The following is a 103936-nucleotide window of genomic DNA, read 5'->3' on the forward strand; positions in this document are numbered from 1 at the left end:
CCTCCCCTCCTCCCTTCACCTCCGGCCGCCCTCCCCCACCTGTCCCCCCCCATCCCGGTCCTGCCTCCCCGTCCGCTTCCACTCGCCGCCCCCACCTTCTTTTCCCCCTTCCTTCCTCTTCAGCCCCGCCCCTCCCTGCCGACGGCCCCGCCCCCAGCCGCAGGCCCCGCCCCCGCCGGGGGTCACGGGGTCGACGGACGCGCGGCGGCCGTAGCGGCCCCGCCAGTCACGTGGTCACGTGACGCGCTCCATCATGGCGGCGCCGTGGGGCCGCGGCGTCGCTTCCTGACGGGGCGGCGCGGACGGACGCGGCCGGTGCTGGCCGGGACGCCGGGCCCGCACCCTCTCTCGCCCGCTTGCTCGCGCCGCCCGCCCGCGGGGCTGCCAGCCCCCGCCGGGCCGGGGCCATGCAGGAGAGCCAGACCAAGAGCATGTTCGTGTCCCGGGCCCTGGAGAAGATCCTAGCCGACAAGGAGGTGAAGCGGCCCCAGCACTCCCAGCTGCGCAGGGCCTGCCAGGTGGCGCTCGGTGGGTGAGCCGCCCCGGCCCGGCCCCGCGCCGGCCTCCCCACGCCGGCCGTTACCCCCGCCCCCTCCCGGCCTCCAGCTCCCCCGGCCTCGGAGCCCACCTTCCCGGTCACCTCATGATACCCCGGGGAAACCGATGCCCTGGCAGCTCGGGACTGGCCCAAGGTCACCTAGCAAGTTAGTGACAAGCCAGCGCTGGCTCGCTCTGCAGCCTCCCGCACGGGCGCTTGCCACGACTCCTTGCCGTCCTGTTTCCTGGTTCCGCCCCTCACCACCCTCAACAGCGGTGGCCCTTAAGTGTTTTCTTTACCTGCGTTCTTCTAGTTGGGGTTCCCCCATGTGAGCAGAGCAGGTGGGAAGAGCTGCTCAACTGGTTTAGGGAAGCCCCCGAGGCTTGCTTTGGAAGGCCCAGATTGGGGAATGATTTCCCTTCATGGGGGGGGGGGCTCTTCCATAACTCCGTCCTATCCTACCCCTCCCTCCTAGGTAGGTGCAGGGGATCTGCTTGTTGTGGGCGGTTCACCCAAATACAGGGTCGGTGAGGGCAGGGAGACTCTTGGATATCACTCACTGCTGGATTTCCTGCCCCCGCAGGAGTGCCTGGCACGTGATTGATTTGACACAGAGATTATGGAAGGAGGGAGAGAACTCTTTTTTTTTTTTTTTTTTTTTTTTTAAGTGGTAGCTAAACCTTTGGTAGTTGATTACAGCATCAGCACGCTGTCTCTTAGTTTTAATCATGGGGATATTTTATCAAATGCCCACTGTCTGCTATAGGCACTGTGATGGGCACCGAGGACACAGTGGGGGACACGACAGACGAGATATTTGCTCTTGTGGTGCTTACACTCTAAAAGGAGACCCAAAGGGAAATTAAGGAGACATTTTTGAATGCTGATAAATAACTCTTGTGAAAGTAAAACAGCAGAGTGTGATAAAGAGGGCCTGAGGACTGCTTTTGATCGGTTGTCAAGAAAGTAATCCTTTCTGAGGAGGTGACATGTGAGCTGAGTACTGAAAGGCAAGAAGTATCCACCATGTGGAGTTTGAGGAGAAGAGAGGTCTGGGCGGTTAGGATCAATACATTTGCCCAGAGCTAGCTTCAAGCGAATTCACCACCCGGATGCCTTTGCTTTGGAGTCTGTAAAAAAAAAAAAAAAAAAAGGCCTGTTTTTTCCTAACAAATTGACTTGAGTAAATGGAAAATTTGATTTTTCTGTCGGAGAGTTCGAGGTTGCCATCACTGTTCTCGCTACGTTTGGTATAAGGTATAGTGCTGGCATTCTTTTCTTGGGGTATGGGGATGAGCTTGTGAACTTTGCGCTTCTGGGGAAGAAGGTCCATGGCTTTCCTCCGGTTTTCCGGAGGGTCTGAGACTTCCTTACGGGTCAAACACTATCGATTGAAAGGTTATTGTTGGTTAGGTAATCTGGAAATAGATGTTAGTCCTGTAAAATCCAAGATCAATTAGAGGAATTTACTGAGATTTAGATTTGTAAAGCTTTTCTGTTCAGAAAACCAAGGCTAACTGTTGGATATTGTTTTATTGGGAATGCAGGATAAGCACTACAAAGCAGTTTGTTAGACAAAAGCTCAATACTTAGAACTCCATTTTGAAATCTGCCTGGATTCTATTCTCTCAATATGACTTTAAGAGTATTGTTTTTTTTGTTTAAGATTTTATTTATTTATTCATGATAGTCACACAGAGAGAGAGAGAGAGGCAGAGACATGGGCAGAGGGAGAAGCAGGCTCCATGCAGGGAGCCCGACGTGGGACTCGATCCTGGGACTCCAGGATCACGCCCTGGGCCAAAGGCAGACGCTAAACCACTGCGCCACCCAGGGATCCCTTTAAGAGTATTGTTGCAGAAATTTTAAACATAGTGATTTGGCAGAAAAGTTTTCATTCCTCCCTCAGAAGACTTAACATAAAATTTTCACCAAATTGCATATCACATTGCTGGAACCTACGTATAAAATTGTCTTACGGGACATAAAGGGTCAAAACATTGAGAGTTTATTAGATATTTTTGCATTATATGTTTGTTCAGAAGTTCAGATTTTTCCAACCCAAATTGTGGCATGCACATTCAGTGTTTTAGTAGTGAATTGGAAGAAGTTGTTCATATAAGAAGTAATTTGGCCGTAGGTTAGATGAGTAGCAAAAGGACATGGTGGCTCATCAATGTCATCAGGTTGGGTAATAGGAACTATTATAAGGGAACCTATGCACAGTGTTGAGTTAAACTGGCCATCTTTTTTAAGAGAGTAATTGTGTCATTGCTGTTGAATAGAAATGACTGCTTTTATAAGCAATAGAAAGCCTATAGCAAAGTACAGGGTGATAGTTCACTCTGCATCTCTTGTGCCCAGAATAGTTGAAGCTATGTGTGAGCTTGTGTATGAGAAGTGTTGCAGTAGTGGCTGGCATTTTAGATTACCACGTGTAGATTATCATGAATTTTGATAAGAGGAACAGTAAATGACCACTCAGAGTTGAAATGCTTAGGTGATAGAGAGCACTTCCCGGAAACAGCTGTGATATTCCATCATTGGTTGTAGTGTATTGGGGGAGGGGATCAGGGATGGGGGACTGCATGGTAGAAAGGTTAGGAGTGTGTTCTCTGGACTCAAGACTGCCTGGGTACAAATCACCTACCTTACACTTCTTATCTTTGTGATCTTGGACAGGTATTAATACCTTCCTCATTGAATTATTATAAAGGTGAAGTTAATTGACATTTCTAAAGAACTTGGCATGCAATAGGTACTCTGTAAAGGCTTGCTATTGTTTTTTATCATTAGCTTAAGCTGCGACAAAGCACAGAAATTGAGTGCTCTTGCTTGATGTTCTTAACCTCCATTGGTTCCTTGTTCAGGAATGACTTAGTGCTCTATTTGGTTTGTAGATGCAATAAATAAGAATGTAATTACATGACCAGAAGGCTTTGTTTATTGGAGCATTAACTTGCTAACCTCAATGAAGACAGGGCTTGTCCCTTTTAAAAGCAGTGATGATCAGGATGGATAGGTCTGGAGTAATTTCAGTGGTTTATCTGCACTAAATGCTGAATGCACAGATATGGACTGCCCAATTAAGGGATTGTGTCCTCCCAACCTTTCTTTGAAGATATCAAAATAGCCTGTAAGAGGATTCATCACCCAAGGATATCGTTGCTCTTTACCTTGTTAATAAAGCTTTGATATATATTAATAATCTTGAACCTTTTGGCCCTCCGTTGGGGCACATGCATACATTCTTAAACCTTCCTTTCCATAACTGTCTTTAGGGCTGTTTTCTCTCATGATCTGTCTTTAAATGATAGTACTGTTCTTTTTTTTTTTTTCTTTTTTAAGATTTTATTTATTCATTCATGAGAGATACACAGAGAGAGAGGCAGAGACACAGGCAAAGGGAGAAGCAGGCTCCATGCAGGAAGCCTGATGTGGTACTCGATCCTGGGACTCCAGGATCAGGCCCTGAGCCGAAGGCAGATGCTCAACCACTGAGCCACCCAGGCGCCCCGATAGTACTGTTCTTAAACTCTGTGGAGTTTGGAAACTTGACAAGATAATCTGAAGGTTTTAAATTGGCTATGGAAAAATTTGGAAATCTAGAAAATGTTAATAACTGAATTGTTCTAACAGTATTCTTTTTTTCTTTTTATGTATATATAATAAGAGATGCAATATCTTACTTAAAAATCTACATGGAGGGGATCCCTGGGTGGCTCAGTGGTTTGGCGCCTGCCTTCAGCACAGGGCGTGATCCTGGAGACCTGGGATCAAGTCCCACATCGGGCTCTCTGTGTGGAGCCTGCTTCTCCCTCTGGCTGTGTCTCTGCCTCTCTCTCTCTTTCTCTGTCTTTCCTGAATAAATAAATAAAATCTTTAAAAAAAATAATAAAAATTCTACATGCAGTGCTAAGCAAGAGCTGAGTGCTCTATAATTAGTAGGTGTTATTCTTAGTCATTATCAAGAAAATATAAACATCTGCATGTTTTTCATATGAAATAGTGTTTTTATAAAAAAAAGAGTTTTGGAAAAAAAAGATTTTTAGAGTAGCTTTAGGTTCACAGCAAAATTGCACAGAAGCTACAGAGAATTCCCATATACTCTCTACCCCCCCCACACACATAGCCTCTCCCATTATTGGGATCCTTCACCAGAGTGGAACATTTATTACTGTGATGAAGCTACACTGACGCATCATTTATCAACCAATTTGAGTGACTTTTTAAAAATCACATGTTATGTAATAACTATTGCTTTCTACCATGTACTGAGCATTTCTATGTTCCAGGCATAATGCCATGTGCTTTACACGCAATTTAGTTCTTACTATTATTATCCTCATTGAGGCCCAGAGAAGTTGGCCAGCATGACTCAACCATGGATCCAGGATGGAATACTGGCTGGCTGGCTCCAGAGCCTAAGAACTTAACCATTACTGTCATGCTGTACTGCTTCTCCATATGAAAGTTAGTGTCTATAAAACACTCGATGGAGTCTTTAACAATAATTGCACTGCAGGAAAGTTTTGAAGTTCCATTAAGTAAAGCATTTGGTAAGTAGAGAGACCATATTTTCTGTAGTTAATTTTGGGATGTATTTGAAAGCTTCTAGTCAAAAAGATGACAACTTTTTTTTTTCCTGCAGCTTTTTGCTGTATATGTCTTTGGTTTACTTTAATTTAGGAACTAATGAATGGGAAGAAAGAAATGAGGGTGAAGAGCTGATGTCCCATAAGCTTCATTTGAGTTATGAAATGTTCTGATTTATGACATCTCCTTTCAGCAGCAGTAAACTGCCTTTGATTAATTCTGGAGTTGTGACATGGAATTGGTGTCTGTCTTTGGATACCACAGGGAAAAGGAGACCAAGGCTCAGAGAGCATCTTGCCCACATCTGCACAGCCAGGTGGGAAACAGCTATAATATGTGCTCTGCCCTGGCATAGAAATCATAAAATCCAGTTTTAGATTTGTCACTCTGTTTGTTATATGGGATTTAGAGGCATAGGAGTCATTGGTGATCTTAGCTAGAGCTCTTGTGATGGCACAATGAAAGTGCAAACCAGCATGGAATGGTTGAAGCATGTGTGGGAGGTGAGGAAATAGACAGTGAGAACAGACAACTGTTTCCCAGAGTTTGGCCGTGGTGTGAAGGAGAGGCGGGAGATGTGGATCCTGGGAGGTTTTTTTCCTTCTTCTTCTTCTTTTAAAGTAGAAAAAAACTTGAACTAGTTTAAATGTCATTGGGAAAGAGCCAATTAAGAGAGTACATTCATAAATCTTAGTTGTATATTAATGTACAAAAATATTCAACATTTACATGTCCATATGATAAACAGTTAATTGCTTTCTCTATATGATGTTGCTGGGTTGTTTTTTTTTTTTTTTTTTTCTAATTTTGATGTGTTCAAAATAACTATTCTCATCACTGGGAAGAACCTAAGTGCGAAATTTGAAAAATATTTTTAAAATCCCTAAATTGTCATAGCAAATAAACTAAGACTTTCCATTGAAATACAGAATAAAGCCTTTAATTTTAGCAAATTCTGGTATTTTGATTAGATATTCTGTTTACACATGCTGCAAATTAAAGTTTTGAGAAGTACCAGGACTCAGGACCTTGACAGATTACTTTTTGTTGAAAAGCTTTATTAGGATTCTTTAGGAGGGGGTCATCTTAGAAGCAGCATCTAAAAGTTGGATTTTGATTATTAAAAAGTGCTTACTTGCTGGTTTGGCAGAAAACTCACCAAGAGCTGAGTTGGAAACTTTGCTTCTTGGTTAGTCCTGTGGTCCTGGGCTGACAATTTAGCTTCTTTGAGCCTCGGTTTCCTGAAATGATAAAGGCGATAATACCCATGTTCCAGGATTATGGTGAAGGATAAGTGAACCAGTGCAGTAAAGTTATTGATGCTTGGTGCCTGACAGCTGAGCTGCTGAAATTCAGAGGCACTGGCTTTACCATATTTAAAGAAGGAACTGAATGCTTGCTCTTCCCTGCCTCCCGTATTAGTTGGTTTATACACGTTTTTGCTAGTCTCTGACATTTCGACGCCGGTGAAGCAAGTGGTTGAATGAATTTAGAGCTCTGTCCTGTACTTGTAAATCTCAGGGGAGACTCTGTAAGCAGTGCTGGGGAAAACAGTAAGACTATTCTTTATGGAAAAGAGCAGACTTGTGAAAACGTGTACTTAATCAGCAAGTACATGGAGTCTTCTATATAAATAGCTCAGAACTGTATTTAGTTCTCACCAATTTCACCAGGCTTCTGGGGCCTGCCAGGAAAATACTTGACGTTCTTCCCAGCAAGGTTATCTTAGAAAACCTTGGCCATTCCTGGAGTCCTCCTGTAAGAAGCTTCTTTTGGTTTACTGTCTTGGTTGTGAATAAGTCTTTTAGCTTTTTTTTTTACTAGGTATTTTGTTAAGTTTTATAGATTTGTGAGGAGAACGGCCTCCTTGTGCTGTTAAATTCTTAAATTTTTCCTCAGTCCCAGGGAGCGGCCAGTGCATATTTGTTCTTTATATGGTCCTTTTGTCTGTTGACTAAACAAGAGTGACATTCATTGAGAAGATATTTATTTGGGTGTCACATTTGGTGTCATGATGTAAGGGAAACAAACAAGGACCCTGTTCTCATGGAGCTTGCAGTTAATGGGGAAGTAGTGCATTATTCAAATGATCGCATCCTCTGGAACATGTTAACAACCTAAGAAGTCCTGTGAAGGAGAAAAACCTGGTCCTGCAGGGGAGTGAACAAAGGAGTGAGGGGAAATTTCCCTGAGGAAGTCTGGAGAGCTGAGTGATAAATAAGAAATAGGTTGGGGTGAGAGGCATTTTGGCAGCATGGGGGAACAGCATATACTAAGGCCCTGTGGCAGGGAGGAGTACAACTGTTAAGGAAACTAAAATGTCAGTTGACAGTTATCTCAAAATAGAAAAAAATGATTTAGGGATGCCTGGGTGGCTCAGTGGTTGAGCATCTGCCTTTGGCTCAGGGCGTGATTCTGGAGTCCCAGGATTGAGTCCTGCATCGGCCTCCCTGCATGGAGCCTGCTTCTCCCTCTACCTGTGTTTCTGCCCCTGTCTCTGTGTGTGTGTGTCTCATGAATAAGTAAATAAAATCTTTTTTAAAAAATGATTTAAACAAAACAAAATGAGAGACATTGAAAGAGGCTACTGTGTGGTTGGAGCATAATAAATGAGAGTGTTGGAGAATAAGGTGGGAGGGATAGGCCAGGGCCCCACCATGCAGGACCCCAAGGTTGTCATGGCGAGGAGTTTGATTTTCAGACTGAAAGCAGGGAGACAGCACTGAAGAGTTCTAAACGGGAGAAGGCGATAAGATGGCCAGGTTTGTATGTTGGAAAGATCACTTGGGCCATTGTGTTTAGAACATTTTATAGGATGTCCAAGAAGGATGGCCAAGGGACAGTGAGGAGGCATTTATCATCTTCCAGGTGAGAGATGTTGGTGTCTGGACTTGAGTGATGACAGCAGAAGCCGGGCATAGTTAATGTATTAACCACTTGTTCAGAAGGTGAGACTGACAAAACCTGTTGATGGGTTGGATAAAAATATTGGATAAGGAAGAGGATTGGTACCCAAGTGGATGGATGTTGGTGCCATTCTGTAAGGTGGGAGTGTGGAAAGACCACCTGGGGATAGGTGGGGGCAGGAGGTTGGTCTGAGTGGGGCTTGATGTGTTGAGGCTTCCCTGCCTGTGAGCATCCAGTTGGACAGAGTAGGCTGTGAATGGACCTACAACCTGATGTTCATGAAGCAGGCCTGGGCTAGAAATGGTGATTTGGGAGTCAGGAGAGCCTAGGTGGAGACTGAGGGTGTAGATGAGGGTAAGGTGGCCTAGGGAGAGAATGGACAGAGAAGGAGAGGTGGAAGAGGTCTGCCCAGGCCCCAGGAGCCCCTTCCTGCCTGGCTGGGCAGAGGCAGTGGAGTCTGCAAGGGCAGTGGGGAGGAGTTGGGGGCAAGAAACAGAGGGCCAGGGAGGATGTGTGCCTGTGGTGGTAGAAGGAGAGAACATCTCAAGACAGGAGAGGCCAGTAAGGTCAAATGCTGGAGGAAGGTCAGGTTAGATGTAGAGTAGCAAAATGCCCATCAGAATGAGAAGCATGGGGGTCATTGATGACCTTAGCTAGTGCTGCTTTGGGGGTGCACAAAGGGGGGTTCGGGTGTCAAGGTGAAAACCTGAGCAGAGTGGGCGGGGGCCCGTGTGGGAGGTGAGGAAATAGGCAGTGAGCATGGACAGCTCTTTGTGGAAGTTTGGCTCTGCTGGAGTAGAGGGGAGGAGGGCGATGTGGATCACAGGTTTTTTTAATCTTATCTTTTCTTTATTTAAAGGTTTAAACTTGGGAAGGGAGCCAATTGAGTGAGAGGTTAAATAATGCAGGAAAGAGAAAGACGTTTTATTCATTCAACAAATATTGAGTGCCTCCTCTCTGCCTAGGAATTCCGAGGTGCTGGGAATCCAGCAGTGAACTGAACAGACAGAAGTCTCTGTTGTCATAGTTTATATTCTCCTGGGGAAGACAGATAACAAATGAACTGATAAATAATATGTCAAGGGCAGCAAATTCTGTGAAGAGAGATTGAAAAAAATAAACCAGAGTGAAAAAGCAGGTGAGGGAAGGTGACATTTGAACGCTGAACTGGAAGAAGGTAGGGAGTGAGCCATGTGGATATCTGGAGAAAGGAGGGCATTCCAGGCAGCAGGAATAGGAATTGCATAGTCCCTGAGACTGGAAAATGCAACAAGCAGGCTGGGGGGCAGGGTGGTAGACGTGGAGATCAGAGGGATGGCCCAGGGCCAGATCTTACAAAGTCTTGGAGGCCAAGGTCAAGATTTTGGATTTTACTCAGTGTGAGCTGGGAAGCGAGTGGAAAGTTTTAAGCGAAGGAGCAGATGTAATCTGATTTACATTATAAGAGTTATGGATAATCTGTTTTGAGCAGATGTAATCTCATTTACATTTTAAGGGAGTCCCTCTGGCTGCTTTGTTAAGAAAGATGTGGATTGGGAGGAAGGATAAGAGCTGGAGCAAAGCGGATAGTAGTGCTGGTGGTCCAGCATGGTGGAAAGTGATCAGATTCTAGACAGAACAGAGGATGAAGTTCCCAAGAGGCATATAGGGGTGGGACACAGAGGGATTGGGCTGTCTTCTGGCAGGAGAGTGGGTCATTTTTTTAGGTTCTCTAATGGGAAGTTAAAGAGGTCTCCTTGTGGCGGCTTCTAATCTCTGCATGAAATAGAAGATCACTCCATGGGTTGTGAATAAAGAGGAGGGGTGATGGTTAGGAGAGTAAGCGGGGTATTGAGAGCAGAGAAATGTGCAATAGTCTGTGGAGGGTAGAGGAGATGGGCTCATCTGGCGTTATTTATTGTTCTATTTGTGGTTGGTGATTATGGCTCTATAGCCCTACTAACTTGCCCTGTTGTCTGAGGTCTAGTTGTTAGGTGGAGACTGGTCAAAAGGAGATGATTAAAAAAAAAAAAAAAAAAAAGGAGATGATAGTCGCAGTTTGGGATTTTGCCAGAAGTTAAAGACTAAAGGTCAGAGAGATTCATGGCTATTGATTGCCTATCATTCTGATAACAGTCCTGCTAATGGGACCCATCCTGGAAACTGAAGAATGGGGAAAGCTGACATGTTGGACTCATCAAGATCTGACAGTCCAAAGAAAGGCCTCGCTCAGAGCAATTGAGTTAGGTTGTCTGGAAGGAAAAGAGATTGAGGGCATGGAACAGGAAGGAGCTGGAAGTGGCACGGTTCCATATAGGAACAAGATTCTGAGTGTGACTGCCACACTAGCCTGGCTTGGAGTGGGGGAGGAGGTCCTCAGAGGAGAGGTTGAAGGAATTGAGGGCAGCCTTGCTTTGTATAGGAGGCAGGGGTGTGGCAGGTCAGATGTGTTGGGGAGAGTTGAAGGTGTGCAGGGAGGTTGGGGGAATTTGGGCGAGTTGACCAGTGATAAGATGTTGAGGTTGGTGAAGGTGGTGGTTGGACTCAGCTTGAGGGTGGAGCAGAGGTCGGTGCCAAAGTCACTGATGAATGGGGGGGTCTAACCCTAGGAGCTCATAGATAGCAGCAATGTCCAGGACAGGAAGGACTTCCTAGGAAGATAGTGCAGTTTTTCAGTTGGAGCTGCCCCACCCGACTCAGATCCCCTTGCTTTCCAGCCTGTTCATTTATGACTGCTAATTGCCCAGTTGGCTGTTGGGAAAGCAATGCCTATTAAAATGTAGAGCAATAAACTAGAGCAGGTGTGCCCTACCATATGCTCCTCTTCCTTCACCCATCCTCCTCCTCTGTCTTATCATTGATGGATTCTGAAGTATTGGCTTTGGAGCAGACAGCCTAGGTATGAATCCTGACTCCCCAGTAGCACTTGGTGGCTATGATGGTGATCAGGTGACTTGATCTGTGTGTGCCCAGATTCCTCACCTGTGTAACAGTTATGGGGTAAGAGTGCTCTTGCCTTCCTGGGTTGTGGTGAGGACCGAATAGGCATCTGTCCCTCATTTTCTTTTTCCCCTTGGCTCTGCTTGGTTCTGCACTAGACATTTTGCCCTGTTTCTGACTCCTGTTTCAAGAAAAGAGCAAGAGAACTGTCACTTGTTGGCTACCTGCTGTAGCCCAGACCCTGCTTTAGCCATTGGTGAGTTGGCACTGGTGACATTCCAAAACATTATTTTGGAGCCCAGAGGCCAGCATAGATTCGAGTGAAGGCCTAATTGCTTCAGATTCATTTAACATCCAAACTCTAAACAAGGTAACCGTGGTTGGAAGGAAACCCTACATTGGAGTTTGAGCAGCAGTGCCCCTTTGGTATGTCAACAGTGACATGATCTTAAGCACCAAGCAGAGCCTTGACATTATGGATATAGATTTCTGCAAGCTTGGCTGCCAGCCTCCTGGGTCATTCCCACAGCCTGGGTGGGGGCCTCCACCAGAGGAAGCCACAGCTACTTCCTTAGTGGATTCTTGTCCCTAAAGGGAAGGAACCATGCCACAGAGCTCTCTTTAACAGACCCTGTGTGTCATGGCCTTTAGGGTCCATGAGCAGAACACTTGATATTAATCACCTGGGTATTTCTCACCCATTTTCCTTATGTATGCAGTAAGAAGACATTGGAAGGTTAGCTGGAAGGTTAGAAATTGCCACCTCTAGTAAGTCTTCTTGTTGAGTTTTCACTTCCTAGCTCTGTCTAGAATAGGAATTCCCCAAGAAAAGGACATTTGTAATTACCAGAACAGTGTTGCTGGGATAACTAAAGCCATATCCAAACCACTGGTTCTCAACAGATTGTAAAAAGGCTGCCCTTTTGGAGATTATTTAACTACATGGCATTCAGTGCAGACTTATATCATTGGCCTGGTTTGATAATATGTTGAGCCTGTGAAACCAAACATGCAGGAATACATTTGACCAAGAGGGTGCAGGAGAATTCTCTCTGTATTTAGATTGGGTGTTCGGTTATTTCAAGGGTGCACACAACCTTGTTCTCCTGGAAATAAGACTATCTCTTTGAGGTTGTGGTTTGTGAGTAATGACACTTCATTTCTGTAACCTTCACTGGGTAATTTTTATAACCACTGTCGTAAGATTTTTTTAATTAATTCATAAAAATTATATATGCCTTAGCACAACAATATGAAAGTAGTCAGTATACTGAGCTATACATTTAAAAATAGGTAAGATGGTAAGTTTTAGGTGTGTTTACCATAATTTTTTTAAAAATCCTGATTTGTAAAAATAACAAAATACATATGCTTACATAGAAAACATGAAAAAAGAAAAAAATAGTCATCCTACCAACCCAGCATTTTGTTCTATTTGTTGCCAGTCTCCTATCATATTTTTAAATGGTTGAAATGTTATTATATTGTGGTAGCTATTATTACCATGCATGTTGCATAATGGGGAGATAGCTAGAACATTATTCTGTGCTAGGCATTACTCTAGGTACTTTACAGACTTTCATTTACTTAATCCTCAAAACAATCCTGAGAGGTAGGTAGTATTTATCTCCATCTTATGTAGAGCAGGACTTCTCAACCAAGAAACTACTGAGTTGGGAAACAGGTGATCCAGGGGGCCATCCTGTGCACTGTAGAATATTTAGCAGCATCCCTGGCTTCTACCAACCAGACGCCAGCAGCAACCCCCTGCAGTCTGGAAAACCAAAAATGTCTCCAGATGTTGCCAAGTGCCCCTGGGGCAAAGCTGCCCAAGGTGAGAATCCCTGATTTCAATGAGAAGCCAAGGCACAGAGAGGTTAGGTGATTTGCCTCCTGTGACATACCAGGGACTGGAGAACACAAATTTGAATCCAGGCGTTTTGGCCCCAACTCAATAGTTTCTTGGTTGACCAGTCCTGCTCTACAGAAGATGGAGATAAATACTACCTACCTCATAGGATTGTTTTGAGGACTAAGTAAATGAAAGTCTGTAAAGTACCTAGAGTAATGCCTAGCACAGAATAACTGCTGTGTACATGTTAGCTATTATTATTATTATAATCGCTTTCTATTCATATCAGCATTTCAGTCTTAAAAATCTCATTAACATTCTTTCTAATATTTTCCAAATATCTTTTAGTTAAGTTTTCTTTTATATAAATATAGCATACTCCTAACATGGCTTTTTTTTCTTCTCCACCAGATGAAATTAAAGCAGAAATAGAAAAGCAGAGGTAAGTTCTTCTCCTTCCTGAAATACAGTATTAAGGGAATTAGGTAGTGGCCGTGGGGACCCCTTTCTGTGTATGTTTTCTCGTATGTCTTACCTCACAGGTGGCACATACTCTCCTAGCACAGTGCTGGGCACATGGCAGGACTCCATGTGTATTTGAACAGATCCTAGGTTGACAGGTTGCCAACTCAATAACTGCATATTTGCAGGAAAGGGAAGATCAAGCTAATGCTGCTGTACCTTTTCTTGACAGATGAGGCAAAGCTCTTGCCCTATATGTCATGCTTCCTTGGTCAGGAGGACAGCTTGCTCCATAAGTGGCTGCTCTTTCCTTGTCTCCATAGTTAAAAAACCAGTTGGTCACATTTCAGAACATGGCTGATGCCAGGACAGGACACTGTCGACATAGCCCACTAATCAGAGATCTTGCTTCTGTCTATGGCTTATGGCGCTTTGGTCTTTTGCCCTAATGCATTTATTTCAGTTTTTAATTGTCTTGCCCCACAGATGCAGGCATTTTCAATGAAATGATTGGGGGGGGGCAGTTAGAGTGAGGCGTAGGAAAAGTAAACTTTTTTCATTTCCCCTCTCCGGCCCTCTCCTGCTTTTTCCCTAGGCTTGGCGCTGCCGCACCACCAAAGGCAAATTTCATTGAAGCTGACAAGTATTTCCTTCCATTTGAGCTAGCTTGCCAGTCCAAGTCCCCACGGGTGGTCAGCACATCCCTCGACTGCTTGCAGGTACCATACTGAAACTTGATGGTATAAAGAAGGTTCTCTCCAAGCCATTGGTGTCCATTCATAGGAACTGTGCTTCCAGGTTGATGTAGAAAGGAGCAATCCAACGTATACTTTATGGAGGTCTCACGAGTCAGGGAAGAGTAAGGGGTCTGACCTCGGCTATAACAAAAATGTGTTTCCCTGGAAATACTTTGTTGTACTCTATTGTGTATGTTTTTCTAACTGAAACCTTTAGGATTAGTTGGAATAGTTGCTACACAGGACAGGTGCAGTATTTTTAATGCCACCTTTTTCTCGATGGCATTAAAATTCAGAATACCAAATAGAGAAAAAGATATAATCAATATTCATTATTTTTGATAATATTCTATAAAGTCACTGTGAATACTGAATAAGCAAGTACTGAACCCTTGTTCCCACAGGAAATACAAGGTAAGGTGCCTGGGAGCCTCTGGCATCAACATATTCGCCAACTGGTCTCAATACATAAAGCAATACATAACTTTGTTCATTGTGTGTTTCTGTTTAAAGACATCTCATTTAATATATATTATTGATTCATTAACATTGCACTCAGGGTCAGCAGTGCTGTAACACATGCCTGAACAAAGCTTACCTCACACATGTAATTTCTTCATAAGGCACATTGTTGCCTTCTTGCTCTTAGAAACAGTAGACAGCACTTTAGCACTGTATTTAGGGCCATTTTAAATGGCAAACACACCAACAGAGTGGACAAAAATGCAAAAAAATGTGGCATGAAATAAGCCACAGAAAAGTTACTACTTACAATATAAGAACTGAAACGAGAAGACAGAGCATCTCCTTGTTTGACCTTTGTTGAGAATGTGTGCATCAAGTGATTTGATTTTTTTGCTGCTCTGCATGTGTCCACATATGACTGCAAAAGTGTCACACATATTGATATGGGGCTTACAAATAAATTTTAGTCGAGTGGGTACAATTGCAAGTACAGGATCTGGGAATGAATGGTAAGGAGCGACCTGGATCCACAGTGACCTTGTGATAAATTACCTTTGATTGATGAAGAAGTGGGAGTAGGGAAGTTAAGATGACTTGTCCAGTAATATGCAGGTATGAAAGACAGAAACAGGACTACAACTTGAGTTTCTTAATTTCCTGGTCCAGCATTCTTGTATTTTTTTCTTAAGATCTACTCCTGAGGTTTCTGGTTACCTCATTTCTATTCTTAACCCCAGCAGGCAACCTACACATCAATGAAAAAAGCTTGGTAAATTAAAAAATTACATCCAGAGGTCCACAGTTTACCAATACTTTCTAGAACAGGCATAGTGAATAAGTTCTATATTATGATTGCTCAGAAGCTGTGTTGAAAAGCTATCTGAAGCTTCATCTGGGTTTCTTGAGAAAGTACCATAATCGATTGGTTATATCTGCTAAGGCACAGGACTGCCAAGTGGCGGTGGGCATGCCACGTTTTTGGCATCTCCAGTCTAATATTTACTCTATTAATCTCCCTTCTTTGATATATCTGTACTTGAAAGTTGGTGACAGTTTCTTCACAGAAGTGGTTCTTCCAAATGAAAAGCCATTTTCTCATTCAGTATAATTCTGTACAGATTGTCCTATGTGAAACATATAATGAGCCAAGAATTCTTAAATGGCAGGCCCAAGTCCTCTTCCTATCCTAAAATATTTGTTGCTGTGAAATTTTCTGAGGAAATTTGGCATAAGTTTAATTTTAGTTGTTTTCTTCTCATCTTACTGTTTAGTTCTGAAGCTGGTGCTGACAGTTAACATTACCAATGTACTAAGAACAGTGGCCAATGTGTCTTGAGTCCTTGGCCTTTGCTGGCCCCTGTGCTCAGTGCTCTGTCCAGAGTATTGTGTTTAATCTTCCCAGCAATATTCTGGTTACTTAACTCATCTTCATTCCGAATTGAGGGGGCAGAGGCTTAGAGAATAAAGTGACCGCCCTACCAAGCTGCCCCTGCCCCAGGAATTGGTGGAATGGGGCAGGTATCTAGGACTCTGCCCACCTCATCTAAATTCTTAACCAGGGGTTCTTAAACTATAAATATAAGCAAAATCTGGCCTGCCACCTGCTCTTGTAAATAAAGTTTTATTGGAACACAGCGGTCTTAATCTAGCCATGCGATAATAACAATACCACAGACTGGGTGACTTAAGCAGGAGATACTTATTTCCCTCAGGTCTGCAGGCTAGGGAGTGCAAGATCAAGATGCCAGCCAATTTAGTTCTGGGTAAGAGCCCTCTTCTCTTCCTGGTTTGTAAATGGCCGAGTACTTAGCTGTGTCCTCACATGGCAGAGAGAGCGCAGTAGATCTTCAGTCTCTCCTAGGGCACTGATCCCATCATGAGGACCCCAGCCTTCATCATCTTATCTAAACCTAATCACCTCCCAAAGGCCTTGCCTCCTAAGACCATCTCGTTGGGAGGTAGGGCTTCAACATAGGAACAGGGGGACACCAACATTTTGTCCATAACAACAGCTGTGCTCATTGTTTATTATCTTTGGCTGCTTTCCCACTACTACTGCTGAGTTGAGTTGTTGAAACAGAGACCATAGGACTTGCAAGCCTAAAAATTGGGTTCTTTGCAGAAAAAGGTTGCTGACCACCACTCTTAACTATTACTCTGTGTTTCTGTCTTTTTGATTAAAAATACGCTGTTTATATTTTATGTTGTATATTTTCCTGGAAATAGTCTGTTTCTGGAACTCTGGAATGGAAACACTGACATCCTGCTCTACTTCAGGCCACTGTCCTGACTTGAGCTGTAAATGTAAAAGTATATTGAGCCTATGACATACAGTTAGCTCTTTTTTTTCTTTTTTTTTTAAGAATGGATGTTCTCTGTGATTTAGTAGGTACACACGAATTTCTTTGGTTAATATACAAAATGCAAGATGTGTTGTCCTTTTTAGGACATTAGAAAGTAACCCAGCACTCCCTGGAATGCTGAATAAAAAATTTCATTTCCTCTTGGGAGGTTGTCCTTGTAAAGCTTGTTTGACTGGCTTTTCCCAGTGTGGGAGAACTGACTTCCGTCTTAGAAATGGAAGGCCAATGTCTAGGGGCAAAGGTTGGTTTGGGCAGAATTGAAGCCAGCTGCAGACACTTCCACATTCTGCCCTGGGCATTTAAGAGCATCCTTCTTTGAGCTTGGAGAGGTGATGGGGTGGTAAGGGTGCTTCTTTGTTGGTTTGTACTGAGCACAGTTAGAGTTCCCTCTCCCCACTGGGAGAAACCTAGAAAGTTTTCTTGCTGCTCACTTCTACCAAAAGATAAAGATTCTCTTTATTCTTTCACTTCAGCACCTGGTCTAATGCACACCCCCCACTCCCCACTATCCACTCCCGCCGGGGGAGAGGCATTAAGTTCATTCTTACCTTACTCACTGCATAATCTCCAAGGTCTCCAAGATTCCCTTTCCCTGGGCCCATGTCAGTAGCCAAATTTTTTTGAGACTATCCTAATATATTCATGTTTCTTCAGTGGTGAGATTATGTACATATACTACTGTTATTACATATATTATAAAACATTCAAAAATAGAACTTTTAAAAAGATGAGACTTAAAAAAAAATAGGAATAGAGTTGCAATATTTTCTATGTCCCAGTGAGGACTATAGGAAACCACTAGTCTCAGCTGTCCACAAGCATTGTCTTTCAGTTCTTATTTCTAGAAAACTTTAGTTTTTTTAAGCACATTTTATTTATTATTATTATTTTAATTTATTCATGAGAGACACAGAGAGAGAAAGAGAGAGAGAGAGAGAGGCAGAGACACAGGCAGAGGGAGAAGCAGCCTCCATGCAGGGAGCCTGATGTGGGACTTGATCCTGGGACTCCGGGATCCCTGGGCCAAAGGCAGGCGCTAAACCACTGAGCCACCTAGGGATCCCCATTAGGCACATTTTAAAATCCATTTGTAATTATAAAAGCTGTACATGACTATATTCTCTATTAAAATTTTTTTTAGAACTTTACAGATAAAGCTGAAGTCCCTTGGACCACTACCCCCAAACCCAGTTGCCTGTGTAGGTAGTATATTTTTTTCCTTTATTGTTCATTTTTTCTTGCCTATGGGTGGCAGATTTTATTTTATGAATTTGACAAATTTCCCTAATTTATTTGCATCCTTTTTTTTTTAAAAAAAAAGTATTTTAAAGTTTTTGTTATTGAACTATAGTTGACATACATTATGTAAGTTTCAGGTGTTCTGCAGCTTGCTTTTTGCATTCAGTGTTTTTAAGGTGTAGTTACATGGCTACATACATCCTTTTGACTGATGAATGATATATTATGCCATCATTTTATTTATCCCTTCCCCTATAGAGAGACATTGACAAATAGGGTAACAGTGAACACCCTGTGCGGGTAGCCTCCTTGGACACAAGGGTCAGTGGACCAGCTGCCTACAGGCCTCCTTCCTCTGCCCTCTTCTCATATTTTTGCATCAACAAGGAATAAAGCAAGAGTTTCTACCCTCCATCTATGTCACCCTCCCTGAGTCCAAGCCACTAGCATCTCCCTTCTGAACAATGCAGTAGTCTCCTCACTGGTCCCCTGCTTCTACTCCTGTTGCCCTCCAGCCTGTTCTCCACACAGGCACTGGAGGGATCCTTTAGAAATGTATCACATCATGTTAATCCTTTTCTTAGACCTGCCAGTAACTTTCCACTCCACTCACTGTGCAAAACACTTTGTTCTCTTGAGTAAGCTTGCCAAGCATACTCATGCTGTTGGACCTCTGTTTCCAGGCTTTTTCCTATGCATTTGCAAAAATATCTAAACACACACACACAGTCATACAGTTTTTATTTTCCAAAATGAGATAATGCTGTGCATTATCACTGCAACTTGCTCATTTTAAGATGTCTCCAAATCAGACAGGGCCCTGGAGACCCCAGCCAGGACTTTTGGCTTTGGAAGATATAAACCCCATGAGAAGAATCAGTAAGGAGGGCTAAGAAGGCAGAGCTAGAAATACCCAAGGACATGGGAATTCTGCTGTCTTCTTGCGCCATATCACTGCACAGGCAAGGAAGTAAAGTTATGCTTAAAACCCTGTTAAGCTAGAAGGGGAAGGTGACCTCTCAGGAGTCTATAGAGGAAAGAGAATACTTCCAATCCTTTTCGTATTTAAATTAAACATCTAGTAATTCACCTCCATCCTTACTTTGCAGCATCATTGTTGAGTTCTACAGGGCCTACTTTTCCACATTCACATTTTAGTTCATAACCATCCCACTTATAATCTGGTGCTCCAGATGGGGTTATGCATCCATTAGGAGTAAGGCATAAGCAGTGTCAAAAACCAGAGTTCCCTTACCAGGTAGCCAGCACTGCCCACTTCGGAAGCCTGCATGTCTAGCAGCAGGGAGGGGGTTAAGGTAAAGGGCATCGTGAGCTGTTTTTCAGAAACACATTTCAGCACCACCCCCACCCTCTGCACCCTCCCCACTCCTGCTGCCCCCCCTTGCCCCTGTCTGGTGACCTCTGGGGTTGGACTTGATTGGCAGAGGGTGTGCAGGGCTCTCCTGTTCATTCAGTCACACGATCTGACAGTATCATGTTCTACTCTCAGCCATTCTCTCTTAACCTGTTTTTTCCTGCTTACTGGATGGAAGTGTTTCCACAGCTACTGATGGGGAAGGCTATTGAGGAACAAGAGTCGGGCCTCTGCAGAGTAGCAGGTCTTCCTAGCACAGTACTGGTGGCACCATAGATAACCTCAGGTCCTTGTGTCACTTTGTGTAGAGGTAGGGATATGACAAATTAGGAACCAAAAAGGGTAAAGAACAGCATTTTAAAGAGTCTTTAAGTCAGTGGAAGCAGAGAATGCCTTAGAATTCACATATCGTAGAGGGGTTATGTGAGATGAGTGATTCTTTTATCTGCTTAGCCATCAGAATAACCTAGATTACTTGGAGAAAAACACTGATTACCAGGCTCTATCCCAGAAATTCTGATTCAATAGGTCTGCAATGAGGTCTGGGAATCTGTATTTGTAATGGGCTCCCTCAGGTGATTCAGAATCTCAGCCAGGCTTGGAAATCCTCCTGCCCCTGACCTTTGACTTCCTTTCCAGCTTTCAGATTCCCCACAGTGAAATCCAGGTCCTAAGTGAGGTGGCACCAGTCTCTGAAAGGCAGCCCATGTCCAAGCCAGTGTGTAGCCCAACCAAGAGGGTGTGGCCCAAGCAGCGCCTCACCTCTTCACCAGCCAGGTTGATACACATTTGGTAACATAGGTGCAGAACTGAGTTCCCCCTCTAGCAGAATAAATTATCAGTTTCTTATGTGTCTTTCCTTGTATCTTTCCTTTTAAAAAGAATTTATGTGTGTGTGTATATATTTATACATATATATGCGTGTATACACACACACATATATGGTTTTTTAACGGCTCACAATTTAATTCAGATGCATACAAATCACCCACTGAAAGTGTACAATTTAGTGATTTTTGGTACCTGACAGAGTTGTGCATCCATCTCCACAATCTAGTTGTAGACCATCTTTGTCACCTCGGAAAGAGACCCTGGGTCATCAGCAGTTATTCCCTATTTCCCTCTAACCACCCCCCAGCTCTGGGCAACTGCTGACTACTTCCTGTCTCTATTATGTACAAGTTTTAGTCCCTCAATTTCTTACACTTGTGGTTGTGTACTGGCCACTGTTCTACACCTTGCCCATTGCGTTGGACAGCCTTTCACCATGCTGGAGCTCTTCTGCCGTGGGAGACAGGGTGAACGGTGCACCCAGAAGATAGCTGTGCCTATCATGCCCCAGGAGAGCAGAAGGATCTGTGGGAACCGGATGTTAAGGCCAAACTTTACTGCCTGTCTTTTGCTGCCACAGGCAGCCTCAGTCCTGGCCAGGTAGAAACTTTTCATCTCTTTCTGTCTTTAGAAACTCATCGCATATGGGCACATCACCGGCAATGCCCCTGACAGTGGAGCCCCAGGGAAGCGGCTCATCGACAGGATCGTTGAAACCATTTGCAACTGTTTTCAGGGCCCTCAGACCGATGAAGGAGTTCAGTTACAAATAATTAAGGTATTTCTGTTTGTTTGCCTGGTCTGGATTTTTAAATAAGAAAGCTAGTCTCCTTTGGGAATTTGGGTTTCTAATTTACCATGTGTTAGTTGTCTCAGGTGGTGCTGAACTGGAACAACAGAGTGTAAGTATCACTTAGATCTTTTGTTAAGTGTCAGAATTTATTAGCACAGACTGAGACAAGAAAAGTGGAACCAGGTGTGTTTTCAAAGTAAACAGTTCCCCTAATAACAATGTAAATTGCTTGTCAATTGAATCAGCTTGAAATCCTCCGGTCTTTCTCCTTGAAATTATGGATTCCCAGTCTGCCATTTCTCAGTGGGCCCTTGATAATCTTATATCAGTCTGCCCCTTGTCATCTTGTCCTGTCCCCTCCCACCTACCCCTAATTCCATTTCCCTGTTCCATTTCTGCTGCCAGAAGTGGTTTGGCATGTGGTAGTACCGTCTGCTTGTAGGGAGAATAGATCGGGATGGCTATAGTCAGCATTCCAGATCTGAAGTCCTCACTGTATTAGCTTTGTGCCAGATGGCTCCACGTTAGCCACTCCTGAAGCTCTCCTGAAAACCCTCCAGGGAACCGGGACACTGACTGCCTATCAAAACCTGTATATTTTGTGATTAATAAAGGTGAGATCAAGTTAGAGCAGTTTCCTTCCTGAGAGAACTGTCTGTATTTTTGGCTTTTAAAAAAGTATCCTGGTAGAAAGCCCTCTTCAACACAGCTTAATTACAGCAAAAAAATCTGGATTTTATGGAGTTAATACCTTTAAACTCAGAGCAATAGGGAGTCTTGGTTTGCAGAGCCATCTTAAAATTTACAGAACCAAACCAAAACAAAGCCAAACCCTGTAGAAAAGTTTGGCTGTGGGAGGATGGGAGGCAGGTGGATGTTTGTGAAGGTGTGAAGGTTGTGGATTTCTGTTCTAGGCTCTTCTGACAGCGGTGACATCCCCACACATTGAAATTCATGAGGGCACTATCCTGCAGACAGTGAGGACATGTTACAATATCTATTTGGCCAGCAAAAATCTCATCAATCAAACCACTGCCAAGGCTACCCTCACTCAGATGCTGAACGTCATTTTCACACGCATGGAAAACCAAGTGGTGAGTGGTGGCAGTCATCAGCTGCGGGGTGCACGACACAACCGATGTGTGAATGGTTTCATTTTAAAGTGTATCCCTTCTTCCTCTGAATTCTGTTTTTGTTCATGCTTTAAAAAGAGAGAAAATCTAGCTTGGGTTTTGGAATCAGCATTCACAATTTGTTTTGAGTTTGCCAAAACAATTTATCTCCTATTTAAAGTGCTATTCTTCTGTTTAAAATGTTATCCTTCAGGCTGACATATTTTCTGGTCCTTCTCAAAATGCTGGGACCAATTTTTTTTTTAAGATTTTATTATTTTTAAGTAATCTCTACACCCAGCATGGGGCTCGAACCCACAACCCTGACATCAAGAGTCACACACTCCACCGACTGAGCCACCCAGGTGCACCGATACTGGGAACATTTAGATTGAATCCCTTTGTTGTTGCCTTTTAGTTGCAGGAGGCCAGAGAGTTGGAAAAACCAATCCAGTCAAAACCCCAGTCCCCCGTGATCCAAGCTGCAACAGTGTCCCCAAAGTTCAGTCATTTGAAGCAGAGCCAGGCCCAGAGCAAACCGACGACTCCCGAAAAGACAGATTTAACCAACGGTGAACATGCCAAGAGTGGTTCTGGAAAAGTGAGCTCAGAGAATGGAGACGCACCCAGAGAAAGAGACCTATCGCTGTCAGGTACACCCTGGGCAATGTTCCTTTCACGCCATGTGAGGGATCCATCTGTGTCTGAGGGGCAGTTCAGGGGGCCTGCTAACATCTGCAGGAAACCTCGGATAGCAGCTTGTCTATTTCTCGCCCTTCCGCCTTCCTTGTCGCTCTTCTTTTGAGGAACACAGCCAGCAAAGCATGATGTCTAATGTCCTGTGTCAGCTGTGTGGTTTTCTCTAAATAGTTCTTGGAATGCAGCAAGCTCCTACTTCTTGATGTCAGTTTCAGTGCAGTGGGCTCAGTTTGGGGTATTTATCTCCCAGTAGTTGTTTGGGTAGTCAGTCGCTCAATGTTTATCTGCCCTGAGGAAGACAAGGGGACCCCCTCTGTTGCGCATACACGGGATCTCTGCATCTTGCCTACAACCTGGCAGTTGGTGGCTACTCATAGACATCTGTGCAAGAAGGTGTGTGGGTGGGTGGCCATGACAGTGGACAGACAGATAGCTTTGTTTCCTTCTGTGACCTAGCACATTACATATTTTTGTTTGTATTTATTTTAAAGATTTTATTTATTCATGAGAGATACAGAAATAGACACAGAGAGAGGGGCAGAGAGACAGAGACACAGGTAGAGGGAGAAGCAGGCTCCATGCTGGGAGCCTGACATGGGACTCGATCCCGGGTCTCCAGGATCATGCCCTGGACTGAAGGCAGCGCTAAACCACTGAGCCACCCGGGCTGCCCCAGTTTTGTTTGTTTTTAAATGAAAGAGATATCCCACACCTGACTATAGTCTTAAAACATTAGGCAAGAAATGGTGCATTGGTTATCATAAGATTATTTCAGAATGTTTGCATGTTTCCCTGGGCAATTTGTACAAATTAGTTCTCAAATTCATTTTTTTTCCCCAGGACTATACCTTCCCAAGTGATTTTTGTGTAATAATTCTTTACTCTAGCTGCTTGATCTTCATGAAGTATCTGACTCATCTTTATACTTTATCTTGTCTCTTTTGTCCCATTATTGACAGCAGTTTCTGTTGGTAGTATGTTCTGTGAGAGGACACATGTGTGAGCAGCTTGTGTTCCTCTGTTATTTATCAGCATGCTTGGCAGACACAGGAGCAGACCAAGTGCTGTTGCTGGAAGGTTATTCTATATCAGCTTACTCAAGGAAAGGACAAAAAGAGTTGCCACCAAAAATGGCACGTGTCTCTAGGTGATCACAGAGTTGCTATCTTCAATGTCTCAGGGAAGGTCCCGTGTCTCAGGGAAGGTGCTCATAAACTCCTGGCCCAGGGATCCCTGGGTGGCGCAGCGATTTGGCGCCTGCCTTTGGCCCAGGGCGCGATCCTGGAGACCCGGGATCGAATTCCACGTCGGGCTCCCGGTGCATGGAGCCTGCTTCTCCCTCTGCCTGTGTCTCTGCCTCTCTCTCTCTCTCTGTGTGACTATCATAAGTAAATTTAAAAAATTAGGGATCCCTGGGTGGCGCAGCGGTTTGGCGCCTGCCTTTGGCCCAGGGCGCGATCCTGGAGACCCGGGATCGAATCCCACGTCGGGCTCCCGGTGCATGGAGCCTGCTTCTCCCTCTGCCTGTGTCTCTGCCTCTCTCTCTCTCTCTCTCTCTCTCTCTGTGACTATCATGAATAAATAAAATCTTTAAAAAAAAAAAAAATAAAAATAAAAAAAAAAAAAATAAAAAATTAAAAAAAAAAAAAAAACTCCTGGCCCACCCTATAGATCTCTTGCCATCTTCACTTTCTTAAACTCTCAGGGCAAGAACCAGGTTTTTATTGTAACCCTTATCAGGCTATGGTCAGTCAATAAATATTAGTATTTAAACACATGGTACAAGGGGGAATCCCTGGGTGGCTCAGCGGTTTAGCGTCTGCCTTTGGCCCAGGGCATGATTCTGGAGTCCCTGGATCGAGTCCCACATCGGGCTCCCTGCATGGAGTCTGCTTCTCCCTCTGCCTCTCTCTCTCTCTGTTTCTCTCTTTGTCTCTCTTTCTCTGTCTCTCATTAATAAATAAATAAATAAAAACCACATGGTACGTAGTAAGCATAGCTGTGCAGATAAAAATGCCTCTCTGGCTGCGTCAGAGTGCTTCTACTACAGCCCATTTTCTACATGGCAGCCAGAGTGAGCTTTTAAAAGCATGAATTAGATCACAGCTCCCCTGTGCTTAAACCCTTTTGGTAATGTCCCATCACATCCCATTCAGAGTGAAGCCTGTGCCCACCTTGCCCCATGGCCTCAAAGCCCTGTGTGACCTAGCCCCTTGCCCACCTCTCTCCCCTTATCGACCACACAATATGTAAGCAGCGTTTATCTTGAGAGTGCCATGCTTGCTGCTGGTGCCTTTGCACTTCCTGTCCCTTCCCCCATCCCTCCCATTTATCTTCGGGTCTCTCAGTTCAACCTGATCACTTTCTCTGCAGCTCCCACACTTCTGCTGTATCAGCTCTTCTATTTTCTTCTTAGCGCTTATCACTACCTGAGATCGCTGGAGAGTTTATGTTTCGTTATTCCCGGGCTGAGATCTAGACCATTCTGTTCACCACTACTTTCTCAACACTGGCATGGTGCCCAGCATTCATGGCAGTCACTCAATAAATACATTTTTTTGAATGAACTGTGTGTGTGGGGAGCTTGACTTCTAAAAGGTAGGTTTTTTTTTTTTTTAAAGATCATCTATTTATTTATTAATGAGAGACACACACACACGGGGGGGCAGGGGGCAGAGGAAGAAGCAGGCTCCATGCAGGGAGCCCGATGTGGGACTCAGCCCCATGACTCCAGGATCACACACTGGGCCAAAGGCAGATGCTCAACCACTGAGCCACCCAGGGATCCCTAAAAGATAGGTTTGCAAAAACATAGTAGCTTAAAATTCTGCTATAAAACAGTGATTTGCACTTAGTATATCGCTGTGGATTTTGTTGCCAATACTTGGTACCCCCTGCGAGGCTTCTCCCAAGAATGTGGGAATCAGATTGCCTGTAAGAATCAAATAGCAAAACCACAAATAGTGGGTTGGAACAGAAATATGCTGTTACCCTTAAAAAGAGTGAGTGGCTTCTGGTTCTCAAGATGTGGCTCTAAAGGGAAAATGGGTTTTTCAGAAGAAGGGGTTGATTAACATCGGAAGCCAAGGAGAAAGGATAGCCCGAGAGGGGAGTTGGTGGAGGTGCCAGCACAGGGACACAGTGCCCTGGGCTAGAATCCAGGTTGTCCAGGCCCAGTGAGAGGCCAGGGCTCTAGTGCCTCTGTGGTGGAGATAACACACTCTGCCCTTCTCTGGGTCCATCCTTTAGTCATCACTGTCCTAGAGCCACCCCTAACTAACCAGTCACTGTGCCAGGCACTGTGCTTGCTAACTGGGCACTCAACATACATTTTCCTATTTATTTTTATTTACAATATTTATATATCTATTTAGAGAGAGTGCAAGAGCAGGAGGGGCGCAGGGAGAGGGAGAGAGAATCCCAAGCAGATGTGCTGAGCATGGAGCCCCACCTGACGCTTCATCCCTGGACCCCGAGCCGAAATCAAGAATCGGATGCTTAACCAACTGCTCCACCCAGGTGTCCCTATGTTTTCCTGTTTAATTTACTGAGGGGGATGCCTGGGTGGCTCAGTGGTTGAGCATTTGCCTTTGGCTCAAGGCATGATCCCAGAGTCCTGGGATTGAGTCCCTCATTGGGCTCCCCATGGGGAGCTTCTCTCTCTGCCTGTCTCTGCCTCTTTCTGTGTGTCTTTCTTAAATAAATAGATAAAATATTTAAATAATAATAATAATAATTTACTGAGAACCCTCCCCATGGTCTTCTTGGGATCATTTGACTCCCAGTGAAATTTGTCTAGTTGGAGACAGTTCACCACCAGACTTGAACATCTCTTTCCCTTTACTAGTTTTTCATCCCAAGTTGATAAATAAACAGTTGATAAGTCTTATCAGCCTGTGCAAGACATGGATTAAATTGGGATCCCTGGGTGGCACAGCGGTTTGGCGCCTGCCTTTGGCCCAGGGCGCGATCCTGGAGACCCGGGATCGAATCCCACGTCGGGCTCCCGGTGCATGGAGCCTGCTTCTCCCTCTGCCTGTGTCTCTGCCTCTCTCTCTCTCTCTGTGACCATCATAAATAAATAAATTGAAAAAAAAAAAAAAAAAGACATGGATTAAATTGCTCTGTGTAAACTTGCAAAATGAGAATTTTGAGCCTGAGACATTCTAGCTTATGTGAATTTAGGGGCACAGCCAGCAGTCTTCCTTCAGGCACCCCACTTCATTTGTCCATTCACACTCCTTCTCATTGCCCAGCTGTTCTTAATCAGTTAAAAAACAAAACGGGATCCCTGAGTGGCTAAGTGGTTTAGCACCTGCCTTCGGCCCAGGGCGTGATCCCGGGCCAGGGGGCCGGGATCGAGTCCCACATCCAGCTCCCTGCAGGGAGCCTGCTTCTCCCTCTGCCTGTGTCTCTGCCTCTCTCTCTCTATGTCTATCATGAATAAATAAATAAAATCTAAAAAAAGAAAAACAACAGCTTTATTGAGATATAGTTCATGTACCATAAATTCACCTTTTTAAAATGTACAATTCAATTATTTTTTAGTACATTCAGAGTTGTGCAGTCGTCACCATAGTCAATTTTAGAACATTTTCATTACACCCAAAAGAAATCCTGTGCCCAGAAGCTGTCACTTCCCATTTTCTTTTTTTGTTAAGATGATTTTTAAGATTCTGACTTTCTGACTCTCAACATGCATGAGACATTAGTGTAGGTGATTTATATAGCTAATGTAGCTATTGTAGGTACACAAATACCTATTTGTTTAAGGATTTCTTATCTTGTTTTTTCTTCTTGCATCTCATTCTTTAAGGGGAAAAACAATGCTGTTCTTAAATATAAAATAGAACAAAGTTATCCTCCTTCAGGCAATATGGAGATTCTGATCAGACAGCCTTGTTTCAGATCATGACTCTACCTTATAGTAATAGCTCTGTGACCTTGAGTGAAGTCTTTAACCTCTCTGAGCTTCAGGGTCCTCTTCATTAAAATGGGGGCACAGCTAGTACCTATTCTACAGGTTTGTGAGAATTAAATGAGAGCAGTGTCTGGCACTTGAACCTGTGTGTTGGCTATTATTAGCTTTCAAATAAGTCTTTGTTTAAAGAAAAACAAGTTAAAGAGGGTGCTTGGGTGGCTCAGGGGTTGAGCGTCTGCCTTTGGCTCAGGTCATGATCCCAGGGTCCTGGGATCGAGTTCTGCATTGGGCTCCCTGCAGAGAGCCTGCTTCTCCCTCTGCCTATGTCTGCCTCTCTCTCTGTGTCTCTCATGAATAAATAAATAAAATCTAAAAAAAAAAAATAGCTAAAGAAAAAGAGCAAATAGTTAAGGTGGTAATCAGATGCAAAGGTGGTAGGGACAGTGCCATAGAATAAAGGGCACCTGTTTTCCATGTTAGCAATCCCAGATCCTCTGCTTTAGGAATTGCAGTATTTTTTTGTGGACAAAACAAAAATTGTCGTAGACCAACACTCTATAAAAATAGCAAAATATACCTCTAGGCCCCCCTCCTTTCTGACCTATTTTTGATATAACATGCCTTGCCAGGCGGCTCCAGCTCAGGTTTACGACCTCTGTTAGCTATTTAATGGACATTTATTTTGTGACAGTAGATTGCCTAAGTGTTTCTTCCTGTTGAGGAACCATGTTGGTGTGTGGTTGGAATGTGACAGCAAACAGCTTTCTTCCCTGATTTTTTTCCTTTAGTATTCTTGCATATTACCAAGTGCTTGGACATCAGACACAACCACTAGTCTCTGGGAAGCAGGCATGCCACATTTTATTGTCCCCATGTGTTTGCATTGGTCCCTGCCAATTCCACATCTGCCTTCTCCCACTCTGCTTTTTCCCCAGCACTGTAGTGTACAGCATAGCACAGTTAGTTATTATCCTAGCTAGAATGTAAGCACCGTGAGGATAAGGATTTTGTTTTGAGCAGTGATGTATTCCACGTGCCTGGAACAGTGCCAAACACACAGGCACTCAGTTTGTTGATGGAATGAACAAATGAATACATCTTATTACCCCAGCTACTCCCATTCCCCATAGTCTCTACTAAACTGGACAGAAAACAGGGGTGTGGGAGGATGTGTCTCAGATTCCTTTTATTTTTTCCTGATTGTTCTTAGCATTCAACTTTTTTCCTCCAGGTTACCTCATGGTTCCAGATGCTGTCCAGTCCTTCTAGCAGGAAGGAGGAAGAGGGTGGGACTCAAGGACTCCTAGTTGAGTCATGTCCCTCCCTAACAGAGGCTTCACGGAAGCCCCTACAATCCCCAGTAATTTATGCTTACCCCTTGTTAGCTAGAACTTGGTCACACGGCCACCCTTTCTGCTGGGATAGCCTGGAAATATAGACACCCTCTTCCAAAACAATATGAGAGCTCTATAAGGACTCAGGGTATGAGTTAATAACTGGCGTGTCACAGGGGTGGCTCTCCTACTGGCTAGGGAGGGAATGGCAGCAAGAGTGTCTTCTATCTGAACCTATTCACGGTGACCCTCTTATTTTGCTTAGGGATAGAGTCTGTGAGATGGCCAATTAGTAATGGCCAGGTGGTGACTACTAGACATCCCAGGAAACTAGCAGCATGATCTGAACCTTGCAAGAATTTGGTTTGGTTTTGTAACTTTTTTTTTTTTTTTGGTAAAATTTATCGAATGGTGGAGTACAAAGCTCCCAAAGAGGGAGAAGACCAAGAGAGTTGCCCTGGTTTTTTAACATTTTGACAGCATGCTTGAAACTTAAGCACAGCAGACTTCTTTTTTAAAGATTTTAGTTACTTATTCATGAAAGACACACAGAGAGAGAAGCAGAGACATAGGTAGAGGGAGAAGTAAGCTCCCTGTAGGGAGCCTGATGTGGGACTCGATCTCAGGACCCCGGGATCATGACCTGATCCGAAGACAGACACTCAACTGCTAAGCCACACAGGTGCCCAAACACAGCAGACTTCTTAGTGGTTAAGCAGTTAACACTTAACCAGTTAACAGTTGGCAGAACAATTGGATTTCAAATGTAATAAATCCTCAGCTACCACATTAGAAGTCTCATGCTGAGTTCTGGGGTTCTGAGCATGTTCTGAGTGTGAAGGAAGCAAACAGCAGGGGGCATGTCACTCCCCAAGGCTCGGGGGTGCCCAGGGTGAAGGCACAAGAGAAAGCTCTATCTTTTGCTCTGCTGAGCTGGGTAAACTCCAGTTCCTGCCTACAGCTTGGGGGTGGTGGTGAGGGCTTGAGGAAGGAAGAGTGATCCACAGAGGGAAACTCCAAAGTTGTAGCAGATGATGCCTAAGAGTTTCCAGATTGCAGAGGACTAATTTATTTTGATATAATCAGATTTGGCTTTGGATAGGACTTGTTTGCCCCCTTTGCCTCCTGAGATGTGACCTCCTTCTCCCCCTTCCTATTCTTTCCCTGGAAATACCCACATGTTCATGTTTCTGTCTTTGGGTGTGCTTAGGGACTGATGATGGTGCCCAGGAGGTGGTGAAGGAGATCTTAGAAGATGTGGTCACCTCTGCCATTAAAGGTAAGAACCAAGAGCTCAGCCTCTCTTCCTATTCACTCCTCCAAAAAAAAATCCTTGGCCAGATAATTTTAGTAGTGGAATGCTCACCCCCAATGAAGTCATGGAAACTGAGTCTGCTCATATCTCCCCATCTTTCATGTGGAATTCAGAAATCTGTGGAAAGGATATTTCTAAACATTTCTAAGTATCTAAAAAGTATCTTTTTAGTGATTAATTTTATTCTCCTTGAGGCTGGGTTCAAGAAGCAGTCTGATGATACTAGAATTAGGTGCTCCACTTGGAAGATAGAGGCCATTTCCGGGTACAACCAGCTTTTTTCAGGAGTGGCTATGAGTTCTGAGGTGGTACTCATAGCTGCTGAATGTTCATGGCTAGCCACTGATGTGTCATGGGGACAGTCCACACGTCAGTGGGTTTCACATGCACAGGGAAGTTTTGTTAGAGTTCATTCACAGCTCCCTCAGTTTTATGGTGTGGTTTCAGTGGAATTAAACTCAGAATGACTACTGGATGGGTTTTTTTTTTGTTTTTGCCCTCCAAATCTTAGGTAAATGGCTATATTTGAACACTTGGCTCCAGTGTCAATAAATCATTAATGGTTCAAGAAAATCATTAATTTAGCAGGAGGTTACAATCAGTATTTCTTTCTTTTTTTTTTTTTTTTTTTTTTTTGCTTCAAGATTTCATTTGAGAGAGAGAGAGCACAAGTAGGGGGAGGGAGAAGCAGACTCCCTGCTGAGCAGGGAGCCTGACTTGGGGCTCGATCCCAGGACCACTGTGATCATGACCTGAGCCAAAGGCAGATGCTTAACCAACCAAGCCACCCAGGCGCCCTACAACCAGCATTTCTTAAGTGAGAGAGAAAATAGAACATAAACTGAATATATCACACATGGTAACATTAAGCATTTTTTCATGAAATATGTGCTTCAAAAAAATATGTGCTTCAGTTATTATATGTGTGCTGGATCATGATTTTTAAAATGTACTTCTTACTGAGGGTAAAAGTCAAGGAAGTTTGACCTGCTGCTTTAAGCCCTATCCTTTTGTTGATTTAGGTTACCACCAATCTGTGTTCATAGATTTCATTATTTATTTAATGTAGAGTTAAATGCAATTACTTAATAGAATGTAAAACTCTACTTTTTGGTAGTGAAGTCCTTAAAATAGAATAATTTTAATTCTTTCCCTTTTTCATATGGCTGCCAGGAAGCTCAGGTCTATTTTGTTTTTCCCCTGTGTGACTGAGGTCTTCTGTCATAACTGTCACCTCTTTGTATTTACATGGCTCTTCTTCTCTAACCCCTATATCAGTAGTGCTTTTAAAAACTCTTTTGCTTTTCATGTTTAGCTGCTTCTAACCTTTTCCAGAAGTGGACAGGGTGGGCAGGGTTGCTGTTCTAGAGGTTCCACTGACATGGACTGCAATATGAATGAAACCTCTGGGGAGTGGGGCTGTGGATAATAGACATATGTAAAGCCTAAGGGACCATCTTGGTCAAGCCTTTTGCAATATTATGTCAGTCTCCTAGGGTGGCAGCAAAGGGGATGGGGGGAAGCAGCAACTGGAAGATTATGTGAATAATTTCTTCCTGGTGTCAGACCTTTTGGGATAAGTACTAATTTGGTGATGATTTTTACACTCGTGTTTTAAGAAGCAGCACAAAAGCATGGCCTGACAGAACCTGAGCGGGTCCTGGGTGAACTGGGGTGCCAGGAATGTGCTGTTCCCCCAGCAGCTGATGAAAATTCACAGACCAACGGGATAGCAGACGACAGACAGTCCTTGTCGTCGGCGGATAATCTGGTATGTTGGTGATCCTCCTCCTATACAGATGCATTTGGATTTTTACTTTTTTAGAAGATGCATAATTAAATCTGTAGCAGAAGCAGCGAATGAAAACCAGCAGTCCCACTGTCCTGGCCTGATGTGCTTTGTATTCGTAGGTTCCATTCTTGGAATGTGCTACTGTTGGTTATATATAGCATTGTTACTAAAACTTGTTTATTCAGACTTTTAAAAATTTAGATTTCCCGCTCTTTCTCTTCTTAACTCAATATGCGTTCATTACATAAGAATAAGAACATACAGAGAAGGAAAAGTAGGGAAATAAAAGTCATCCATAATCCCCTAACCTAAAGATAACCCTTGTTAACATTTTACTTATATCCTTCTAGATTTTTTCTCTCTCATATTTTTTCCACTTAAATGTAATCAATCACACAACAGACATGCTGTTTTGTAACCTGCTTTTGAAACTTATATATTATGAACATCCTTTCAGACCCATAAATCTGTCTGCCACATTAATTTTTTTAATTGTTGTTTTCTTGAAAATGCTATATGTAAACATTCAAAACCAGGAGAAATATGGTGTTAACATCTTACCTGAACCCACTCTTTGCACCTTTTCACTGGTGTTTCTCAATCTTTTACATTTTTCTCCCCTCGTGCTGCGGCCTTTTGTATATTTATTTTTCTGATGCACCACCTACTTTCATGAATCTTAAAGCCACTGCTAAACTCGATATCTATTTATGTTTATACATGTACCTATGCTTTATACATACAAAGAATAAGATTTTTCCACCCTCCACCCTCCTACCCATCCACCAAGAACCAATTCCTATCCCCATCTTAGTCTGTTTGGGCTGCCATAATAGAACATTAATAGATTGGATGCGTGGCTTATGAATGATAGAAATTTAGCTCTCACAGTTCTGGAGCTGGTAAGTCCAAGGTCCAGGTATCAGCAGTTTGGTGTTTGGTGAGGGGCTGTTTCCTGATTCATAAATGGCTGTCTTCTTACTGTGGCCCAGAGCTTTCTGGGCCTCTTAATAAGGAAACTAACACCATTCATGAGGACTGCACTCTCTTGATGTAATCACCTCCCAAAGGCTCCATTTCCAAATGCCATCACTTTGGGGATTAGATGTCAGCCTATGAATGGGGATGAAGGGGGACGCAAGCATTCAGTCTGCAGCAGTCCCCGTGGGATGGTGTCATCCCCATTAAGAATGCACTTAAAGGGATGTACTCAAATCCATACGAAGGACTCCTGCCTTATATACTAGGGTGTAACTTGCTCTGTTTACTCAACACTATTTTATAGACATCTTTCCACATTAGTACATAAAGACCTAACTAATTTATTTAGTAATCATGTAAATTTCAGTCATATGGATTGCCATAATCTATTTTACAAATTCCTTGTTAGGTTTTTATGTTATTTCAGTTTTATCACAGGAAATAGTTCTATAATGAGCATCCTTATAGATAAATCTTGTGCACATCCTTAATTCTTTCTTTAGGATAAATTCCTACAAGTGATATTGCTGGGGTCACGAGTTGGAAGCTTTAAGGCTTTTGTTCCTTAACATCACATTAGCCTGCTGGGAAGGTAATGCTTGAATCTCTGCCCACCTGTAGGCTATCAGTGCTCATTTCCCCATACCCTCATTAAAACTGGGCAATAGCATTCATTCAAAATTTTGCTAATCTAGTGGGAGAAAGATCCCTCCTTAATAATTAGTAATAAGATTATTTAGGTTAATCTGTCATTTGCATTTCTTGGTGAATTGCTTATTCATGTTTTTTTGCTTGTTTTTCATTTGGGTGGACGGTTTCTGTGTTTCTATAATGAATTAGAAGGACTTTTCGTATGTCGAGCATATTAGTCCTTGTCATATGTTACAAATATTTTTTTAATATAGCTTGCTTTTTTTTAGTTTTAGTGAAGTATATTTTAAAGTGCCTGTCATTTCCCCCCATCTATCCTGCAGTAGTGTTCTTAGAAATACTGTTATCCAAGCTAACATAATTACTTATACACGTGACCCTTAAATAATGCGAGGGCTAGGGGCACTGACCCCTCCGTGCAGCCGAGAATCTGCATGTAACCTTTCACTCCTCCAGAGATTAACTACTGATAGCCTCCTGTTGACAGGAAGCCTTCCAATAGCAGAAACAGTTGATTAACACATATTTTGTATGTGTATTATATCCTATATTCTTAAAATAAACTAGAGAAAAGAAAATCGTAAGGAAAAGAAAATACATTTACAATACTGCACTGATTCATCGAAAAAAATCCAAATACAGATGGACCCATATAGTTCAAACCCGTGTTGTTCAAGGGTCAACTATATTTGTCTTAGATGTGTAACAGTTTAGTGTTTGCTCATTTATCATTTTAAGCCATCCATACCCGCTTTTTGGAGGACAAGGAACAAGGTTTTTAGAATTGCTAAAATGACTCCCCCCTTAGCTCCTAGTTTGACATATTGTCCCCTCCTCCACATTCCTCATTTCCCCATTGAATAACAGAATTTTAAAATTTCATGAGTTAAGTACTTTCCTTATTTTTGAAAAACAGTTCTTCTTTTGTTTTGACCCCTTGATTTTTCTCTTGTTTTCAATCTCAGGAATCAGATGCACAGGGACATCAAGTGGCCACAAGGTTCTCTCACATTCTGCAGAAGGACGCCTTCCTGGTGTTTCGCTCCCTTTGCAAGCTGTCTATGAAACCCCTTGCTGAAGGCCCCCCAGATCCAAAGTAAGTGAACAGCAGTGTGTGACCGTGTGTGACACAGACTGGCCATGTGTGACCCAGATGACCCAGGAGGATCGTGGGGGTTCTGAGAAACCTTAGTGCCCTGTCCCCTAGTTGGTGTGAATGCAGGAATTTACAGCTTTTCAGACTCCTGCTCTCCCAACAGCCCTTTCATAGTGGATTGTCTGCGTGTCTACACCAACCAGGATTTTGCCCAGTGTTGCTTTCCGTGATTTATATGCAAAAAAATAGTTATTATTATTGAACGTGCACCTTCTTCCTGACTTTCCTAACTAATGAATTTAATCTGATTCAGGGTATGCAGAGGCAGAATATGTACAAGCCTCACTGCCCTGCTCTCATGAGAAGCTTCTGCTTCATGGGTACAAATTTAAGTCCCACATTCAACCCAGAGAAGCCAAACCTTTCTTTATAGTGAGCCAGCTACTGCAGGGATGAAAGCGCTTTGGAGCCAGAGAGCCACATTCCCTCCTGGCTCACTTGAAACCACCTTCACAGCCATATGAGTTACTGAACCTCATGTGAAAAATGGGAATGTGGGAAATTGCCTTCCAGGATCAATTACATGAAATGATATCATCACATCCTGAGTATGGGGCCCTGCACTTTATGAATTTTATTGTCACTGTTATTATTGTGTCGCTAACAAAAATCCTCAACTCTTCTGTTGAAGTACAGTGACCATTAAGGAGATGATTTGGGAAAACTTCCTTCTATCCTGCCCTGTGGGTGAGGGTAGAAACATGAGGCAGGTGGATAAAGAGCACTGCTTCCATTGTCCATAAAGATCGAGTAGGACACAGGTTTTAAGTCTCATGTATGATGTAAAGCAACTGGTCCTATTAAGTTAATGCAGAACCAGCTTTCTGGGTCAATTTATACTTACGTTACTCTAGCTAAATACCTATTTTATGGTGGGGAGAGAACAAGGATTATATAAGTCGGCAACTCTTGTCCTCATAGGCCTGCAGATTCCAGGAGGACCCACCTTATGCCATCTGCCCTCACTCTCTTGGCATTTAGGTGCCAGTGACATTTCTTAACTCATTGATGTTCAGAAAATTCTGCTTACTGGTAGAGGAGTGAGGCCTTCTCAAGAAACACACTCTTTAAAATTGAATCATTTAGCACTGTCACCATCTTTCACTTTCTGTGCCAGATCCCACGAGCTGCGTTCCAAGGTGGTTTCCCTTCAGCTGCTCCTGTCTGTGCTGCAGAATGCTGGCCCGGTCTTCAGGACTCACGAGATGTTCATCAATGCAATCAAGCAGTATCTCTGTGTGGCGTTATCCAAAAATGGCGTCTCTTCAGTGCCTGATGTCTTTGAGCTGTCTCTTGCTATTTTTCTTACTCTTCTCTCAAACTTCAAAATGCACTTGAAAATGCAAATAGAGGTATGAGCTCCAAAATGTTTGAGGGGCTTTGTGGGGTTTTTGTTGTGGGGTTTTTTTTTTTTTTTTCGTGTTTTTGTTTGTTTGTTTTTGTATAATGCTTGTCCTTGAAGAGTTAACTCCTGGTGACAGAGCCACCAGGAACTAGACTTACACAGTCTATTTGCTGATACCCCAAAGAAGAACTTTTTAGATTTTATTTATTCATGAGAGAAAAAGAGAGAGAGAGAGAGAGAGAGAGAGAGGCAGAGACACAGGCAGAGGGACAAGCAGCCTCCACACAGGGAGCCCGATGTGGGACTTGATCCTGGGTCCCCAGGATCACACCCTGAGCCAAATGCTGTGCTAAACCGCTGAGCCACCCGGGCTACCCCAAAGAAGAACTTTTTGAATTGAGTGAGAGAATACCTTTTCCTAAAAGTTCCTGCCCCCAAATCTTACATACCTTTCATTTTAACCAAAAGTTTATTTTTTTTAAATAAAGCTTTAATTTATTCATGAGAGAGAGAGGGAAAGAGAGAGAGAGAGGCAGAGACATAGGCAGAGGGAGAAGCAGGCTTCATGCAGGGAGCCTGATGTGGGACTCAATCCTGGAACTCCAGGATCATGCCCTGAGCCGAAGGCAGACGCTCAACCTCTGAGCCACCCAGGCGTCCCTCAACCAAAATTTTGAATCGAGCAGCCCATGTGTTGGGCTCAGTCCCCTGAACATCTTTGTTTAAACTTATAAATTGTTTCAAATAACCTGAATTAGTTGACAAATTAAGAAGTCATTTTCATTTTACATTCCAATCTAGATTTCTGGTTTCTCTCAAAATTGTAACACTGGTCCTCATTTTTGCTTGGCAGCTCTTGGCTGGTTCCTGAGGGGCAGCTGCTCCTCTAAAGGGGCCTGCATCTCTTGCGGGTTGCTGTGGTCCGTCCTTGCTAGCTGTTCGCATGGGAGACCAGGGTTCCAATACTCCTCAGCAAGTGTGTGTGTGCATTGCTCTTTCACTTCTACCCAGCTTGCTTCCCTTGTCAGAGCTGCCTGAGCCTGTGGGGGTTTTGAGCCTTAATTAATTAATTAATTAATTAATTAATTAATTTTTTAAAAGATTTTATTTATTTATTCATGAGAGACACAGAGAGAGAGGCAGAGACACAGGCAGAGGGTGAAGCAGGCTCCATGCAGGGAGCCTGATGTGGAACTCGATCCTGGGACTCCTGGATCATGCCCTGGGCCGAAGGCAGGCGCTAAACCGCTGAGCCACCCAGGGATCTTGAGCCTTAATTAATTAATTACATTTTTTTTTAAGATTTTATTTATTTATTCATAGAGACATAGAGAGAAAGGGAGAGGCAGAGACACAGGCAGAGGGAGAAGCAGGCTCCATGCAGAGAGCCTGATGTGGGACTCCATCCAGGGTCTCCAGGATCACGCCCTGGGCTGCAGGCGGCGCTAAACCGCTGTGCCACTGGGGCTGCCCTTGAGCCTTAATTTAAATGGTATTAATTGGTGTTCCCCTTTGTCTTCATGTGATGTAGGTCTTTTTCAAAGAGATTTTCCTGAACATTTTAGAAACATCAACAAGTTCTTTTGAGCACAGGTGGATGGTCATTCAGACGCTGACAAGAATCTGTGCAGGTATGTTCACTCTGAGTGTGCTCATCCATTGACTTACCCAGAAATGCTCTTCCAAAATCTAGATTGGGACCTTTACCTCCTGCTTTTAGACATCTTTTTTTTTTTAAGATTTTATTTATTCATGAGAGACAGAGAGGGGGGCAGGGATATAGGCAGAGACATAGACTGAGGAAGAAGCAGGCTCCCCATGGGAGCCCAATGTATGACTTGATCCCAGGACCTTGGGATCATGCCCTGAGCCGAAGGTAGATGGTCAACCACTGAGCCACCCATGTGCCACCTGCTTTTAGACTTGTAATGCAGCACTGGAAAAGCCTTACCTTAAAGGCTAATGCTAACCTAATGTCTAGTCCCACTCCACTTATCTTTTAGAGAATGACCCAGCTCAGTCTGGTTTGCCCCTCACTTTGTGGTCCTTGCACAGAAAGTCCCACATCCTGGGAGGCCCCCTAATCCTGCAGAACCAGGATACATGGTCACTCCCCTACAAACTAAGCACTTTGTCAGTCTCCAGCTCCAAGGTTTATCTTATCAATGTACAGTTGCACGGCTATCAACCAGGCCTCTCACTTGTCTGTTATCAAACATAATTTCATAAGTGACACAACTTGAAGAGGTTGATCGGGCAATTATTATCCCTTTCTTAAGAGAGAATGAGTCTTGGAGAGGTGGAGTGAGCAGCTTGAGATACTAGTCAGTGCCGATGCAGGCCTGGGAGGAGAGCATCCTAACTTTAAGTACATCTGACATATGTTTCCTAAAGGAGGTATCTACCTGAGTCAGTGATTTACTGGGAAGCATTTTTGAAAAGGGAATCTCATTTAGTAAGAAAATGTAACTGTTGTGTGTGTTGGATCAGAATTTCTAATATCTGTGTGTTATTTTCCAAGATGCCCAGTGTGTTGTAGATATTTATGTCAACTACGACTGTGATTTAAATGCTGCTAACATTTTTGAGCGCCTCGTAAATGATTTATCCAAAATCGCTCAGGGAAGAAGTGGACATGAGCTGGGAATGACACCTCTGCAGGTAAAAACACTGAAAACCCCCATTTATATTTAAAGTGCATTGGTTTCTGGGTGTTTGGGTAGCTCAGTCAGTTAGGCGTCTGACTCAGTCTCAGCTTAGATCTTGATATCAGGATCATGAGTTCAGGCCTCATGTTAGGCTCTACACCCAGAGTGGATTTTTTTAAGGGTCCATTTTTATTTGAAAAAAAAAAAAAATTAAAGTGCATTCATTTCAGTAAACATTTATTGTGCGCCTCTGTGTGTCAGGCTAGTTCTGTCCTTGATGCTGTGGTACAGCAGTGAATAAAACAATGCATATGAATGTGCACGACTGCTATGGTCATAACTAATTTATAAGCAGACAGTGTAGAAGTAAGCTGTAGAGAAGAATAAAGTAGGGGTAAAGGAGTGCTAGAAATGAGGGTGCTGTCATTTTTAATGGGGTCATGAAGATAGTCTCTCTGAGAAGGTGACATTTGAGCTGAGACCTGGAGGAAGTAAGTTCACTTGCAGTCACCTTTCCAAAGATTATATGAAAACACGATCCTAGGCTCTAGTAAAGCAAAGGAATTTGCTTCTTATCCAATTGCCTCATTAGAATGCCCATGCAGAGAATAGTGTCTTAACCTGAGGTCTCTGAAGGAACTGATCAGAAGATCTAGGAGCTGCCTGGAATTATGTGTAGAATTTTGGTGTGTGGGCATTTTCCCTAGAAGTTCCATAGTTGTCAGATTGACAGAGAGATCTGTACCTCCGTAGATGGTATTTTGAGTCTTAAAATAGTTACATTTCTTTAGGTTATCTGTGATTCACATTCAATTTTTTAAGAAATGCTACTTTTAAAAAAATCAGCATTTTTTTTTATTTGCAGAGTAAGCCTTAAAATAAATGCATTTGTGAGTGTTTGAAGAGTAAGAATGTGTCCAGAATTACTCATTTGTTGCATGATGTAAAATTCTTTTCTCCTTGGGTGGGGAGGGTCACCGGTTTAGACCCTATTGATTTTTAAATTTTATTTATTTTAAGCAATTTTTTTCCTATGATTTTATGTATTAGAGAGTGTACGTGTGCGTGCGCATGCACGTGAGGTGGGAAAGAGGCAGAGAGGGAGGGAGAGAGAGAGAATCCTAAGCAGACTCTGTACTGAGTGCCAAGCCGGACATGGGCCTCGATCTCGTGACCCTGATTTCATGACCTGAGCCACCCAGATGCTCCAATCTATTGATTTTTTTTAAAGATTGATTGATTGATTGATTGATTGAATGATTCATGAGAGACATAGAGAGAGAGAGGCAGAGACACAGGCAGAGGGAGAAGCAGGCTCCAGGCCGGGAGCCCAATGCGGAACTCGATCCTGGGGCTCCAGGATTGTGCCCTGGACCAAAGGCAGGCGCTAAACCACCGAGCCACCCAGGGATCCCCCTCTATTGATTTTTTTAAAAAGGAAAGTGTCTTAAGTGTTTTTTGAATTATACAAGCAATGGATTACTTCCTTTTACAAATGCAGATGACACTTGGGGCACCTGGCTGGCTCAGTAGGTAGAGCATGCAACTCTTGATTTCGGGGTCCTGAATTCAAGCCCCATGTTGGGCATAGGGTTTACTTAAAAAAAATCCAGATAACACTGTTCATTTTAGGAAAGCACATATCTCCTGTTTTTCTACTAGGGTGTTTGTAATGAACCGCATTAGAAATTTTCAGGATTTTTACAATGAGCCCTAAATACTTAGGTCACCTGTTAACTTTTCCTTGGGTTCTATGCTTAATATGAGCACTGAATGTCAGTGACTATCTCTTATTTTCACAGGATTCACTGAGAGTCTCGTATATGTCTGCACTCAGTTTATCTGTTAAGTCTCTGTGCCATGTCCCTTCTGTCCTTTAGGAGCTCAGTCTGAGGAAGAAAGGTTTGGAGTGCCTCGTGTCCATTCTCAAGTGCATGGTGGAATGGAGCAAAGACCTATATGTGAATCCCAACCACCAGACCAGCCTTGGTGAGAGGGCTTGTTGCACCACCGCCTCCATTCACAACGTGACACTTGGGGAAAGTTGGCCTTGTGTCACTGTCTTAGAATTAGCAAAATGCTTTAGTTTGCTGATGACCTTAACGCTTCTGCCTTTTAATCAGTCTGGGAGAAATTAATCAATCTGGGAGAAATAATGTGAGTTATGCTCTAATGTCATATTCCCAAATGGAGAGGCAGTCATTCTGATTTTTTTAGTAATCTCTCCTTCCCTCACCACCTTGAAGCACCATCTTTACAATATACCAGATTTCTCTGTGTAAGTCTGTTTCTGAATTTTCTATTCCATTCTATGGATTTGTCCATTCTTGTATCAATACCATGCTTTTCAGATGCCTTGAGTTCTTTAGTGAGTTCAATACCTGTTAGGGCAGGTCTTCCTCTTCACTGTTCTTCACGTATCATGATTTTTGCACTTCTGTTCTTTCATTTGATTTTTAGAATTAGCTTATCAAATTCCACAATAAAGTAAAATTTTAAGTAAACTACGTGAGTGATAACAGTTTCATACTTATGACTCTTACAGTACAAAGTATATTGTTAACAGGTCTGGAAAAAGGAACCATAGAGCCAGACCTGAGCTCAGATATATCTGTATCCCATCTGTTTATTTGGTTTCCTTTGGTTTCATGTCATTGCAGGTCAGGAGAGGCCCACCGATCAGGAAATGGGGGATGGGAGAGGCCTTGACATGGCGAGACGAAGCAGTGTGACATCCATGGAGTCCACGGTATCCTCAGGGACCCAGATGGCTGTCCAGGATGATCCAGAGCAGTTTGAGGTCATCAAGCAACAAAAGGAGATTATCGAACATGGCATCGAGCTGTGAGTATGACTGCTACTCCAGCCAGATCTCTTGGGGCCTTGGACAAAGCCACATCTTCACTGGGAACCTGTTCCAGAAGGCCATGCTGGTACTTGGCAGCCAAGCCTGACTGGGCCAGGCATAGGGAGTGAGTGAGAGAGTGGGAAAGGCAGATTGAGATTGAAATTTAATAGCTTTGTGTAGTTGCTGCCTGGTCTTTTTATTTTTATTTTACCTAATGCAAGAAATTAAACTAATTTAGGAAATAAAGGAAAGTATGAAGCAAGAATGTTTAATCACTCATAAAATTATTACCTGGAGGAAATCACCATTGGTAATTTTTTTCTAACTATATCTTATGAACAGTTTCAACATAGAATTAACTCTGCGTATTAGCATTATCTGTATATATTTTTGTCTGTACCATTCAAAAATTACACCCATCATAATACCTCAGCCGGGTATCTCAAGAATAAAGACGTTTTCCCATATAAGTGCATGATTATTATTATAAGCATTGGTAAATCTTAATGTGTTTCTTTCCAGCCTTTCACACAGAAAAGTACATAAACTCAGTCTCATATCCTGTCCAACTTTTGAATGATTAGTTAACTTAGTAAATTCAGTTTGTTTGAAAACTTGATGTTATAATGCTTTTTAATTGAAGTGTTGATCTCATTTCTATTCTCCCTAGCCCCACTTCAACCCAGTCTGTTCTCTCCACAGCAGCTAGTCTTCTCAAAACCTAAATCAGTTATCACTCCTCCACCTAAAATCATTCCAGATTTCCCTCTCCTCATCAGGGCCTGATCACCCCGACTGACATCTCCTGCCAGTACTGGAGTCACACGATGTGCTTCAGTCCCTTGAACACCTTGAGCTCTTCTCACCATTGTGCCCTCTGCTCGGAATACTCCTGGGTCTTTTTTCCTCCCTCAGGCTTGGCAAAACCTCTCTTCCTCAAGGAGGCCTTCTGTAGCCGCCTGTCTTCACAGGTGCCAAGCTGCTCTTGCTTGCACCTGATCCATGTCCTTCCTGCACAGCCCTTGCCCCAGTCTATGCTGATGCATAAATAGCATTCTCCAGCGCAGGGCTTGGTAAATAGGAGGTTGAGTTTATCCATAGTGAAGTATGCCTACCTTTAACAGGAAATACAAACAGTACTTACACACTGTCAAAAGAAATCCCAACGAAGGGATCCCTGGGTGGTGCAGCGGTTTAGCGCCTGCCTTTGGCTCAGGGCGCGATCCTGGAGACCCGGGATCAAATCCCACGTTGGGCTCCCGGTGCATGAAGCCTGCTTCTCCCTCTGCCTATGTCTCTGCCTCTCTCTCTCTCTCTCTCTCTGACTATCATATAGATAGATAGATAGATAGATAGATAGATAGATAGATAGATAGATAGATAGATAGATAGATAGATAAGTAAAGAAAGAAAGAGAGAGAGAGAGAGAAATCCCAACGTGGATAGTCTAGAGCTGCCTATTGGCTCTTTACAGATGTCAGAGATCCTGGCTTTTTTACTCTTTCTCTTTCATCATCCCTTTCTTTCTTTTCTTTTTTTGCGGGGGAAAGCGCAGAGGGAGAGAGAAAAAGAGAATTTTTAGCAGACTCCATGCCCAGCACAGCGTCTGACATGGGGCTCGATCTCACAACCCTGAGATCAAGACCTGAGCTGAAATCGAGTCAGATGTTTAACCAACTGAGCCACCCAGGCACCCTTCTGCTTTGCTATCCTTAACACAATTTTCACCTTCATTGTTTTGCCTCATGGTTTAGGGTGACTGCTAGAGCACCAGCCATCACACATATATTAGGGAATAAAGGGGATACTGAAAAAGTATACCTCCCAGCCAAGCCAGCTTTGTTTAAGGATCCTTCCTAGAGGTATTCATACCACTTCTGCTCTTAGATCATAGACCAGAACGTTATCACATGGTCATACTTTGTTTAAGAGAGGCAGAAAAATGTAGTTTTTATTCCAGGTAGTGGTGTGCCTGACTAAACATCGAGGGTTCTTACTATTGGAGAAGAGGAGAACAGATGTTGAGTGACAGCCATCAGACTCTGCTATATAGCTAGGTCAGAAATTAAAGGTGAAATTCAGAGAAGCCACCAGGACACGCAGGACCTTCCTGAGGTGATAGGCAATGATTTGTTTATGCTTCAAATGCCTGCTTTTTTTTATCCTCCCGATTTTGAAATACGTAACCCGTGTCCTGTCTCTTCTTGTAACAGTTTCAACAAGAAACCCAAGAGAGGCATCCAGTTTCTCCAGGAGCAGGGCATGCTAGGAACGTCAGTTGAAGACATTGCCCAATTCCTGCACCAGGAGGAGCGCCTTGATTCTGTAAGACTGGGGCTTGGACGCTTGTGTGTCAGTTTGATCAGGTGATTCTGAGACCTGCCTAGCTTTAGCCTAGAGCGTGGCTGACCCTGAGCGCAGTGGCTATTGTCCACACCCCTGTTTACACCAGTCCTACTTCTTCCTTCGGCCAGCATCACAAAAAGCTTCCCAATGGGAGGGTGTGTACTTGGTAGACGGCGTTAGAACTAGAAGTGTCCCCTGACTACTAGAAACTTCTGGCTGCCTGTCTGAAGTTAACCTCCCTCCTGAGTGTGTACCATCATTCTTTCATCTTTAAGTCTCTTGTGCCTACTCGTCCTTCTTCGTCCGAGACAGGATAGACTAACCCTGGAATGGATGGGTGGGTGGGCAGGTGGGGAGTCACCTAGCTTTTCCAGTAGGCCAGCATGTTCTGGGTGTTGAGAGCAGAGCATTCTGCCTGCCTACTCTGCCTGAAGTGTGTGTTTGCTGTGGGTTCACATATCACAGTTGCCAGATGTGAGTGGGTGTGTATGTTTCAGACCCAAGTAGGTGATTTTCTGGGAGACAGCACAAGGTTCAACAAGGAAGTGATGTATGCCTACGTGGACCAACTTGACTTCTGTGAAAAGGAATTTGTCTCAGCCCTGAGGACGTTTCTAGAAGGTTTCCGCCTACCTGGGGAAGCCCAGAAGATTGATCGATTAATGGAGAAATTTGCTGCGAGATACATAGAGTGCAACCAGGGGTGAGCGCTGTGTTTAAGTTCCTTCCATGTTATTTTTTTGCCTGTCTCAGAGCACTGATCTTAGTTTGGTTGGGAGTTGAGTTTAATCTTCCTAAATCTGTGCCAAACAACTAAAGTTTGTTTCCATGTGCCAGACACTGTGCTGAGGGATTATCTCACGTAAGACTTCACAGATTCTCTTTTTGTTCCACGGAGATTGAGGACCAGAGAAGCTGAGTAACTTGCCCACGTTCATATAGCTAGAGCCTGCGCTGTTAATTTTGATAAGAGTAATATTGTGAGTTGAGGGGAGGCCTTTGGGCACCTCTTCCTAATTCAGAACAACTCCTTGGTTTAATATATAGGGTAGATCTCAAGGATTTGGGTTTTTCTTTGGTTATGTACTGATGAGCAGGTTACAAAAATGAACACATAACTAATAAAACCCACCTAAGTACATGATTTTATCTTGGCTCCTCTTTGGGTGGGTAGTACATGTTTTCGTAGAAAGTGGAAATTAAAAAAAGAGAGCTAACCTTTATTAAATATCTCCTGCGGCACCTGGGTTGGTATAGTTGGTTGAGTGTCCGACTCTTGGTTTCACCTCAAGTCATGATCTCAGGGTCGTGAGATCGAGCGCCATGTCAGATTGTGCTCAGTGGGAAAATCTGCTTAAGATTCTTTTTCCCTCTGCTCCTTGTCCCCCATGTGTACAAACACATGCATGCACATGGTCTGTCTCTATCTCTCAAATAAATTTTTTAAAACAAACACATTTCCTATATGTCAGCCATGTCATCAGTTTTATATACATTTCATTTAATTAATGGTAAGCCTGGGAGTAGTGTCTCTAGTTATTAGAGAGGAAACTGAAGCTCTGGGAGATTTAGCAACCTGTCCAGAGTTAATCAGCTGGTAAGTAGCAGAGGAGGATTGAAAATGGATTGTCTAACTAAAAAGCTCACACTCTTTCCCCTGAGCTTGAAGTGAAAAATGTCTGAATATGCTGTGAACATGATGTAGAAATTGTTCAATAGAGACCTTTTGATAACAGTTTGCTCTCAGGTCAACTTGATATTCATATTAATTGCTTTTAATCCTCCCAAGTGTACAGTGAGCTGTTTCCATTAGATGCATGGAAAACAGAGGCAGCATCTGGTCATTTTAACCCAGTGGACATTAGAATTTCCCGAGAATGGGATGCCTGGGTGGCTAGGGGTTAAGCGTCTGCCTTCAGCTCAGGGTGAGATCCTGGAGTCCCGGGATTGAGTCCCACATTGGGCCCCCTACATGGAGCCTGCTTCTCCCCTGTCTGTGTCTCTGTTTCTCTCTCTCTCTCTGTCTCTCATGAACAAATAAATAAAATCTTTTAAAAAAAAGAAGAAGAATTTCCCGAGAAGGCAGAGATGTTACTTTTTTCTTTTTCTTTTTTTTCTTTAGATTTTTAAAATTTATTTGAGAGAGTGAGAGAGAATACAAGCAGAGGGAAAGGCAGAGGGAGAGGGAGAAGCAGACTCCCCACCGAGCAGGGAGCCTGACTTGGGGCTAGATCCCCAGACCTCAGGAATATGGCCTGAGCCAAAGGTAGACGCTCAACCAACTGAGCCACCCAGACGCCCCAAGATATTACTTACTTTGGACATCTCTCTTGTGTGGATCTGGGGACCCTTGGTCCGTTTCTTTCAGTGGCTAAACATGTTAGATTGCTTCAAGTTGTATGCAGACTTCTTGTTATGTTCTTCAGAGTTTCTCCCTCTCCTTTTGGGGACAATTTGGACAGACTAGTTTTTATAGCTTTAGCCTCGCCTATTTTGAGGCCACGCATCCACACATTTTTGTCTTTTCTTGCCTAAAGCAAAAAAAGTTTGACTTCACCAGCATATTATGTAGAAAAACATGAATATTTTTTTCAAATTTCTGCTGTTCAGCATTATAGTGGGTAATGTAAGCTGTAAGTAATAACTGAATAGCGGTTTTCTTTTCTTTCTTTTTTTTTTTTTTTTTTAAGATTTTTTTTTTTAAGTAATCTCTGCACCCAGTGTGGGGCTTGAACCTACACCTGCAAGATCAAGAGTCACATGTTCTACGGAGTGAGCCAGCCAGGTGCCCCTGAACAGGAGTTTTCATCCTTTTTCTCCCCAGTGCCCAGTACAAAGTAGATGTTCTCAGAAACATAACCAGTGTGAAGCAGCTGAGGCAGAGCTGTGCAAACTCTAAGGGGGCCTCACTCTCCAGGTTGGAGTGTGGGCCTTGGGGCATTTTTGTGCTCTGAGTGCCTCGCTTGCCACACACTAATCCATGGTCTGGCTGTACCTTAAGAATCTTTTTTAAAACTTGACTTAAAAAAAAAAAAACTTAAGGGGCACCTGAATGGCTCAATTAAGCAGCTGCCTTAAGCTCAGGTCATGATCTCAGGGTCCTGGGATTGAGTCCCACGTCAGGCTCCCTGCTCAGTGGGAAATCTGATCCCTGCCCCCCCCCACCCTCCCACCCCCCAACCCCACTCATGTTCCCTCTCTCTCACTGACTTTTAACTGAGTAAATAAAATCTTCCCCCAAGAAACCCTTAAAACTGGGATCCCTGGGTGGCGCAGCAGTTTAGCGCCTGCCTTTGGCCCAGGGCGCGATCCTGGAGACCTGGGATCGAATCCCACGTCAGGCTCCCGGTGCATGGAGTCTGCTTCTCCCTCTGCCTGTGTCTCTGCCTCTCTCTCTCTCTCTCTCTCTCTCTGTGCGACTATCATAAATAAAAAAAAAAAAAAAAAAAAAAACCCTTAAAACTGCTTTATCAGAGAAACTTAAAACCTGACATGATTTCTTAATTAGCTTTTTCTACACTCAGGGTCATTAGTTATTATTCGATGATGGTGAAAGCATGAATACTCTTGACTAGTTTGGCATCACGTGGAACAATTGGTCTGTGTTCAGTGAATCGTGTCTCCATTATAGCTGTTTCTCTGCATGTTCTTACATCTGGAACCTTCTCTTCCAGGCAAACCCTGTTTGCTAGTGCTGACACTGCGTATGTCTTAGCATATTCAATTATCATGCTAACCACAGACTTGCACAGCCCTCAGGTAAAATATTTGAACAAATTATATATTGTAGTGGGTAAATAAGGAGTTTTTTGGGGGGCCATTAGATGTTTTCTAAATGGTTTTTAATTTTTTAAAATTTCAGGTAAAAAATAAAATGACGAAAGAACAATACATTAAAATGAATCGGGGTATCAATGATAGTAAAGATCTACCAGAAGAATATCTCTCAAGCATCTATGAAGAAATAGAAGGCAAGAAAATTGCCATGAAAGAAACAAAAGAACATACGATCGCAACCAAATCTACTAAGCAGAGTAAGGTCTAATGACAAATTATTTCCATTCTAATTTTCAAGGGTATCAGATTGCATGATTAAGTCCCCCAATGATAAATTTAATTTGCGTAACTAGATACCTGAATAGTAAATGTGTTTAAATTATTGTGATTATGTTGATTCTCTCATAATTATAACCATCTTCTTGCTAGATTTGTGATTAGCTACAAGAAGGAATTTAAAATGAGTAATCAAAAAAAAAAGGAGTAATCTAAGAGCTAAATTATCCCCACAAAATATTCCTTAAGACTGCTTTAATGGCAGTGGTGATAGTGCCAACCTTGATGAGAATTCTGTAAGGGAAGGCCCTGTGGCACTATTGGTTTCAGCAGAGTGCAGAGATTTAGAGCACAAGCTGTAGAGCCACACTGGATGCGGGCATGTCCCACCTCCACTACTTACTGGCGATATGTCCCTGGGCAAGGTGCTGAGCCTCCCTGTGCCATATTTTTTCTTCAGTAAAATGGTCATATTTGGAACACACTCATAGAGGACCTCAGGAGGATTTGTGACTTGATCATAAATCTTTTAAAACTGTGCCTAGCCCATAGCGAGCACTCAGTGGGTGCCAGTGGCTGCTGTTAGACTCTCATTTCTTTGTAGGCGTAGCTAGTGAAAAACAGAGACGGCTGCTGTACAACCTGGAGATGGAGCAGATGGCTAGAACAGCAAAAGCTCTGATGGAGGCTGTGAGCCATGCGAAAGCTCCATTCACAAGTGCCACTCACTTGGACCACGTCCGGCCAATGTTCAAAGTGAGTATCTTGAGAAACGAGGACCTGGTTCGTCCTGATTCTGCAGGTGCCCAGCTAGAAGCTAACCAGTGACTTTATCATAGTGAAGAGGGAGGGGAGAGGAGAGGCCAGGTCTGGGTGCTTCTGTCTGAATAGTGACTCAAGTGAGTCCTTCCCAAAAGCTTTTTGATGATACAGAGGATGTACCAGCCGCAGCTAAGTGCTAGATTGCTGTGGCCTCCACAGTCAGAATGGCTGGTTTGAATCTTGCCTTTGCCACTTTATAGCTCTGTGATCTTGGTCAGCTTATTCAGTCTCTCTCTCTCTCTCTGTGTTTATCACCTGTAAAATGGGCCAAACACAGGATTGTGGTTGGGGCTGCTGGGGGATTGAATGAATTAAAAATCATTCAGGCAGAAGAGATTATTTTATTTTGACCTTTCACCTCTGGCCTCAGGGTTATTAGTTTACCAGATGAAATTAATTGGAAGTAAAAGACAGTATCCTGAAGTCTATTTTTAAAATGTCTAGAAAAGACACAGGCTTAATAAACACAGCACATAATTTTTCTCTAAGGTGTTTTTATTACTATAAATATCCTGTCAGTATCCTGTTAGTTAATAATTTCTAGATTTTTGTGAACCTTTATTTCCAGGGAATTCACAGGAAAATTGGAGGAAAAGTAAAGTCTAAATAATTTTAATTAGGAACCTTTCAATAAACTAAGTTTATAGACTATAAATTGCATGTAGGTTTTATGTGCCAATCTCTGATTGGCAACAGCTGCCTGCTGCACTGTGCAAAGAATTTTCTTTTCTTTTTCTTTTTTTTTTAAGAAGAATTTTCATGCCCTGAATAGACTCAGGAGGGAGTGGGCTCTCTAGTTGATGAGTAATGTCTGCCATGAGCCCAGGGGGATGTAGTGGTGGCACTAGCCACGTATCTATCTACCTTCCTTTTGTATTGAGCTAAATTTTTAAAAACTATGCCTAGGAGCATATTTATAGTGATATATTTGACCATAATCTAGGAAGAATTAACTTATTTATTTTTAAAGATTTTATTTATTTTTTCATGATAGAGGCAGAGACACAGGCAGAGGGAGAAGCAGGCTCCATGCAGGGAGCCTGATGCAGGACTCAATCCCAGGACTCCAGGATCATGCCCTGGGCCAAAGGCAGGCACTAAACCGCTGAGCCACCCAGGGATCCCCCGGAAGAACTATTTTATATTGTGAATGGAGTAGATTGAAATCAAAATAACAGTGAACTTGGCATCCTGGCTGTGCTCATAACTAACAGTATGCCCTCTCAGTGCTCTTTCCATGTTAAAATTCTAGACATTATTGAAACCTTGCTTCCTTCCAGTTGGTCTGGACGCCGCTGTTGGCAGCCTACAGCATCGGACTGCAGAACTGTGATGATACAGAGGTGGCCTCCCTGTGTTTGGAGGGCATCCGATGTGCAATCCGGATTGCCTGCATCTTTGGAATGCAGGTGAGTGGACGTCAGTGAGGCTCCAGAGATGCTGGTAGTCTGTGTTCTTTCAGATTTGGCAAAATTTAAAAACTATTAGACATTTCCAATTAGCCAAAAAGTCTCAGCAAAATATCTACTCTTGCCTGCTAAGAGGAAGACTACATATTTGTGCCTAACAATAGCCTCATTAGGGGGAAAATTGGAGATTTGAACTGTAACCTCCTTTAGTGGGTAGGTGAGGTCTAAGCTATTTGATTGGATTTGGCAAAACAGACTTCCTATTCATCTGCTTAATTTGCCTGCCCGAGTGCTAAGATACTACTTTTCCTTTTAAGATCACCTTTTATTATAATTTCCTTTATTTCCACGTCTTTTCTGGGAGAAACCATATATTGCAAAATGAGTATGTCTGTAGACTTTTGAATCTTGAAAAACTCAAGCAACTAAACAAAATAGAATTCTCAGATTCTTAGGAAATTAGGAGGCTGTTGGTCCTATGCACCACTTCCTAAGAATTTGCACCCATTTATTTTGAAAAACTCAGATCTTCTATTCTTGTTCATTTTACAGTTAGACTTTTTCTTCTGTACCAAGACCATAGGCTTTGACATCAGACGCCCTGGGTTGCAGAACCCAACCCTGCTACTTCTCTAGCCACGTGACATTGGGCCAGCTAACTCCCCTCTAAGACACCCTTGGTCTCATTTACAGAATTCAGAAAATAAGCCTACCTTGCAAGATTGTTGCAGAAATTCGAGTGTGTGTGTTTGGCGGGGGGGGGGGGGGGGGGGGGCAATCTTAGCATTCAACAGATTCCTCTGCTACTCCCTCCAGAGGGAATAGAACCCAGAATTTAAGTTTGAGGTCAGCTGCAAAGGAGCGAGCCGGCTCTCACCCATGTAGTGTATAGGGATGTTCCAGTAGCAGGAGGACACCAGCACGGAATCACTGGTGTGTTGATGTGTGTGAAGCCTGTTAGGTGATGTGTGTACAGATGTCCAGAGCCCAGTGCACACACAGTCCCATAGATATGCAAACGGTCATGCTAAGGGTGGAATCTCAGCGTGCTCTCTTGTTTGGGTTCTGTTGCAGCTGGAGCGAGATGCCTATGTTCAGGCTCTTGCTCGCTTCTCCCTGCTGACGGCCAGCTCCAGCATCACAGAAATGAAGCAGAAAAACATCGACACCATAAAGACGCTCATTACAGTGGCGCACACCGATGGCAACTACCTTGGGAATTCCTGGCATGAGGTGTGTTTCCTTTGAAAGCCTGGTAAATGCCTTTTCTTAGGAGGACTCCAGTATTCCTGTGACTCAGTGTCCATCTGCTCTCTTTGGTCAGTTACTTGAGTCAAGCCTAGCTTTAACTCTGGGTTTTCCTTTATCCACAAGTCCTCACAAATCTGAAAGTCAGGTTCTGGGACTGTGGTGGGTATGTTCAGATGCACCACCTCACAGAGCGACCCCATCCCCAGCAGCTCATGTTCACACAGTGCACTTCTGCAGCTTTGTTTTCATGGGAGCACATCAACCTGAGCCCTGATGCACCTCCTGGGGGCTCGTAATGCCACCACATAGATTTAGAAAAAGCTGGGAGCCTGATCTCTCTCCTAGTTGAATCTAAAGAGAAATTTTCAACATTTACAGTAAGCCACTAAGGAGATTGCTGGTGGGTTTATGTTTCTATTTACACAGTATTCTAAGGTTCTCACCTAGGATAATTATGTGTATAAATGTGTTCAAAAAGTCATTCATTGAAATTTTAGTTGTTCTAGGGAAAAGATTTAATTAGAAACAGCCTAGATATCCCAGCAATGAGGGATTGTTCTTTTTAAAAAAAAAAAAAAAGTGTGGTACACCATTCCTTAGGGTATTTGAAATAATGTTGCTGAAAGGAGGGACAGCCAGACATATGTGTTCCCCAGTGGAACCCCAGTACCACCTATGAGATGTTTCTGCCACAAACTCAAACTTGAATCAGTTCAAGCCTGTGCTGCAAATTTATAGGGAATCTAGGGGACAGAAGCACATGCTTTTTTTTTTTTTTTTTTTTTTTTCTTTGAAGCACATGCTTTTAAATGGTATCATGAGAATGCAGTTTATAAACTCTATGAGATGAAAGCCACCCCACTCTGCCGGCACCACACCCAAGTGAATGACCAGACTCTTCACCAAATAAATGACAAGAAATAAATGGAATAGGGACCTATGGATTGAGAAAGACTTTTTTTCTTATTTGGGTTTTTTTTTTTTTTTTTTTTTTTGGTTTTTGGTTTTTGAGAAAGACTTTAGAGAAAAAAATTAAAGATGTTATAAAAATGATCTTGGATTGTGGAAAGGTAGTCACAGTATATGAAGTAAAAATTCATTCTGAACTTACACAGAGAATGAGACTTGAACGGATAAAAAAAAATGTTAACATCCTGAGTAATAGAACTATGCAGGTGATTTAGTTCTGCTTTTTTTTCCCCTTCAATTACATTACCTGATTTCTCTGGTGTCTACACATATATTTCTTCTTGCTTTAGAGAGAAAACTGAAAGAGTAGAGGTGAGTGTGTGCAGAGTAGTGGGGACCGTGCATGCCTAGAGGGGAAATGGCTGCCTCCTCCCCCATGGGGTCAAGTTCTTAAGGAGAAAGGCCCAGAGCTGGACTGCTGGGGTCTGGTGTGGGATGCGGGTTCCTTAGTCCCATGACAGCATGGGCATGCCAGGAGGTACAGGGAGGTCCTATGCCAGGCTCAGAATTGCATTTGGCAGGTGTTGAGGGCTCTGTAGGTGTTAGCCATCCTCCTCCTGCTCATTATCGTACATACCTTTGTTCCCTTCCACCCAGATTTTCCTTTTCCGTCACAACCCTGGAGTTTTCCATATTAGAAAAGACAGAGATGGGAAAAAAAAAAAAAAAAAGATGAGGGATCCCTGGGTGGCGCAGCGGTTTGGCGCCTGCCTTTGGCCCAGGGCGCGATCCTGGAGACCCGGGATCGAATCCCACGTCAGGCTCCCGGTGCATGGAGCCTGCTTCTCCCTCTGCCTGTGTCTCTGCCTCATTCTCTCTCTCTCTCTGTGACTGTCACAAATAAATAAAAATTTAAAAAAAAAAAAAAAAAAAAAAAAAGATGGAGGTGTATGGGGTGGGGGGAGGGGGAAGGCTGGTTACTTTGGTTTTGGTTCTTCAAGTTATCTCTGTGCCCAGGGTGGGGCTCAAACTCAGGACCCCAAGATCAAGAGTTGAGTGCTCCACCAAATGAGCCAGCCAGGAACCGTTTGGTTATTGTTGTTGTTGCTTTGTTTTGTTTTTAAGAAGCAATACCCTGTTTTCTGAGGAGTCACAATAGGTAGTGGATCAATAAATAGCTGTTTTCTCTCATAGAACTTTTTTTCACCTGGGAGGCATGATCTATGTGGGGTTCCTGCTGGTTGCCAAGTATCTAGCAGCACCTAAAAATGTTAAAATGAGTTACCACCTATTTGATGGTTAGAAACCTTCAGAAATCAGGCTGGAGCCAAGAAGTCCTCGCCCTAAATTGTTGACATACTTGAGACTCTGGCACGTTCTCACCTCTGGAAAAGAAAAAGAGTTAAAAGCAGTTTACTGGTAGTAGTTTAGTAGTATCGTTGTATGTGGAGCAGTCCAGGGAGGCCTTTTCAGTCAACAGGGAGTTTATAAGTAACAATACCAAGCAATGCTCAGCGACATAGTAGACTCCCATACTCTGAGATTGGATTGTAAGATCAACACGCAAGGTAGTTTAAAACTCAGCTTTAGGGATCCCTGGGTGGCGCAGCGGTTTGGCGCCTGCCTTTGGCCCAGGGCACGATCCTGGAGACCTGGGATCGAATCCCACATCAGGCTCCCGGTGCATGGAGCCTGCTTCTCCCTCTGCCTATGTCTCTACCTCTCTCTCTCTGTGACTATCATAAATGAATTAAAAAAAAAAACAAAAAACTCAGCTTTAGTCAGAAGTTGCCATGAAAATCCCCCAAGAAGGGTTTACCTGGAGATCTCCATGCTATCCCTCGGTAAGTTTCTGGCAGGTTTTCCTCCAGTAGAAGTAGGGATTAATTTCTATTTCTTCAGATAAGCTGCAGTCGAGAGAAGGCTTGTGTATAGGTATATATTCTTCTCAAACCCAGAATGACCCCATGGGGCCGGAAGGTTCAGTGTTTTTTTCCAACTGCACACCCATTCCCGGGCATGTCCTCATTTAGTCAGTTAATCGAATAATAATCACCAGCTGGGTGCTGGGGATTCAGCAGTGAATAAGACAGAGTTCATGCCCTGTTGGTACTTAAGGCAGAGAACAAGCAAATATATGGCATAATGTCAAAAAGTGGTAAATGCTAACGGGGGTTCGGGAGCGTGACCAGGGAGGGGATGGTGGTGGAGAGAGTATGCGTGCCATCTCAGGGACATGTCTGAGCTGGGACTTTAGGCTGGGAGTGAGCCATGGGGAAGAGTATAAGCAGCATGTTCTAGGCATAAGGAACAGCAAGTACAAAGGCTCTGGGGTAGGAAACATGTCAAGTTAACGGAACAGCAGGGAGGCTAGTGTTTTGTGTCTGTGGAGTTGAGTACAAAGGAGGTGAGGAGGCTAAATCAGACCAGATGGTGCACTTACTGGGTAATATGGTGGGTGGGATTCTCTGCTCCAGTCAAACAGCTTGTCTTTCTCAAGCACTTATCACATTTGCATAATTAAACATCTATATAGCAAACTCCCATTGTACCAGCTTTTTTTTTCTTTTTTAGGATTTTATTTATTTATTCATGAGAGAGAGAGAGAGAGGCAGAGGCAGAGAAACAGGCAGAGGGAGAAGCAGGCTCCATGCAGGGAGCCTGATGTGGGACTTGATCCCGGATCTCCAGGATCACACCCGGGGCTGCAGGCGGCACTAAACCACTGAACCACCCAGGCTGCCCTATACCAGCTTTTCTTTTGGTTATTTTCTCTTTTCCTTTTTAATAGTTTGGGGAGAAAAAAAAAAGTAAAGTCTGTCTTCTAGGCCTGCATTTGGTGGGTTGCCTAGCCAGGACTAGGCAACCCACTCTGAGACCTTCAGATTATTCTTACCTGAAAAGCTCTGTGTTTCAGAGAGCTCTCAAATGACCAGGATTGCGGTGACCTTTTCAGGCCAGATACGGGAACTCATTTATCATGCATTTTTTCCACTAGATCTTGAAATGCATCAGCCAGCTGGAGCTGGCTCAGCTGATAGGAACCGGTGTGAAAACCCGCTACCTGTCTGGATCTGGGCGTGAAAGAGAAGGGAGCCTGAAGGGCCACACATTGGCAGGAGAAGAGTTCATGGGCCTTGGCCTTGGTAAGACACCAGGCCCCACGGCTGGCCTTCACGGAGTCACAAGTTAACCGGAATGAAACACTTCTTGTCTCAGCAGGACTGTCACGCAAACCATCTCTTCCTTGTGTGCCAGCTGACAGTATGTTTATTAATGGAAGTGGAAGTGTTGCTTTGGCTCTCTTAACTGTGATTAAACTTGAGTAAATGCCTATTTTATCAAAATCAGCAGGGTGCATTACTTTTCTTTCTATCCATATAACTGTACTGGGGGGAGAAGCCATTTGCTATAGAAAGGCTGCAGCTTTAGTACCTAGTATTAGAGGAGTGGGTATGAGTATTTCTAGATTTTTATAAGTAGATTCAACATCTCTTCCATGTTCATTCTCATGAAAGTAGTTATTTCTCACTCAACTGAGAGACCCCCATCAGTGATATAGCAGTAAATAAGGCAAACACATGTGCCAGACTGCATTCTGAGCACTCAGTTCATACATTTTAACTCATTTAATCCTCTTAACAATACAGTGAGATTGGCAGTATTATCTTCCCCATCTTGTAAATGAGGAAGGTGATGTTGGGGTGAAGTGACCCTGAGCAAGACCACGCCTCAGAAAGTGACAGAGGCAGGTTGCAAACCCAGGCTCTCAGCAGAGGGCAGGCTCCTAGGTCCCACATACGCTTTTTGAATAGTACAGGGTAATGGTTAAAAGCACAGACTATGAAAGGAGAAGATTGTAATAGCACCTGCTTCTTAGGATGCATGCAGGGATGGCTGGAGTGAAATCCTAGAAAGTGCGCCGGACATTCAGCAGGTATAAGCCATCCCATCTTCAGGAGCCCAGAGTTAGTGTTGCTTAATTTGTATGTGTTCTCCTAAACATAGGCATTCAATACAATAAAAATGTGAAAGAATATTAAGAAAGGGAGGTGGTGCTAGTAAGGGAGCTTGTATTTTAAGAATAAAAATGTACTTTAAACACCAAATGCCAAAACCTACATTTAATTTTATTCTATCATCAGTTGAGGGTATTTTGTTTTGTTTTGCCTGCAAACCATTTCCTTTTTGTCTCTTGTCTCTGCATATTGATGCCACAGAATACTTTGCTGTAAATACTTGGCTGTTTCTGAAGCAATGTTGATTTTGTGCATTGCATTTCAGGTAATTTGGTGAGTGGTGGAGTGGATAAAAGACAGATGGCCAGCTTCCAGGAGTCTGTTGGTGAGACCAGTTCCCAGAGTGTGGTTGTAGCTGTAGACAGGTAATTCTGTTCTCCAGTGAAGCTGGAATATCTGTCCAGTAGCTTGGCACATCCTCTGTGTATTTAACGGATTCTTAATCTATTTGACTCTTCTAAGTGTTGTGAGCTCTAGATCACTCGAACTAGGAAGTAGCACATGTGATCCACAGCTACTAATAGCCTTCGTGTTCATTTGAATTTGTGACCTCTTAAAAAAATTATAACTTTAAGGTTGTGACCAAATCTTGTCAAAAATGAGTTTTTGCTTGTGCTGATGTTTTAGATTACCTTGTTTCCTTAATAGAATTACTTATTAAAAAATTTTAAGTAGAGTTTAAGATGTAAAGCCTATTGTGAGTGTGAGGTGGCCACATTGATTGGATTTCTTTTTCCTCAGAACCTTTCCCTGATACCTGTTTACTTAAAACTTGACCTAAATATGAGAAATATAGGTATTCTTATTTGAAGACATTCATTAGGTACCAGTGCTTAAAATACACATTTTCTAAAATGAATAAACTCGTGAAAAGTACCCTTGAATAATCATGTACACTGTTTATGTGGTTAATGACCTATCCCATGGCATTAAATACAGTGTTGAAATGATAGCAGTATAGAATTTGGGGCAGTGTTTGTATTGTTCTCAGAACAATCCTCTTAGTATTTAAAACTCTTTATTAGTGTATTTTGATTACCTTGTTCCTTTTGCTTCCCTCCAACAGAGATATTTGTCTGTAACATACTTTTGATGGGTTTTCCCCACATTTTCCAGTTAGGTTTAGGCCAAAAGTACAAAATGTTTACTCTTCCATGAACTATACATATTTCTTTTCCGTTACTCTGACCCATCACCATTTTGTGTGCTATTACATTTTTTTAAATTGAGATACAATTCACATACCATCAGATTTATTCTTTTTTTTTTTTTTTAAGATTTTATTTATTTATTTGACAGCACAAGGAGACAGAGAGACAGACAGAGGGAGAGGGAGAAGCAGGGTCCCTACTGAGCAGGGACCCCAATACGGGACTCAGTCCCAGAACAGTGGGATCATGACCTGAGCCAAATACAGATACTTAACCGACTGGGTCATCCAGGTGCCCCAAGATTTATTCTTTTAAAGTGTACAATTCAGGTGGCACCTGGGTGGCTCAGTCGGTTAAGCATTGACTTTTGATCTCAGGGTCATGAAATCAAGCCCTGCATCAGTTCCGCACTGTACAGGGCATCTTCTTGAAATTCTTTTTCCTCTCCCTCTCCTTCTGCACCTCCCCTCTCTTGCAAACGTGTACACTTTCTCTCAGATAAATAAATATATACCTTTACAATTCAGTGGGTTTTAGTATATTCGTAGTTCTGTGGTCATCATCACTATTGAATTTCACTTGGTCTTAGCCAAAAGGCTGAAAAGCAATTCCACTGAATTTCATAGCATTTTAATCACCGCGTACTTATTATCAGTCACTCCCCATTTCATCCCCTGCCAGTCTCTGTGGCCATTAATCTTCATCGTGTCTATAGATTTGCTGATTCTAGCCATTGTCAGATTGTCCATTTCTCCCTTTCAGTTTTATCTGTTTTGTCTTGTGATTTTGGAGCTTTGTTGTTAGATGCATATATGCTTTTTTTTTTTTTAACAGATTAAACCTTTTGTGTTTTAAAATGTTCTTTGTCTCTAGTAATGATTTTTCAGTCCTTTGTTTTAATTGGTACAGCCATCCCAGTTCTCTTTTGGTTACTTTTTGATATGCTATTTCTTTTTTATTCTTTTACTATCAATTTACTTGTGTCTTTGACTCTAAAATGAGTCTTTCTAGGGACTCCTGGCTGGCTCAGTCAGTAGAGCATGCAACTCTTGATCTCAGAGTCATGAGTTCAGGCCCCACATTGGGTATAGAACTTACTTTTTAAAAATAATAAAATAGGGATGCCTGGGTGGCTCAGCAGTTGGGAGCCTCCCTTCGGCCCAGGGCATGATACTGGGGTCCTGGGATCAAGTCCTGCATTGGGCTCCCTGCAGGGAGCTTTCTTCTCCCTCTGCCTGTGTCTCTGCCTCTCTCTGTGTCTCTCAAAATAAAGAAAATCTTTTTAAAAGTAATAATAAGGGGCTGCCCCGGTGGCTCAGTGGTTTAATGCCACCTTCAGCTTGGGGTGTGATCCTAGAGACCTGGGATCGAGTCCCACATCGGGCTCCCTACATGGAGCCTGCTTCTCCCTCTGCCTATGTCTCTGCCTCTCTCTCTGCCTCTCTCTCTCTGTGTCTCTCATGAATAAATAAATAAATAAATAAATTTTTTTAAGAGAATAATAAAATAAAAGCAAGGCTCTTTAGACAGAAGATGGTTGGATCATGTTCATTTTAGTCCATTCCACCAATCTCTTCCTTTGTATTAAAATGTTTCATCTATTTAATTGCTGATGGGTAGAATTTAGATCTGCTTCTTTTTCTTTTTTTATAAATATGTTATTCCCCCATTCCTTCCTTATTACTACCTTATGTGTTAAGATATTTTCTAGGGTACCATTTTATTTTCCTTGTTTCTTTTACTGTATTTTTTGAGTATTTTTCTTACTGATTACTTTGGGGATCATGATTAATAACATCTTAACTTTTAACATTCAACTTTGAATAATGTTCATGTAATTTGAATAGTACGAAACATTGGCTCCTGTACAGCTCCATTCTCTGACCTCTCCTTTGTGCGGTCACCATACAAGTTATATGTTTCCACATATTTGCCTATCAACACAGATTTAGGATGATAACTTTTGCCATCCTCAAGTCAGATAGATAAAATGAATTACGAACAACAAATATGTATTTCCCTAGGCACCTTTACCAGTACTTTTTACCTCCTCAGATACTTTTGCATTATTGTCTATCCTTTCAAGGAGAACTTTAGTATTTCTTGTAGGGCAGATCAAGTTAGCAATGTTATCTCAGGGTATTTTAGTCACTCCTTCATTTTTGAAGGTTAGTTTTGCTGCATATAGAATTCTTGGTTTATAGTCTTTTTATTTCAGCACCTTGAATATTATATTCCACTGCCTTTTAGCCTCTGTTGTTTGTGAAGAGAAATCAGTGCAGTGATGAGTCTGCTCTCTTACTACTTCCAATATTCTCTCACTCCCTGGCTTTCAACATTTTGGTTATTATATGTCTGTATGTAGATCCCTTGAGTTTATCTTATTGAAATTTATTGAGCTTCTTAGAAGTGTAGATTGTTGTTTTTCCTCAAATTAGGGAAGTTTTTAGCCATTATTTCTTCAAAAGTTCTAGCTTGGCATCTGGGTGGCTCAAGTGGTTGAGCATCTGCTGTTGGTTCAGGTCATGATTCTGGGGTCCTGAGATCGAGTCAGGACCCTGTGTCTGCCTGTGTCTCTGTCTGTCTTTCTCTGTGTCTCTCATGGATAAAAAAATAAAATCTTTAAAAGAAAAAGTTCTGGGGATCCCTGGGTGGCTCAGTGGTTTAGCACCTGCCTTCGGCCCACAGCATAATCCTGAAGTCCTGGGATCAAGTCCCACATCGGGCTCCCTGCATGGAGCCTGCTTCTCTCTCTGCCCCTCCCCCCCGTATCTCTCTGTATCTCTCATGAATGAATAAATAAAATATTTTTAAAAATAAATAAACTTTAAAAAATAAGTAAATAAAAGAAAAAGTTCTTCTAGCCTCTTTCTTTCCTCCCTTTTTAATACTCCTCTTACGTACATATCTGTATACTTGGTAGTGTCTCACAGGTCTGTGTGAGGTTGTCTTTTTTTTTTTTATTCTTTTCTATCTTCTTTCATCACATTGCATAATATCCTTTGACCTGTCTCCAAGTTCACTAATTCTTCAGTCAGCTCAGAACTGCTCTTGAGCCCCTCCAGTGAATTTTTCATTTCAGCTTTATAATTTTCAACTCTAGAATTTGCCTGGTTATTTGTTATTTTTTAGAATATATTTATTGGGGTGCCTAGGTGGCTCAGTGGTTGAGCGTCTGCCTTTGGCTCAGGTCATGATCCCGGTATCCTGGCGGGGGGCCCTGTGGGGAGCCTGCTTCTCCCTCTGCCTATGTCTCTGCCTCTCTCTCTCTCTGTCATGCATGAATAAATAAAATCTGGCAGCCCCGGTGGCGTAGCGGTTTAGCGCCGCCTGCAGCCCAAGGCGTGATCCTGGAGACCCTTGATCCAGTCCCACGTCAGGCTCTCTGCATGGAGCCTGCTTCTCCCTCTGCCTGTATCTCTGCCTCTCTCTCTCTCTCTCTCTCTCTGTCTGTCTCTCTGTCTCTATGAATAAATAAATAAAATCTTTAAAAATATTAAGTAAATAAATAAAATCTTTTTAAAAAATACATCTATTTAATATTCTCTATTTGTGAGACATTGTTCTTCAGTTCTTTGAACAATCTTAAGATAACTAACTTTAAAACTTTAGTCAGTTCAGTATCTGGTCTCCTTAGGGACAGGATCTGTTGTTTTTTGCCTGTGAACAGGCCATCGTTTGTTTCTTTACATGTCTTTTTGGTTAAAAACATATTTTAAGGGCAGCCCCGGTGACGCAGCAGTTTAGCGCCGCCTGCAGCCCGGGGTGTGGTCCTGGAGACCTGGGATCGGGTCCTGCGTCGGGCTTCCTGCATGGAGCCTGCTTCTCCCTCTGCCTGTGTCTCTGCCTGTGTCTCTGCCTCTCTCTCTCTCTCGCTATGAATGAATGAATGAATAAATAAATAAATCTATCTTTAAAAAAACTGATATTTTAAAAAACACTGTAACAGGTTTAGATGTCCGGTTGCCCACCACCCACCTAGGGTTTATTGTTGTTGTCATTACTGTTTGTTTGTTAAATGACTTTCCTAAACTGTGTAAAGTCTGTATTCTTTTTGCATGTAGCCAGTGTCTCTGCTCCTTGGCTTTAGTGATCAGCTAAGAATTGGATAGAGACTAAGCACCTGGCTGGCTCAGTTACTTAAGCATCAAACTTTTGATTTTGACTCAACTCATGATCTCAGGGTTGTGAGATCAAGCCCTACATCAGGCTCCATGCTTAGCATGGATTGGCTCAAGATTCTCTCTCTCTCCCTTTCCCCCTACTACTACCCTCACCACTCACACTCTTAATTAATTAATTAGTTAATTAATTAAAATCTTTTTAAAAAAAGAATTGGACAAAGATTTCCTGAAATGCCTGGGACTATTACGTCCACCAGCCTTTGCTGAGGAGTTTCCATGTACGTTTTGGGGTGCCCCTTTGATCCTCAGACAGTTTAAAACTCCACCTTTGCCTTCATTTCTTGCTTGTGTGACACCTTAAGGCCAGCTAAAGATGAGAACTTAGGGCCTTTTCATGTCTTTCCTGGGTGTGTGCAAAGCCTTATACATGTTATCGCAGTCTAGATTGCCAGGAATATGATGGAGCTTTTTAAACCCTCCTGTGGGTGTCTCATTCCCAGCCTTTCCTTTAAGTTTTTGACCAGGTCCTGTTTGTCCCAATTGTGACTGCCACCTCGGGTAGCTGCAGCATTCAGCATTTACTACAGATGGCTTTTAATAAAAGCCTCAGAGAAAAGGCTGTTTGTACTGAATGAGGTCTGAGTTAAAGACAGATCTTGGAAATGGAAGTTCCCTGGGTACTGCCAGGCAGGTCAAATAGTGTCAGTTCTCAGAGACTGGTGTTTTCGGGGGAAATCCAGGACTGTTGTTTTCTCTCCTATGGAGCTAGCTTGCGGGTTTCACAGTTACTGTGACTTTCAAAGCTGTTGGTTTTCAATACTTTTATGGAGCAGAGAAGACACTAATGGAAATAGGCCAACTTAAAATATCATAATGATCTCTATTCATACCAAGATCTAGCCATTTTTCTTGAATAAACATTTTATTTTTTATTATTTTTTTTAAAGATTTTATTTATTTATGAGAGACTGAGAGAGGCAGAGACATAGGCAGAGGGAGCCTGATGTGGGACTCGATCCCAGGACTCCAGGATCACGCCCTGGGCTGAAGGCAGATGCTCAACCACTGAGCCACCCAGACGTCCCTTGAATAAACATTTTATTTATCAGCCTTTGGTTATTTCCAGAGTTCAGTCCTAAAAGAATTGGTTTTGGTTTGGTTTTGTTTTGGGTTTTTTTTGCTAGTATTTTTTGTTCATTTTACTGAAGAGCAGCTTTTTGGAGGCACTCACTCTCACTGTTGTGACATCACATTCTGTTACATTTTAATCTCCTTTCCTCCTTCTGATGTGTCGCTTTTTCTTCCTACCATTATAGCCATTTTATCTCTCAATTCATTGATCAGTTTTGTACCTGATCTTGGTTTTGTCTGCCTCAATCATTTATTTTAGTGGAAGTGCCAGATCTGAAATATTTCCTTTTTGCCTTTTCTTCAGTGTTTGAAATCGGAATGCAATTTCCAAATCTAACTTTTATTTTATTGTGTCTGGAATTGTCTTCCTAGAATTTTTACTGGATCTACCAGACTGGATGGGAATGCCATAGGTATGTATTTGTCACTCATGCATGACAACTACAGAGTCCTCTTGTTGTTACTGTCTGGCCATTACTAATTAAGCCTCGCATGTGTTGTTGGGTCTGGCCTGTAGTTGACTTTGTCCGCTGGCTGTGCGCCGTGTCCATGGACGAGCTGGCTTCCCCCCACCACCCCCGCATGTTCAGCTTGCAGAAGATTGTGGAGATATCATACTACAACATGAATCGGATACGACTGCAGTGGTCCCGAATATGGCATGTGATTGGAGATCACTTCAATAAGGTAACTCTTCAAATTCAAAAACCACTCTATTGGTGTCCAGAAAAAGGCAGGCAACTATATTCAAAGAAGAAGTGATTGAGAGTTTAAATATCTATACAGATTTCCCTGCTATACAAAAGTAGAACATTCCTGTGAAACCTTTCATAAGCCTAAATGGTATAAAGCAGAGAGGCAGTTACTACTAATTTATATGAAAACAGTTTTGGGCATTCACAAACTTCCAAAATAACCTTTCCTGGGCTTTTCTGATACCTTAGGACACATCTTGCTCACAATGCACAGAATTGAGATAAAGCCCAGATGCTCACTGATAACAGTTCAAAGCTCTGGTGGCTTGATGCTGGGATGCTGAGTGGAGTTCCGGGGAAGGGGCTTGGCAGCACCACTCTTGCTGCTGGGGCTCATGCTGCCCCTGTAATGACTCGCTGCAAAACAAATAAATGCTGAATGTTATTTTCACTTTTCACCTTTTTTTTTTTTTTTTTTTTTTGTAAAAGTAAAACTCCTCTTTGTTTTTTGTTATTGTTTTTTTTGTTTTGTTTTAAGTGAAAATAGACACTAAGGTAGATCTTTCATAAAAGCAAAGCAGTGCATGGGCACCTGGGTGGCACTGTCAAGTAGACATCCAACTCTTGGTTTTGTCTCAGGTCGTGATCTTGGGGTCATGAGATTGAGCCCCGAGTCCAGCTCTGCACTCAGTGCAGAATCTGTGCAGACTCTCTCTCCTTTTCCCTCTACCCTTCCCTCCCACATAAGCGCTTTCTCTGTCTTTGTCTCTCAAATGAATGAATAAATCTTCTAAAAAAAAAAAAAAGAAAAATGGTGCAGTGTGACATTGCAAGAAGCAGAGGATACCCATAATTCGTTTCCCTGTGGAGCATATTTACATATTGCTAGAATTTACAGAGTATGAAATTAAAATTTTATTGGAATTAAAAATACTTTAATATTCCATATCCAGGATATAGGCTAACACCACAAGAATAATATAGCCCCTGGACAAACTGGTGTTTGAACACATGGCAAATCCTCCTGGTATCTTATGAGTGACCAAAGATTAAGTTACATTTTATATAGTTTCACTATTTTTTTTTTAAGATTTTATTTATATATTCATGAGAGACAGAGAGAGAGGCAGAGACACAGGCAGAGGGAGAAACAGGCTCCCTGCAGGGAGCCCCATGCAGAACTCAATCCCTGAACTCCAGGATCATGCCCTGAGCTGAAGGCAGATGCTCAACTGCTGAACCACCCTGGTGTTCCTATATAGTTTCACTGTTAATGTCACTGCTTCATATATTCTGGCTTTCATTGCCACCACTCTTCTGAAAGTTACGTTGAGAAAAGCAACATTTATTTATGTATTTATTTTAAGATTTATTTACTTACTAATTTGATAGCGTACATGTACACACATGCTAGTCGGGGGGAGGGGCAGAGAGAGATGAGAACCCCAAGCAGACTCCCTGCTGAATGTGGAGTCTGACTCAGGGCTCAGTCTCATGACCCTGAGATCATTAACTGAGCTGAAACCAAGAGTAAGACACTTGGCCCACTGAGCTACTAAGTATTAGAATACTAATACGTTTTTATATAAGAAACAAACTAGGGATCCCTGGGTGGCGCAGCGGTTTGGCGCCTGCCTTTGGCCAAGGGCGCGATCCTGGAGACCCGGGATCGAGTCCCACGTCGGGCTCCCGGTGCATGGAGCCTGCTTCTCCCTCTGCCTGTGTCTCTGCCTCTCTCTCTCTCTCTCTCTCTCTCTCTCTCTGTGACTATCATAAATAAATAGAGAAAAAAAAAAAAAAAAAGAAACTAGAGGGAGATGCCTGGGTAGCTCAATGGTTGAGCATCTGCCATTGGCTCAGGTCGTGATCCCAGGGTCCTGGGATTAAGGTCTGCATCAGGCTCCCCACAAGGAGCCTGTTTTTCCTTCTGCCTATGTCTCTGCCTCTCTTTCATGAATAAATAAATAAAATCTTTATTTTAAAGCTAGAGATTTGTGTGTTCTAAAACTGACAACTACTGAGAAAAAAACAAACTATACTTCTTTCTCTCCACCAGAGGTTTCATTGGGTATATATAGGCATATACACACATATATTGAACAAATTTTTAAAAATCGGGACATATATGTAGTATGTGTGTGAATGTATGCATCTCTGATGGTGTTAACTTCTTAAAGGAAAAGTAATAGCTTAATAGCACTGTTTCAAACCAAAACACACTGCATGATTTCAAAGCAGTTTTTTCACTCTGAAACTTACGTTGTAAGTTGAGATGAGAGTTGTAAAACAGATGTTTAAAAGTACTGTGAGTAAAAAACAATTTATCTAAAAGAGAATTGCTCTCTCTCTAGTGAATGGAAGAAACTTATAAAAAGAAGCAGTTTGCCACTAGGCTATAGAACAAGCAGTAGGATGCTGGTGAGCAGTTTATAGCATCTGCCAATTTCTGTGGTGTAAATAACCCCCATAGCTAATTTGAAGTTAGCACTATGATATCCCCGAGGGCGGATTGACAAAGCTTTGAGCACCATTGGCTCTTGTGAGCAGCTGCCAGCCTGCTCCAGGGTCCCACTGAACTGAGACATTGCCAAATGCAGTCTTGCTTCTGACTTGGTACATCAGCTAATCAGAGTTTTTTGTTTACTTTGTTTCTTTATCCGCTCAAAGCCAGGTACCTCCCAGCGCACCATCTGTTTAACAAACCATGTGAGGGCCTGGTTCCAGGTCATAGAGGTCACTGCTTCCTGGAGTTCACCCACATTTAATGATGAATGTCTGATGAATGTCTGGTGAAGGGTCAGGCAGTGTAGTATGTCATGCCTATCTGGAAGTGACCTTTTATCTGAACCCTCAGGGAGGACACAGCCACGAGAGCCTACACATGACCCAGAGCAACTGTGTGTTGAGTGAATGGTAGCACTGTCTTCTACATAATCAACTTGCTTAGCAACTATCTTTCTCACTATTCTGGGTAAATAACTTAGTGGACCAGTTGATGTAATTGATGTGAAATTGTTTGAGAAAGGGAATGTGAACCATTACCATTACTATACCTTATCCTATGTTCTGCTCCAAGCCTGTGACCACTGAGCTGGAGGAAATGTTGCTCATTTATTCCACGAGATGTTTCTTTCTTTTTTTTTTAAGATTTTATTTATTTATTTCTGAGAATACACAGAGAGGAGAGAGAGAAGCAGACACACAGGCAGAGGGAGAAGCAGGCTCCATGCAGGGATTCCAACACGGGACTCGATCCTGGGTCTCCAGGATCACACCCTGGGCCAAAGGCAGTGCTAAACTGCTGATCCACCTGGGCTGCCCCCATGAGATCTCTCTACGAGCAGCTGTGGAATCCTTTTTTCTCTCAGAATAATAATCCAGAAGTGCTTTGGTAAACATTTCTCAGCTCTTCAGAGTCCAGATTTCATGTTCAGTGGAATTACCTTGAGAGAGAGAATATCAGTGTATACAAGTTACTTTTCTTACCTGCAGTTCTGTTGTCAAGACTGTTGAGGTGCCAGCTCTTGGTTATCTGTGGGCCACTTGTGGACAGGCTTGGGATATAGGCTGGCACAGAGTAATTAGACATTTCATGGCTGTCACCTTCATTACCAGTGTCCATTCCATTTCAGAGCCATTAAGCACAAAGTTGTAGAAAACTCATTTGCCCCCTCTGGGGCTTTTCATTCATTCTACCACCTCAGGAAGATTTTCTCTTCCCTCTGGGGACTGGAACACATAATAATCTCATACGTTTGAAGAAGTGGATGGCTGAGTACAGCTGTAATTTAGCTTAGGATTCTAGCAAGGTCTTTGAAACTGTCCCATGTTTCTCTTCTAAAGTAGGGCACATCTGTGTCCTGGGGTGTGCAAAACTGCACGATAACGTTTGGCGTGTACTCCTGCTGCAGGAATTCCTGAATCCTGATTTTTAGGAGAGGAATATTCTTTTTATTAGTATTTAATTAAATGAACGTTACATGAACACCTTAAAAAAAATTTATTGCTAAAGCCACTTTTGACCATCATCACTCCCCACTTGGACCCTCTCCAAAGCTAATTATTACCAGTTTATGTATCTTCCCAGACGTTTTTCTATGCACCTGTATATGTATATATGTATAGAAACATTAATAGGGGATCCCTGGGTGGCGCAGCGGTTTGGCGCCTGCCTTTGGCCCAGGGCGCGATCCTGGAGACCCGGGATCGAATCCCACATCAGGCTCCCGGTGCATGGAGCCTGCTTCTCCCTCTGCCTGTGTCTCTGCCTCTCTCTCTCTCTCTCTGTGACTATCATAAATAAATGAAAATTAAAAAAAAAAAAAGAAACATTAATAATATTGTCTTGATTTATTTTGCTCTCTTGAAAAACATAATTAGTATTACACATACCATTTTGCAACCTCTTCTACTTAGCAAGAAATCTTGAAGATTTAACTATGCTATTAGTATGTATGAATTCTTCTTTTTTTAATTTTGGTAAAATACACAAAATTTTTCATTTTAACAATTTATAAAATTTATAATTTATTAGTGTTAAGTACATTCACATTGTGTGTGACAGATCTACAGAGCTCTTTTTTCCATCTTGCAGAACTGAAACTCCAAACCCATTAAACACTAGCTTTCCATTTCTTCCTCCTCTTCCCAGTATGAATTTGGCTACTCTAGGAACCTCATATAAGTGGAATCATGCAATATTTATCCTTTTGTGACTGGTTTCTTTCACTTGGCATAATGTCCTCAAGGTTCATCCATGTTGTAGCATGTGATAGAATTTTTTTTCTTTTTTTTTTCTTTTTAAAGCTAGATCCCCCAGGTCCCTTGGCAGGGGTTCTGGCAGGAAACATCCCCTTGCTCTGCTTATTAGGGGATTCTTCTTGAGGAAAAAGTCTGAGAAACAGCAACCAAATATATACCATAACTCCAGTCTCTAAAGTAGATAAAACAATAGATAAGTACAATTTTAAGGAAATTGAAAAGCCTCAATATTTATGGTGACTTTTTTGAAGCTGGTGATATTCATTTATAATCATTTTCTTCAGGCAACAGATATGAGCAAGCATGAAAAGGCTTTATAGAGACTTTAAAGTCTTTTGGCCGCTCCTCTATATTTTTGAATAAAATGAATTAGCACACAAGGAACTGTTTAGTGGGTATAGAGTTTCAGTTTTGCTAGAGTTCTGGAGATGTGGTGCAGAACAATGTGAATGTACTTAACACTCCTGAACTGTGCACTTTAAAATGGTTAAGATGGTAAGTTTTCTGTTTTACATACATTTAGCCACAATCTTTAAAAAAATTAAATATAACACATTTTGAAAGCTCTTTTAATTAAATTTGCAGTCACCATGAAAGTTAAAATTCCACAGGTCATGGCCAAGAAACACCTTTTTTTTTTCTCCTTTAGTGTGTTTTTCCAGAGCACTTGTTTTGAAGGTAGACTATCCATTTTTGATGTTCAGAAGGCCACATCCACAGTTGTATTGTACTGTGCTTATCTCCCATTCCTGCTCAGGTTGGCTGTAACCCCAATGAAGATGTGGCCATCTTTGCTGTTGACTCCTTAAGGCAACTCTCTATGAAGTTTCTCGAGAAGGGAGAATTAGCCAACTTCCGTTTCCAGAAGGATTTTCTGAGGCCCTTTGAGCATATCATGAAGAAAAACAGGTATGTGCATTGTTCTGGAAGACCCTTGGTCAAATTCCCTATTGGAGGCCTAAAACAGACCTCTAAGTTTAATCGCTAAGATTTGTGTGTGACCTTTCCCAGACAGATTACACCACCACAACTAGTAGAAACTTGCCATGCGTCCTTACTGGGGTGGATGCTGAAGTTGTTCAAAGAAAGCCACTGTGGAGGCATACTAAAACAAGGTCAAGAATTATGTGACCCATCATTTCTGCCCCAGGGGGATGATAGAAGAGATCAGGACAGCTGTCCCTCTGAAGCGCTCACCCTGTTCATTTGTTCACTTGACCTGTATTTATTGCAGCCTTCCAGATGCTAGGTACTATTCTGAGTGCCAAGTATGCAGCACCAAGGAAAACAGTCAAAAATTCCTGTTTTCTTCTGGCCCTGATTTAATCATCATCGCGGCTGGGTACACCAGTGTTCATTTTCATAGCCTCTTTACCTTTATATGTGTTTAAATTTTCCATAATGAAATTGAAACAGTAAATCCTTGTTTAGGGGCACCTGCATGGCTCAGTTAGTTAAGCACCTGCCTTCAGCTCAGGTCGAGATCCCAGAGCCCTGGGATCGAGCCCTGTGTGTCCGGCTCCCTATTCAGCGGGGAGCCTGCTTCTCCCTCTGCCACTCCCTATACTTGTGCTTTCTCTCTCTCATTCTCTCTCTCTAATATATAAATAAAATTTTTAAAAATCCTTATTTATAGTCCAGTGAGATAGATGGACAAGTAAATAAATGTTTAAATCAAGGTAAGGAGATAGAAGTAGAAGCATTCCTCTATACAGGGCAGACACCCAAGATGCATTTGGTAAATTGACCCTTAAGGAAAGTGTGGAACAAGCCAGGAGTGACTGTATGTGGTCTTGGGAAGAGTGTTGTGAGCATAGGGAAGAGAAATAAAAACCATGCAGCAGAGTATTCTTGGCCTAGATAAGGAGGAGCAAAGAGGCCAAGGTAGCTGGGCAGAGTAAACAAGACAAAGTCCTGGAGGATGAAGCCCTAGTGGTAGTAGAGTGCCTAGATCATGGAGAGCTGTCAGCCTTAGTAAGCACTTTGCCTTGTTCTCTGTGAAAGAAGCCATCAGAGGCTTTTGAGCAGAGAAGTGAAATGGTCTGACATATGTTAAGGGATGATCCTGCATTCATCCATGCAAAATGGAAAGCCAGTGTAATTATTCAGATTTGGACCAGGGATGTGAGGCACCATGGGATTGGATTCTGCATACATTTTGAAAGGAAAGCCTACAGCACGTGCTGATGATTAAGGAATTAATTTGAAATAAAGCAAAACTTTGTAAGTCATACAAAATATTTTCTTAAAAACCAGATAGCACCTACAAGAATGTTACAGTCAATATTGGTACAGCCACAACATAAAATACTGTGCAGCTGTTAGATGTTCACATTGTTTATGACACAAGAAATACTTAATAAAGGTTTAGTCAGGGACGCCTGGGTGGCTCAGCGGTTAAGCGTCTGCCTTCTGGCTTAGGGCGTGATGCTGAAGTCCTGGGGATAGAGCCCCACATCAGGCTCCCTGCGTGGAGCCTGCTTCTCCTTTGCCTATGTCTCTGTTTCTCTCTCTCTCTCTCTCTGTCTCTCATGAATAAATCTTTAAAAATAAATAAAGTTTTAGTCAAAAGGGCAGGTTATATAGTTGTAAAATATAATAATAAAGACCATTGTTTGAATCTCTCCATGTGAAATATCATGCTGTCACATAAAGGAGGTTTTTGTTTTTTGTTTTGTTTTGTTTTGTTTTTTGAGATTTTTATTTATTTATTCATGAGCGACATGGAGAAGCAGGCTCCCTCTGGGGAGCCTGATGTAGGACTAGATCGCAGGACCCCAAGATCACAACCTGAGCTAAAGACAGTTGCTTAACCACTGAGCCACCCAGGCGGCCCTTTTTTTTTTCCTTCCATTGTTTTTTTTCTACATTTTCCAGAATGTTTACTGTTATTACATTTTGTTTTTAACAATCAGGCAAAAAGCATTTTACTTTTTTATTTTTAAATAGGCACTATGCTCAACATGGGGCTTGAACTCACAACCCTGAAATCAAGAGCTGGATGCTTAAACGACTAAGTCACCCAGGCACCCTGAAAAGCATTTTTTTTTTTTAAAGATTATATTTATTTGTGAGAGAGAGACTGTGAGTGGGGAAAGGAGCCTAGGGAGAGAGACAGGCAGACTCCATGCTGAGCATGGAGCTCAGCACAGGGCTCAGTCTCACAACCCTGAAATCAGGAGTCAGATGTTTAACCAACTGAGCCATCCAGGCACCCCCCCCCCCCGAAAAGCATTTTAAACAGCACATATAGTAGGACGCCTGGGTGGCTCAGTTTTATGAATGTCTGACTCTTGATTTCGGTTCAGGTCATGATTTCAGGATCCTGAGATTGAGCCCCATGCTGAGCACACTTAGTGGGGAGTCTACTTTTGAGATTCTCTCTCTCCCATTGCCACCCCCCCCCCCCCAATCCCACTCATGCTGTTTCTCTCTCTCTCTCTCAAATAAATAAATCTTTAAAAAGTCCGGGACGCCTGGGTTGCTCAGTGGTTGCACATCTGCCTTTGGCCCAGGGTGTGATCCTGGGATCTGGGATTGAGTCCCCACATCAGGCTCCTTGCAGGGAGTCTTTTTCTCCCTCGTACTGTGTCTGGCACGCTCTCTCGCTCTCGCTCTCGCTGTGTGTCTCATGAATAAATAAAAATCTTAAAAAAAAAAAAAAAAGTCCATGTGGTTTTTCCCAAAGAGCTGCTTTTCTTCCCCATGCGGGAAGCAATCATGAATTTGCTTATGTTAGGTATTAAAGTCACCTAGGTATGTAGTCCGTTCTTTGTTATCTGTGGGTGGCATATTTACTTTGTGAACTTTTAGCTAAGTTTTAACTCTGTTTTGACTTTCTCCTTGCCTTCTCTAAATGACCTATTATCAGTATCAATCCGACAGATGAACATGAATGTTACCCTAAGCCAGATGAAATTTGCAAGTCAAGTCTGCAATCCCAAAACCACTCTAATGGCTTTCAAACCTAGTGGTGTGTGGAAGAGATAGGTTTGTGTAGCCTTGATTCTTGTAACTATAATAGAGCTCACCCCATAACTGCATGTGTCTTAAGACATACCTGCTCATCTTTTGCAAATATCCAAGTAACACTGTTGAACCTTGCAACTGCTTCAGAAAATGGGCCATTTTTTCTATCTTCAGGTTTCATTTTGTAATAAATTTAAAATGTGTAATTTTAAGTTATATATACATATTCCCACACACGCATATATATGTGTTAACCATACACATAGATAATCTCTGCCTAAAAATCTAAGAGGAATCTAAGAATTTAGGAATGGTTGTCTCTGGATGGCAGAGTATTATTAGTATAAAAGTTTTCAGCCAGAAAAACTGGCCAACAATGCCATGAACCACAAAGTCGTGCATTGTTAGTTAACAAGTCTGAGGCAGACAGTCCCAACTTTGGTTCTATAGCCCAAATTGTCATTGAGGGTGGAGCTTCTTTCTGTCCCTTTGTTTGGCTGTCCACAGGAGCACTCTGTCTTTGAGCCTATTGTTTTGTGAAGCTGAACAGAGGCTCTGGCTCCAGGCATCACGCTGTGTTCAGTATGGGGATATCAAGAACAGGGGCAGAGCCTACCTTGTGTATTCCTTGTAATACAAAAATAAAACCATAGTAGAAACCACTCCTCTTTCCATTCCCAGATTTTCTCTTACCTGTAATTAAAACAGGTCATGTAGTTTCCCTGGCTGTAAGAGAGGCTAGGGAATTGGGGAGATGGCAGATGAGTCAAGATTGTCATATTGTCTTGTCCTGTTTATGATTGGTTCCCTGAGGTCAGGCATGTTGCTGCCTGGATGAAATCAGAGTTCTGTTTTCAAGGAGGTGGGAGGATGGCTGCTGGGAAAGCTTCTGTCTGCCATGGTGATTGTCTTAATGTTTTTTCTTTTTGTTAAATCTAATTTAATTTTTTTTTAATGAATGTGGATTACTATGTGCTTTTAAAAATGTGGTTTGGGGATCCCTGGGTGGCGCTGCGGTTTAGCGCCTGCCTTTGGCCCAGGGCGCGATCCTGGAGATCCAGGATCGAATCCCACGTTGGGCTCCCGCAGCATGGAGCCTGCCTCTCCCTCTGCCTGTGTCTCTGCCTCTCTGTGTGTGTGCCTATCATAAATAAAAAAAATAAAAAATAAAAATGTGGTTTGAGGGCAGCCCGGGTGGCTCAAGCGGTTCAGTGCCGCCTTCGGCCCAGGGCCTGATCCTGGAGACCTGGGATCAAGTCCCATGTCCCGCTCCTTGCATGGCGCCTGCTTCTCCCTCTGCCTGTGTCTCTGCTTCTCTCTCTCCTCTCTGTGTATTCTCAGAAATAAATAAATAAAATCTTTAAAAAAAAAAATGTGGTTTGAGGGGAGTGTGCCTAGGTGGCTCAGTCAGTTAAATATCCCACCGTTGATCTCAACTCAGGTCTTGATCTCAGGGTTATGAGTTTAAGCCCCATGTTGGGCTCCAAAAAAAATAAAATAAGAGAAAGAAAAATGCATGTTTTTTTAATGTGCTGCTTCTAAGTGGTGGTGTAATTAGTTTTCTTCCTACCATTCAAAGTACAGATGACATGGCTGCTCCATTCTTTCCTTAGATCTCCGACCATCCGGGACATGGTGATCCGCTGCATCGCCCAGATGGTAAACTCACAGGCAGCCAACATCCGCTCAGGCTGGAAAAACATCTTTGCTGTATTCCATCAAGCAGCCTCGGATCATGATGGGAACATTGTGGAGCTGGCCTTCCAGACCACGGGCCACATCGTCAGTAAGTGGCTCTAATGTCCCACCTGCAAGTCTAAAAGGATGACCACTTATTGCCTGTTTTACTCCCCAGAGGGCTTCCTTGTTTTAGACCTACTGTGATATGTTAATATGCCAGCTGCTGTTCTGAGCTCTTGACATGTGCTTAGACATATTCACAAAAACCCTGAGAAGGAATATAGTTGACCTTCATTCACCACCACAAAGCCAGTGCTCCCGGCACTTTTGTGGTCATTTGTGGACATGTGTGTGCATTTAGCAGGGAAGTACTTGAGTCACTCAGGGACGTGTTAACAAGGTTAACCAGGGTTAACAAGGTGACCCTCTGCCTTCTTGTTTCAGCTCTCTCACTATAAATAAGTACATGTCCTTTCCGTGGTTTACTTACTGCCACATTTTTTTGCATTTCTGTTTTTTTGTTGGAGACTTCACCATTTAAAATGGCCCTCCCTGATTGGGCAGCCCGGGTGGCTCAGCGGTTTGGTGCTGCCTTCAGTCCAGAGCGTGATTCTGGAGACCCGGGATCAAGTCCCATGTCAGGCTCCCTGCGTGGAGCCTGCTTCTCCCTCTGTTTCTAGCTCTCTCTCCCTCTCTCTGTGTGTCTTTCATGAATAAATAAAATATTTTTTAAAAAAAGATTTAAAAAAAATAAATTAAATGGCCCTGATTGGGCAGCCCGGGTGGCTCAGTGGTTTGGTGACACCTTCAGCCCAGGGTGTGATCCTGGAGACCTGGGATTGAGTCCCACGTCGGGCTCCCTGCATGGAACCTACTTCTCCCTCTGCCTGTGTCTCTGCCTCTCTCTCTCTCTGTGTCTCTTATAAATAAATAAATAAAATCTTAAAATGGACCTGAGGTACAGTGCCAGAGTGCTATCCAGTGTCCCTGAGCACAGGAAGGCTGTGATGTGCCTTATGGAGAAAATACATGTTTTCGATAAGCTTCGTTCAGGCTTAAGTTAAAGTGCTGTTGGCCAAAAGTTCAGTGTTGTTGAACCTAGCACGATGTATAAAATACAGTGTCTTTAAACCAAAACACACACAAAGCAAGATTATGTATTGATTGGTTGATTAAAACATTGTGACCAGAGACTGTCAGGAACCTATCCCCACTCCTCCCCTAGGAGCAGTGGTTCTTTACTGTTCGCTATTCAGTGCTCACAGCTACTCTATAGAGCACAACTCCCATGAGTACCAAGAACTGGCTGTACCATTACTACCCACACTTCACCAGAGAGGAAACTGAGGGACAGAAAAATAAAGTAGAACAACTTGCCTGAGGAACGCCTGGTTGGCTCAGCAGTTAAGCATCTGCCTTTGGCTCAGGGTGTGATCCTGGAGTCCTGGGATCAAGTCCCACATCGGGCTTCCTGCATGGAGCCTGCCTCTCCCTCTGTCTCTCTGCCACAGTCTGTGTGTCTCATGAATAAATGAATAAAATATTAAAAAAAAAAGATAAAAGACAAAAACAACTTGCTTACCTGACTGAGGTCACACAGCTAGGAAGCGCGGGGCAGGATTCATTCCCAGACAGGCCAGGCTAGAGTTGGTGCCACCTGGTCTTGCCTGTCAGTACACAACAGGCTGTTTACTGATCTTGGTCTTCATAAAAGTTGTAAAGCATTAGATCAGCCTTGATCTTTCTTGAGGTCTTTTTACCCTTAGGAAACTTCTTGCTACTTGTATTTTTGTCTCAGGTGATATTTGTAGGATTTTGAAAAACCTCAGACTTCTCAATTGCCTTTTTCCTTTAGCTCATTGACCTTCTTTATCTCCCTTTATCTTCACAACATTCCTTCCAGGTAGCACGTGGTGTAGTCTTGGGATGGGAACAGCCAGAGAGTTAAAGCAGTGTGCTCACTGAACCGGGGCCAGAGCTTTGCTCAGTGCTCAGCTTCTGTCAGGCCGACTGCTGAGGGCCAGCTTCACACAGATCAGTGTTTATCTTATACGTTTCTTTGGGCTCCATCGTAAAATAGCTTAAGTTGAAATGGACGCCTTAGCATCCTGTGAAACTTGGTCTTCTCATGGCTTGTCCTCTCTCACATCCTTAGGGACACTTGTCAGGTAGGGCCTCTTCAGAGAATTGTCCTCTGACCCCCAGCCTGAGCAACCCAGCTGCCTTCTGTCCCCTCACCCAGCACTCCCCCAACCTGAGATTATTTTATATTTTATAAATGCATTGGCCTAGGTGATTATTGTCTATCTCGCCCAGTGGAGGGTAAGTATCATGAGGAAGGAAACTTGATTGATCACCTCTGTCCCCAGGGCCTACAACTGTGCTTTGCACATAGGTGACACTCAGTAAATGTTTGTTGAATGAATGAGTGAATATTGGAGCTCAGGAACCAATTGAACCCAAGCGGTGCTCAATGGATTCTTTGCTGAATGATTTAATAATCAGTGCCGTCGGGCAGCCTGGGTGGCTCAGCAGTTCAGCGCCGCCTTCAGCCCAGGGCCTGATCCTAGAGACCCGGGATCGAGTCCCACATCGGGCTCCCTGCTTGGAGCCCGTTTCTTCCTCTGCCTGTGTCTCTGCCTGTCTCTCTCTCTCTGTGTCTTTCATGAATGAATAAATAAAATCTTTAAAAAATAATACTAATCAGTACCATCTTCTAGAGATAATGACATTCTTTTCTTAGATTTTCACAGAAATAGTCCCCTTGGGGTAGGGGTAGTTATTTGATCCCCATTTCTAAGTCCTGGTCTTATTAAAAAACATGGCTCTGTTTCCACAGCAACTATTTTCCAGCACCATTTCCCTGCAGCCATCGATTCCTTTCAGGACGCTGTGAAGTGCTTGTCGGAGTTTGCCTGCAATGCTGCCTTCCCCGACACGAGCATGGAGGCGATCCGGCTCATCCGCTTCTGTGGGAAATACGTCTCTGAGAGGCCTCGGGTACATTTTTCCTATATTCCCTCTTGGGCCCTGAGTGGAAAAGGAATCATGAGGCAAAAAACCTTTTTGCTCCCAGCAAAGAGCATTTCCAGCTATGCTTTTAGAAACACGTGTTTGCCCTAAACAGGCAAAATGCTGCCCGTTGCTGGGGTTCCACCTTTTCTCTCATGATGAAATTACTTATTTTACTCCTACTGGACACTTACTTAGTATTCTACTAATTGTTTTTGTAGAAGATGATAGTATTTAGCTTTGCATTTTGGCAAAGCTAAAGAAGCTAGCCCTTTCTATTTGAAAGAGAATAATCCTCCCTCTTAAGACAGTGACATTTTACCATTGTGACATGGCTGAGAAGACACATTTTTTAAAATCACCTTTTGTTTTCTCCCAGAAATGTTTGGGGTTTTTGTTATGTCTCACCTCTCCAGAGAGGCCTGCTTGGTTTAAATGACAGCACCAGAAACTGAAATTGGGTAGAAATAAGCACATCTAAACTATTTTGGCCTATATAGATCTTTCCTTCATATCTTTTCTGTGTATTGATTTATTTAGTCTCCACATCAGACCTTTGAGATTGGCAGCTATGTCCCCATTGTACAGGGGAGTTGATGGGGCATAGAGAGAAATTGTCTAATGTTGGATAACCAGAGCTGATAAAGAAATTTCATTACAGCAGACAGTACCGCGCTTCAAGAGTGGTTACAGAGCAAAGGGCTCGAAATCCCAGAGGTAGGGCAGGGAGTGGGGTTTCACATCTAGACTGGGAAAGACTGCCAGCTCCTAGCTAGCTGCATGACCTTGGGCAGCTGACTTCACGTCCTAGTGCCTCCCTTAACTCAGCAGTGACCTGCCCAATCAACTTACTCTAAACCCCACAAAGGTCCGTAGGCACAACTGCTCGTATGCACTTGGGAGAGGCTTGTGTTTGCCTTTTGGGGATTCCCTGTCCTGCCCTTGCTGAATGAATGTTTTTAGAAAGGGAAAATGTGCGGGGCCTTAAAGTTTGTGTAGTTCCCTTTGAGTTTCTTCCTTTGCTTAGTCTGCATCTGAGAGGTAACTGTCCTTGCAGGTGCTACAAGAATATACAAGCGACGACATGAATGTAGCTCCTGGCGACAGGGTCTGGGTCCGAGGCTGGTTCCCTATCCTGTTTGAGCTTTCCTGTATCATTAACAGATGCAAGCTAGACGTTCGGACAAGGTAACGGTGTCCCCAAGCAGTGCCCCTTCCGTCACAAGATGAGCCTTGGTCACCTGCTCGCCTACCCCATGCTCTCCCACTCTTTTTTGTTGTTCTTTTCCCCCCACCCATTCCCTCTCTGCATCTGGCTTTGTTCCCCCAGAGGACTCACGGTCATGTTTGAGATCATGAAGAGCTATGGCCACACCTTTGAAAAGCACTGGTGGCAGGATTTGTTCAGAATCGTGTTCAGGATTTTTGACAATATGAAACTCCCTGAGCAGCAGTCAGAGGTAGGTGATGACTAACACAGTACCCTGGATACTGTGGGGGGAGCTGCTCTGCTTTTGTCTGCCACAGGGTTGTGTCATCATCCCTCACACAAGTCTTACACTTTGAGATGCTGGAGGTTTGTTTTAAAATGGAAACCCCTGGGGCACCTAGGTGAGTATCTGCCTTTGGCCCAGGTCGTGATCTCAGGGTACTGGGATCCAGCCCCACATTGCCTCCCTGCTCAGTGGAGATCTGCTTCTCCCTCTCCCCCTCCCTCTGCCCCTCCCCCTTGTGCATGCGCACACACTCGCTCTCAAATCTTTTTTAAAAGATTAAAATAAAATAAAATGGAAACGTCCTCCTTGGCACTTTTATATCAGAATCAATTAGTGCTAAGAAACTGTTCCCATTTGGGGTAGGGCGAAAAGAAATGTCACTGTGGCCTGACTGTGGGGCCCTTCAGCATTGTACATTGTACCTGCCAGTTCACAGGGCACCTGCTCCTCTCAGTTACTTGGTTCATATCAGCTTCTCAGCAGTCAGTAAAAAATGAAATGTCTCTGGTCTCTAAAAAAAAAAACCTTTATTTATTTATTTTTAAAGATATTTTATTTATTCATGAGAGAGAGAGAGGCAGAGGGAGAAGCAGGCTCCACGCAGGGAGCCTGACGTGGGACTTGATCCCGGGTCTCCAGGATCACACCCCGGGCTGAAGGTAGCCCTAAACCACTGGGCCACTGGGGCTGCCCTAAAAAAACCTTTAAAAGCATTTTTATGGGAACCTTGCTGGCTCAGTTGGTATAGCGTGAAACTCTTGATCTTGGATTTGTAGGTTTGAGCCCTGCATTGGATATAGAGATCACTTAAAAATTAAAATTTTTTTTTAAGATTTTATTTATTCATGAGAGATCCAAAGAGAGAGGCAAAGACATCTCAAAGGGAGCCAGATGCGGGACTCGATCCCCGGACCAGGATCATACTCTGAGCTGAAGGCAGATGCTCAACCACTGAGCCACCCAGGCATCCCTTTTTTTTTCCTTTTTTTTTTTTTTTTTTTTTAAGATTTTATTTATTCATGAGAGACACAGAGAGAGAAGCATAGACACAGGCAGAGGGAGAAGCAGGCTCCATGCAGGGAGCCTGATGTGGGACTCGGTCCACCCAGACATCCCTTAAAAATAAAATCTATAAAAAAAGTTTTGGGGCACCTGGGTGACTCAGTTGGCTAAGCATCCTCTGCTTCATCCTCTCCCTCTGCCCCTGGGATTCTCTATCACCCTCTGCCCCTCACCCCTCTCGTGCTCTCCATCTAAAATAAATAAATCTTAAAAAAAAATCAGAAGACAAAAAAACAAAACGTTTGAACAGCCATAGTTCCAGCTTCCACAGGCAACCTAGTTGTGTTGTTACTAAATTTTCTTTATTTCATCTCTCTCTACCCCACCTGGGCCTCGTGCTTTTCCATCTGAGCACCCCAAAGTGTTTTTGTTTTGTTTTTTTAAGATTTATTTATTTGAGAGAGAGAAAGCCCATGCATGTGAACAGGGGAGTGGCAGAGGGGAAGAGGGAGAGAGAGAGAAAGAGAGAAGCAGACTGCCCGCTAAACATGGAGCCCGATACCTAAGCCAAAATCAAGAGCTCGACACATAACTGGCTAAGCCACCCAGGTACCCCAAGGGAGAGAGAATCTTAAGCAGGCTCCATTCCAAGCATGGAGCCCAACATGAGGCTTGATTTCATGATTCTGAGATCATGACCTGAGCTGAAACTAAGAGTTGGACCCTTAACCAACCAAGCCACCATGGCACCCCTAACCGGAAGTTTTTTAATTGCTAGTGAGGTTGCATTTTTTTTTTCCTATTACTGATTTACATTTCTTATTTTATGAATTGCTTTTTCAATTCATAGGGACCTATGAATCCTTAGGTCATCTAGTGGGTTGTTACCTCTCCTATTGATTTAGGAGCTTCTTAGTATGTACATAAAATACCATGTCCTTACATAAATTACAGATGATTTTGCCCACTTAGTTATTTTCATTTTCTTTTCCTTTTAGAAAATTTTTTTTTTTTTTTAAAGATTTTATTTATTTATTCATGATAGTCACAGAGGAGAGAGAGAGAGAGGCAGAGACACAGGCAGAGGGAGAAGCAGGCTCCATGCACCGGGAGCCCGACGTGGGACTCGATCCCGGGTCTCCAGGATCGCGCCCTGGGCCAAAGGCAGGCGCCAAACCTCTGCGCCACCCAGGGATCCCAGAAAATTTTAGCTTTTAAGAAACTGAATCCTTTTTTTTTTTTTTTTAAGAAACTGAATCTATCAGTCTTTTTCCCTTAGGGCTTCCACTGCTGGAGTCTTGTTAGCAGTAGCAAACCTTCCCTTTTTGATGATTTTCTAAATCTCTTTGTTAAGTACTTGAAATAGTGCAATGAAATTACCAGAGGTAAATTTTTGGTGTAAAGAGGTATAGTTAGCATAATCTCATATTCACTTTTTCCAATTCATTAAAGCTTTTTGTCAATATCACTTTGAATGACTGTTAACATTCTATCCTACAGATATACTTAATTAGGTACCGCCTTGCTGTGTATTTGAATCTGTGTTTTCAGTGTGTAAATGCCAGTGTGGTGTAAACATCTTTATTCATAAACCTTCACCCATGGATTGTTGAATCTTTTTTTTTTTTTAAGATTTTATTTATTTATTCATGAGAGACACACAGAGAGAGGCAGAGACATAAGCAGTGGGAAAAGCAGGCTCCCCAGGAGGAACCTGATGTGGGACTCGATCCCAGATCCCAGGATCACGCTCTGAGCCAAAGGCAGATGCTCAACCACTGAGCCACCCAAGTGTCCCTGGATCATTGATTCTTTCTTTAGGGTCCATTCCTGGCAGCAGTGTTCCTGCATCCATGGGTATGAGTGTTGTAAAGACTGTTGACATGTATTGCCAGATTGCATACCACAGTGGTTTTGCCCATGCTGTAGGAGAGCCCACAAGGAAAGTGGCTTCTCACCATTATCTTTTTGTTTTTTCAGAAATCCGAGTGGATGACAACAACTTGCAATCATGCACTGTATGCTATTTGTGATGTGTTCACCCAGTTTTATGAGGCTCTGAATGAAGTTCTTCTTTCTGATGTGTTTGCACAGTTGCAGTGGTGTGTGAAACAAGGTATTTGCCATGTCTCTAGGTGTCATTCTTCTTGACTTGGTTTTTAGTGAGAGATTAACTTTTTCAGTATGTAAAAGCAAGACTATAATGCCAAAGCGAAGCCAACATTAAGCACGAGCGATGATGGCACCAGATCTCTTCTCCGCCTCCGAGCCCGGAGCCGGGAGCTCCCCCTTCTAGAACATGCAGGCGGCCCAGCTGCGGTTTGGCCTTCAGCCTGACAGCACTAGCACCCGGGCTTCCACCTGCCTGCCGCCTTTGTTTGTGGACGTTTTGGGACCTCTGGAGGGGGAGGGAGGTGCCAGATGGGCAACTGGCAAGCCCAGTGGGGGCTGAGCTGTCCTTGTCCTCTGTGGGTGCCCCTGGATGGCGCGTGCAGAGGACCGAGCTAGGGCTCCTTGGGCGGGAGCGGCCGTCCCAGGCCCCAGGCCCTGTCCGGGCCACGCCAGAAGCTCCCGTTGGTGACCACCAGTCCTCGATGCTCTGGCTGCAAATTACATAAAGCTTTTAACTGTGATGGAGCTGAGCACTCTTCTCAAACATTTTAAGTGGTGATTTTTAGTTTTGTTTTGAAAACAAACAGAGATGAACCTGAAAAAAAATATATATATAATTATATATAATATAATTTAATTGGTAAAAAATTGTATTTTCATTTAATTAGAACATAAAAGCAATGTCTCCAACCCAGTTTATAAAGCATTTCTTAAAGATGGAATGTAGTTATTATCATATTTTAAAAGTTGTGCCTTTGTGTATTACACTGTTTTTTTCTACTTTTGTCTATATTTGAAATTTTCTGCAATGTTTTTCAAATGTACTGCGAGGGTCAGTATCAACAGCTTCATCAGTGGCATTGTTCATTTGAGTACTTCCGTGTTGACATAGTGTGTATTAGGAAAATTACCCACATAGCACATTCAGCCTGTATTCCAGAGATACAGGATACAGGCTAAAGCCAAAAACTTCATGTATTAAGTTTTTTCAAAAAGTGACTCAGTTTTAAATTAAGTGTCAGTACCAGCATGGCACTGCTTGGGTGGCCAAATTTAAAGAAACTCTGGTCTAATATTTCCATCCTTTACGATTCATTGTACAAGAAGCCCATTAATTAAGTAGCAAACTGACCTGCCTCCATCCCTAGCAATAAGGCTGTGATAAGTAATTATATCTCTTTATACCCTGCTTACACAATAAAAGTTTTTTTTTAATTTTTTTTTAATTTTTATTCATTTATGATAGTCACACACAGAGAGAGAGAGAGAGGCAGAGACATAGGCAGAGGGAGAAGTAGGCTCCATGCACCGGGAGCCCGACGTGGGATTCGATCCCGGGTCTCCAGGATCGCGCCCTGGGCCAAAGGCAGGCGCTAAACTGCTGCGCCACCCAGGGATCCCTAAAAGTTTTAATATCGTCCGTATTGTTGCTTCTTTAAGAGCCTTCAAACCCCTCATCTTGTCATCTCCACCTCATGACACAAAGCATCTGTGCCCTGGTGGAAATCAAAACAGCAGTGGAGGTTTGGTGATAGATGTTGCTTTATTTTGCAGATAATGAACAGTTGGCTCGGTCAGGTACCAATTGCTTAGAAAACTTAGTAATATCTAACGGGGAGAAATTCAGTCCCGACGTCTGGGATGAGACATGCAGTTGTATGCTGGATATCTTCAAAACAACCATCCCACATGTGTGAGTGCAAATGTTTATTTGCTGTTTATTTCTGTGCTCGGTAGACACATTAAGGCTCCAGGTTCTTTCACGTTGATCACTTTCCTTCTCTTGCCTTCCCTTCAGTTTGCTGACATGGAGACCTGTAGGAATGGAGGAAGATTCATCAGAAAAACATTTGGTAGGGGTTTTTGTTGTCTTTTCTCTGATCTCATCGTCTTATAGTAAGAAATTAAGCAACCCAAAGAGTTTGTGCTTTTATGATGGGAAGTGAGTAAAAAAGGTTATAAGATTTAAAAACTAGGGGCACCTGGCTGGCTCAGTCAGTGGAACATGCAGCTCTTGATCTCAGGGTCATGAGTTCAAGCCCTACATTAGAAGTAGAGATTACTTAAAAAAAAAAAAGACAAAAGATCAAAAGATTTAAGAACTGTGTGTGTTGTTAACATCTTTTTTAGAAAGTACAGAAAATAAGTCACCTCATCCAACAAAAACCACAGTTTACATTTCTAGTTTTTTCTTTGTGTGTCTGCACGTATATAATCCACACGTTTGAAATTATGTGCACTTGGCACATAATGTTTTACCTAACAACATGTCAACATTTTTGCATGTTCTTAACTATTCTTTGAAAGCAGATTTTTCAACGGCTGTGCATTATTATAATTTATTTAACAAATTCTCCCTTGTTGGACTCTCAGTTCTGGTGTTTTGCTGATAGTAATAATACCTCAGTATACTTATTTATTGCTCTCCTTAATTGAGTGCTTTCTTCCACACCAGTGTGATAGTGGTTTTTATTTTCTGTATGAGGCCACATAGAGAAGTTCTAATTCAAGTCTCACTTTAAAATACCTTGGTGTACAGGGGCTTTGTATTATTTACTTCTATTCCCAAATAATTGTAAGTCCATTAGATTTTATAGGGCATTTGGGGAGTACCTGGCTGGCTCTCAGAGGAGCATGCAGCTCTTAAGTTCAGAGTTGTGAGTTCAAACCCCACGTTGGGCATGGAGCCTACTTTAAAAGGCACTTGGGATATAGCAACTTAAAAAATGAAGCACCTTACAAATTAAGCAACTTAGAGGCACCTGGGTGGCTCACTGGTTGAGCATCTGCCTTCTGCTCAGGTCATGATCCCAGGATCCTGGGATCGAGTCCTGCATCAGGCTCCCCACAGGGAGCCTGCCTCTCTCTCTGCTTATGCTGCTTATGTCTCTGCCTCTCTCTATGTCTCTCATGAATGAATAAATATCTTTTTTTTTTTTTTTTTAAGATTTTATTTATTCATGAGAGACACAGAGAGAGAGAGATTGACAGAGACACAGGCAGAGGGAGAAGCAGACTCCATGCAGGGAACCCGACGTGGGACTCTATCCCAGGTCTCCAGGATCACAACCTGGGCTGAAGGCAGCGCTAAACCTCTGAGCCACACGGGCTGCCCAATAAATATCTTTTTTAAAAAATGAAGCAACTTGGAAAAAAGTTATTTAAGCATTTTTTGTTTGTTAATTGTCTTCTGTCAACATTTTAAAGAGCTAGCTATCACACTAGTTTATTTTTGAGCTTCTCCCCCTAATTCGTCAATATTTTGTTTATTTTTTTTTAAGATTTTGTTTATTCATAAGAGACAGAGGCAGAGACACAGGCAGAGGGAAAAGCAGGCTCCATGCAGGGAGCCCGATGTGGGACTCGATCTGGGGACTCCAGGATCACGCTCTGGGCCAAAGGCAGGCGCTAAACTGCTGAGCTACCCAGGGATCCCTTGTTTGTTTATTTTTTAAGTAGGTTCCAACTCGGTTTGAACTCACCATCCTGAGATCAAGACCTGAGCTGAAATCTAGATTTGGATGCTTGACCAGCTGAGCCACCCACGTGCCCCATGTCACACTCATTGTTAAATCATAATATGTAGAGAAATACCTTTGAAATAGGAGTAAGAAAATGCGAAATTTTAATGGGAGGGAGGAAATACATGACATTTTTAATCTTTCCTATGCAGCCTAATTAAGCAGGCAGCATAATTTTACTTCAAGTAAAGCAAAGCACTTAACTTCAAGTTGGGCCAGCAGTTTCAAAACAGACACATCTCTGCCCAGGTACTGAATTGTGGATAAAGTGAACATTGGGGACGCCTGGGTGCCTCAGAGGTTGAGATCTGCTTTCGGCTCAGGTCCTGATCCTAGGACCCTGGGATCGAGTCTTGCATCGGGCTCCCTGCACGGAGCCTGCTTCTCCCTCGCCTGTGTCTCTGTCTCTCTCTCTCTGTGTCTCTCATGAATGAATAAATAAAACCTTAAAAAAACAAAAAAAAAAAGAAAGAAAGTAAAGATTGTATTTCTTTCTGGGTTACTTTTAGGATGTGGATCTGGACCGCCAGTCTCTAAGCAGCATAGATAAAAATGCCTCTGAGAGAGGCCAGAGCCAACTCTCTAACCCAACCGATGACAGCTGGAAAGGTAGACCATATGCAAGTAAGGCCACTTTTTTTTTAGTTGTTTTCACTTACTTATTTTAAATAGGTAACACGTTTATATTCTTCAAATATTCAGAAGGTAAAAAGGGTAAACATGATAAGCCTTCTTCCACCCCATGCATCAGTCTGCCAGTCCCTTCCTTGTGGCAGCCAGAGTCACTAGTTACTTATGTGTGTTTCCAGTTTTATCCATAGGCAAGAAATGCATATCCATAATACATACCTATGTACATGCACACACGAATTCTCCTATCCTTTTTATACAAATTACAGAATACTGTGTGTTATTCTTTTTTCACATAGTATATTTTTGAGACCATTCGCGATTTGCCTAAAAAGCTTTCATGTTCTTTTATACTGTTTATTAGGTGTTATCTCAGGATATAGATGTACTGTTATTTGCTTAATTGGGTTCCTACTAATGGAATCTTCTCCTATTACAGAAAGTACTACATTGAATCTCCTGATATGTGTGTCATTTGTGAGTTTTTCTGTATAGTAAATTCCTCGCAGTAGGATTGCTGGGTGAAGTGCACTTGCCATCTTGACAGATAATTACAGATTCCTATCTGTTAAAATTGTACCTGTTCACGTGATCTTTGAGTGAAGCTGAGCAGTTTCTCATGTGTTTAAGAACACATTTCTATATTTTCATCGTCTTTTCAACTCTTTCCTCATTGTATATTGGCTGTTAGTCTTTTTATTGTTTTGGGGGAGCTTTTTATGTGTTAGAGATCCCTTTTCTAGATATGAGTTTCAGATTACTTTGATCAGTTTGCCTCTCACTGTTACTTGTGGTTATGTTTTATCATCTGTCATTTTTAAAAATGGGTTAAGAGTCTCTGTGAGGGATCCCTGGGTGGCGCAGCGGTTTGGCGCCTGCCTTTGGCCCAGGGCGCGATCCTGGAGACCCGGGATCGAATCCCACGTCGGGCTCCCGGTGCATGGAGCCTGCTTCTCCCTCTGCCTGTGTCTCTCTGCCTCTCTCTCTCTCTGTGACTATCATGAATAAATAAATAAAATCTTTAAAAAAAAAAAAAAAAAAAAAAAAAGAGTCTCTGCGAGCCAGGCACTGCACTGTGTGTTTCATTTGTGTGATCTTGTAATCATTCTCTAGCCCTTTAAGGAGATGCTATTTACGGTTGCATGAACTGGGGCCTAGATAGATGACATGACTTGCCACTTTGTAGTGGAGTTGGGACTCACAGACACACTTCCCGCTAAGAAACTGGAATGTTCCCCTAGTCTGGTCCTTTTCCAGCTGTGGCTCTGTTGTTTTTCTTCATAGCAATTCCACCCTCTTCTCATGCCGGACTGTCAGTGTTGACAGTGTCGTAAACTTGTTGTTGTTGTTGTTGTTGTTGTTGTTGTTGTTGTTGTAAACTTCTGAGGCAGTGCATTAGACAAAGTCACATGTGGTCCCCAACTATCTTATGAAGGCATAAAACATAACCACCATTTGAATCCATAAAAAGGCACCGTGTTGGGGGTGCCTGGATGACTCAGTTGGTTAAGATCTGACTCTTGGTTTTGGCTTAGGACATGATCTTGGGGCTCTGCAGTCAAGCCCTTCATCAGACTCTGTGCTCAGTGTGGAATCTGCTTGAGATTCTCTGTCTCTGCCTCTCCCCTAGCTCATGCTCGCTCGCTCTCTCAAATAAAATCTTTTTTTAAAAAAGGCACCATGTTGGACACTCACATGCTGTTCTTCAGTATCTACAGTACAGCTAGTGCCTCTGCAGGATCTGGTGAGCGGAAGAGCTCTGCCTCTCATCAGCTCTAGATAAAGGTTTGATTTGTGTGGAGGGTACATGTGTGTACAGTTCTGTAAATAGAGCCACTCTTGGTGCAGCAAGAGGTTTATACTCTGAGAGGTGCCTGGGACTTGAGACCCCTGCCATTCTTCTTGGGAACATTCTTCCAGTTTCCCATCTCAGCCTGCTCTGGGGGCATCTGTGTGGTGAGTAGGGCAACAGGCACAGTCTCATGCCACTTGTACTCTCCTTCCCTTTTTTTTTTTTTTTTTAAGATTTATTTATTTATTTATGATAGACATAGAGAGAGAGAGAGAGAGGCAGAGACACAGGAGGAAGGAGAAGCAGGTTCCACGCCGGGAGCCTGACGGACTCGATCCCAGGACTCCAGGATCACGCCCTGGGCCAAAGGCAGGCGCTCAAACCGCTGAGCCACCCAGGGATCCCTCTCCTTCCTTTTCAATTTTGGTCCAAGCTGGTGTCACTGAATTGGCATATATCAAATGTACATGTCCTACAAATCCACCATATTCTTCTTTTATTAAAACTGATTCAAAATGGAGAATTTATTTAATACATGCACATATACACACACACACACACACAATTTCACAGTCACTTCCAAAACTTGGAAATGACCCATCCTCCCTGTTTGCCATCCCTAAACACTTTGTTTAACGTTTTCAACATTCTGATTCTTTTTTTCTTTTTTTAACATTCTGCATTCTGATTCTGTAACAATAAGTGACTAAGGAATCTCTACTTTTGTCATAGTCCAGTCAACACCTGTGATGTGCCCAACGTGGGCCGTCCCTGAGCCCAGAGAGTGAGAAGACAAAGATGGAGGGAGGAACTATTAGCCAGAGTCTAGTCAGTAGGCAGAAGCCACACCAATGAGAAGATTCTCCCTAAACAATGATTAGCTAGTCAAAAATGGCTACCCACTAAGAGAAAGGTAAAGGGGACTCTTGAGGGAAACAGAAGCAGATTCAGACAGAGGATACCACCTCCAGAGGAGACAGAAGGTGATTAGGAACTAAGATTGGAAAAGAGCCCTGCCCCTGCCACTGCCCCTGCCACTGCCCCTGCCCCTTAAGGCTGACAGTCAGCCACTTTGGAGAGTCTGGCTGCTGCAGGAACCTGGGCGAGGAGTGCTTAGGGCACAGTTGGGAGCTGTCTGAAGGTGTCCCCTGTGGGTGGCAGAGAAGCTTGTTGGAAGAAGGGGCGGGGGGGGGGGGTTGGCGTGGAGGGGCGCACCTGCCTGTGTAGCTAACTCCTCCCCTCGGGTCTTTGCTCAAGTATCCCAGTTGCAGGTTTGTCATTATCATTTGACCTACCATTCTTTAGACTTCAATATCTTGTTTCTCATCTCTGCCATGGGGTTTTTGTCCAGCTTACTCATTGTTAGGCCACAGCATCAAGGACCGTGTGTGGCACATAGTAGGAGTTTGGTGAATACTTATTCAATTCTGGCTGAATCATTATTAGGGTTAATCTTTATCATCTAATATAGATCAGAAACTGTTTGCCAGCCTCCTCATCAAGTGTGTGGTCCAGTTGGAATTGATACAGACCATCGACAACATTGTGTTCTACCCTGCCACAAGCAGAAAGGAAGACGCAGAACACATGGTTGCTGCCCAGGTAATAAGATCAGCCTCGAGAAGAACGTCCTTGTCTGTAGGGAGGTTGCTCAGATTGCAGGGGTGTGCTGCAGCAACTTGGAGTGGCTCACAAGAGCCCATCGTGCTCATCTCTCCCCAAGGCTGGGGAGAGATGAGTGTTCAGTCATGGCATATTGGTAGCTTGAGAAATTGGCCCTGATGGGAATATTTATACCACAGAAATCAGCAAACACTAAAAATCACGGCTTTTTTTTTCCTCTTTTTTTTTTAATTTTCCCAAGAGCCAGTTTACTAGCATCCCACTGCTCAGGTGCCATCCCCACCTTGGTGCTTTGTAAAAAGAGTGTTATTAATCACAGCGACTATTCCTCCTAAGTGGCGTTTAACCACAAATAACTGAGAAAAATATATGGATAAAAGATACCAATTTTTCCTTTAGAAAGTTGACTTTTTTGTTCTGTATGTACAACCTTTTATATGTATGTTATTCTTGGAAACAGAGGATTGGGTGTCCAAAAGTTGGATAGTAACATTATACCACAGTTGTAAAATGAAGTACTTCAAGGGCTAGCAGATCCTGTGAATGAGTGCGGCAGGGTGGGTGGGACTTGGGAGGCCAGAGAGCTCTGGCCCAGCTGGAGCCGCAGCCACCTCCCAGCCCCAGCAGTATGTTGCTATCAGGTGGGTCAAGTCGTGACAATCTTCCAATTTTTCAAGAGGAGCCAGCATCAGGATTTTTTTTTCCTATAGGAAGTCTGTTTATTAAGTGATGCAATACTGATGAACAAAATGTATCTGTTGGCTAGATCCAGCCCAAAAGCTATCCTTTTTTGTTTCTCTATTTTAAATATATACAGTTCAGAGTTTTGGTGTATTCACAAAGTTGTCCAAACATCACCCCTGTTTAACTCCAGAATATTTTTATCACTGTGAAAGGGAATGTGCTAACCATTAGCCGTCATTCTGCCTTCCTTCACCCCAGTCCTTGATAACCACTAATCTACCCTCTGTCTCGATGGATTTACTTAATCAGGATATTTCATATTCATACAGTCATATAAAACATGAACTTTTGTGTCTGGCTTCTTTGATTTAACATAATGTTTTCCAAGTTCATCCATGTTGTAACATGTATGTGTAGCATGTCACATCCATGTTGTTACATATATGTGGATGTGTATGTATATGTAAGGTAATATTTCATTGTATGGCTGTACCACATTTTGTTCATCCAGTCGTCTATTGATCCCATTGTCTGACTATGATGAATAACACTGCTATGAACATTTGTATACAAGTTTTTATGTGGACATGTTTTTAATTCTTTAGAGCACATACCTAGGAGTAGAATTGCAGGGTCATATGGTATCTCTGGTGCCTACATTTTTTGAAGAATTGCCAGACTGTTTTCTAGAACAGCTGTACTAATTTATCTTCCCAGCAGCAGTGGATGAAGGCTCTAGTTTCTGCACATTCTCATCAATGGTTGTTACTGTCTTTTTAATTATCGCAGCCATCCCAGTGGACATGAAGTTGTTTCTCATTGTGATGATTTCTGTTTCCATCTTGTGTTTATTGGCCATTTGTGTATCTTTGGAGAGATGTCTGTTCAAATCCTTTGCTCATTTTTTTTTTCCTTTGCTCATTTTTAAATTGGAATTTTTTCTCTTTCTAACATTGAGTCATAAGAGTTTTTATATATTCTGGATACTGGTCCCTTATCAGATCTATGATTTACAACTATTTTCTCCCGTTCTCTAGTTGTCTTTTCAGTTTCTTTTTTCCTTTGTCTTTTTTTTTTTTTTTTTTTGTCTTTTCAGTTTCTTGATGATGGCCTGTGAAGCACAAAAATTTTTTATTTTAATGAAGTTTGAGTTACTGTTTTTTTTCTTAAATCCTTGTACTTTTAGTGTTACATCTAAGAAAGGATGGCCTAATTCAGGGTCACAAAGATTAGGCCTATATTTTAAGAGTTTTAGCTTTTACATGTAGGTCTTTGATCTGTTTTTTAGTTCATTTTGTGTTTGTTTAGTTCATTTACATTTGTTCTGGCACCTGTGTTGGAAATCACTTGACCCTAAATATAAGGATTTATTTCTGGACTCTCAGTTCTGTTCCATTGACCTTCTTGTCCATCTTTATGCTAATACCACACTGTCTTGAATGAAATTGGAAGTTTGAGACTTCTAATTTTGTGCTGCTTTTATTAACACTGTTTTGGCTATTCTGTGTCACGTGTTTCTATTTGAATTTTAGGATCAGCTTGTCAATTTCTGTAAAGCAGTAATCCGGGGTATTGATAAGGATTACACTGACTCTATAGATCAATTTGGAGAATATTGCCAACTCTGCTGTTTTTGTAATCTCTGGTTTATAAGAAGGTTAGATCCATTCCTAGAAGGCTCAAATATAAAATCCCTAAGTATGTATCCCATTTTAGGCAACATGTTCAATAAAAATTTCTAGCATTTTGTACGTTTTTTTCCTTTCACATTTGAAAACACAGTTATGAAGCTTACTACATTCATTAATCATTTGATCGAAGCTAAAGATGCCACTCAGGCTTCACTTAGCACTTTCTGTCTTCCATAGTATTGTGAGACTCACACCTCCCATCTCATATAGTACAGGGTGACTTTCTTGTTTTCTAATTTCATTATACAATGTTAAAAGAGGACTGTGGAGTCCTATAGAGAAGCACACACTTACGTTCATGTGGCGAAGGCAGTACTGACAAAGCAGAAACTTGGGCCAATAAAGCCCGATGTCCTGCAAGAGCTGGGCAGAATTATTCCCCTGGCTGGTGAACAGAGTGTAACAGAGAAACATTCAGGGTGGTGAGGAATGAAGTGTGTGATTCTCAGACAGAGGAGTACTGCCTCAATGGCAGTGAGGACTGCCTCAATGTCTAGAACCAGCCTACCCTCACATAGCTCCCCCATCTTCCCTTTTCTAGCAAGACACACTGGATGCAGACATCCACATAGAGACGGAGGACCAGGGCATGTATAAGTGCATGTCTTCCCAGCATCTCTTCAAGCTGCTGGACTGCCTGCAGGAGTCTCACTCATTCTCAAAGGCCTTCAATTCCAATTACGAGCAACGGACTGTCCTGTGGAGAGCAGGTGAGGCCACACAGCAGCTATGGCAAATGACCACACTGGCTGCCAACCTGAAATATGAAAGCCTTTGGGAAACTCCTGATATTGTACATTTAGCTGAAATAACTGAGGATCCCCAGGTGGCTCAATGGTTTAGTGCCTGCCTTGGCCCAGGCCATGATCCTAGAGTCCCAGGATTGAGTCACGCATCGGGCTCCATGCATGGAGCCTGCTTATGTCTCTGCCTCTCTCCCTCTCTCCCTCTCTCTCTTTGTCTCTCATGAATAAATATATAAAATCTTTATTTTAAAAAAAGGGAATAACTTGCCAGGTCTTCTCATGCTTGAGGGGAAAAGAAGGACATGCTGGATGCATTCCATCCCAGTATCAGGAATACTGCCTAGCATGTGGGAGATTTTCAAGAAGAATTGGAAAAATAAATTGATAGAGACTCAAACTGATCTAGCAAATAAAGAAATTTTATATTAGCAACACCTGGGTGGCTCAGCAGTTGAGCATCTGCCTTTGGCTCGGGGTATGACCCTGGAGTCCCTGGACCGAGTCCCACATTGGGCTCCCTGCATGGAGTCTGCTTCTCCCTCTTTCTGTGTCTCTGCCTCTCTCTGTCTTTCATGAATAAATAAATAAAATCTTCTTTAAAAAGAAAAAAGAAATTTTATATTAGGTTAAAATTGTGTAATTAAGGGGCACCTGGGTGGCTCAGTTAGTTAAGCATCCAATTCTTGATTTTGGCTCAGGTTGCGATCTTCAGGGTCCTGGGACTGAGCCAGCAGGGAGCCTGCTTGAGATTTCCTCTGCCACCCTTTGCCTCTCCCTCCACTCTCTCTCTGAAATAAATAAATAAAATCTTTATAAAAAATAAAATGGTATAGTTAAATATGATATAAAAATTGTAATAGTCTAGGAAAAACAAAGCATTCATACATTTGCTGAGGCTTTTAGGGGTTCTCTCTCTCCCTCACCTCCAAAATACATACATAAATCCTGGAGGTAAGTGATATATTTATATGGAAAGTGACAGTGGGAGGCTCACTTTTGAACTTTGCACAAAAGTGATACTCTATATAAATTTTTATGGTTACCATTACTAGGTAACCGACCATTAATTTTCTTCCCAGATGCCTATTTTATAATGTCATTTTTTTAAAGATTTTATTAATCTATTAGGGAAAGCACAAGTAGGGAGAAGGGCAGAGGGAGAGGGAGAAGCAGGCTCCCCACTGAGCAGGGAGCCCAATGTGGGCTCTCAGGACCCTGGGATCATGACCTGAGCCAAAAACAGGTGCTCACCTGACTAGCCACCCAGGTGCCCCAGTGTCATTTTTTTTTTTTATGGCTTTAACAGATCTACATGTTTTATGCCTTTGCTTGTGATAGGTTTTTCTTGTAAGAGTGGTTTACACATCTCTGACAGATTGGTACTGCTTTGCTTAAGCAAATGTGATTAAGAGTAATGTTATATGTCAACTGTACTTTAATTGAAAAAAAAATTTCAGATAATTCTTTTCAGTGTTCCTTAAAGTAACTAGATTAGGGTCCTGTGTGATTTCTCAGCATTATCCTAGAAGTATGCGCTATTTATATAACTCTAATCTCTAGGTTTTAAGGGCAAATCTAAACCTAACCTTCTAAAACAAGAAACCAGCAGCCTGGCCTGTTGTTTGAGGATCCTGTTTCGGATGTATGTCGACGAGAACCACAGGGATTCCTGGGAGGAAATACAGCAGCGACTTTTAACGTAAGAAGATTGGTTTCTGATTAAATGTCAGATAAATGTATTTATCTGTAAAACACAAAATGCATCACAATAATACTCTGACTTGAAAAGAATAAGAGAAAAATACCTACGTGCTGATGGCCTCACAGACTGCTATCCTTTTTGCTTTTTCCTTCTATATATAGACATTTCTATTTCACTTGTTAATGCCCTGAATAGGGTGGGGCCTCATTTCTTTCATTCATAAGTTTCTTAAAGCACAGAAACAGGGGCAGTAAAAAGTGCTCAATCAACAAGCCAAAAGTGAAATCTTGGTCAAGTCCGCTTTCGGCAATGTTGGCTCTAACCTCCCACCCTCCCTTCTTCCCAAGAATGTATTGGAATCCTGTGAGTTACCAGGATGTCCTGACTTGAATTATGCCAAACTGCAGCAATGGGGAGACAATGCGAAGGCATGGAGAGAGAGCCCCAGACAGAAAAATAGATCTTCACCACCCAGCTTTCTATGAGCAAGATGCTATTTGTCTAAGCCCTTTTCACTCTTTCAAGTTTAAAACCATTACCATGCAGTGCTGACAACCGTGATAAGTAAGACATGAACTCTCCTATACTGCTAGTGGGAATGTATAGTGAGGGGATTTTTTGAGGGGAAAGCAAGTGGCATTAAAATCAGGAGCCTTAAATGTTCAGTCTTTCTTTGACACAGTAAACCACTGTTACGGAATCTACTTAAGAAAATGTCTTAGAGGGATCCCTGGGTGGCGCAGCGGTTTGGCGCCTGCCTTTGGCCCAGGGCGCGATCCTGGAGACCCGGGATCGAATCCCACGTCAGGCTCCCGGTGCATGGAGCCTGCTTCTCCCTCTGCCTGTGTCTCTGCCTCTCTCTCTCTCTCACTGCGTGCCTATCATTAAAAAAAAAAAAAAAAAAAAAAAAAAGAAAATGTCTTAGAGTGTCGCCTGGCTGGCTCAGTCAGTGGAGGATGCAACTCTTGACTCTCGAGGTCAGGGTCATGAGTTTCAGCCCCATGTTTGGGGGAGAGAGATTAAAAGAAAAAAGAAAGTAGCAATTGTATGTGACAGGAGAAGAGAGAGAAAAGCAGTGTGTAGTCAGCTATGGATGATAGGCTCTGTGTTCATTGTGTGCAAACGCTGATTGGGCCGTAGGCTGTGAGCAGGCCCTGAGCTAAGCAAATGTTTAAACTTCACAACAGCCCCCCTGAATTTGGTACAATTATTTATCCCTGTTTTACAGCCAAGGAAACTGAGTCTTAGTGAATTGCTTGAGATGCATAGCCAGAGCCAGGTGCCCAGTAAATAAGTACTCATTGTAAGAAGGAAGAGTTTTCCACTCCCGTAGATTGTGAGAGTTAATCTTCTGTTTGACATGCCACCCCCTGTCTTGATTCTTCCAGTGTGTGCAGTGAGGCCCTTGCCTATTTCATCACAGTAAATTCTGAGAGCCATCGGGAGGCCTGGACAAGTCTTCTGTTGCTGCTTCTAACAAAAACCCTCAAAATAAATGATGAAAAGGTATAAACCAGGAAATCCTAATGTCCCCACTAGCACCTAGGTTTGGGTTGCCTTTTTACTCAGAATCTAATGATTTCCTCAGCTCTTCCAAGGACAGTTACATAACTAGCACCATTCTAGATTCATTAGAGGAAAGTTCATTCATTGCAGACAAGGGTGCCGTAGCATACTGGGACTCTCTCTCTCCAAGAACCCCAGTTAAGAAAGGCTGACCTTGGAACTGCGCGTGTGTAGCAGTTAAAATGCTGCAGTGATTTGGAGCACCGCTGTGTTGGAAGAGAGGGTCCATCCAGATAGGGAAGCCCTGGTTCAGAAGGGGGAATCTGCTTTGCTAAAACCGAACATTGTGTTTGGTAGCAAAGCTATCCCCAAAGAATTTGTGTCTGGAGTTAAACATAATTAAAAGACCTTCTAATTTGCAAATTTTTCCCACCAACTTTTGAAATAGTGAGAAAAAGCACCAATATTACAAGAAGTTTCAGGGTGAGATGAATACTTTTGAGAAACTAGTGCCAGAAAAAGTAGTTCCCTGTCTAATTTGAGCTCTCTCCTTCTCTCCGACCTCAAGTTTAAAGCACACGCTTCTATGTACTACCCCTACTTGTGTGAAATTATGCAGTTTGACCTGATTCCTGAGCTCCGAGCAGTTCTGCGCAAGTTCTTCCTACGGATAGGTGTTGTATATAAAATATGGATTCCAGAAGAGCCATCACAGGTACCAGGGACGCTGTCACCAGTGTGGTAGCCCTGACCCCTGCGGGCCACAACTACAGCTCTGCGGAACATTCACCATGCCACCTCTGCCTGGCACATCTCGTGAAGGGTCAGATCGTAGAAATAGGGAGTCGGCATCTGGGAGCTCAGAACGGCCTGGAGGAAGCTGGCCTCGACATGGGTCCCATCAGTCCCTGGCTGAGACGTTGTGCTATTTCATTAAAGTGTTGCATAGCCAGTTAAAACAGTAGGTGGGGAGTCTGTTTCATCTCCGTCATTCCGTCTTACTGACTAGACTGTCAAGCCTGTCACCGCACATGCGCCATTTCCTAGCAGAGTCCCATGATTGGCTGTCTGCGTTCTGTCAGAGGAAGTTGCTTTCCTTTAAGACACTGAACATAGCTGTAGAGGTTCGTGATTATTAGAGAGTCTGTTAATAAAATTTCTCGTAATGGCTAAATGCCACCTAAAATATGCTGGATTTTTTGTTGTCGTTTGAGTGTTTTGGAGAATTTTGAATGTTTTTGTCAGTTGTGAGTCAGCTATAGTTAGATTGTTTAGTTTGGAGAAAGTTAGTGGGGAAAGGGGTTGTTTTTGTTTTGTTCTGTTTACGTCTGAGTGATTTTTAAAGTACTTTATGAAAAGATATTATTGAAGATTTCATTGAAAGCAGAGTTTAGTAATTAAGTTAGAATTAAGAACTTGCAAGGTTAAAAATTTTAAAAGGTAGTGCCTCCTGGCTCTCCCTGTTTTAGTAACTTGGGGAGAAAACGTCTATAGGAAAAAGTAAAAAATGTAATGAAGACAATTAGCCTTCCTTGGAAGTAAGTATTTATGGATGGGTCTGAAAATTTCCAGAACACCTTGTCCATCTCACACCCTCTGAAATCTAATATATGAAGTAGTAACAAAAATGAAGTAGTAATTTAACAGAGTTAATTTATATTTTAGTAAACCTTTTATTTTTACCTCAGAATAGTGAGTTTAGCATCCCTGCTTTGCACAGTCCCCATTCAAGGGCCCTCTGGAGAGGGGTGGCGGCTGTGCAGGAGAAGGGCCGTCTATGAACCTCCTCAGCCACCCGCCAAGAGTCCTCCACCCAGAGTAGGCCTGTGCTGTGGTGGGGCCAGCACAGGGAACTGTGACCTGTGACTGCAGCAGGAGATGGCCTGTGCCTGGGTGCTGCCGTGACCTTGAGCCTAGGAGCTGCGTTCTTTGGAAGGGTTGGATTCTGGGGGTCCTTATTGTGTTAATGAAGGTGCAGTACTCTGAACTCCAATTATAACTGAATCCTGATCCGGCAGCTTATGTAAACATTTGCAGCACACAGACGGGGCCTGGTGCCTGGAAGTGGTCTGTTTGGAAGCTGGATTTATTCTGAGTCGGTGAGAAAGAGAACACAGGCTTCATTCCGCCCCCTCACCCAGGGCTCCCCACGAGCCTCCACTCAGCAGTAGAACAAGTGTTACACGGAGTCATTAACACATTTAGACTTCTGCCTATGCTCTTCAGTCCTGTAAATTGGGTTGTATTGATGTCAACTCTGGTGCCTTAGAAGTTAGCAAGTTGGGAACCTATCTAAAATCAGATGTTTTTTTCTTTATAGAGAAGGATTTCTGGTGCTTTTGTTTCCTAAGAAACCGATTTCTTAAACATTTTTTGTTTTTAACAGCCTTGAGAAATGTTTGGTTTGGGCCAGCAGTACTATTTTTTTTGGTTTGGGCCAAATGTTTGGTTTGGGCCAGCAGTACTTCTATTTTCCCCAAAGTATTTTAATTTCTCTACCAAAGAAAAAAAGCAGGTTTAGATTTTTATGTTACTTACATACATTAGAGAAGAGGAGCTGTAGAATTTAGGAAGAAGGGACGGTGGGCGAGTATTTTACTGTGAATGGAAAATGTCAGCACCTTTAATGTACCTTGTCCTGGAATGCATTCATCCTTATGCTGCAGCTGAGACCCTTTCCCTGGTGCTGTGGTCACAGCCTCAACAAGCCCGTGCTCTCCACCCGCATTTGTCCTGACAGCGTGCTCAGGAACGCACATGTCTGTTCGTGCTTCCATTCCCTGTGCTACTCCATTCCCGACTGGAGGTCCTCATGTCACGTCATTTTCAACTGTGACCCCACCCCATGTGTCTTCCTGCCTTCTCTTTCATTCTTGCCACGCAGGGAGTATGGGAACGCATTTTGTTCCATGCCCAAACATTCAGCTTTGAGTTTGTTTTTTGTTTTCTTCCTTTCTTCCTTTCTTTTCTTTTCTTTTCTTTTCTTTTCTTTTCTTTTCTTTTCTTTTCTTTTTTCTTTCTTTTCGTTTCTTTCTTTCTTTCTTTCTTCTTTCTTTCTTTCTTTCTTTCTTTCTTTCTTTCTTTCTTTCTTTTTATTTTCTCTTTTAAAAGATTGGATTTTCTGAATGAGGCATCTGAACTGTACCTGCATGGACCTTTTTAAAAACCGTGATGTCAAACCATTTGGGGTAATCATTCTTGCCGGTGGCCCGTGACATACAGAGGAAATTCCTTACCTCTACAAATAAGCCATTCAGCCTAAATTCTACTTTGTGAATAAATCTATCCTATCTCAAGGTAAACGTGGCTTGTGCCACTCAAACACTAGTGAGAACTGAGTGCGTGTGACTGCAGCCCCAGGCCAGGACACTGTTCACTAACAATGTGAGAGAAGATGGAATATTTCCAAGGCCTTATTTCTTTGTCAGAATGCTTTAAGTGTTGATTATCTGTGCTGGGTCTCCAGAGAAGTTTTTGTTACAATAATGCTACTTGGAACAACTTTGTTTTCCTGCACTGTCCTTTAGGGAAATCACCAGCTCTGGCATCTTAACAACAAACAGTGGATGGGAAATTTGATTTCTAACATGCATCTTTAGAGTCAAATACACCTTTTTCCTGTTACTCCTCATGTACAACCAAAGAACTACATTATGGGAATTGTATAATAATATCTGGAAACACAGCATTTTCCTCTGACAGGTGACTTTTGTACAAAATGCAAAAAAAAATCTCTAAACCTTTTTCTTGTTCTTTTGTGATTATGGCTATCCATCTCGTAGTCTTTATAGTTATCGAAGGAACCTGCTGGCAGATGCTAGTACGACCATCCCATTCAAATGTTTGTTGTTACGATGCAAATGGATATTGGTTGTGACGGAAGCTAGGTCCTTAATACTACATTTTCTGAGTTCTGTTTTAACATTTGCGTTAAAGTAGACATAGCTTGAACTTAAGTGAAATCCTGAAGTTTTGCTATCAGCAGCTTTGTAGTTGGAGAAACAAAGAAACCAAAGCTGAATATTTAAAAGAATGAATCTATCTGGAAATCCTTGCTCTCAAAAAGACACTCATCAAAGATGTAGTTTTTCTCAGTGTTCTAATTTTTAAAAAATTTTATCTTCATATTTGCATCAAATATTTCTTTATGTGCAAAATATGTTTTATCTCCTTAAAATGCCTAAAAGTAAGTTAATAGCTACTTTTGTTTAATCTATACACGATGATTAAGTGCATTTAATATTGGTAATTTAATGAAAAGCATTCCTTGCCCAATGGATGTATACATTTTTGAAAGAATAAGCCGAATTATATAATATGAAATGCTATGTAAAGTTTTCTATGTAAAAATATTATGTATAATACTGTTAAAATCCCATGCTTTAATCAGGTGGTAAATCAATAAAGTTTTAAAAAGTAAAGCTGTTTTTGATATAGTAATATATATGTATATATATATCAATCTCTAGTTTGTGGTTCATTTGTTCTTATTGGCAGTTATAAGCTTGTAGTTCTCAAGTGGTGGTAAAATTTGGTCTCAATAGTTAACAAAAATATTTTCTAATGGGAGAATATTAATTGTGTCTCAATGAATTGTGGGTCTCAATTATTTTAAGTAAGCTTCCCTACTTGCCCCTGCCTCCCCAGGAAAGGGAAAAAATCCAGTCAGGAAAAGATTCTTATTTATCTCTTGAATTCACTTTAACCCATTAATTAGTTTGACCAGTAAGTAGGTGAGTTCCCAAGAAAAGACAAAAATCTCTTGGCTGGTGTTGAGGTCAGGTTTACAAAAGAAGACTCACAGAGTCAACTTGGACACTGAGTAGAAGACAGTTCTGAGGTTCACAAGGGGTGCCAACACAGGAAGACATGCTTGGCTTTACTCTCTCAATTCAGAATCCGTTCTTTCTGAAATATCCTAAAGTTATAAATCACTATTGTATTTAAAGTACTCCCCCGCTGAAACTAATACTTTTTCATCTTTATTAATTTGTTGGAATAAAATGATGGCTCTCTGTGGTCCCACATTTCAGATACACCAGTAAAGAACAAAAGGAAAATCTTTCTAAAGAGTCTTTATCTCTCCATAGCAGGTGGTGCCTGGGTTTTATCTAGAGCAGTGATTTTCAGCCTGAACCAACCAGGAGTTTTCAATTCTGTCCCCAAGGGGCACTTGGGGTACTTGGCTATGTCTAGAGACATTTTGGGCTGTCAGGGAAGGAGGAGGGTGAGTAGGATGCTGCTAAACAGCCCTCACTGCAAGGAATGACCCTGCCTCAAGGTCTAACTGGTGCTGAGTTTGAAAAACCCTGTACTAAATTGACTCTAACAACTCTTTAGTACGGTGTTTTCGGACCCAAAATCTGTCTGTAGCAGATACCATCCGCTTTCTTTGGCCTTCCTGTAAAAAAAAGGAAAAAAAAAAAATAACTCCTGTTTACCCATTTTAGAAAGGAGGGCGTGCTGAGGTCAATCATTTAACCATTTTGCAAGATCATTTCAGCATCACACTGCCCACAGACTGGAACACGTTTTAGGCAAAACTATGTTTTCTTTCTCAAAGGACCAGAGTGGCTCCCTGAAATTTCTGCAAAGCTACGTAACATGCCTGTTGTCCAGTTCAAGAAATCTGCTAAATTGTCCTTGAGTTAGTGATTTGTGTCACCTCTTAGGAGTGGCCAGCTTACTAAATGCAATTACATACCCACAACAAAAGAAGAAGGGATGAGGACTCCCCAAGGATTCTGGCAGGAATTATTTTAGTATTTTTAAACATGTCCATTTCCGGACACAAGCCAACATTATCTGGTGCTCAACTGAAGATTGAGCCTTTGTGGATAATTTTTATAAGTCCATTTTCATCTTTCCCAGAGACTCCCCATCTTTGCATAAAGCTTCTATAGCTGCTTCTTCATTGACCTAATTTAGATTTGCTTAAAGAATGTATCTTGATTTATGTTCAAGAAACACCATGTGTTCTGGTAAACTTCTTAGCTTGAGTGAATTTAAGCCTTAAAAATGGCATACTGATTTTCTCATACAGTTAGACGTTTGTGAGAAGCAAGCAAAAACCGGGGATCCCTGGGTGGCGCACCGGTTCGGCGCCTGCCTTTGGCCCAGGGCGCGATCCTGGAGACCCGGGATCGAATCCCACGTCGGGCTCCCGGTGCATGGAGCCTGCTTCTCCCTCTGCCTATGTCTCTGCCTCTCTCTCTGTGTGTGACTATCATAAATAAATAAAAATTAAAAAAAAAAAAAAAGAAGCAAGCAAAAACCAAGCACCAGGGCAGCCCCGGTGGCTCAGAGGTTTAGCACCGCCTACAGCCCAGGCCGTGATCCTGGAGGCCCAGGATTGAGTCCCACGTTGGGCTCCCTGCATGGAGCCTGCTTCTCCCTCTGCCTGTGTCTCTGCCTCTCTCTCTCTCTCCTCTCTGTGTATTCTCATGAATAAATAAATAAAATCTTAAAAAAATACCACCATTCTGTAGGAGAGGCCAGTGGACAGATCACAGAAACTGAAATGAAGAACTCTTTGTACAGAAGGATTTGTGCTTTCTGCCCCTTTTTTGGGCATCAGCAATAAGCAGGCTATATTAATGTCACTTTTTAAAGAAGTAGCATTCACTGATGGTTTCCTGCCCTGCAGACTCCTTACTAAGTGCTTTGCATACAGTGCTTTGCATCCTTTAAACTTCACAACTGTATGAAATAGCAGAATCAGACCTGTCTTCTTAAGTGTATTTACTTATTTATGTATTTATTCATTTTAGTGATCTCTACACCCAACACAGGGCTTGAACCTACAACCCTGAGATCAAGTCGCATGCTTCCCCGACTAAGCGAGCCAGGTGCCCCTCACCCATGTTTGTTTTTTTATGATACTGCATTTTTTTTTAAGATTTTGTTTATTCATGAGAGACACAGGCAGAGACACAGGCAGAGGGAGAAGCAGGCTCCATGTGGGGCGCCCAAATGGGACTTGATCCCAGACCCCGGGATCACGACCTAAGCCAAAGGCAGAGGCTCAACCACTGAGCCAGCCAGGTGCCCCCTCACCCATTTTTAAATGAGGATACTGAGGCCCAGAGATGACCAGTGAGGCTGTGTACCTGGATCACATAGCTGGGAAGCAGCAGAGCTGGGACACAGATGCACTCACTCACTGTCCTACCAACCACACTGACTTGCTGTCACTAGTTCATCTGGGGGGAAGGGTGGGGAAGTGAAGTGGGGCATCCAGCAGAACACAGTCCTGGTCCCTGAAGAGCTTCTATTGCAAAGCCCCTGTGTGCAAGTTGAACTGCCTGGGTTTTGCTGCAAACACCTGCGTTAGAAACAATCTTTACCAGCTCTCTTAGATGAGCATTTGTGGGGCCATATCTCAGGCCCTTTCATGCCTACCTACCATGGATATTCAGAAGATAGGAAAAGGAAGCACGACTAGCAGAGAGACAAGGTGAGAGGAAGTGAGCAGATGTTAAGGTGGGGCCAGCAGCCCCGAGAGTTTTCTTGCTCTGGTCTCATCTCTTTCCCACCAACTCATAAACTGCCTTCATTTTTTCCACTAAATATTACCTCCCTGGCGCTTGGGTGGCTCAGTCAGTTAACTTTGGACTCTTGGTTGTGGCTCCGGCCATGACTTCAGGGTCGTGGGATCAAGCCCCCCCCCCCCCCCCATCAGGTTCTGCACTCTGCATGGATCTGCTTGGCCCTCTCCCTATATCCCTCCCCCTGTGCACACATGCACACACTATCTCAAATAAATAAAATCTTAAATATATTACACACCTCCAAATTTCTAATACCAACTCATGACTTACTTGATTTTCATACTTGCTCCTTCCTCAGTATCCTTGCCCTCACTGCTCTGTCTGCCTGGAAGGCTTTTTTTCCTCTAGATTGCTCCGTGGCTGGTTCCTCCTCCTCCTGGGTTCAACCCAGTGGGGAACTCCTCAGTTGCCTCCTTCCTGTCCTCAGAACTACCCACCACCATCTGCAGGGACGTGTTCGAAATATGTCTCTCCCACCCCTGATGTAAGGGTGTGAGCCAGGCAGGAACCTGGCTGTTTCGGCAATGATAGTCTCACCTGCTAGAGCACAGTAAACAGAAGCATAGTAGGTAGGCACTCAATAAAATTTTGGTGACAGTATGGGCATTTTTTCATGGAAGTTCTAGGATGCTCACAGGACAGTTCACAAATACCAGGAGAATCAGGTCAT

The 103936-nt window shown here is 42.7% G+C and overlaps 1 protein-coding gene across 4 annotated transcripts; it reads left to right on the forward strand.

Annotated features, from left to right (window-relative positions):
* Window positions 1–303: 303 nt before the first annotated feature.
* On the forward strand, window positions 304–100137 carry ARFGEF2 (ARF guanine nucleotide exchange factor 2). 4 transcript variants are annotated; one of them, XM_072801372.1, is made up of 39 exons: window positions 304–528; window positions 13224–13254; window positions 13870–13993; window positions 20916–21062; window positions 21992–22171; window positions 22608–22842; window positions 30354–30422; window positions 32078–32229; window positions 34848–34978; window positions 36156–36390; window positions 37915–38014; window positions 38905–39044; window positions 40912–41020; window positions 41692–41875; window positions 44093–44204; window positions 44723–44928; window positions 47900–47984; window positions 48088–48259; window positions 48883–49034; window positions 50381–50509; window positions 51584–51742; window positions 55668–55815; window positions 56954–57053; window positions 63467–63507; window positions 63612–63781; window positions 69308–69459; window positions 74133–74305; window positions 77039–77199; window positions 78269–78399; window positions 78542–78671; window positions 81690–81825; window positions 83376–83514; window positions 83620–83674; window positions 85852–85966; window positions 89236–89366; window positions 92304–92472; window positions 94069–94207; window positions 95599–95716; window positions 96285–100137. In XM_072801372.1, the coding sequence occupies exons 1-39, from the start codon at window positions 408–410 to the stop codon at window positions 96459–96461; spliced, it is 5358 nt and encodes a 1785-aa protein (XP_072657473.1). In that variant the 5' UTR covers window positions 304–407; the 3' UTR covers window positions 96462–100137. The 4 variants fall into 4 exon arrangements, with proteins under 4 accessions (XP_072657473.1, XP_072657475.1, XP_072657474.1 ...); XM_072801374.1 differs by lacking the exon at window positions 304–528 and adding an exon at window positions 629–704; XM_072801373.1 differs by lacking the exon at window positions 304–528 and adding an exon at window positions 4914–5097.
* Window positions 100138–103936: the final 3799 nt, after the last annotated feature.

Source organism: Canis lupus, chromosome 26, assembly GCF_048164855.1.
Source record: "Canis lupus baileyi chromosome 26, mCanLup2.hap1, whole genome shotgun sequence".
Classification (NCBI taxonomy): Eukaryota; Metazoa; Chordata; class Mammalia; order Carnivora; family Canidae; genus Canis; species Canis lupus.

Excerpts from the sequence above, each read along its gene's own strand:
- ARFGEF2 (XM_072801372.1), top strand. The coding sequence starts at position 408 with ATGCAGGAGAGCCAGACCAAGAGCATGTTCGTGTCCCGGGCCCTGGAG. Across the intron at positions 21,063-21,991 it reads TTCAGTTACAAATAATTAAG|GCTCTTCTGACAGCGGTGAC; the intron begins GTATTTCTGTTT and ends TTTCTGTTCTAG. Across the intron at positions 74,306-77,038 it reads GACCACGGGCCACATCGTCA|CAACTATTTTCCAGCACCAT; the intron begins GTAAGTGGCTCT and ends CTGTTTCCACAG.